This window comes from Tiliqua scincoides, chromosome 5 (assembly GCF_035046505.1).
Source record: "Tiliqua scincoides isolate rTilSci1 chromosome 5, rTilSci1.hap2, whole genome shotgun sequence".
In the NCBI taxonomy this organism is placed as follows: domain Eukaryota; kingdom Metazoa; phylum Chordata; class Lepidosauria; order Squamata; family Scincidae; genus Tiliqua; species Tiliqua scincoides.
The window spans coordinates 68,706,359-68,834,815 of NC_089825.1; the positions used below are offsets into that span (position 1 = coordinate 68,706,359).

At 43.0% G+C, this 128,457-nt stretch overlaps 2 protein-coding genes across 3 annotated transcripts; both read right to left on the bottom strand.

Moving 5' to 3' along the window:
* Positions 1-6,003: 6,003 nt before the first annotated feature.
* RECK (reversion inducing cysteine rich protein with kazal motifs) lies at positions 6,004-68,437 on the bottom strand. Of its 2 annotated transcripts, XM_066627743.1 has the most exons (21): positions 68,338-68,437; positions 53,568-53,626; positions 52,185-52,259; positions 50,725-50,761; positions 49,879-49,964; positions 46,612-46,659; positions 37,970-38,003; positions 36,292-36,489; positions 32,474-32,741; positions 30,103-30,282; positions 27,434-27,646; positions 22,410-22,546; positions 17,347-17,487; positions 16,592-16,780; positions 15,071-15,193; positions 14,387-14,558; positions 13,024-13,219; positions 12,066-12,273; positions 9,651-9,724; positions 9,025-9,180; positions 6,004-7,578 (listed from the first exon to the last, which is right to left on the bottom strand). In XM_066627743.1, exons 1-21 carry the CDS (start codon positions 68,435-68,437, stop codon positions 7,366-7,368), a joined length of 2,907 nt encoding a protein of 968 aa, XP_066483840.1. In that variant the 3' UTR covers positions 6,004-7,365. The 2 variants fall into 2 exon arrangements, with proteins under 2 accessions (XP_066483840.1, XP_066483841.1); XM_066627744.1 differs by lacking the exons at positions 46,612-46,659; positions 49,879-49,964; positions 50,725-50,761; ... (1 more) ...; positions 53,568-53,626; positions 68,338-68,437 and adding an exon at positions 44,551-44,610.
* Positions 68,438-79,102: 10,665 nt separating this feature from the next.
* TGFBR1 (transforming growth factor beta receptor 1) lies at positions 79,103-115,355 on the bottom strand. Its single transcript, XM_066627162.1, has 9 exons — positions 115,210-115,355; positions 92,277-92,528; positions 91,788-92,030; positions 88,617-88,847; positions 87,519-87,686; positions 84,939-85,095; positions 83,112-83,236; positions 82,892-83,022; positions 79,103-82,624 (listed from the first exon to the last, which is right to left on the bottom strand). The coding sequence occupies exons 1-9, from the start codon at positions 115,328-115,330 to the stop codon at positions 82,499-82,501; spliced, it is 1,554 nt and encodes a 517-aa protein (XP_066483259.1). The 5' UTR covers positions 115,331-115,355; the 3' UTR covers positions 79,103-82,498.
* Between the last annotated feature and the right edge of the window lie 13,102 nt (positions 115,356-128,457).

Below are 128,457 nucleotides of genomic sequence, written 5' to 3' on the forward strand. Positions count from 1 at the left end.
GTCAAGGTATAGTTGGAAAAAAAGCCCATCCCAAAGGAAGACCAAGCTCCTTGTGTCATCCAAATTCTTCTCTGCTCAGAGATGTTTGCCAGATCCTAACCTGTATCTGCCCCAAGACACCTTCTTTGCCAGCTCTCTTCAAAAAAGCACACTTCTTGCTTGCCCTTACTTACAACAGGAGCAGTGGTGGCAGTGAGGGAGGGATGTTTCTTCTCTTCCCATATTGTCCTGACAGCATGCCATGAGAAAAAGTAGCAATGGGGAGAGTTTATTTAACCTTTTCCTCCTCACCGTTATCTTCCTGTTCTCCAGCAATAAGAGGAAAGCCACAGTGGCTCTCAAGGCTTATACTCCTAGGACTTTTTAACCATTACCTACCTAAGCTTCTAGATCAGGCGTGCCCACACCCCAACCCGGGGGCTACTTGCGGCCCTCGAGCACTCCCAATCTGGCCCACGGGGAGCCCCCAGTCTCCAATGAGCATCTGGCCCTCTGGAGACTTGCTGGAGCCCGCGCTTGTCTGACTCAACTGCTCTCTGTGTGAGGGCAACTGTTCAATGTCTCACATGAACTGTGGGATGAGGTCTCCCCCCGCTGTTTGCTGTTTCATGTCTGTGATGTAGCAGCAGCAGCGAAGAAAAGGCTAGCCTTGCTTTGTGAAAGGCCTTTTATAGGTCTTGAGCTATTGCAAGACCTTCATTCATTCATATAAGTTCCATCTCTAATATATTAATTTATGCAAATTTGAAATGTAAATTAATTTTTTTTTCCTGGCCCCTGACACTGTCAGAGGGATGATGTGGCCCTCCTGCCAAAAAGTTTGGACACCCCTGCTCTAGATATAAGTACCCAGTGGAAATCTCAGCCCCACACAGACAGATAAGGGAGAAATTATGCCTCAAAATATGATTTTTCTTCGTACAAATCCCATGCGCAGTGTGGGATATGTACTGGCTAAACTATCCTGTCTTCTTCAACAATTAGTAAGCCTGTCTCCTTTCAGCAGACACAGAATATTTATGCACTGTACAGAATGTGAGTTACTGTGGGGCATGGCTCCCAAATGTAGGTAAGTTTTAACCATGCTTCGGTTAAGACAATGGGAAACAGTCACATTTGTGGGTGGGCAAAAAACATACAACTCCAACTATTGGTACTACTAGCAAAATGTTCATGATCTCTTTTTCCTTTGCAGGATCAAGTTAGGACAGTTAGATAGCGATGCAGTGCAACACTACATCAGCTCCTACTGATCTTCTATACACAATGACCATCTGCATAACTATACTTGTTGTTTCTTGAGATCATCACAGGCACCCAGGCACCCCTCTAACAGCACAGAAACAAGCATGTGGTTTTTTTTTTCACTTTTAGTGCAATGCAACTATACATGAGGCCTAGTGGAGAACTGCCAGTTGTGACCAATGCGAATCAAACTGTTCCTGTGTCCACAGAGCTTCTATGCATCTCAAGTTTGATAGACAGCATGCAAGAGGTTTTGCTGTACCCAGCACAGAGATCTGGTTTTCCTGGCATGCAGCTTTCAAAGCTACAAGCCTTGTGAGAGAACAGAACAGTTGGCACCCTGGTGTTTATGATGTTAGCCAAACTCCCTCTCCTACAGATCCTGTTCAATAAAAACTATGTGTTCCAGCCGCATTTCTATTGTCATGATAATTGCAATGGCCTCCTGTGCTATTCTTCCACCAGGCTATGATTCTCAGTTGTGGGCTGTGTGGAAAGGCAAGGAGGCATACACTGGGCTAGGACTTTGTGAGAGCCATACTGTATATGCCTTTGTTCTTGTTGTTTAATCGCTTTTTAATACAAAACATAAAGCAGAGAAATAAATGATCATTCAACTCATTATACACCATCTTATCCCAAAACACTAATATACCTAAGGGAAAGGAAAATGTCAATATCTATGTAGTCTGTAATGTCCTCTTTAACTCTACTGAATCCTAAAATATTTTGTCAATATTAATAGCCACCAGCTTAATCAGGACTATAGGACGCCTCTGTTAATGACAGAGGCAGCCTTCTTTCTCTTTTCATGTGAACTTGAGACCCTACTCATCTTTGACCCACTTCCCACTGAAAAGTGAAAGGTACAGCAGAACACACTTGCTAAATGCTTTGGAGAAAAACAAATGTTGCTGTTAGAAGCTGTATTTGAATACTTCACCAAATCTAAAGAGTTCATGAATTTCAAGTGTTATCCCAAAGTATCTTTTTAGCTTATTGAAATCCATAGTATATTTGTGCATTCAGTTCACATGTATTATGTTATTCAACAAAGTTATTCAACTTTTCAAGTCTTTGTGCTATTTGAGACTGCTTCTGAGATACTCCTCCCTCCAACTTTCAGGAACAAGGTTTTGTAGGAGACTGAGGGTGGATCCTATTGAGTCTGCACCAGCCCAGCGCCAGTGGGCAGTGTTGTAAACATGCTGTAAGGCATTTACTGCCCAACCAGCTCAGATGCCGGGAGGAGGAGTGATGATCACTGCCTGGAGCTCTGGGTGAGCGCTGGACTGGTAAGTTGGGGCAGGGGCCCTGCTGCCATATCCTAACCCCCCCCCCCAAGCTCAGGAGACCCAACATAGGTCTCCTCAAATTTGCACCTGCACAATAGCGGGTGCAAATTCGAGGAGACACATCAAGGCCATCTAGGGATTACACGGGGTAAGGAAGCATGAGTTCCCTTACCCCAAATAGACCCCGCACTGCTTTCCAACCCCATGGGATGCAGCGGTAGCCATTTTAGTGCTGCTGCAGCCCTGGGCACCGGGAAGCACAGGATTGGACTGTGAGTAGCTGCAGACTACAGAGAGGGTGCTACAGGAGCAGGGCAAAGCATCAAAAACGTAGTGGGAACTGTTAAGGAAGCTTGCTCTTGCAATTTGAACTGGGTAGAGGATTCTGGCTTCTGCTTGCCAGCAACAATGCTGGAGCAAAAGTTGGTCCAGACCCTGGTTTATAGAATAATATATCCACATACTTTCTGTAAGTCAGGTGGGATGAAGAGATATACAGGAGGACAGAACTCTTTATGCTTAATAATTTTGCAAAAAAGGAATTCTGATTGACACAGGGTACCACGCATATTGCACTGGGTGAAATTCTGTTTTTCAAATTCACATTCTGTATAAACCAAATTAGAAGTAAAAAAATAGCAGGAATGCAGGTAAAAGGGCATTTGTACATGATTCAGCATTTTTCCTTTAGATGTGATTCAGTGCAAATATAGGTGGCCCTCAGCCACGGAGTTGCCGTTCTGCAAGTATTCAAAACCCATGGTTTTTGCTCCCTACCCCCACCCCGAAACCAACCAGAGCTGAGCTGGTTTGGTCTGGAACCCCTTCAGAAGCCTGCAGAGGTTGTGGGCAGACATGGGCTTCAGAAGAGCCTCCGGACCAACTGGAGCTTAGCTCCCCTCATTTCCAGAAGCTCCAGGTTGGCCCACGCTGGGTTTGAGGACCCATGGATGAAGAAATCCACAGGTACCAAATCTGCAGATAATGCAGGCTGCCTATAATACAAAAGCCCAGCTCACATACTGGATTAGGGTGGTGTTACTTTCAGGCAGAGCACATGGCCATACTTGCATTCCCTCCATTTTGTTTACAACTAGATCTGCTCCAGCACTGTAGAGGAGAAGGTGCTGGTTACTCCCAGTATGATCACTTAAAACCAATGATCCATTTTATAAAGTTGCATATACAGGTCCAGCCTTGTTACACACTGATTTTTAATACACGGATCTGACTCAACACAAATGGCCCCTGCAAATGAGAAGGAATGTGCTGATCCCTGGAGAAGGGGAAAATGCACCCCTTTAAAATCAGTTTTAAAAACTGAACAGTCCTTTAACAATAACCTTGTTAATAAGAGAGAGGGCAGCTAGCTGTCAATCCATCAATCTTTCTCTCTCCAGGCAACTCCTCCCCCCCCCAGCACGTAAAAGAAAGGTGATCACTTTGCATTGGTGAAGGAAGGGACAAGCGCTTGGAGGAGGACTGATTGATGGATTGTCTTCTTAATGACTCTTATCTTACATCACAAAGGTCAGCAAGGCTGTTTTTAAATCATCAGAGCAAAGAAACTTTGTTTTTTAAATTGATTTGCTATAGTGCGTTTTTTGCCATCCACATGAGTGCTTGGAACGGAACCCACACGAATAATGAGGCTCAACCTGTATATATACACACACATATATTTAATGGCACATGAGAAAATAAAAATTCTTTTTATTAAAATAAAAGCTTTCATATTGCAAAAGGTTTTTTTATAAGAATCAAAACATTTGACGACTGCAACAAACACAGAAGTTGAAAATAATTTTCAGTGCCTTTTTTTAAGGTACAATTATTTGGCATAGATCATGCTATCATAATACTGATACAAAATACTTCACATAGATAAAGTTCAGGTGCACAGAAACATTAAGGGTGCAACCCAGTGAGGTCTCTTGCACAAAACCCACTGAAATGAATTGGAACTGCATAAGACCAGTTAACTCCATTTTAATAGCGTTTGTGTACGAGATCTTACTGTTAGGTAGAACCCTAAGTTTTAAAATATATGCTTTGTATAAAATATCAACACACTAAAACTGTAAACTTAGATAGTACGCAAATACTGCAATATTTAGACTGACGTATAAATAGCTTAAAATTCTTCATAACTTTGTTCCTAAAAGGAAGTCAGAGTAAAAACTGTATTTGCATCAGCAACCTGTACATTGCATACATTTCTTAAGTAAGGAAAGTACTAGCTTAAAATATGATTGACAACTGGGGGGCAATACTCTGCACAGCCTTCTGTTCATGTGGAATATTAGTCCGACATGTCACTCTTTGCAGAATCAGGCCCATGGCTATTCTCTTCATTATAAAATATAACGTGTTTACATGAAAAGTTAGTTATTCAACTTTTTTGGTAAATTAGTTAAATAGCAGCAATTTGTTTCCTTCAAAACTGATGTTTGAAAATAGGTATGTTTATCATTGATATGCCTCTGAGTAATATAGAAATAATACTTTTCAATAATCTTATACAGTACTTGTCTACTGCTGAAAAGGAAAAAAAAAATTAGCACAATTATTTCCTCTTTCAGGGAATAGTTTCCCTGATTCAGCAAATGGTTTGCTTGCTCAACAAGGAGCTGCAGGTGTGGAAGAGGTGTTCCACACCTGCAAACTTGTGTACTGGACAGGTCAAAAGATCCACCACCCATGCACACAGGTCAGCCCTGGATACCACTGCATGTAAGCTGACCTTACATGAGTAGATGTAGGTGCAAACCGGTGGAGACATGCATTTTCAGCTATCCCAGAGGCATAGTGCAGGTGAAGGTGCACATTCCAACCCACTTTTTGATATGGATGAAAATACATCCCCTTCTATGCTTCCAGAGGCCTCTGTACAGGGGGGTCCCCATAAGCCCCTATGGAGGGGAAGGGAGACGGGCTCCCCTCGCCTCTAGATGGCCCAGACCACGGGGACATGCGTTCACTAACCACAGGGATGGGGTTTTGGCTATCTGCAGGGGTTTCCATAACAGAACCAACTGTGGATAAGGGGGCACACCTGTATATAGTTTTTCCTACACACTACAGCAGCGGTTCTCATACTCTCTGGGAGAGTTTGAGCTGCAATAAGTTTTTGCGGGGGCAGGGGGAGGCAGTGATGCGATCCCCAGGATTGCATCACTAACAGGGGTGCAGGGACTGACATGCACTTATGAGTCCCTGCTGCAGCCTTCCCAGCCTCCAGAAAGTGAAAGTGGAGCGATTGCGCTCCGCCTCCGCAAAACCGGAAGTGGAGCATGATCACTCCACTTTCACTTTTAGAAGGCTGGGGAGCCCTGAGGATGGTCACACAGGGCTCCCCACACCCCCAGGAGGCTGCAGCAGGGACTGGTAAGTGCATGCCAGTCCCTGCACCCCCCCTTAGCGATGCAATCCTGGGGATCGTGTCACTGCCTCCCCCCTGCCCCCGCCCTTTAAGGGTGCAGAGGCCAGGGCCCTCAGGCTGGGGCATTGCAATGCCCTAGTTCAGGGGTGCCCAAACCCTGGCCCTGGGGCCACTTGTCACCCTCAAGGCCTCTCAATGCAGCCCGCTGGGAGCCCTCAGCATCTAATGAGCCTCTGGCCCTCTGGAGATTTGTTGGAGCCCTCACTGGCCCAACACAGCTGCTCTCAGCGTGAGGGCAACTGTTTGACCTCTCGCGTGAGCTGTGGGATGAGGGCTTCCACCACTGCTTGCTGTTTCACATCTGTGATGCAGTAGCCACAGCAAAGGAAAGGCCAGCCTTGCTTTGTGCAAGGTCTTTTATAGGCCTTGAGCTATTGCAAGACCTTCATTCATTCATATAAGTTCATCTTTAATATATTCATTTATGTAAACTTATGTAAATTTATTCAAATTTCAAATGTAAATTAATTCTTTTTTCCCCTGGCCCTCAACACAGTGTCAGAGAGATGATGTGGCCCTCCTGCCAAAAACTTTGGACACCCCTGCCCTAGTTTGAGAAGCCCTGCACTACAGGTTATTATGCAAAATTATCTTTAGTTCAAGCCAGAACCAAAGCATTACAAACTTTTTCAAAGGCTACAATGCTGTACACTTTCCTGGGAGTAAGCTCCACGGAATTCAATGAGACTTATTTCTGAAACGACAAGAATAGGATTTTGCTGAAAGTCTTTCCTTCTACGCACACTTACTTGGAAGTGAGCAGAGCACTATGAAGTAGCGGAGCTTACTTCTAAGTTGCCAGGCATAGGATCAGTCTACATGACGAATTTTGCAGTCAGGCAGCTTAAATCCCACTGTCTTTTTTGTTCTCAGTTGCAGCCTAAGCTGAGGACCAAAAAGAATGTATAGTCTGAGAGTCGATTGCACTATGCAAGAACCATCATTGCCTGTGGTGTAACTGGTTACTTAGGTCCTGATAATAATCTCTGTCAGAAAGCAAACATCTCTCCCACATCTTTCTGAACAAAGATGTGAGTTGGAGAAAACAAACAAGAGTGTATTCAATAGGTACCATGCTGACTCTAGCATAATATCTTCAATTCTTAAAAAAACAAAAACAAAAAACCTCTCTCTACTATAAATTGCAGGTGCCCAATTTAGTTGATTGTTTCTTAGAGGGGTGTCCTTTAGACTGTGCCAAATAATATGCTAATATTGAAAAAATTTTCACTGGCACCGTGTGGAACAATCACACTGGCCATGTGGTTTTCTTTTAGATATAAGATGTATATTACATTAAATATTACATCAGCAGTTCTGAATGTCTGTCGCAAAAAACAAAAAAAAAACCCTATTCAAGCAGTTATATACTTTTCAATGCCACTACGTGTTATATACTGCAGCTAGGAAAGTGAGCACAAGGCTCCAGAAGAATATGTTCAATGCTGGCATAACCTGACTAGAGGTAGATACCCTGAATGAAACTTCCACTTGGGCTGCTATAAGTGCTGAGAGTGGAACATGGGATGCTAAAGCAGGACTGTCAGAGTTGATCAGCGATTCTATTTTTTCTGCTTCTTTATTGCAGGCTTCAATCTAGGAAAAGATAAGAATGGACTGTAAAATCTTTATACAGCTGTTTTATTTTTTCTGTTATTCTGCCCTGTCCCCAACTTATTGAGAGTGCTCCTAGATCTTTGGGAGGCCGCCTCTTGCAACAAGGTTAAAATTCTTATATTAGCCTCTCTTCTCAAGGGGCTTCCCAAGTATCCTTACTGTGTTTTTGACCAAAGCCAGTTCGTCAACTGAAAAACTACTAGCATAAGTTGGATGTGTGAAAAACTTGGACAGTACAGTTGCCTTTTGAAATTCTGACACTGTGTCCTTCTATGACAATACCTTAAACAAGAAAGCAAGTATCAAAATCTCCAATCTCGAGGTGACTTGGAGACTGTGGCCCAATCTTATCCAACTTTCCAGTGCCAGTGCAGCCTCAATGCAGTACCAAACAATGGGAACAAACATTCCATGACTGTCCCCCTCCTGCAGGATGCAACATGAGCCCTGTCGGCACAGCTGCACCAGAGCTGGAAAACTGGATAGGATTTGGCCCTGTGTTATTTTGGCCTATGAGAGGCTGAGGAAACAGTTCTTGGTAGAGATTATGGCTTGTTGCATTTCAGGGATAGCCACACTAGCAACTTGTATGGGTAGTTCTTAACTTGAGGAGATATGAAGAGATGCGATGTGGAATCTGGTTGAACACGTTTACCAGGTACCATAAAATCAATGTTTGCCTTTTGCAAGACCATCTTCTGGAGAAGGGTATTAGTGCCATAAGATTCCTGGTCAAAACAGAATCCACCTTGGCATGGCATTGCTTTTTTATAGCCCCAAAATTTGTGAGTGACTCCAAGGGGTGGGTTGGGTGTCTTATTGTGCACTCCTGATCTCCATGGGTCCCAAAAGGCATTCTTCCTGCCATTATATATACATGGAACCAGTTCATCTAAAAGTTTCTGTTACGGTACATGTAGGCAAGGACCCTTGGCAATGCCTTCCTTTTCTGTCTTCCTTTTCCCTGATAGCTTGTTTTTTTAAAAGAAATTACCAAGCAAGCTTTCACTTTAGTTTCATGTTTGCTTGCTTTAAAAAAAAAAAAAATTATAATTGACAGGTTGAACAGTTTCTGCTGTTCTTTCCAGTTCAGTCTGGCAGGGGGAGGAGGGGTCAGAAAAACTCCTCCCTTTAGGAGTTTATGCAAAAGTTTTGCCTCTGTTTCAAAAGAGAAGTGCTCTCCTGAAGACTTGAGAATGTCCTTCATTGAAACTTTCCTTTTCTAAAGTTTCAATATCTCTTAAAAACAAAGGTACCACCCTATTATAATCTGTTAACATTTGAGCCATCATGCATAATACTGTACACTGTAACCCAATTTTGTTCTTACTTGCAATGTTTTATCAGCCTTTCAGTTAAAAAATATACAGAAAATATTTATACCTAACACAATAAATAGGCAAAGAATTGCATAATAAATTATACCTGAAGAGACTTTGGGTTTTGATCAACAGGTATGATGAGAATCACAATTTCAGATTCTATGCTGAAGTACCCAAAAACATCACACTGTGGCACAGAAACGTGGAGGCGAATTTTTTGAAGTATTTCAAGTACAGTGATTGGTTTTTGGTTAGTTATCTGCAAGAAAATCAAACTCTGAATTTATGAAATTTTACAAAATTGTATTTCTATACTTTAGAGGTCAAAAATTAATAGCAGGCTGGGAAATATATCTTTTCCTTCTGAAAACAGAGGTTTGTCAAATGGACATCTGGGGAAAAAATTAACATTCTCCTTGCTCCCGGATAATGGTAAAGATGTCTGGCATACAAGTGATCACATATACACACCATATAGCCAGCTTGAATAGCTATATATATTTATTCTAGAGTGTATATTAATTCATTTGTTGCAAAAGTCATACTCTGCAGGTGCAAAAACCTTCCTTTTTTGGTTGAAGCTCACAGTACTACCTGGTAAAAGACTGTTTGTATTCACTCTCCAGTGCAGTGTTAAACATTTCACTGAATATCTACATATACATAATTATGTGCTTGATTGCAACCATAATGCTTCAAAATCTTAATTAGGAAGGTTGAGCTACTTACTCTGGCAAAGGTATCCAGCTTCTCTTTGTCATACAAGACCCTCAGCATTCCGGCATAAAGAGGACAGCAGGCTCCTGCGCAAGACAGGCAGACATAAGTCATGCGTATTTCTAAAAGGCACATATTACTTTGTGGCTCATTCAAACATAGGATGCTCACTTTGTGAAAGTGATGTGCAATGCCACAGAGGAACTAAGAAGAGCTCTTCTGGATCACACAGAAGGTCTGTCTAGACCAGTATCACATATCACACACACATTAACCCCTGCTAATTGGGTAAGAGGCACTTTTTCAAGTGGGTGCTCCTTTTTTTAGCAGGGGGAGAGTAACTGGCCCACCTCACCCCAGCACTGTCTGTTCTAGTGGCTGTCTGCTGGTATTCCTTGGCATCTTTTTAGATTGTGAGCCCTTTTGGGACAGGGAGCCATTTAGTTATTTGATTTTTCTCTGTAAACCGCTTTGTGAATGTTCAGTTGAAAAGCGGTATATAAATACTGTTAATTAGTTAATTAGTTAATTAATTAATTAATTAATTAATTAATTAATTAATTAATTAATATTTCTGGTTGAAGAAACTACGGTTGGATGAGGAATGCACCACATGCTTTCCTCCATCTCTTGCATGCCTGGCTCAATATATGCTTCCTGGTAAGGTAAACCACTTGTGTCCAGACTGGGAAACAGTGGCTTGAGTACTCCCAACAAACCAGGATTGCAGATGGCAGGTTGATCCTGATTTGCAGTAATAGTTTGCAGGAGTACTCAGGGGAAGTGGGAATGCAAAGGCATACACCTGAGTGTGATAGGGGGGCCTTCTAAGAAGCCTAAAAGTAAGACATGAAAGCAATAGACTTCTGCTGTTGTTACTTCCTCTAATATTTAGCAGCATGCTGCACCTGAACATACAGGCTGAGTCTGGGTATTCACAAGGGTTCCATTCCCAGAACTCACTTGGATGGCAAAAAATAGCACTAAAGCAAATCCATTTTAAAAAACAATGTCCTTTTGCTCAGTGATTTAAAAACAGCCTTGCTGATCTTTTGTAATGTACACAGAGGCAATCAGTCTCTTCAGGTGCTTAGAAAGGCTTCACTGAGGCAGTGACCCCTCCCTTCCAGGAGTCCAGTACAGGGATAGAATGGTGATAATCTTGCATTTTTTCACATGCTCAGGGGGAAGGGAGGCGTCACTTGTCTGGGAGTCAAGCTGTTCTAAGTGCCTGGAGAGAGAATGGTTGATGGATTGTCTACCGGTTTCCCTTTCCCCCATTAACGAGGCTATTGTTAGTCTTTTTTCCTTTGATTTAAAGGGCCCTTCTCATCACACTGAGATAAAACTGCAGGTGAAAAATCCATGGATAATTAGGTTATACCTGTACATGCTACATAACCATCATAGATGGCAAATAAATTCAAGAAGAATAGGTTGAATCCACTGTTTAAACTGTTAATCCACTGTTTAAACCATTAAACCATCAAAACCATCCCAAACTTCTCAGCACTGTGACTCACCTCATTGTTCATGGTGGGTCATAACATGGGAATGACTTACTAGGAGGGTGGGCAAGCTTTTCTGAATCACACCGGGCTGGCAATCCATTCTACTGGCCTCTGCAGGCCTCAGAAACCAACTTCCTGTTTTCAGAAGAAAGTCAGAAATGACTTTCTGAGGCTTCTGCAGGCCATTCTGAGGGTCACCAGCCCGGTGTGACACAGAAAAGGCCTCCGCATCCTCCCAGTGACTAATCAGGCTTCTGGAATGACTATAATTTGGAGCCAAACTGGAGCAAGCGTGGGTGGAAGGGCTAAGCATGAGTGAAACCAGTGGATCACGGCCACGGTTTGGGAAATGCTAATCTAAATTAGTGGCCATTTTCACATCTGGTGGCACTTCATTCCATAAATTAATTCTGCACTGTGTGATAATAGACTATTCTACAATTATTTCTTTTCTAAGATCTGTATCTTAAAGTAAACCAGCATTTGATTTTACACAGTTTTACACAGTCAAATTTACATAGTGTTGGTTCGCAAAGCTTGCATTCTCTTTGCATCTGTCGGATACCATTATTAGACTTGAAGCATGGGGTTTATATAGTAGTGGGTATTACTGTGACAAGACAACTGTACCCAATGTCCTCAATAGGTGATGCGAGAGAAACAGAAGACTCTGCTGGAAAGCAGGTATTTACATAGATACACATATCTACCAAAACAGGAAGTGAAAAGTGAATAGTAGTGGATATACTTAAGATCTGTTAAGACCAGGTCTTCCATCAGGAATTCTAACGCATGTATGTAAGATCTAAAACAAGATTCTTTATGCAATAGGGCCTAACCCACTTTTTATCGATGAACAGTTTTCAGGTGTTCTCAAACACCTCATCTGAGCATTAATAACAATCAGTATTCTCACCAGGTGGGATAACTGGCTTGTATCCAATGGCTGGAAGGGAACATTGAACAGACACACATTCTCTTTGAAAACTGTAGTCAGCAAGGGGTCCTACAGCTTGACAAGCTCCATAGTAATCTACAGCAACACGATCAGAGTAGGCAGCACATACGCTACTGTACGTTTCCCCGTTTTGGCCACATACCAGCTCTACTGACTTGCAAAAGGACTGAAAAAAGGAATGAAGTAGTAATTACCAACGAGATTTACAGTTCCTTGCAAATTACATACAGAGTGTTTTTTATTTATTTATTTACTGACAAGGTAGATTAAAACTATCCCAAACTACCATGTTCACAGCTTTCTTCTGCCACTTAATTCTTAAATCAAACCAATTTATGGACAAGATAACCAGACTTGGTACCCAGTGAAGTTAATACCAGCATCAAGCATCAACAGCCTCGAAACAGTCACATGTAAACCATAAAACGAAAAATAATGTGCTACACTAATGTGCAACTTTTGAACAAAGTCTTGCATAATGCCACAGTGATTTATCTTCTAAGCTTTCATACGATTAAAAAAGACTCTAGACACAGTGACAATTGTATTGAATATATAACTCTTAAAAGTCTAATGGTACCCCTTCTAACTGAGTAAGAGGTATGCACGCGCGCACACACACACACACACACACACACACTTTTATATATATTTAGCAGTATATAAATACTATTACTAATATAATAATAATATTTAGCCATTCTCCATGGCAACTTATAAGACCATTTTACATGGCCCACTCCAGGCCCAGTGACTAAAATCCTACTTAACCCATAAACCCCTGTCAATTTCAGGCAGAAACTAGTAGGCATGTGGGAAGGGGGAGGGAAGAGAACTATTTGATTAGATCTGACCTTAACAGCATTAATGATAAGCATATTTTATTTTGAAAAATAATGGAAAAATTATTGCATACCTGACATGGACCTTTGTATGATACACTTTTTCCATTTTGGTGCAAAGTACACAGATTGTTATATTCTATATTTTCTGTGTCACAAACAGGATCTCGCAATTGGTCACCACAACTAAATTGGCGGGGCACACATTCATATTGATTACATCCAAACTTCTCAAAACTAGTTAAGCAAACCTGTGGCTTTGGTGTACATCTAGATAAAAAAACAGATAATCATAAAGTTATGTCCTAAGAAGGAAAACACAAAATTCAATAATTTCATGTAAAGGCAAGCTAGTTCTGGCTTTCAAAAAGAGTTGTAGAAAAATATATGCGCCAATTTTTTTGTAAATTAGGTATCCAGTGACATTAAAATGCTGTAAGCACTGTATAAAAGCAAATTCCTACCTGGCTTGTAGTTTATGGTCCTGCCTTCAGGGACTAAGACGACACGGTTGAAAAGCTACTTCCTGTGAGGATATCCCAGGAAGCATAAACAGAGGGTCGGCATAGGATTCAGAGCCTCCATGTTGGGCGGCCAGCCCAACATGGAGGCTCTGGATTCGGTGGAGCAAAGCTCCACTGGTCCCTCCTCCTTCCCACCCCACTCCCTCCACCAGAATGCCTCCAGAAATAAGCACTTTTTCTCACTTAGGAACACATGAGCTGCAAATGACAGAAAATATGCAACTCTTGATCATATTTCAAGATATGGGAAAGCCCATGCAGGCTGCCCTTTCAGCAGCAACATCTCAGCACTGCTCAGCAGTTGAGAGTCCAAGGGCCAGATAAAAAGCTTCTGCAGGCCACATCCAGTCCCTGGGCCTTACGTTTTACACCCCTGCCCTAACTGGTGCTGGCTCTGCAGAAAAGACTTGCATGCGTACGCCCTACTGGACTCTAAGCCAAGAACCTGAATCACAACTTGGCCTATCCTGACCTAACCAAGAGCTTCTAACATCTGGAGAGGAGGACAGCCCAGCATTAACATAGCCTAATGGTCTCTGGCTATTACTTGGTCCCTTTCTATGTGCCTGGGGGGCTCTCCCCAACAGCTTTCCACTTTGCTCCCCAGAGAGTGGAATCTCCCTGTCTTGTTCAATCAGAAGTGCACAGGAAAGAGAGAGAGTCTCTTCGGGCCTGATGACCTTTTCTTTAGCACCACCCACCAGCTCTCTAATTGGCTAGCTCCCTTGGAACCTGAAGCATTTGAGGGGAAATCCTCCACAGTGAACCATAACTGTTTCATAAGCAGATACCATAACTGCTCTTGTTATCTGGTGTGCTCCCTGGGGCATTTAGTAGTCCAGCAACAGGAAGCTAGACTAGATGGGCCTATGGCCTGATCCAGTGGGGCTGTTCTTATGTTCATCACACTTACCTCTGATTTTTTAGGCAGGGATTAGGGTTGCAAGGGTTCTTGGATATGCAGGACCCAAATTCAAACTGATTGTCCTGAAGTCCAACACAACGTGCTATACATGCACTTGGATAGGTGCGTCCATTCTGACCACATACTGGGACAAACTGATCAGCACAGTTACACGGCAGACCTGAAAAAGTAAAAATGTTATTAGAAATTTGCAAATCCACATAAAAGTAGCTGGAATTTTGGGATCTGTGCTTCTAATGGCTGGGGTAAATGCCTAATTGAAAGACTCTAACTCTAACACAGACTGAAACCACGGTTTGCCTGCCTGTGATCCTCCTACTGCTGTCTGGAGACTCCTGCCACTGTCTCGCTGCCAGGTAGCAGGGAACCCATGATGACCTGACAAGTGCCTCATGATGCCTAAGGGCATGATGATGCACAGATTGGGAACCACTGGGTTAGAGTGGGAGATAAGGACCTGGATTCAAATCCCCACTCAATCATGAAGCTCACTGCATTACTTTGGACCAGTCAATGTCTCTCAGTCTAATTTACCTCCCAGGGTTGTTGTGAGGATAAAAGGGGAAGAGAACAACATGTGTATTACCCTGAGCTTCTCAAAAGGAAAGGTGGGATATAAATGCAACCAACCAACCAAATCACTTTAAAATGACGGTGACTTGAAAATTCTACCTGTAAACATGTGACGCTCATCATCCAAACTGTTTTCATTTAGACACTGACGAGCAGAGCATATCAAATTCCCAGCAAAGCAAGAACAGACGTTGCAATCTATATGAAAATATGTCCCATGACCTTAAAATAAAAGAACAGCATTAATGTATCTGTTATTGTATTTCAAATGCACATATATATAAATATGCACATACATATAAATGTAAGTAAAGATGCACCTTTACTATGAAATACTGGCCTACGAATTAGTAGTTCAGTTTTCTCTAATCAAACCTCTATTCCCATCATAAAGGGAATGAACCTGGGCATAATAATAATAATTCATTTCCCTCTTGAAATTTTTGGAAGAGCCCTCAATATATGTTATTTGCACAGTTTTGCTTTATAGACTGTGCACACTTACTTGGGAGTAAGTTCCATTTAACTAAATTGAACTTGCTTCTGAGGAAACATACATAAGATTCTAGTTACACAACAAACTCATTTCATATTTTTTAAACTAAATTAACAAGAAGTTATACAAACAAACTATATTTTGTAAAACAAGCAGGCAGATATAAAACAAGCTAAGCAAGAATACATATAGAAGGATCCAGATGGTCAAGTTATGAACAACTAACCTACGAACTGACTTGGTTGGGGTTTTGAAGCAGGTGCAGAAGACATTGGCAAAACAAGCAAGCAATGGAAGATGCTTGGACAACCTAAGCTGCTCAATAACTTGGAAAATAGTAACCACTTATTGGGGCAATGGGGAGAACCAACAGCTCAGTAACATTGGATAACGTTGAAAATCTGGAGATTCTTGGGGGCAGAAGGGAGGGAGAGGATGAAGGAAGCAATCAGTGTGGCCAAGACTGACTGGGCACGGGTAGAGTTGAGATTTTGTGAGGCACAGCAGAGCATTAATACTGTATGATAAAAAGTGGTCACCAACGGATATGACTCCAACAAAGGAAAAACAAAACCCAGCCACCTTTTACCACTACCAAGTAGATAAGGAGGGAGGGTTAAAGTAGAGATTGAACAAGGCCCCCTGCAGCTATCACTTGTTCTCTTTAAAAAGAGAAATCTGGCAACACAGATCAACTTGGACTTGAGCCAGTGATATTGCTGACGCAGGTCCTAGTTGACCCATTGCACAGCTGTGGCTTATCCCAGAACAATGGGAAACATTACCTGACCCTGACACTTTCTGCCAGTTAAACACTCATGCAGGATGCAGAGTAGTCCATGCTGGCGATGCTTCCTCATTGCAGGGGTTTACGTAGGATTGGGCTATTAGCATACAACATAAAATTAAGACAGACTTGTTTAAATGGAACTTATTCAATGATGTTTAGGATCACAGCCTTTGGTTTGGATACAGGCAGTTCTAATCATAATTTGTCTTCTAATGCTGCAGAAATCTAAAATCCCATAATGAAACTATCGTCATGTACAGTCTTTGCTGTGTACATCTTTCAAATACCTAAATCTGTGGATATTTAGAGCACGGTAATCTTCTTTAATACTTACTTTTTCTTTGCCCTCCAACAATACATGACTTTTGGATGTCTACACAATGCATTTCCATACAATTTTCTAACAGTCCACTCTGCCCGCATGTACAAATTTTATAGCAACCAACATCTCCTGAAGATGATGGAACCTGGATAAGTGTACCTTGGCGAACAATGAAATCAGAAGCTTCACCTAACTTGCAGCCTATGCAAAGAAGACAAGAATTATTGAATTAATTAAAGGCAATTGTTTTTAATTCTTTGAGGGCCTATACATACAACAACTGTAATAAGTACAATAACTATAATATAATAAACTATAATAACTATAACAAACTATAATAACTATAATAAACTATGTAATTATAGTTACAAGCCATGATGTGTATGTGCAACCTCCTGATTTTAGAAATGGGCTATGTCAGATGCAAGGGAGGGCACCAGAATGCAGGTCTCTTGTTGTCTTGTGTGCTCCCTGGGGCATTTGGTGGGCCACTATGAGATACAGGAAGCTTGGTTAGATGGGCCTATGGCCTGATCCAGTGGGGCTGTTCTTATGTTCTTACTACACATACTATAAAGATTACAAATGTGAACATTATATCTGGGGGAGCTTATGGAGCATATTAGAGATATGAAAGAAATCAAATATGCCATCTTTTCTTTGTGTTCAACAGGAAGAACCCTAAACATTGTTTCCATATCGAAATTCTACCAGCATTTTAAAAGAACTTAAAATGTAATTAGGATACAGACAATGGTTTGACTTACCCTGTACACAAAAATAAGGAAGACAAGGTTCTCCAGGCTGGCACCCCTTTCTGTTTACTTCACACAACTGGTTAGCAGCACAAGGACTTGGATTACAAGGGTGTGTCACATCTTCCACAATGTTACCTAATGTACTTGGCCCTGAAAAAATGAGGTGGTGGAAGGAGAGCACAAACAATCTACAATACTTAAAAACAAAAGCTGTGACTTTGTTTTTCTTACAAAATCTGCCACTGCTATTCAAAAAATGAATTTGTTTTTCTTTATATATAAGTTTTAAGCTAGTGAAACTCTGTTGTTGAATAATTTTTTCCATCCTATCCCAGTAAATCTTGAAAGCTTTTTTGCACCTGTTTTGCAAAAGTGTCTGTATTGGACTTAAACAGTAGCATTGTGCTGCTTTGCTTCAACCAGAGAAGGATTACTAATTTGACTGGGAAGGGAGATTTTCACATTTTTAATTCATTAGATATTGATAAACAAAACCACTGAGGGCCCAATTCTATCCAACTTTCTAGCACTGATGCAGCCAGGTCAATGGGGTGTGCACTGCATCCTTCATTGGGAGGGCAGTCACGGAGACCTCCTCAAGGTAAGGGAATGTTTCCTCCCTTACCTCAGGGCTCCATCAGCACTGGAAGATTGGGTAGGATTGGGTGCTGAAAAATTTCATGAAACAATTTCATATGATTTCCAGTATTCTGCCTTTTTTTTAAATCTTGGGTTAGATCAGTAGTGTTTTACTTGTACTCCATGTCAGTATATTGGGATCATGTTTGTTTTCTTGATTCTTCTTCAGATTTTTGACTAACCACTAACCTGTTTTCTGTATAAAAGCCAGCAAGCCACCTTTCCAAAAGTAAAGTAATTTTCTTATCATAGATTCCTGTTCTTGAGGAAGGCAGAGGGCATTTGTTATTCTTCAGGGTATCCCATCCAATCAGGCAGCAGAACCAGCAAATGACTGACATCTCTAGGATAGCATTTCCCTAATATTTCAGACTAAACTGGGGAAAACCGAAAAGGATTGCTGGGCCTTAAACTTCTTGTCCTCCTCCTTGGCAACTTGGAGAGTTTTTCATTTTTAGTTTCCACGAGCAATCCTCTAGTGCAGTGGCTCTCAAACTGGTGGGTTGCAACCCACCAGTTTGTGTAACGATGCCCCGTTCCCTTTAAGGTTCCACTTCCGGTTTAATCGTGCTTGGATTACTGTTTGGATCACTGTTTAGAAGCCTCGGGGGACCCTGCAAGCACTCTGCAGGGCTCCCCACACCCCCGGACCCTGGGAGCATGTATGGGTAGTTGAAAAATAGCCCCCCCTTCCCACACAGGGGCACGATCCAGGGGATTGCTTTGCTGCCTCTGCTCCCGCCCCTGCAAAGACTTACCCCAGGAGTAAATCTTATGTGAAGTTTGAGAAACACTGTTCTAGTGGTTCCTAAAAGAGTTTGGTGCCCTAAAGTGGAGTATCAACTAGCTATGACTGCAACCTCTCCTTCATATCTTCTAGCTATTGTCTTGAATGTCATGGACCTGGAGCAGAGTTCTATCAACTCCATGGTTGACAGAGAAATCTTCTTAAGACTATTCCTCTGACTCTTATGGGTCTAAAGAGACAAACGTTTTGCCTCAAATATATGTTGAGAGGGTAAATGCAGAGTCAGTAATTGTAACATGTAGGCCTACTCTTTATGCTAATTGACAAAAGAAAAGGAACTCACCAACCAGGTGGTGCTGCAGCACTTTCAATGTATCTCTCGGGGTCATGTGAAGATCTCAAGCCCTTGGCCTCAGATACAGGCAGGGAGGTACTGAGTGGAGGTCCTTCACTCATTTCTTTCTCTGCCTTCCTCACTTGCCCCAGGCACCTCCTCTTTAGCTTCATTCTGGTCAAACTGAAAAGGGGTGATGTCTCATAAGTAGAGATGTTTGAGAATGATGTTATTTATCTTACTCAGAAGTAAGCCCATTGTGTTCAGCAAGGCTGTAACTCTATCCCACTTACCGGAAACAAACACCTCTACTCATAAGATATCTGGGCCCAAGCCCTCTTGCTATTACATTGCCTGGGCAACATTACTGGTATTTTCAGCTACCTTGGCCTATCCCAGCAGTTCTAGCACAGCAGCCACTGCTGAAGTGATAGGGATGCCCTCTTTCTCCATCTCCCACCTTTGGTTGGTGCTGAGTGTATTCATCACAGTCTGAGCCACAGTGACAGATGGTGCAACAGACACTGCATGGGAAATGATGCACACAGGTAAGCTTACCTCCCCAGACAGGCACCATACATTTTTGACATTTGGCCAAGACATATTTCTTTAGAAGGCCTTGACGCTAGCTGATGTTGGTTATATTAGGAATCTCTTTATTATTCTCTTCTCATTTTTCCTTTTGCTTACTTGGCTGATGTTTTGGAATTCATTTTGTTTTAAGATAATTTAATTATTGTTTTAGATGTGTTATTAATAGTTGGAGTCTGCTGTAAACTGCCTCGGATCCTAAGGGAGAAAGGCTTTTTTAAATAATCTTATCCATATCATTTATCTAAACCAGTGGTTCCCAAACTGGTGGGTTGTGACCCATCAGCTAAGGAAGCACTCTGGCTCCTTCAGAAGCAGTTAGGCAAGTTTAGGTAAGTTTCTGTCTCCAGGAGCAGCACAATCCTGGGGATCACATTGCTGCCATCCCCCTGCACCCACAAAGACTTAGGGTCCAATCCTATCCAACTTTTCAGCACCAGTGCAGCTGCAATGCAGCTCTGAGGTAAGGGAACAAATGTTCCCATACCTTGAGGAGGCCTCCGTGACTGCCTCCCCACCACTGGATGCAGTGCATGCCCCATCAGTATGGCTGCACCAGCACTGGAAAATTGGATAGGATTGGGCCCTTACTTGGTTTCCAACTAATGAGGAGAAGTTTGGGAACCACTGATCTAGACATTTGTGTGATGGGGGAAATTTCTGAACTGCTTTTTGTAGGGCTCACTGCTATCCGTGTTTCTGAGTATCTCAGTGGTAGCTGGAACCTATCCCTCGTGGATACCAGGGGAAACCTGTACATTCATCAGGAAACCTACATCAGGAAATATACATCAGGGAAAAATTCCTGACGGTCAGGGCAGTTTGGCAGTGGAACAGATTGCTGAGAGAGGTGGTGGACTCTCCCTCACTAGAGATATTCAAGCAGAGGCTCGACAAGCACCTGTTGGAGATGCTCTAAGAAGATTTCCCACCTAAGGCAGAGAGTAGGACTAGATAATCTATTAGGCACCTTCCAACTCTATGATTCTATGATAAATCTTTTAAATAAATAAGTAAGTAAATAAATATTTCCAGCTGCAGTTAACATGTGTGGGCCCTTGTTCCTTTTCTAGTCAACTCAGCCCAACCTGGGGGGTGGGGGTGGGGTGAGGCTTATATAGGATGGGAGAAGGTGAGCGGATAATGATGAGGTATCAGTTATCAGAGGGAAACTAACTTCCTAACAAGTCAAACCTCCATTGGCGTTAGGACTACTGAGAAAAACACTTTGTCCCTAATCTGCACAGGACCTATTCCTCTTCTGTGACGTGTAAGGGAGAGGAGTCAGCCACAAACCTGGATCTCCAACAGTAGCAAAGGTGCTTTGGAGGGCTCCTCCAATCATCAGCTGGCCCTGCCTTCCAATTGGATTGATAGGGATGTCTCCAAGTATAAAGAGCACTGCCTTCACGTGAGAATAGTAATTTTGTAAGATAAAACACCAGATTATGATAAATCAGAACTTTGTAACAAACTTTGTGTGTGTCAGGATAACTGCACTGGGCTCAATACCAACAGCCTAACTTGAGAACTGGCCTCATTAGATAAAATACATTCATTTTAAATGTTTCTTTTGGTTGTAATTTATTAGAAAAACTAAATAAAAAAATAAACCTCAAACAACACGGGCCTCCAAAATTGAGGGACAGAAAGGGGTGTGATATGAATTTGGGGTGCAGATTCCAAAAATGGCATCCATTTTGCCCTGTCACTTCTAGTTTTGGAGATACAGTATAGCCTCATTAGTGAATGGTTCAAGCGACTTCCTCATGAGGAAGCTGCTTGAACCATTCACTAAAGAGACTATGCCGTGTCTCCAAAACTAGATGTGATAGGGCAAAACGGATGCCATTTTTGGAATTGGCACCCCAAATATAGCCAGGAATTGGTGTAACGTTTAAGGAAGCAAAATGTGTGTTGGCCTGTGTAATCAGGGCTCCATCAAACTTTTGCTAATGGTTACCTCCCCCACCACACTGTTTGCTGTCATGTGTCCCCTATTTGCTGCTGCTTATGTGTCATTTTCCCCTTTGGTTATGGTTTTTTTTTTATTCTCACAGAGTTCAGTAATCATGCAGTGAAAATGATGATGTTACAACATCACACAGCTAGTCAGATCTGGCTTCATACACACTATGGGAAAATTAAGCCTATACAAAGCAAAGTTAATGCTTCCTTAGGCAAATACTTTTGTCCCCTATGGCAGTGCTATTCAAACTGGGGCGTTGTGACGCCCCAGACTGAGGGCCCTGGTCTCTGCCCCCTTAAGGGGCAGGGCAGCCTAAAGGTGGAGGGAAGGCAGCAGCGCAATCCCCGGAATCGTGCCACTTAGGGGGCTGCGGGGGCTTGGGTGCATTTACCCAAGCCTCCTGCAGCCTCCCTGGGGTGCAGGGAGCCCGGCCTGACTGCTGGCAGGGCTCCCCGCAGCAGGGAAAGTGCACCCCAGGGAGGCTGCAGGAGGCTTGGGTAAATGCACCCAAGCCCCTGCAGCCCCCTGAGTGGCACGATCCTGGGGATCACGCCACTGCCTTCCCCCCACCCCTGCTGCCTCCTCCCCCCGCCCCTGCAAAGACTTACTGGCTCTCAAACTCTCCCAGAGAGAACCACTGCCCTATGGAGTAATTCCCCATTAATTACCAAAACAAGAGGCATCTTTTCACATACTTTGCAGATAATCCATAGAATATATTACTTTTTTGTAATGCTATGGGAATTTTTTTTCTTAATACTGATATATAGGATCAGTTTTTCGGTACTTACGAAGGTATGTGTTTAAGGGTATGCAAGTCTCCAAATCATCTGTTGGAGACAGAAGTTCACAAATACTTTCAGCCATGTGTCCCTCAGGAAATTTGCTTAAGTCTCCACATTTCTTAAGAATTTCCACACAATCTGATCTTCAGAAAAATAAAATATTTACATATCACATAAGCAGCCCATACTTGGAGCAAAAAGAAAAAATGCATTTGTATTTTTTAAAAAGTCTAATTGTTCCTAAAATAAGCATAAACCTATACATTGGTATAATTAAAGTAAGGATTAGCTATATTATTACTATTAAGAATAATTATAAACAGCTTTTCAACAAGAATAGTTCACAAAATGGTTTACATCAGGGCTTTCCAAACTAGGCCGCAGCCTGTGGGCCCTGGCCTCTTTGCTCTTAAGGGGCGGGGGCAGCTTGGAGGCAGGGAGGAGGCAGCGGTGCGATCCCCAGGATCGCGCCACTCAGGGGCTTGGGTGCACTTACCCAAGCCTCCTGCAGCCTCCCCAGGGTGCGGGGAGCCCGGTGAGAACCTTTGGCAGGGCTCCCCGCAGCAGTGAAAGCTTTAGCAGAGGCGGGGCGCAATCGCTCCGCTTTTACATTCACTTTTTATTACATTTTACATTACATTACATTTAAGTGCACCCAAGCCCCTGCAGCCCCCCTGAGCGGCGCAATCCTGGGGATCGCACCGCTGCCTTCCACCTGCTCCTCTGCCTCCCCCCCACCCCCACAAGCACTTACAGTGGCTCAAATTCTCCAGGAGAGTTTGAAAACCACTGGTTTACATAAAAAAATAAATTGATAAATGGTTCCCTGATCCCAAAAGAGAGTTAAAAAAAATAGACAAGAAAGCAGTAATAGCCACTGGAAATGATAATATGCTATAACAGCAGGTCTCTGATTTACAGAAGCCTCAACTTAGGTTAATTCAGCTTTATCCACTTTCTTGTTTGTCTCCCCCCTCTGTGACTCAGACCAAGGTTGTGTCTGTGATGAACTCCACAAGAGTGCGCTTTGGTGCACCTATAGAAAAAAACACAAGTGCTGCAGCGGAGTGCACTGGGAGCAATCCCAGCATGCTTCACTTTTCCTATATTATTTCAAAAGCCCACTGAAACAAGGGGCAGATAAGGTGAGCAGATTCCACCTTACATAAAACTGACTTAATGTAAATGCAATGCAAAGTTGTCCAAACTCATATATGTCAGTGTTGTATAACAACACATTACTATAACTCCACAAAGTACAGTATAACATACCACAGATGGTGCCACAGTATCCGCAGTTCCTGGACCACACACGACCTCCCTGACCCTCAGAAGGCCTACAGAAGGGCAAAAATTGACACTTCTGGTTTCTGGCTGAAAACGAGAAGTGCCAATTTTCAGTCTTCTGGAGGCCTTAGAAGGGCCTCCGAGTACGACTGGAGCAGAGCTCCAGTTGTGTTCAGAGGACAGCAGGTGGGAGATCAGTGCAATGGGGACTCTCAGTGAGGTAAAACTGCAGGTCCCAAATCCACAGATAAAGACGCCCCACCTGTATAATTTCACAATGGGTTGTACTCTAAAGTTTTCTTCCTCCTGTGGAAGAAGTTCCTTTTTGCACACAAGGCCAAACTCTGAAGCAGTGGTTCTCACACTTTTAGCACCAGGACCCACTTTTTAGAATGAGAATCTGTCAGGACCCACTGGAAGTGATGTCATGATTGGAAGTGACATCATCAACCAGGAAAATTTTTAACAATCCTAGGCTGCAATCCTACCCACACTTACTCAGGAGTAAGTCCCATTTACTATCATTGTTAAAAGAATATACATAGTAGATTGTTAAAAGTACAGGTCTGTAACACCTCCCTAAATGCAGTCAAAAACCATCAAGTCTAATATATTAAAAATAAAATATTGAATAGGGACCCACCAGAAATTGGCTCAAGACCCACCAAGTGGGTCCTGACCCACAGTTTGAGAAACACTGCTCTGAAGGAAGGCCTCTATGTTCCGAGCAAGGATGTCAAATCATAAAATACTAGAGTTGGAAATAAGCTTTGAGGTCTATTTCAGCCCTCTGCCCTCAGCCCAAAGAACAACAGTATCACAAACAGATGGCCATACAGCCTGCTTGACCTCCAATGCAAGAGAGGCCACAACTGCACAAGCCAGGTCATTCCAGTGCCAGACAGCTCTTACAGTTAGGAAATTCTTCTTAATGTCTAGCCTAGTTTCAACCCATTGGTTTTAGTCCTGCCTTCAGGAACCACTGAAAACAAGACTTTCTCTTTTTCTGTATAATAGCCTTTTAGATACTTGAAGACAGCTATCATATCTTCCCTTAGTCTTCTTTCCTCCGAACTAAACATACCAAGCTTTTTTAACAATTCCTCATAGAACTTTGTTTCCAGTCCCCTCACCATCTCAGCTGCCTTTCTCTGAACCAACTGCATCTTATCAATGTCCTTTCTAAAATGTGGTGCCCAAAACTAGATACAGTACTCCAAATGAGGCATAGAGTGGAATATTACTTCTTCTGATCTGGAACCTAGGAGTCTGAGAATGCAGCCCACCAATGCATTTACTGTTTTAACAGTCGCATAGCACTTCTGACTCATTTTCAGCTTGTGGTCCACTAAGGCTGTAATCCTACACACCCCTACTTGGGAGTCCCTTTGAATTCAGTGGGACTTTCTTCTGACTAGGCATGCATAGGATTGAAATGCAAAACAGATATTTTTCACACATGCTTCTGTCAAGTCAGGTTTCCCTCCTCCTGATAGTGTTCCTGCACGCAGGACTTTATATTTGTATCTACTGAACTTCATCATGTTGGTATGGGCCCAATGGTAGAGACTGTCAAGATCATTTTAAAAACCAGTTTGATCATTCAGGATGTTATATATCTCCCCCAGCTTTGTGTCATCTGCAAATTTGATAAGCATCCGTTCTACCCCTTCATCCACATCATTTATAAAAATATTGATCAGCACAGGGCCCAAAGAGCCCAGAGGCATTCCATTAGATAATTTGGTGAGAGTTATAAATCTATTTAATAGCATTTGCTAGGAATGGCTGTTCAACCAATTTTGAATACAGCTAATAATAGTACCCATCTAGTCCACATTTATCAACACAGGTATAATAGGAGTCTTTGGGCTCAATCCAAAGCTGCACTGGAGTAGGCAGGGCAGTGGGCCTGCGCTGCATCCAAGGCAGGATTGGGGTTGCAAGTGGCTCAATCCGGGACAAGGGGAATCGCTTCCCCTTACCCAAGGTAAAGCCGCAGCAGCCCCATTGGGACTACTCGGATCTGCACTACCTCAAGCAGTAGTGCAAATCCGAGCAGCTCAGGACTACCCCTCGCCCCACCTCCTGCTCCCTGCCCACCCCCAGGAACACCTGCCCTCCCCCCGCCCCAAAATACCTCCTCCCCACCTCCTCCCCTCTCAGGAGGCGCAACCTATCTGGCTCCCAGCACCTGTGTCATCGTGGGAAGGCCAGTATATGTCTGTGTGCCAGCCTAACCCCACTTAGGTCATCGCGAAAGTGCTTTACAGCACTTTCGCGACAGCCTTGGGATGGCGCAAGGGACATGCGCCAGCCCAAGGCCTGGTTTCAATCGGGCCCTTTGTCAAATGCTTTGCTGAAAATTAGGTACACTGTGTCTATAGTGTTCCCATGGCCTACGAAACCAAAGCCATCAAAGAAGAGACAGAAAGAGGATGAAATTCATCTGGCACAACTAGTTCATGACAAGCTCAAGCTGGCTTCCAGAAATCATTCTATTACATTCTAAGCATTCACAGATGCTCTGCTTAATAAGCCATTCCAGAGTCTTTCTGGGAACTGATGTCAAGTTAATTGGTCTGTAATTTCCTGAATCATTTTTTCCCCCATTTTCAAAGATCAGGACAACATTTACTCATCTCTAGTCTTCAGGCACCTCATCCATTCTCCACAAGTCTTCAAAGATCACAGACACCAGCTCAGAAATCATATACATCAGCTCTATCAGTATTCCAAGCCGTAGCTCATCTGGTCTTAGAGACTTGAACTCTTTTAAAGTAACTAGGGCTGCAGTCCTACACACTTGAGAGTAAGCCCCACTGAACACAGTGGGACTTACTTCTGAGTAAACATGTATAGGATTGCGCTGCAGGTATTCCCTGACCATTTTCTTTACCTATTCTGTGCCATAGTGCTTCCAGTTCTTCATTAGTGCAACTGTTAAGTTGGGCCATCTTCCCCTTATGGGAGAGGACAGATGCAAAATAAGGATTATTTATACTGAACAAGTTATCATGTTAAGGTTAATGGGTTCAGTTGGGGGTTTCAGTTCAGGTTCAAGGTAACCAAGTAATTTTAGATTTGAGTTCAGTTCTAGTTCATGTAAAGAGAAACTCCCTGAACCAGTGTTTGGATTTGATTTGACTCCCTGCAGCCAACATCAATCATTTCCTGGCCTTTACCCTTTAGGGCTTATCTGAGGACTGTGGGCCCAAATAATATTTTCAAAAAAAAAAAAGAAAAAAAAAGGACAAAACAAAAAGAAATTCAAACATGGGTGCATAACAGTGTTATGTTCACCCTGTTTGAAAACAAAAAAGGAACCTCTGAAACTCGATTATAACATGCAGCCAGGTTTAGAATCATTTCTCCCATTTCATTTTGTGTTCTTTCAGCACTTTTGTCTTTGCTATGCAGCAGCCTCTCGAGGTGATGGCCATAACTATTAATGTTAATTCAAACATTATACCAAATCATAGTTAAGCTTCCTTAATTATGATTTGGTATGATGCCTGAATTGATCCCAAGATGGGTTTCAGCTCAGCTTTAGAATAACATAGGTTCAAAGTATTTTGATACCAGGAAGAGAAGGCAGTGCAGTACACAGGAATGTACCACATTTTGTCTTTTGTCTCTTTCATTCTTTAAATAAGAATTTTTACAAGGCTACAAACAGCTTCACTTAAAAGGAATATATGCACAGAAAAGATACTGAGTTAGAATGTTAAAAACGTACTTACTTGCAAATAATGCTTCCTCTAGATTTACTGTGACAAGGTTTAATCTGCAACGAGCAAGCAATTGCCTTCCACACTTCTGGTTGGCATTTTTTAATATCAAGAACAGGAATATTTATAAATGGCATCTTAATGCTCCCTTTCTCCCAAAGTTTCATGTCATTCATGGCTCCTTGGTCTGATTGGGGATTGCAGCTCCTGAAGAGTTCCGTTGGTCTTCAAAGAAAAATGCAATATACATTTATACAGAAATGGGGGGAAAGAAGAGCTGCTCTTGCATTTAATATTAATGCTCTTGCAGACTTCCATGCATAGGATTGGGCTCTAATGATCATAATACTGACTAAATTCTCTCAGTAACTACGTATATGATACAAAGGCTGCAATCCTAACCACACTTTCCTGAGAGTAAGCCCCATTAAACAGAACAGGACTTACTTCTGAGTAGACCTAGTTAGGATTGTGCCCTAAGTCACAGAATGCTGTTAACAAAAGATGGGAGGTTCTTTCTCTGTATAGGGCCACGAACAGGCTGCTATACATTCCTTTAGAATTTTCATTGTCCCTTTTGGCCTAGTCTCAGTTCTGGAAGGGACCTTTTGCCTATGATTAACCCAGGACATTCTAAATACTGGCTTGGATTAAAGAACGTCAACATTATAAATATAATACATGACTGCACATTTTTAGACATATTGTGGGGAACAAAGCTTAAAATTCTAAGGTGAAATTAGTTGCAATAGATTCCTAACATGCTTGTAACAGTGAACATGTCAAGATCATAGTCCAGCACACTGATTTCTACAAATTTACGCATGCTTAATTTTGCATAGCATTTTGGCCAAGATGTTTACCATTGCTATATGACAGGAGAATGTTTGGCTATTTCATGAGTTTAGTGGTCATTCTCTAAATTTGCCAGAAAAAAGGTGGCTTTGTAAGTATAAGGCTGAAACGTGGCTGTTGTGAGCACACATTATGGAAGTGATACTGTAATTCATGTTGCTTTAAAAAAATCCAAGCCAGCAAGGGTTCATATCAGCATCCCCCCAACTCGTATCAGCGAATTTAGTTATCCACCCCCCCGAACTATTAATGTTGTTTAAAGGTATATGGCAACAAACTGTTTCTTCCTTTTATAGGATGCTATAAGCATACAAGCTTATAGCACGATGTGCAGGCAAGCTGCAGGCAGCCCGAATGCTCGAAGGATTAGATCAGTGGTTCCCAAACTGTGGATTGGGACCCACCAGTGGGTCATGACCCAATTTTGGGTGGGTCGTGAAACTGACAAGCTGATAGCTGACAAAGAAAAATGTATTGAGCCCTATGGAAACCAAAAGGAACAGCATGTGTGCATTTACTCATGAGTAGATAAACATTCTTGACCTACTTTGAAGGGCAGGCCAAGGGGAATGCAACACCACCAGAATGGTCCTAATCCAATGAACGCAGGTGCTCAAAAACCTCTTGAAAAAGAAGTCCCTCCCCTCAAAGCTGACAAGGAAAATGTATGGAGTGTTATGGAAAGCGAAACTGAGCCACACTTGTGCATTTCCGCATAAGCAGGTGAATGTGCCTTGGCCCTTATCAAAGGCCAGGCAAAGGGGAACACAAGGCCACCAGAATGGTCCTGATTCAGTTCACATGGAGCTTAACAAACACTCCAGAAAGCAGCCCCCCCCCCACTGTAGTAAAAATTTCCTGCTTCCTGTTAATGTTTGATCTTGTCTCTTCAAGCATTCAGGCTGTCTGCACATGCTATAAGCTTGCATGCTTAGAGCTTCCTGTAAAAGGAAGAAACATTTTGCAGGGGCAAGCCTCTAAACCAGGGGTATCAAACATAAGGCCCGCAGGCTAAATGCAGGCCCCGGGAGCAATTTTTCTGGCCCCCATTATAATTGGGTTCTCCCAGCATAATAATTGGGCTCTCTCATATCTTGAAAATATGAACAAGATTTGCACATTTTCTCTTCTGTTATTTGCAGCTGATGAGTTTCTACGTGAGAACAAAATGCTTATTTCTCGCCAACATCTGCTTAATGATGTCACTTCCTGTTAAATGATGTCACTTCTAGCCCTCAGCAGGCACCATGAATGCTAATGTCGGCCCTCCCTACAAAACAAGTTTGACACTTCTGCTCTAAACAACAATGGTGGGATTGGGGAGCAGTGGAGAGGGGGCTGCAGAGATAGGGTTCCGCTGTACCCTAATTTCCATATCCACGGGCAGCTGTGGAACAGATCTCCCACAGATATGGGGGGCACCTGTATATTTATAGTCCCTGTAAATCTAACAAGAAGCACATAATGAGAATTGATTGTTTGTAATTTAATGGTACAACACAAACACAATCAATATTATTAATGTTATCAAAGCTCTGTAAGATTCCCCCCCCCTCTTTCACTCACACACACACTTGTCCTGAGTACACAGCAAGTTCAGATGGCTCAATGTTGGATGAGTAAACACCCCACTATTCTCTGCACCAAAGTCAGTCTCTCAGCATCCCTTTCAAACTACCCTGGTTCAGAATGAACAGATTATTAAATCTATCCAACCCTCAACAATCATATTAGCTCCAATCATATCAGCTCCTACTAAAACATAATCATACATTTCACTCAAGGACAATACATTCAGCAGGAAATATTTTTTGCACCTTTCCTACCTGTTATTAAAATTAGTGCAGTAAGTAAGATTTTTACAGCCCAGTTGACAAGGTTCACGTACATCTGCTAAACAGGTCAACATGGAAACTTCGACTGGGTTATACTCACAAAAACGGTCAAATTCTTGCCAGCTCTGTGTATTGCCCCAGCTGCTGCTATAAAGTTTAGTGCATAATTCCCTAAGGGGAATAAAACACACAGGAATAAAATAAAATATTGTGAGATGAATAATGATGATGATGATATAACTCATGTGCTTCGTTGTCCAAAATATGGCTTTCCCACAATACAGAGAACATATGAAAAGTACAGAAAACATAAATGAAAACCTTGCAAAACACACAGGAAGCTGTATTTGGTACCCAATGATGTACCAGTCAAAGCTGGCCAATAACATTCTAGGTCACAGTCATCACAAGGGCATCCCAGAGCAGAACTGGGTCCAAGAGTACTCTCAGGCTGCTAACCTTCTCCTTTGAAGGGAGTGCAATCCCATCCAGAGCAGGCTGATGTAACACTGTCATATACTGTTATATATACAGATTACATCTGAATGAATGGTTCGGTTTACAAACCTCCTCAGGGTACTGAATGTAGCAGACCTGTAGATCTGTGGTTCTCACACATTTTGCACCAGAACCCACTTTTTAGAAAGAGAATCTATCAGGATCCACTGAAACTGATGTCATGACCGGAAGTGACATCATCAAGCAGGAACATTCTTAACAATCCTAGGCTGCAATCCTACCCACACTTACCCAGGAGTAGGTTCCATTTACTATCATTGTTAAAAGAATATACAAAGTAGCTTGTTAAAAGTACATGTCTGTAACATTTCCCCAAATGTGGTTACATACATCAAGTCTAATATATTAAAAACAAAATACTGAAAAGAATGGGGACCCACCTGAAATTCGCTCATGACCTACCTAGTGGGTCCTGACCCACAGTTTGAGAAACACTGATGTAGATGGTCAAGTGTTTGTTTTAAACCCTCTTAGGGTGACAAAAAACCATGTTGGCTAGACACTGAAAATTCATTACAGTATCACCCTTTTAAAAACTATTGTACAAGGTTATGTATACGCTGGAAATGGAGGGATATATAGAATATTTTACAGAATGTATTCTAAGTTATGACAATTTTAACATCAAATGGGGGAAGTTAAATCAACTTTTAGAATAATCATTATCAATACGATCAATCCTTGGTAACCAAGTACCCAGTTCTCATGGATTTGCTTATCAGCAGGAACACAATTGTTACTTATTTTCATGCCACCATTTTCATGCCACCATGCCACAGCTATCCACAGTCATTTGCTGCACTTGCAGCCATCCTGAAGGTATTTGCAGCCATTTATAAACTATCCACAGAGCCATTCTGAAGCTATTCCCTCCCTTCTGAAGATATCTGCAGCCATTCTGAACTTATTCTGCAGCCAGTCAAGTAGTGGTAGCACCCCAGCATGCCTTGCACCAGCCAGTAGCTTCACAGCATCACAGCCAGCTTGTGCTGCAACTTCAAAAGGTGTACTTTTTTAAAAAACTGCAAATTGTTTTACTCTTTACATTCTTATTAGCTTCCTTGGGGCCATCCAGCAAAAAGGAGAACAGAAATGCATAGGACAGTAGATTGGACTTTTATACTTTATATAGCGAACGGCACAGAGGTTCTGCAGAACTTAACCCCATTATAATGTTTCCATAACCATGGTTTCCATATCTGCTGAGTTTTTCAGGAACCTAAGCCCAGCAGATAATGAGAATTGACTGTATCTTCTTCTAAATGTTGGATATCTCTTACCTGAAATGCTGTTAAACAACAGCAACAACAATGAACAAAAAATTTTGGATTTTGGAGCATTTTGGATTTCAGATAAGGGACACTCAACCTGTATATTTCAGTACTAGAAACATAATATAGAGAAAGTTCTGTACCGATTCTTACAAGTAATATCAATAAGAAATAGACAAACATGAAGTTGTTAGGGATAACAATTCAAGGTCTCTCACATACAACACAACATGCCATATCTTGCTCTAACAGTGCAAAAAACAGGAGGAAAGGCAATAAGCTTGGTTTGCACAACCAATTTTATATGTGAAACATGGGTGGCTCATTTCATACATTACTATCCAGCCAAAGGAATGTCAAAGCATTCCCTTCAACACTCCATCCTATGCTCATGCTCACAGAGACATCTACTGATTCTTCTGACACTGGCTAAATGACAGACGTTTTTAACAGGCAAACAAAAAACAGTAACATGAAATTATTTAAATATTAATAAATGAAAAACAAAAACAGTATTTTAGCAAGGCCCTGTGGAAGTTGGAAAGAAAGGGAATACATACATATATACTAACCTACATATGGAAGTATTTGCTTTGGAACAACAGTGCAATTTAGCACCATCCAGACCTGTTGAAGGTGGAGGGTGCACAGTGACTCCAGGGTGAACAGACCTTGAGCTCTCTAGAAAGCACTGCCAGAGAGGGTCCTGTGGCAAAGGCATTGTTTTACAACTTTCAATAAGTCCATCCACAATTTCAAGTTCCGTTTTCATTGACATCAAAATCCTTTTACAAGCCGTTTGACAGGCATACTCTTCTGCTCTATCACAACAATATAAACCTAAATAGCAAAGAAGGCAATTTTTTAATTGAAAAAAATTTCCAAAAGCTTATATGCTGAATCTCAGTCAAAAACTCATGCAGCTACTAAAAAAAAGAACAGAAAAAAATACAAAGCAAAATAATAAATATTCAGTGTACAAATGATAAGAACTGCAGAAGCATAAAACAGTTGAATAATAACATCTAGAACCAATAAAAACATTAAAACTACATTTAGTGGTGTGCTGAAAGAGCTGGGCAAATAAAAAGATGCTTGATTGGCAGCTGAATTCAGGCACAATTCTCTCTAGGGAGAGTATAACAACTAAAGAATTGCCTTTTCCTATCACCACCCACTTAACTTTGGAAGGTTGTGGGTCATGAAGAAGGAATGATTATAAAGTTCAGGCAAGCTCTAACAGTATGACAAAAGGCATGTCCCAGGCCATTAGGGCTCTAAAAGGTGATAACTTGCACTGTGAATGGTGCCTAGAGATGGCCCAGCAGTCAGTTCAGTGAGATATGGCCCCTATTGCCAGTCCCAGTAAATGGCCTAGTACAAAATACAGCCCTATTTACAACAGATTGAAACAATAAAACAGATTGAAACCTCTTGTCTAGAGTTTACTAGGGGACAGAACTCAGATCAGGCTATGTCTACCCAGGAAGAGCCACATCTGGTGCACCAGCCTTAGTAGGAGGAAGGTACTATGTGCCACAGAAACACTTTGGACTTGGGCAGCCCAATACTATTCTGCACTGGAACAGGCAGGCTAGCTGGCAGTGGCATGACCTGGGACAAGGGGAATCGACTCTTCTTTCCCTGGGTAATGCGGCAGTGGCCCAAATGAGGCTACTCGGATCTGCGCCATCTAAAAAGGTGGAGCAGATCCGAGCAGCCTGGCACTAGACTGGGCCACCCTGGGCCCAGTACTCCCATGGGTCCACCCGCCACCTGTCCTTCCCCTGTCCCAAAATGACCCCGCAATGCCTCCCCTTGCTCTCCCCAGATCCCTACACCAGCAGCATGCCAGTGGCACAAACTCACCCTCTACTGGCACTGCTGGGGCCAAATTTAGCTTCTGGAGGTTGGTGCAAGTCCCCTGCGCTGACCAGCCGACTCACCTGGTGGTGCAGAAGTGCACTTTTGCGACACCAGAAGGCCAGTGCAGGAGACTTGCGCTGACCCAGGGCACACTTTGGATTGTGCCCTCAGTTTCAATGCTTTTCTCACGGTGGTTCCCAAGCTTTTTAGCACTAGTACCCACTTTTTAAAGACAACACTCTGTAGGAACCCAACTAGTTTTATGAGACTAAAAAAAAATGTTTCACTTTACCAACTGCTCAAGTCTCTGTTTTTATCCTTTTTACTTTGGGGAGGGCACCTTCTGGAGCTCTAGTTGAGCTCCATGTTCATTTGATCAGGACCATTCTGGTGGCTTTGCATTCCCCTTCAACTGGCTTTGATAAGAGCACAGTCGCTAACTCATGAGTACATGCAGATGATGTGGCTAAGTTTCACTTTCCAAAAGACTCAAGACATTTGCCTTGTCAGCTTGGAGGACAGTTTTGGGGGCCTGAATTCATCAAATCAGGACCATTTTGGTGGCGTCACATTCCCCTTGCCTGCCCTTCAAAGTGGACCAAGGCACATTTGCCAGCTCATGATAAATGTGCATGTGTGGCTCCATTTTGGTTTCCATAGGGCTTAATAAATTTTCCTTCTCAGCTATCAGCTTTCGGTTTCACAACCACCAAAAACCAGGTCAAAACCCACTGGTGGGTTTTGGGAACCACTCTTTTATCAGTATCCTCAGAACATGAACCTGATTATTTAAAGGGAGTGCAACTCTGTTAAAGTATTGTTACGTATCACTTAGTTGTCTCCAAGTAGCAGTGCCAAACCCATATCCCATTAAAACAAAAAAGGTAGCTTGGTTAAATAAAAGCAGCAGAAAGAGAATTATATTTCTTTGCTTTGGTTTTGAAAATGAATATACAGAACTGTATGAATCTAAAAAGGAATTAATCTGCAATCTAATACATGATTATCATAATGAAAAATAATGCTTATTCTATAGATTAGAGGAGGGTGAGAACCCAGAAGTGGGTTACAATCCTATCTCAGATGAATAGTATCTGGCAAGACGGATCATCTACTGCAGCTCCACTTTGTCCCCCATCACCTGGTAAATTACAAAGACACTTACTGAGTTTGGGGGAGGGAGCAGTGGCTACAGAGGAGCCCCAGCAGAGAACTCTGCTCTAAATGCTGCCCAGAAACTGGACAAAAGTTATAGGAGAGTTCTTCATTTCACTGATCTTCCAGGTGGCAACTAGAGAATTTTAGGGGCTGGCCAAATGGACTCTCAGAGAGCTTGGCCAGAACTTGGTCTGGCTAACTCCAACATTGGCCCTGGAGTTTTAGAAGAATTTTCATCATCTAGACCAGGGGCCTCCAAACCCCAGCCAGGGGGCCAGATGTAGCCTGTGGAGTGCCTCTATCCGGCCCGTGGCCAGCCTCTGATCCCCTGAGAGCCCCTGGCCCAGATGACACAACCAGAATTGAGCTTGTGGGGTGGAGGAATGGGGGTCCATTTAAGTGTGTGTGCTTTATTTCTTGGGCTGTGTTGGTGCTTGGAGAAATCCTGGACATTTGAGCCCATTCATTTGTTCATTTCAGTCATTCATTCTAAGTTCCATCTCTAATGTACTTATTTACATTGTATATTTAATTTTTTTTCTGGCCCTCAACACCATGCCAAATATTTGATGCAGCCCTTTGGCCAAAAAGTTTAGAGACCCCTGATCTAGACCAGTGTTTCTCAAACTGTGGGTCGGGACCCACTAAGTGGGTCGCGAGCCAATTTCAGGTGGGCCCCCAATCATTTCAATATTTTATCTTTCATATATTAGTCTTGATGCTACCATGGTATGTTACTGCATTTGGGGAAATGTTACAGACCTGTACTTTTAACAAGCTACTATGTGTATTCTTTTAACAATGTTAGTCAATGGGACTTACTCCTGGGTATGTGTGGGTAGGATTGCAGCCTAGGATTGTTAAAATCGTTCTTGCATGTTGATGTCACTTCTGGTCATGACATCACTTCTGGTGGGTCCTGACAGATTCTTATTCTAAAAAGTAGGTCCCGGTGCCAAATGTGTGAGAACCACTGATCTAGACACTTCAGTTTTGGAGGATTTATTTTGGCCAAGCTGCTACAGTAAAAAGTCTCAGTCCACTCATCTGTCTGCTCTCTGCTGCAACATTCCCTCTGCTCTCTGCATTGCCTAACTTCCCCTCTAAAAATTGACTGCTGCCACCATGTCAAATTTCCCTTCCTCTCTTTCTAATTGGCCTGGAAGGAAAGAAGGGGCAAAATGACACAGGAGCTGGACATGCTGGTTGGACATAAGTGGGAGGGAAAATGTGATGAACCATGGCCACTCAATTGCTCTTTCCTTGATGTTTGCGGTGGGTCCCAGCTCTTAACAGTTCAACCTGTACTTCCATACATCAGTTGTTCAAATTCTGTGTGCAAAACTCTGGTTTTTCTCATACTTACTATCTGTTGAGTTTCTCATAGGATATGACTGTGTGTAGTTGTTCACACAGTGAATTAACTGTGGGCTAACAGAGGCACAGTAACTTTCAACAGCTTTTATCTGGGAAGGACCTGGAGAAGAATCTGTGCGAAAGATTGCTTGGCAATATTCTCGGCAATTTGTGTGATGACCTGCATAGCTGCAACAAACTGATCCCACTTGGGGTGGGGATGGGGAGAACAGAAACAAGACAGTGCATTAGAAAGAATACTAGCAAGGACTGGAAAAATACTGTATTCTATAACAATGTTGTAGCCATCTTGAATTTAAAAAATCTGTCCACAGGTCATCCCTTGTTATCTGCTAGGGTTCCATTCTAGAACACCTAGTGGATAAAAAAAATCAGTGGATAAAAAAGGCAGCGGAGAAATAGATTCAGGGTGTAATCCTATCCTGCGTTGGAACAGGCAAGCAAAGAGGCTTGTGCTGTATCCAGCGCAGGATAGTGGCCAGAAGCGGCTTAGCCAGAGGCAAGGGGAAACTTTTCCCCTTACCCCTGGGAAAGGGCCACTGGCCCCTATGGGTCTCCTCGGAATTGCACCACCTCTGAGGTGACACAAGTCCAAGGAGAACGGAGCGGCTTCAAGCCGCTCCATTCTCCCCAGGAATGGGGATTGGGATCCAGCATAACTGCCAGATTCCAACCCATCTCCCTCTCCCCGTCCACCCCCAGAACTGCCTACCGCCCACCCTCCTTCCACCCAGGAACACCTCCCTCCTGCCTCCCCCCCACCTACCTTTGCGGCTTGTGTCAGCCCTACCGGGCTGATGCAAGCCTCAGAGAGGAAGCTGGCATGGAGGCTTGTATCAGCCTCCACAGGCCGGTGCTTTTCAGAGCGCCAGTTTGGCTTCCTCTTGAGGAGGCGCAAATGTGCCTTACACATTTGCCACCCTCCTAGGCATGCACAAGGGACTTATGTCAGCCCAAATCATTTCTAGGATTGCGCCCTTAAAGACCCACTTCAGGTTTCTTGCCCTCCATTGCTCCTAATGGAGTAAGGTTGTGCCTCAGCAACTGCAGGGGTTTGATTCAGGGACTCCTTCTGATACCACAAAATATGTTAAATAAAAGCAGTTTAAAAAAATTAAAAAGTGCATCTCTTTACAATTGTGGTTTAAAAACAGCTTTTCTTACTGTTGTAGAGAGGCAGTCAGCAATTACAAATGCAAAGGACCCCCTGCCTTTGCCTGGCTCAGTTGAAGAATGGAATGATAGCTTGAGTGACTATCTCTCTACAACATTAAGAAAAGCAGTTTTTTAAAACTGTGATTTTAAAGGGATGCATTTTTTCCCTTCTCCAGGGATCAGCACATTCCTTCTCATTTGCAATGGCCATTCATGTTGAGTCAAATCCGTGTATAAAAAATCCATGTATAACAAAGGTGGACCTGTATATCAACTGCAAATTTGTATTTGGTCTTGGAACTGTATGTTTCCAGACTACAATGACTGTAACAGCAGCAGTAAAAACATTACAACTCATTGTAAATTCTTTCTGGTTACTCTGTCAGCCAGTTTGAGCTGCTGTGAAATTGATACATCTTGTTATTGTCTTACAGAAAATTATAAAAACTACAGAAGTTTTTAAAATGACTGAAATGCTCATTAAGAAAGAATTTTTTACGAAGTATACTTACTTTCATTTCTGTTAATGCAACTAAAAAGGGCATTCTAGAAACAAAACCAAAAAAGCAGCATTACTAAAAAGGTATAATTTTAAAAATTTAGAATGGCAGGCATATGTATTCTTTTCCTGATGTGCAATATAATATATATTGTACCTCTACACATGCAAATTGCATGAAGAGTTAAAAATCCGTCACAATTCATTGACAAGAAAATATACCAAATTCCTTTTGCACATCCTAAGACATAATAATTAAGACCTTCATCACCTTTCACTAAGGTACAAAACAATGCAACAACAAAAGTGACTGCTACAAGTAAAGGAATGAGAAGGAGCACACAAGTAAAAAGGTGTCTACCACAAACACTTTGTTTACTCAGTTTTCAAATTCAGAGTTTAGCTTATGTTTCACAACCAGCAACAAGCATTTCTGAAGGATTTTGTTAATTTCTTGTTTGTTTTCTGCATAGAATCTCAATTTTCTCAGTTCAGAATATTAATAGCCCTGCTTCTACATACCAGAAGTTGTGAAGACTATAAAATATTTTGCTGAGGTTTTGAAAATTGAGGAACACTTTCTAATTTATTTTTTCCTGATTGTGCTCTTTAAAGATGTATGAAGAAGTAGCTTGAATATTATTATGTGTGAATGGGTAGATACACCATCTGAGTTGCTATCTGTTGGAGCTTCAAAATTGTATTGAAACATTCCCTTCCCCCATAGCAAGGAATATTTGATCTGGAGAAAAGAAAATTTTAGATACAGTCATGTGTCAGCTATTCAGGCTCTCAAACTCACCTGTGACAATTCAAACATTACAAAGAAACCTGTTTGTGGCCATTTTCTCACAACTTTCCTGCTCCAGTGATAGAACCTAACTAGGGAAATAATAGGGGACACTTCTACTGCAAGCTGTCCTCCATGCAGAGGTAGATTCCCTTCTAGATCAGGCGCCTCCTCAGGTTCAGCAGTGGCAAAGCTTTACTGTTCTGCCCCACTGCCTCCTGTATTCATACCTGATCATCAGAAACTTTTGCCAAGCAGCCGCTTCTGCTGCTGATTGCCCCAGAACCAGTGGCATCCCTAGGGTTCATGTCACCCAGTGTGGGATGCCAGCACGTCACCCCCCATGCAGTGGGCGGGGCAGCACCCCAGGTGGTGGGTGTGGTGATGTACCATCACTCTGCCCCACTGGTTTTTTGGCTGTACCTTTTGATACAACAAAGATAGAACACATTCTACATGAAATTATGCATTGATTCATATAACAGGCTGGTATTATTCTTCCAAATTGTGATTTTGGTCACTAATGGTGCCTCCCCCCCCCCCCGGTGTCAACTTACTAACACCTTACTGCAGCAGTTCTCAAACTTTTAGCACTGGGACCCACTTTTTAGAATGACAATCTGTCCAAGACCCACCAGAAGTGATGTCATGGTGGAAGTGACATCATCAAGCAAATTAAAATAAATTAGTATAAATAATTAAAGTAAAACAAATTAAATAAGCAGAAGCCCTGTTCCACCAAATGAATTTCCTCTGTAGCCTGCCTGCAATAACACCCCCCCCCCCAAATCAGTAAAGTTTACAGCCCTACCCAGCGCCCAGTTCAATTTAAGAACTTCTGTTTCAACCAGATCACTGTCAGGATCCACCTGGCTTTGCAAGTGTCAAAAAGGTTCACCTTATCAGCTGAAGCCTCTGTTTTGATCTTTTAATGGGGGGGAGGCTGCCTTCTGGAGCACTTGTTTAGCTCCAGGTGCATAGGATCAGGTCCATTCTGGTAGCCTTGCACCTAATCTTCCACACCAGCCAAGACACCTTTGCTTACTTGTGAGTAAACTCAACCATGAGGTTTAGTTTCTCTTGCCATAGGGCTCAATACATTCATCTGCTTGGAGGGAGGGACTTCCTTCTCAAGTGTTTTTGGGGGCTGCATTCATTGGATCAGGACCATTCTGGTGTCTTTGGATTCCTCTCAGCCTGCCCTTTCTGACAGACTAAAGCAAGTTCACCTACTCATGAGTAAACACATGATATGGCTCACTTTCACTTTCCATAGGGATCCATGCATTTTTGTTCTCCGGTTTTTTGGCCATAATGTTTGATAGAAAGGAGATATCTCACTCTGGTTTTTTGCACTGCATTCTGCTTGAAATTCTGCATCCAACAGTATATAATGTGATGGGGTTACGCCTAACCACTGTTATTTTAGCGTGTCACCCCCCCAGTGCACGTCACCCCCCCAGCGCATGTCACCCGGTGCTGCCCACACACCCCCTAGCAACGCCACTGCCCAGAAGTCTCTACACCCCAATTTCACAGGGGAAGCAGCTGCCCAACATGAGTTTCTACAAAGATTGGGCATGGAAGGCAGCGGGGTGGAATATTAAAGTTTCAATACTGTCATGCCACAGCCAAGAGAATTCTTTTGATGTGCTGGATCCAGCCCACGGGACATAGTTTGAAGGACCCTGACCTAGATGAATGAGACGTTTGCTCGTATGAGTTGCAGCTCTGGGCTGCTTTCCTTGCTGCCCCCCTTCCCCCCATTTAGGTGCAGAGCCTGCTTCTCTGCTACTTCAGACAACATTAAAATCCAAAGGGTGGACACTGCTCCTTAAGTCAGAGTAAACTGTTATAACACCATTTTTGTTGCAAGCAGTGATATACTGTTTTAAAGGAGGAAGAAACAAACAGGTTGAAGACCTTTTCATGTAATGAGTAGATAAGCCCAGCACAGGACAACTATGACAGGACAATTCCAGAAGGATCTCTCCAGACTGGCAGAATGGGCAGCAAAATGGCAGATGCGCTTCAATGTCAGTAAGTGTAAAGTCATGCACATTGGGGCAAAAAATCAAAACTTTAGATATAGGCTGATGGGTTCTGAGCTGTCTGTGACAGATCAGGAGAGAGATCTTGGGGTGGTGGTGGACAGGTCGATGAAAGTGTTGACCCAATGTGGGGCGGCAGTAAAGAAGACCAATTCTATGCTTAGGATCATTAGGAAAGATATTGAGAACAAAATGGCTAATACTATAATGCCGTTGCATAAATCGAGGGTAAGGCCACACCTGGAGTATTGTGTCCAGTTCTGGTCGCCACATCTCAAAAAAAAATAGTGGAAATGGAAAAGGTGCAAAAGAGAGCGACTAAAATGATTACTGGGCTAGGGCATCTTCCTTATGAGGAAAGGCTACGGCGTTTGGGCCTCTTCAGCCTAGAAAAGAGACGCCTGAGGGGGGACATGATTGAGACATACAAAATTATGCAGGGGATGGACAGAGTGGATAGAGAGATGCTCTTTACACTCTCACATAACACCAGAATCAGGGGACATTAACTAAAATTGAGTATTGGGAGAGTTAGAACAGACAAAAGAAAATATTTCTTTACTCAGTGTGTGGTTGGTCTGTGGAACCCCTTGCCACAGGATGTGGTGCTGGCGTCTGGCCTGGACGCCTTTAAAAGGGGATTGGACAAGTTTCTGGAGGAAAAATCCATTACGGGTTACAAGCTATGATGTGTATGTGCAACCTCCTGATTTTAGAAATGGGCTATGTCAGAATGCCAGATGCAAGGGAGGGCACCAGAATGAGTTCTCTTGTTATCTGGTGTGCTCCCTGGGGCATTTGGTGGGCCGCTGTGAGATACAGGAAGCTGGACTAGATGAGCCTATGGCCTGATCCAGTGGGGCTGTTCTTATGACACTTCAAGACCACTTAACATTTGATGCTACATTGTACAATACACAGTACAATAAATATACAAAAATCTAAACTTTGCTAGTCAAATACTACAGCAGAATGCATAAGAAGAAAACATCTAATATCAACACAGTAGACATTACAAATGGGTAGCAAAAAACTTAATATCAACATAATTTAGGAGTACAGGCAAAGAACTAGAGGACAGGAAAGCTTATTCTAATCGATTTTTTGCTAATCCTTAGAACTACAGATTTCCCTGGCCAATTAACCTTTAAAGGAATTTGTAAGTAATGCAGCTAATTAAATAAATTCTACAGTAAGAGGTTCACCTGAATTTCTCCAGAGGTCCTTAATAAATGTGCCTCAAAAGTGTAAAGATAATTTACACCTCATCTCAACTCATTCATGGCCTAATTTTTAAATCCTACTTTTCAGATCTTTCAAATATAGTTTAATGTATACGTCAACCATATAGCAGAATATGAGTTTGCCATCAGTTTTTCGTCTTACTACTGAAAATTATTTCAATTTCTATTTTATTAAAATATTATTGAAACTCCTTTCTAGGAAATGAAATACAGAAATCATGGTGAGGTGGGCAGGAGAAATTCAAGTGAGGAGGGATGGACATGAGTTTTGTTCTCTAAACCCTAGCTGTGAGAATCCACTTGTTAACCATCCAACCTGGATTTCACTGAGAAGTTGCTAGTTGTCAACGACTGATCTATCTTAACCACTCATCTTAACTTCTGCAACTTTTTAAAATCCAGTTAATCTAGAATTCTGTATAATTTTGCAGTACTAAATGTATTTTAATTATAGCTTTTACTAAAATATTCATATTATATCCAAATATTTCTATCCAGAATCAGGAATGGTCCTCTTCCTCTATCAAGGAACCAACTTGCAAATACTGACTCACCTAGTCACCTATAGCAACCACAATTTGCTTCCAGGCAACTGTAAGAGATCCTGAACCTGGGATTCAGACCTTCTGTCTCACAGCGCAATCTTGGGTGTTTCAATGAGTGTAATGGGACCCACTCTCAAGCAAGTGTGTACAGGATTGCAACCTTGATCCCTTTAATACTGGTGCAGTTAGAAGGCAGAAGCAACTGCTGGCCTGATTTCTGCTGCTGTGCAAAGATGGTGCTGAAGATGGCTAGATGGCATACAGGAGTTTTCAAGCAGAATCAGTTTATCTGAGGAAGCAACTATGCCCCGCTAGGCCTTGTAATACTGCTATGTACGGGCTTAGCTTCTCAGTCTGAGGAACCAGATGCTCATTGCAGGTTGAGCTGCCAGACTGTCTGGAAGCTCTGCCAGAACCTGCACAATCACTGACTATCCTACTGTCTGTCTTCCAGCCATGAGCCTTTAACATGCAACAAAAGTCTTTTCAAGATTGTTGCAAAGTCTGAGACATGGTTCAAGACATGTCTGTGCTACATGGAACAACATCGAAACAACAAGAGATGTCTTTGCATGCACACTTGTATGTGTAGGACATTTCCCAGATTGGAAGACTGCAAGCTCTTCTTTCAATGGCATGCTAAGCTTTCACTCATTCCTGGAAACCACCAGAAGCACCAAAAATAAAGCTTCAGACACCACACCAGAAGTTATAAACATAAAAGGGAATATTCCATGTCATCAGGAAAAAAGCTTATTGACACAACAGTTTTTAGAATTGAAATTTATTGAAAGTAAATTGGAAGAAGAATGACTCCAACAAGTATCTGGAAAACAATACCTCTATTCAACTGAAAAAGACAGCTACTTTAACAACTTTATTTCATGTCATACTTCACTCCTGTCTTTTGAAATCTAATGGCTTGTACCCAAAGAACCGTTAAGAGTTAAGATTAACCCTTTGTTTGAATTCTCCCCTTCCCTCTCTCTGAACAATATTTCTTTTATGTTTTTTCCCCTCAGTATTTTTAAACAAACATACGCTGGATCAAAGTAAGAGGCTGATAGGCTTGGAGGTAAGTTCTCTCTTTCTCTCCTCCTACCCCCCTCAAATTTTTAAAGTTTATTTCCAAATTGTTCTGAAATGAAATTCTTGGACTCCCTGGGTTATTTCAAATATCCTAAGAACAAACTATAAAAGCTTCAGGGGTTTGGTTTGAGTCATTTATGTTTCTTTCCCCCCCATCCCAAATTTTTGGAAGGCGGGGAGACCTGTGGAGTGGGCTGTGGACCTGGCATGGCAACCAGAAACTGTGGCACTGCACCACCACCCCTGTGGATTTCAGTATCCGTAGGGGGTCCTGGAACAGATCCAAATAACAGGGGAGTGATGCCCATGCAATCTTCTTTAATTGGTTTGGAATTTTTTCCTTTCTGAGAAGTATTTCTTGATTCAGTTTTGAAGCAGTGCATCCCACTAAGAAGCAGACTATACTCCGATTTCTCTTTGCTATCCGTGAGTGGCCCCATCTTGACTCAAGACCAATCTAGAGTTCAACATTATAGAGTTCATAGAGTTCAGCATCAACAGATGCTGAAAATAAACTTAGTACTCAAGACTTTATTCATGAAATCCCCAAATCTGTACAAGGCAACATGTCAGTTGAATTTTCTATAGTTTATTATGAAACATATCAAAGTACTCATGGTTTACTCATAAATACTGGTATGTTAATGAAAGATAAAAGAATATGCCTTCTCACATTTCCATATAACAAATGCATGTAGAGATAGTAGTATGCTTCTCTTTAATTTTTCTTGAAATATTTCCATTTATTCATATGAATGAAATATGACAATAAAGTGATTCCAATAAAGGAAAAGATGAAGAATGAGGAAAAGAAACTACTCTCAATAATGAGCAATGATTACAATTTCACTCCCACTTTTTGAAAACTCTCTTACCTGTCCTCTCCGCTCTCCAACATATATTGGTCAACCACCTACAGCAATGCAGAAATCCAGAAAAGAGAAGGAAACACACTAGCATAACAGAGGAAAGGTTATAGATATGGGCAGTGAAGTATAATACAGTAGTAGAAGAGATAAAGCTATTTAATGTAGGGTGTTATAGTTCAGGAAAATTCAAACTATGAAAATCCCAGCAGCTAAAGATTTTAGAAAAGAAAAAAGCCATCCTTTCTACTGTATATTTGCAATAAGAAACAGTGCTAAGTTGTATTTAATTTAAATCAAGCTTCCAAGAGAATAAACAAGCTATTGCATATAACCCCTAAAGAAAAACGTCATACAGATAGATCAATATGGTGAATTCTGTTTTTGAAGAAGCCTAACGAGATTGTCTCTGGCCTCCTTATCTTCTCCAATCCAAATGTTATGGTCATTATGGAGCTGCTCACTTTCAGAAGCAAGTTTGATTATTCTTTGCAACATATTTTCAGAATGCCAGAAAAAGTGAGTCTTGTGGCAAATAGCCAAAATGGGTGCATTTGTCTACCTGTTTATACACACTGCATATCTATTCTATAAAATTGTACTATGAAAGTTGACCATCTAATTGGACCTGAGTGAATTTTTTAAAAAAATCCAAGGATATCCTAAAATAAATATTTTTTGAAGACAGAAATAGTGAGATAAAACAGTAGGTTAAGAGATTTTTGTTTAAAGAGAAGATACAGTAGACACAGATTTCTGAAAATATCACGGCTTTTAGCACTTATGAATTCAATAATCATAATCACTTATGAATCACTGAATCACTTATGAATTCATAATTCTAAATCATGATTTCAAAATAACTATTAAAAATTAACCAAAACAGTTAAGTTTCAGATTAAAAAAATGAATTGTTGATTATTTCTAACAAAACTTCTATGCAATGAAAAGTATTTAAAACTTTTTAGAAATTTTAGAAGAAGTCTTCATTACAACAAAAATGTCTAACCATGAGCCACCTTTGCACTTATGACAGTACAGTTACTCCAGTAATGAGTTAAGTGTATCCTGGAGCAAAAAACAGCACCTTCAGAACCTCCTGCAGAGACTTCCGAACCTCCTGCAGATAGTCAGAGTCCCTAGTTCACCAATATGTTTTCTGCATATTGTCTACTGTGTAAGATAAAAACATGCTAGATGTTATAGTGCAAATATAGTCCTAGCCCCCAACAAACTATTGCTTGCCAACCGATACTTTTATGAACATGTGCTCTTTCCCCCTGGCTGGCCACTGTTAAAAGCAGAATATTAGGTCAGCAAGATTTTTATTATGTTCTCTTCTCTCTAGAACAAATCCCACTCTCTTCTTTCCCCGTGTTACCTGTGGCATTATATGTAAACCAACACAAACCATGGTTTTCTTAAACTAGATCCGGCTAATTGGGTAAGAGGCACTTTTTCAAGTGGGTGCTCCTTTATTTAGCAGGGGGAGAGTAACTGGCCCACCTCCCCCCAGCACTGTCTGTTCTAGTGGCTGTCTGCTGGTATTTATTTGCATCTTTTAGATTGTGAGCCCTTTTGGGACAGGGAGCCATTTAGTTATTTGATTTTTCTCTGTAAACCGCTTTGTGAACTTTTTGTTGAAAAGCGGTATATAAATACTGTTGTTGTTGTTGTTGTTGTTGATAACAACAACAACAACAACAACAACAACAGATCCACTTACAACTAAAGCTTGCAATTCATGGCTACAATCTTGGGTTTACAACTGGAAAATTATTTGAATTAACCATGGTTTGTGTTCATGCACATGTAATGTGAAACTATGATTAGCAAGAGAAGAAAAGAACAGAGGAAGTGTATGTTCACTAGGCTGGCTCTCAATTAGCAAACCATAGTTTGCTGGGAGTGAAAATTACCTCTGCACTGGGGGAAAGAGTTCAATTAGATCTTTTTTATCTCTAGAAAAATTTAAAGGCCAGGGATTGTTACTAGAATTTACAGACTACAAACATCCAGAAAGCTTAAAAATGGTCATAGAGTGTACCATTCTAACTGTAATGTGCTTACCTCATATTCTTTCCTGCAAATTTTCAAAATATCATTCTTTGAAGATGCCTGCAAGACATTCATTTTATTATCAATACAGATTCCGGGTCATTCAAGAAATAAATATGGTAACAGTCTCTACTGTGATAATTTGTTGTTGCTGTTTTTATATTTCAATCAACTCCTGTACCCTTTTAAAGCTGTTTTTAATTGTTTTATTTATATGTTTTTCTCTTTTGTATTTTTATTCTTAAGTTGTGCTACACCTTAAGCATAGGAAAGGCAGTATATAAATCTTTTAAATTAAATAAATAAGCAAATAATTTAGAAGTTATCAGCATATAGTATTTTACTATCTATACATATAAATAATATAGTCTATATAGAGTTGTTATCAGTATAATATCCTCTATCTATTATATATACATATGCTATATATATAGTATACACCAGGGGTGTCAAACCCAATTTCATACAAAGGGCCAAATAGCATTCATGATGCTTGCTAAGGGCCAGAAGTGATGTCATTAGGCAAGAAATGATGTCATTAAACAGGTCATAACAAAGAGTAAGCACTTTTTTCTCATTCAAGAACTCATTAGCTGCAAATGACAAAAGAGAAAATACTCAAACCTTGACATATTTCAAGATATGGGAGAGCCCAATTTTCATGTGGGCTACTCTTTCAGTAGTAATGTCTCAGCACTGCTCAGTGCCTGAGGGCCAGATAAAAAGCCCCTGGGCCTTATGTTTGACACCCCTGGTATATACAGTATTTATATATAGGATATCAGGATATAGTATTTTCTTTGGCAAACAAAACTTTGAATCATCAAATGTTATGCTATTAAAATACAAGATTATTTTAAATGCATAACAAGTTAATGTTATTTAATAAAATATGACATTAAATACATATTAAAGAAAATAAATATAATAGTAGATGAAAAGCTGAATTTTTTAGCTTTTCTAGCTCTTCAGTAAACTAAGCCACATTGTACAACATAAAGCTTTAAATTATTTGCATTCTTAATGTAGCTGATCAAATATTAATGAGCCATACAAGACAAAAAGATATATAGAAAGAAAACTAATTTTAAAACTGATACTCAAAGAAACAGGATGTTATAGTTTATGTGTCCTGAAAAGGCACTGAGTTCAGAACCATTTTGGCAGAAGGCAAACATTAGTAGAAAACACAATTAGGTGAAGGTGAACTCTAGCTCACATCTGTGAATGTTTAAATGTGACAAATGCAGACTGTTTGTTCGCAGCTTTAGAAGGTGTAAATCCTGACTGATCAGGAGCCTCAAGTGGCAAGTTCATTTCATTGCAGCTGAGTTAACATCAGCTCCCCCCCCCCCACACCATTCAGTAGTTCCATCTTAGTAATGGATGTTCATGGGCTAGAGCAGGGGTGCTCAATAGGTAGATCGTGATCTACCAGTAGATCGCAAGGCAAAATGAGTAGATTGCGGAGCCCTGTCTCTCCAAACTGTTAATATGTCAGTTTCGTCTAGTGACTAGACGAAACTGACATATTTAGCTGACACTAAACTGACACTGAAGCTGACACTTTAGCTGCCCTTCAGGCAAGCAGCAACAAAACTGACGAAACTGACTAGACTCTTCCGCTCCATAGCGGAAGAGGGGAGGGGCGGGAGCTCGAGATGGAGTCGCTCTGATGGCGGTTGCCGCGGGAGGCCCCAAGTGACCCTCCCCTTCCCTTCCAGTCAGGTCCGGCCCAACCCAGCCCAGCCATGCCTGGCCCAGCCGCCCCTATAGGAGCCCAGAGGTAAGTGCTGCGGCTGCTGCCGCTCTCGGTCGGGGCTGACAGGTGAGACGACCCCCCTGGCCCCCCCGCCGCTGCAGGAGGAGGGCCGGTGGGAGCAGTGTCTCCCCCACCTGCCGCCTGCATGCGCAGCCCCTCTCCATGGAAACGGGGAAGCCCCCCGCCCCTTCCGAGGAGGACCTGCGATGCCTCCCTCTCCCTGCTGGTCTCGGGGCGCAGCCACAAAGTTTGGGGGGCGGGGAGTGGGGAGCTCCTCCCCCCTGTAGTGCAGCAAGGCTGGGCATGTGCCTCTTGGGGGGACCTGTGGCTGCCCCCAGTATGTGGGGTGGGGAGAGAGGAGAGGCCTCCCGTGTGCTTCCTGAAGCATCTGGTGGGCCACTGTGGGGCACAGGAAGCTGGACTTGGTGGGCCTCCTCTGACCTGGTCCAGCAGGGGCTCCATACATCAAAGGGGGTGTCTGTCAGATGCTTCGTTCCCCCCTGATACATCTCCAGGCCTTGCTGGGTTTCAAAGTAGCTCTTGAGCCAAAAAAGTGTGAGCACCCCTGGGCTAGAGGGACCTAGCAGCACTGACAGATTGACCATCTGACTTCTGTGTAGAGTAGAACAAACTGCATGAATAGCATCAAGGACTATTCAGAAGAGAACATTTACAAGGCACTTGACCGAGAAAGGCAGAGACACACGGTCTGCTTGAAGCAACTGCCAAAGTATCTGAATGTCCACCCTTGTCTTTTGGTAGCACTGTCTATAAGGAAACAAGAAAACCCATTCTCTTCAAAAGGTAAATGCAGACAAAGGCATCAGATTCAATTCTCTTTCAATTCCTGATGGAAAAGCTCAAAATGAAGCAAAGACATAGTGTCTCTTTCACATTCCCTAGTGAATGGCTTAAATAGGCAAGAACAATGGGATAGATGGGTGCCAAAAGAAACATAAGACTGAACTCCCTCAGTCGAGCCACAGCACCAGCACTGGGTGCTGTAAATGTGTCATAAAGTACGTTTATGGCACTGGGAAAGTAGGGAGCACCTGCACTGGGCCCACACTACTCAGGTGCTGGGCCCAGCGCTGGCAGGTTGAGGACGCACCGCTTCCAGGAATAAATGAAACCTCTGGGTAGTGGTGCAGTCTCTGGGGGCGGGGGAAGGATGGGGCGAGATGAAGAACTGGAGTAGGAGGGGGAGGTGAACCAGTGGAGCTCTACTCCACCGTATCATAAATTCCATGTTGGGCTGAAAAGCCCAACACAGTCTCTCAAGTCTGTGACAGCAAAATAGCCAGCGCAGACTTGAAAAGCCCCACTGTCTGGCTTGGGGCTTGACCCCAGGGAAGGAGACAATAGTCCCCTTCCCTGGCGGCTTCCTAGCGCCTTCTGGAGACACTCATAGGTTCTTTGGCACCACTGCTCCAGCAGGTGCCAAGAAGTTTAGGATTGGGTTGTAAGTCAGCAAACAACTGACTTTAGCTATGCTAGTGTCATAAAGAAAATCTTACCTGCTTACATGCCTGTCGACATTCCACAACAATGGCTAACTCACAGCAACCTAAGCCAACCCAGCCATCAGATTTCTTCAAAACACCTTTAAAGACAAATGATAAAACTATGGTACAATTCCTGAGTATTTTGCAGCACTGTATCCTGACGCTAACCGAAAACATCAGGGGAGCTCTATTTTATATTTTGGAATCTTTTCACATTCCAAATAAGAAAAACAAACAAAAAGGTTGAGATGTTTCACATGCTTAGGCAAACATATTATAACGGAATAAGCCCCATTCAATTCAAATGCACTTGGTATTTTGTAAGATTAGGATTCTGATCTGAATCATGATCTCTGATCTGAATCATATTCACAGTCCTTACTGATGTCAATGAAATTACTTAACTATGAAAAAACCAAAGTTGCTGTTTTGTAAGAATATCACAGTCCCACATATGGCACATCAATTATAATAAAAATGGGCAAGTTAGATCATACAGCTGTCTAGGTGTCAATTTTTCCTGAATTTGGAGACTGGAATGTCCATAATCAATTCATCAGATGGTCCTCTACAATCTTTAAAGGAATAATTTGCAAACAGGGTGCTGGGGAGGAAAGGAGTGAATGAATGCTTATATGGAAATGAACATGGACTCTTATTGAAAGTAATGACCAATGAGTTGCTATGTGAATACAGCTATGCAAGTGCAGCCAAGGGCAAACCAGGGAGGAAAAAAAGGAAAGAGGGCTTGATTGATCACCCCTTTTTTATCACCCCCTGCAAGTACAACAACTATGCCAATGGGGATGAATCATGCACTTTAAATATATTATAATTAAGAATAGTAACGCCTCTTACCTGGCAAAGAAGAATTTATACAACCCCAAACCTCTCCCTAGGAGGGAAATATATGTTATAATAATCAAGCAGACCATTTGGCAAGATAAAAATGTGAAAAAATAAGCAACAATGGAAATAAATATCACTACTTAACAGATTAGCAATTTTGCATCTGGTGGAAGTTCTAACTCAACAATAATCAGATAACTTCATTAAGACTGCACTTCAAGACACTAACAAACAAACTGATTCCAAAAAGACTAAAAGACAGAGGGGCAGGACAAATCATATACAAAAAAAAAGACAAGTCTGCAGTTAGTCATCTTCCAAGTTACCTGTGGAGAATAAGAAAGGTCTAGCAGAGAATCAGGTAAAGAGCTCTTGAGTACCCTCTTTCTCCCTCTACTCTGTAGCCTGTAGTTGTTCATCATGTCAGTCTATTCCAGCAACTTGTGCCTGTATTGCCTTACTTCATGCTTCCATTTCCTGAGCAATACTTGCAAAAAGACACACAGCCAAGTGAGACCTGGGACTGCAGTACAGTAGTAGCACTGCTACTACTGAGAGAAATCCCAAGAAATAATCTCAAGGAAGAGGGGTTAAACCATTTGAAGACAATATAGGCAGAAGGAGGACCAAACCACATATTAGGAGAGGAGGAAGAACCCAGAAAAATAAAAACAAGATCTGCAGGGCCTCCAAGAGGAATTCTATCAGGAGGTACAAAGCTTCTTTGGGGCCCTTTCCCAAAGAGGGAGGGAGTGAAACAGAATGGGGGAGCAATACGGGTTGGGTTCTGCATTAGGATTCTGTAGCAGCTGTAGCCCCGCAGCTGTGTCCCTGAGCTCCCATCCATTGTAAGCAGATCCACAAACCAAAGAGCTCCTGGAGCAGGCCAGCTTCCTCCCAGATGAGACACTGTTAAGGAATGTATGCATTCCTGGGCCTGGTGTGTGTGGCTTTCGGCAGTAGTTGCCATGTACCATGTGCATCCAGTGTGGACAGTGAGTCTGGGTGAGATTGGAAAATGTCAGATCCCAGGAACTTTCTGGGCCCCCTCCTTCGGCTCCTGGGCCCCCCTTCTGACCCTGGGCCCAGGTACAAATTACCCCCTTTACCCCCGCCAGGCCGTGCTGTCCTGTCTTGTCACATAAAACACTGAAGAGCACTAATTTAGCTCTCAGTCTCTGAACTAAACTGGAATGTTTATAAGCATAAGGCACATCGTTACAAATGTGGTGTACATGAGAAAATGAAATACAAGAGGCATAACAGACTGCAAAACCATTTCATCACAAATGTAAATCCTTTTAATTTAAAAATACAAGCCATGGGATATTCAGATGACATAAAAATCTCATGATCCTTCAAAATTACACAGAAAATAATGCACACACACATTCTACTTTTAAAAGCATGTTACTAAACTCAATAGTGTGGCTTTAGTTTTAAGTTTTATCAAAAATAATTATACTTACCATTGATTCTGGACAATATTCAGGTACACGTTGCAACAAATGTTTCAAATGAGAATCACTCTTAGATGCCAAAATCTGTCACCAAAGTAATTTAAAAAGAAATATGACATTATTTATCCAGTGCATCTTTGTGTATTGTGCTTTAAACAGTGTGAAAAAGGCTCATGATCTAAGAAAGGATCAAGAGAAACAAGTAAATAGGGGGAAGGAAGTGGATGCAGGGAAAGAGCAATGAAGAATATGTAATTATTTATTGCGTATGCTTAACTTACAGCACAATCCTAGGCATAAAGTAAGGAATTCTATAAAGAATATTCAGAAGTAAGCCGCATTGAATTACGCCAGGCAAATGTGTATAGGAATGCAGCCTTAGTTACAGTATAGTACAGGAATGAAAATCAGAAAAAAAAATGTAACTATACAACCTGGATCAGTTTATGTTTTTCTACCTCAAAATTTGAAGCTGCATTCTCTGGAAATTCTATCAACTTACATGGAATTTGCTTTCAAAACAAATGAATTTCTAAAATATTGCATATTGATAGGTTTTAAGACTCAATTTCATTTTATTTTACTGTCACACTGATACCATTCTCATTCTTAAATGAATGCTTATATGGTGGTAAATGGGCCCCTTGTCTATAAAAGAGACAACCGACTGGGTAATTATTAGCTGCATTTAAAGAACCATACAAGTTGCAATATTTATTAATTTAGTCATAATTTATTAATTTATTCATCCTATCCAAGGAAAATGGGAGAAATGACTAGTTGGACTGGGGTCCACAGGGGTGGGTGTGTGTAATGTTGGTCAGACTGGGTGTTCACAAAGTTCATTTGATAAAACAATTCTTTTGGTACGCTTACAAAGTTAAAAAAAATGAGTCTTCCTGGACCAGACAAAATCTACCTACTCCAGCATCCTGTCTCCAACCGTGATCAGCAGCTGATCATTTATAAAGCATGTATATTATTAATTATTATATATGTGTATTATATGTGTAATAATAATGTATTTTTAAGATCTGCATTTAATTAATGATATGATTAATACAATTAATGTTAATATATATTTATCATATTATAATAAAAATTATTATAATATTATATTTAATATAAATATTTCTGGCCACTTCCTGTTTAATGATGTCACTTCCAGCCCTCATGGGGAGCCAACATGATGGGGAGTCATGGCCAACAGTCATGGGGGTCAAGCAAGCCACTGGCCGGAAAAGTTTGAGTACCACTGCACTAAAGGAATGGTCTAAAGTTCAGGTTAAGTGGTTAAACAAAATTTTAATACCCATATCTTACATGTCTTCAGACATCATGAATATGCAAAACAGAAGTTTAAGTTTGGTGTAAATTAAGAAACCAACATACCTGTTCACAAACATCATGACACATCGAGTTACTCTTTGCAAGGTAACAACATGAGGTGCCTGTGCAGAAAAGATAGATATGGATACATCAGATACATTTTAGCAACAAACTCAAGCAGCATGGGTAACAATTCCCAGATTTTGAATCCACAGTTTATCTATGGTGTTCAATATTGAAATAAATCAAAAGCCAAGATTTCAAGGCACCACTTTAGGCAGTCTAAATCAGTATCCTGAGCAAGTACTTCACCCAAAGTACTATTCCAGGACTAGTAAATATAGCATCCGAGACTGAAGTTTAAAGAAAGAAAGAAGAACAGACTGTCCCCTCCACTGAAATGAAAGGGGAAGATCTTACAGATAGGAGAAATCCATGTGAGCAGGGGTGCCCAAACCCCGGCCCTGGGGCCACTTGCAGCCTTTGAGGACTCCCAATCTGGCCCACAGGGAGCCCCAGTCTCCAGTGGCCCTCCTGAGACTTGCTGGAGCCCGCGCTGGCCTGGCACAACTGCTTTCAGCATGAAGGCCAACTGTTCAACCTCTTATGTGAGCTGTGGGATGAGGGCTCCCTTCACTGCTTGCTGTTTCACATTTGTGATGCAACAATGGCAGCAAAGGAAAAGCCGGCCTTGCTTTGTGCAAGGCCTTGAGCTATTGCAAGACCATCATTCATTCATATGATGTGAGGGAAAGGGGAGATAAAAGGAGACTTAGAGATGGCAGAGAAATTAAATGAGTTCTTTGCATCTGTCTTCACGGCAGAAGACCTCGGGCAGATACCGCTGCCCGAACGGCCCCTCCTGACCAAGGAGTTAAGTCAGATAGAGGTTAAAAGAGAAGATGTTTCAGACCTCATTGATAAATTAAAGATCAATAAGTCACCGGGCCCTGATGGCATCCACCCAAGAGTTATTAAGGAATTGAAGAATGAAGTTGCAGATCTCTTGACTAAGGTATGCAACTTGTCCCTCAAAACGGCCACGGTGCCAGAAGATTGGAGGATAGCAAATGTCACTCCTATTTTTAAAAAGGGAAAGAGGGGGGACCCGGGAAACTATAGGCTGGTCAGCCTAACATCCATATCAGGTAAGATGGTGGAATGCCTCATCAAAGATAGGATCTCAAAACACATAGACGAACAGGCCTTGCTGAGGGAGAGTCAGCATGGCTTCTGTAAGGGTAAGTCTTGCCTCACGAACCTTATAGAATTCTTTGAAAAGGTCAACAGGCATGTGGATGTGGGAGAACCCATGGACATTATATATCTGGACTTTCAGAAGGCGTTTGACACGGTCCCTCACCAAAGGCTACTGAAAAAACTCCACAGTCAGGGAATTAGAGGACAGGTCCTCTCATGGATTGAGAACTGGTTGGAGGCCAGGAAGCAGAGAGTGGGTGTCAATGGGCAATTTTCACAATGGAGAGAGGTGAAAAGCGGTGTGCCCCAAGGATCTGTCCTGGGAACAGTGCTTTTCAACCACTTCATAAAAGACCTGGAGACAGGGTTGAGCAGTGAAGTGGCTAAGTTTGCAGACGACACCAAACATTTCCGAGTGGTAAAGACCAGAAGTGATTGTGAGGAGCTCCAGAAGGATCTCTCCAGACTGGCAGAATGGACAGCAAAATGGCAGATGCGCTTCAATGTCAGTAAGTGTAAAGTCATGCACATTGGGGCAAGAAATCAAAACTTTAGATATAGGCTGATGGGTTCTGAGCTGTCTGTGACAGATCAGGAGAGAGATCTTGGGGTGGTGGTGGACAGGTCGATGAAAGTGTCGACCCAATGTGCGGCGGCAGCGAAGAAGGCCAATTCTATGCTTGGGATCATTAGGAAGGGTACTGAGAACAAAACGGCTAGTATTATAATGCCGTTGTACAAATCGATGGTAAGGCCACACCTGGAGTATTGTGTCCAGTTCTCAAAAAAGACATAGTGGAAATGGAAAAGGTGCAAAAGAGAGCGACTAAGATGATTACGGGGCTGGGGCATCTTCCTTATGAGGAAAGGCTACGGCGTTTGGGCCTCTTCAGCCTAGAAAAGACACGCCTGAGGGGGGACATGATTGAGACATACAAAATTATGCAGGGGATGGACAGAGTGGATAGGGAGATGCTCTTTACACTCTCACATAATACCAGAACCAGGGGACATCCACTAAAATTGAGTGTTGGGCGGGTTAGGACAGACAAAAGAAAATATTTCTTTACTCAGCGTGTGGTCGGTCTGTGGAACTCCTTGCCACAGGATGTGGTGCTGGCGTCTAGCCTAGATGCCATTAAAAGGGGATTGGACAAGTTTCTGGAGGAAAAATCCATTATGGGGTACAAGCCATGATGTGTATGCGCAACCTCCTGATTTTAGAAATGGGTTATGTCAGAATGCCAGATGCAAGGGAGGGCACCAGGATGAGGTCTCTTGTTATCTGGTGTGCTCCCTGGGGCATTTGGTGGGCCGCTGTGAGATATAGGAAGCTGGACTAGATGGGCCTATGGCCTGATCCAGTGGGGCTGTTCTTATGTTCATGTAAGTTCCATTTCTAATATATTCATTTATGTAAATTTATTCAAAAATTGAAATGTAAATAAATACTTTTTTCCCAGCCCCGGCCAGTATCGGAGAGGTGATATGGCCCTCCTGCCAAAAAATTTGGACACCCCTGCATGTGAGTATTAATGTCTCTTATGTGTAAAACAGATAGCTAGATCATTTGATAAAATATTGACTGGGTTTTGGAGGCAGAAAATGCCAAAGTTATGTACGTAACTATGGCCCAAATCCTAACCAACTTTCCTGCACTGACATAGCTGTGCCAATGGGGTATGTGCTGAATCCTGCAGTTTGGTGGCAGTCATAGAAGCCCCCTCAAGGTAACAGAATGTTTGTTCCCTTACCTCAGAGCTTCATTGCCCTCACCTCAGTGCTGGAAATTTGGTTAGGACTACGCCGTATGTATTACTATGATTCTCTCTTTCCCATATCCATAATAACCCCCCATTATTTTGTTCATAATGGGTTATACTTGTTATTCAACTATTACACAGTTGTCACATGTCCATTATGATTTCATGTACACATAATTTAAAAAATAAGGCAAAATTATTCTTGCTTCTTTAACTGGTTTTGAAAAAAGTAGATGTTTTACAGGAAAAGTTTACACAAACATAAAATCAACACAATAAACAACAAAAAATTATAGGAAAATAATAGAATCCTTTACTGGCATATAAAACAAACAAATCTATAACTATTTACATTTGGTCAGTCAGATAGCAAATCAACTTCTCAATCGCACAGCTCAGTGAGCCTATAGGAAAGTTGCCACAGTATCCGTTTATTTCTGCAGAAGAATCGGCTAGGACAGGGGTATCAAACATAAGGCCCAGGGGCCGGATGTGGCCCCCAGAAGCTTTTTATCCGGCCCTCAGGCTCTCGGCTGTTGAGGTGTTACAGTTGAAATGGCAGCCCACATGAAAATGGCTTTCCCAAATCTTGAAATATGATCAAGATTTGCATACTTCCTCTTCCGTAACTTACAGTTAATGGGTTTCTACATAAGAATAGGGTCTGATTTCTGGCCATTCACTGCTGCTTAATGATGACACTTTCTGCTTAATGACATCACTTCCAGCCCTCAGCTGGAGCCCTGAATGCTAACTTTGGTCCTCTGTATGAAATGCGTTTGACACACCTGGGCTAAGAGGAAGCGTATTTTTACCACATCTGTAAATCCTCCTCTTGTTCTCAGTATAGGATCCAGATATCTTTGAAGGATCTTGGTGTAGAAGGGACAATAAAGGATAGAATGGACAATGGTTTCAATACAGCCCAGCCCACAAGGGCATCACCTTTCAGCATGAGCTATTTTGTGAAATTTCCCAAAAAGGACTGCAGAAGGCAGCACATTAAATCTATCAAGGAAGAAAGCTCTCCTTTTTTGATAAGTGTGCAGTGAGTAAAGAGGCTACTTGACCATACAATATAGCTGCAGTTTGCAAACTCTCAGGGAGTTTGAAACTCGCAGTAAGTCTTTGCAGGGGCAGGCAGCAATGTAATCTCCAGGATCGTGTCATTCAGGGGGCTACAGGGACTGGGGTGCACCCTGCAGTCCCTGGGTGCGGGGAGCCCTGCACAAGCACCTGCAGGTCTCCCCAGGTCAGGGAAAGTGAGAGTGGAGAGATCAGATCGCACTCCACTTCCGGTTTTGCGGAGGAAGAGCATGATCTCTCCACTCTCACTTTCCCTGACCTGGGGAGCCCTGCCAAAGGTCGCGCAGGGCTCCCTGCACCCCTGGGGAGCTGCAGGAGGCTTGGGCAAGTGTACCCAAGACCTGCAGCCTCCTTGAGCAGCACGATCCTGGGGATCTCACTGCTGCTTCCTCCCTGCCTCCTGGATGCCCCCACCCCTTAAGGGGAAAGACCAGGGCCCTCAGGCTGATGCCCCAGTTTGAATACCACTGCAATATAGGAATCTCCAGACAATGGGGAACATGCTGTATTTGCCATCCTATAAAGATACTGCCTTTCAATGTCAAGAAATATGCGTTTGATGCACTGATATGCCTCTTAACCAAAATGGTTATAGCAAGGGGCCAATTAGATTTGAGAATCATAAAGAGCAAGCTTCAAGGGTCAAAGTCGTAATATATGCGCAGCCAATATTTGATGGCCATCAGCCAGACCCTGGTTTCTAACAATGACTGGCCTGTTTCTAGACATAAGGCTGCATAAGCTACACAATTTGGAAAACAAGATTTTTCACAAAAATTTACCTTGGACACACTCCAGGGCTTTGTTTAAAACCCCAATCCAAAGGGGAATTCCATAAAATAACTGGGGAATCACCTTCGCATTAAAGATTTTCCAAGGCTGCTGGTACACAACTGTTCCTTCTTGCATAGAAAAGAAATTAAGATAAAGAGGCACCAAAAAAACATCTGAGGGAAGAAGGTCACAACTGGGCAAAAGTCACCTTTTTCAAATGGTAATCCTATTTAGCAGGGAGAAACTGTCCCTTTTTACCCCAGCACAAAGTCTTCTCTAGTGGCTGTTTGCTGGTGTTCTTCTGTATCTTTTTAGATTGTGAGCCCTTTTGGGACAGGGAGTCATTTAGTTATTTGATTTTCTCTGTAAACCGCTTTATGAACTTTTTTTGTTGAAAAGAGATATAAAAATACTGTTAATAATAATCCACAGAAATTACCAACCACAAACTACAAAAAACAGCTTTACTGGGAACAGCTTAAATCTTGTGATGATATTTAAACCAGCAAAATAGGATAAAAGTCAGGCATCCTAGGTATTTGGGAAGGACTTGATGTCTAGATATGTTATTTGCCAAGTGAAAAGTAAACCCTGAAGAGCTTTTAGGAATATGTAGTTAAGGAGTCCCAATGAGTAAGAATGTATTCACTTTTTTACAGTTATTTTAAATTGATACCTAATCTTCTTATAATCAAAATTCCTACACTTTCCTATGCCACAGAAGTAGTAAGATGCCTTGCTAGAATTCCTTTTTCTGGCTAAAGCAAATTTAGCACACATACAAGTTGTCTTTTCGTACTCCATGGGGCAAAGGAGATTAGGCCAGTAAAGCTCCTCTGTCTGCGCAACTGCTCAACAAGAAAGGTGGAGTTGGAGCTGTCATTCCAACCTACATCCCAATCAGGTTATATCATCTGAAGTCTTGTTATTTCACATACACATTGGGAGAAAGATTCCATCACACACTGGTAGGCGTGCATCCTCATACAAAGACAATACAAACAGAAAGTTATATAATTTGAGTTTCTGTTCAAATACCTCTACTTTCATGTCAAAGACAATACTGAAAAACAATTAAGGGGGAAAAAATCACAACTACTTATGTTTGGGATTATAATGCTAAGCACATGCATGAAATGCCACTATGAAGTGACTGAATGCAACTGGATTTCCACAGGATCAACAAGAGATACATAGGATAATCCAAGGATTATCTCCTATCAAGTTTCAAAAGCTTGTACAAAGGACTAGAGCTGTTCTTAACAGACTGAGTGATCAGAAGCTTTTCTGCCAAGCCTACACTCTCTTCAGAATAAAAATTAGAGTAGTTTTGCTCAAATGTCTTTTGATCTTGCAAATGGAGCAATAAATGATATTTTCAAATAAACATTCTTGTTAAAGCTCTAAACAACTGAAAGCATATCCTGAAGAGGAAAAATATGCAGCAATCAGTGAGAAGCCTACCAAAGATTAGGAATGTATATGGAAGTGTGGCCTAGGGATGGGTGAGTTTCCACATAATGAACAGAGCTTTTCATGGTGGTAACATTCTCCAAACCAGCTGCTGTGGACACAAGCACCCCTTTATCTAACATTCTTGGCCCTCTGCTTCCACTTCAGTTCTATGGTTCCACAACTGATCTTCACATATTTTCCGTGCTTATCTTGCCTGCATTCACATGCACAAACAGACCCTCACTGAGGGCCCAATTCTATCCAACTTTCCAATGCTGATGCAGTCATGCCAATGGAGTATGTGCTACATCCTAAGGGGGGAAATCATGGAAGCCTCCTCAAGGTAAAGGAACATTTGTTCCCTTACCTGGGGCTGCATCTGTGATGGAAAGCTGGATAAGATTGGACCCTCAATTTCCTGATCCATATACGTACATCAACTGCATATTCTTTCTACCCACTGTTCACAATCAGACTACAGCTGCATTATAACATATGTAAGTTGCCTTACATCTTTAAGAAGTTCATCTCAATAACTGGATTCAACCAACCTATCAACCTGTTTGAATTCAGGCCCAGCCCAAGCAAATCTAGCACCAAATTCTGCTATCCACCACAAGCAAGAATATATGCACTTGCATTCACCCCCATCCTATCCTAGGCGGAAAAAAACTCCACAGTAAGGGAATTAGGGGGCAGGTCCTCTCATGGACTGGGAACTGGTTGAAGATCAGGAAACAGAGTGGGTGCCAATGGACAATTTTCACAATGGAGAGAGGTGAAAAGCGGTGTGCCCCAAGGATGTCCTGGGACCGGTGCTCTTCAACCTCTTCATAAATGACCTAGAGACAAGGTTGAGCACCAAGGTGCCCAAGTTTGCATACAACACCAATGTTGTATGCAATGTTTTCCATGTGGTGAAGACCAGAAGCGATTGTGAGAAGCTCCAGAAGGATTTCTCCAAACTGGCAGAATGGGCAGCAAAATGGCAGGTGCATTTCAACGTAAGTAAAGTGTAAAGTAATACGCACTGTGGCAAAAAAATCAAAATTTCACATACAGGTCCAGCCTATTTATACACAGATTTTTTATACACGGATTTGACTCAACACAAATGGCCTGTGCAAAATGAGAACGAATGTGCTGATCCCTGGAGAAGGGGAAAAATGCATCCCTTTAGAATCAGTTTTAAAAACTGAACAGTCCTTTAACAATAGCCTCGTTAATGAGAGAGAGAGGGTAGCTGGCTGACAATCCATCAATCCTTCTCTCTCCAGCTGATCCCTCCCTTCCCCCTGTGCACATGAAAGAAAGGTGACAGCTTTGCACCTGTGAAGGGAGGGATTGAGTGAAGTACTTGGAGGACAACTGATTGATGGATCTTCTTAATGACTCTTATCTTCAAGTCAAAAGGTCAGCAAGGCTGTTTATCACTGGAGCAAAGAAACTGTTTTTTAAATTGATTTGCATTTTTTGCCATCCACTTGAGTGATTGAAATAATGAGTCTCAACCTGTATATGCTAATGGGTTCTGAGCTGTTTGTGACAGATCAGGAGAAAGATCACGGGGTGATGGTGAACAGTTCAATAAAAGCGCCAACCCAATGTGTGACAGCAGTGAAGAAGGCCAATTCTATGCTTGGGATCATTAGAAAAGGTATTGAGAACAAACAGCTAATATTATAATGCCGTTGTACAAATTGATGGTAAGGCCACACCTGGAGAATAGCTCCAGTACTGGTCACCATATCTCAAAAAGGACATAGTGGAAATGGAAAAGGTGCAAAAGAGAGCAACCAAAATGATTACTGGGCTGGGGCACCTTCCTTATGAGGAACGGCTACAGCGTTTGGGCCTCTACAACCTAGAAAAGAGGCGCCTGAGGGGGGACATGATTGAGACATACAATATTATGCACGGGAAGGATAGAGTGGATAGAGAGATGCTCTTTTCCCTCTCACACAACACCAGAACCAGGGGACATCCACTAAAATTCAGTGTTGGGAGGGTTAGGACAGACAAAAGAAAATATTTCTTTACTCAGCGTGTGGTTGGTCTGTGGTCGGTCTGTGGAACTCCTTGCCACAGGATGTGGTGATGCATCTCGTCTGGATGCTTTTAAAAGGGGACTGGACAGATTTCTGGAGGAAAAGTCCATCACTGGTTACAAGCCATGATGTGTATGTGCAACCTACATTCGCATTTTAGAAATTTAGCCCATTTTAGAAATGGGCTATGTCAGAATACCAATGCAAGGGAAGGCACCAGGATGCAGGTCCCTTGTTACCTGGTGTGCTCCCTGGGGCATTTGGTGGTCCACTGTGAGATACAGGAAGCTGGACTAGATGGGCCTATGGCCTGATTTAGCAGGGTTGTTCTTATGTTCTTAGTCTCTACAACTTCTCCCCTCTTCCTTTAAAATGGCTGGATAGGGAGAAGGATCCTGGAGTTGGAACCACTCCAGACAAAAAAAGGACTGGGCAGCAGTTAGGCAGGCATGGGCACCCCGCATCAACTTGCTACCTCCTAGAGCCCACCACTCAAAGCAGCCATTTCAGTCAGTTGCATGTCTACTGTGTTGAAGAAAACTTTCAAGATTGCAAACCAGAAATAGGTCATGATCGCTATTTTTAGCTTTTCTGAGGCTTGGGAAGCCCTGCAGAGGACTTCACAGGTTCCCTGCACCCTCCAGAGGGCTGGCACTGCCAGGAGTGAATTTAAAATAAAAAGAACTTGCCCTTGGCAGTGGCACAATCATGTCACTGCCCTGCCCCACAAGCACTTATAGTAGTTCCCAAACTCCCAGAGTGTTTGGGAACCACTGCTATAAGGTTTAAAAGGCATACTCAGAACTGGCCCAAGACCTCCTGTGTCTGCACTACCCACTATCCCCTAGAAGTGTTTCAGCCACTGACTCTGCCACTTCTCCTCCTGTTTCCTAGATATGAAAAGAAAGGAAAGAATTAAACAGAAGAGGTAGCATGAAGAAGAGAATGGTAGACTACAACAGAAACATTCTAGATCAGCATTCCTCAATGTTTGTCCCCTGCTGTACCACTTCGCATGGCCCACCTACTGAAAGTAACTGGTGACAATGTCATCACCAGTTACTTCTGGATTGGGAAGCCAGATATGACATGACAAACACTAGTAAGAGGCTCAGGATGAATGGGATGGCATTTTCTAGCATGCATAAAGCATACTTTGGAGCTCTGCCCACCAAGCCAAATCTCCTAATGCTGTTTGTTGCATTGAGTCACTGCTCTTGCTGCTGGGCACCAGGTGTCTGGTGGTCTCACACCAGACACCACCTCAAGTACCACTTGTGGTACCCAAACCACTGGTTGAGAAACTCTGTTTTAGACTCTCCTCTCCCTCTCTCCAATCCTTTGTTCCTTTCTGAGAAGTGAAAGGAGTAGTAACAAAGATGGACAATGTACATCTCTCACAACTCTACTGCCCAAGGCCATCTCAGTCTCTGTTCTGCCAGATTCCCAAGCTCCACCTGGAGAATTATGCCCAATTTAAGCTAATTAGCTCCCCTTCTTTCCCTAAAAATGACCCTATTTCTGTCTTGCAGAACGACCACCAAGGTATCTCACCTGTTTAACCTACAGAGGTCCTCCTTCCTCCCTTTTCTGCCAGCAACTTCTCCCAACACTACAGCAGCACTTTGGTCCTCAGCAGGCCTTGGGCATGGCAGCCAAACACCAATCTCAGTGTCTCCAGCAGTTTTTGCTCCAGCAACCTCAGTTCATTCACACATCCATTAGCCATTTCCCCAATCTCTCCTACTACCCACACCAAAGGCTCCCTTCATCAGGTGCTTTTATGCCCGAGGGCCCTATTGCCTTCAAGTGGCTGCAGCTGTGCAGCACACGCCCTGCTGAATACCCAGGCCTTAACCCTTAAAGGGTTAACTGCTGACACCACATCCTATCGCCTCCTGGTATCTTGCACATTTCCATTACAGTCTCAGAGATCAGCCAACCCTGGCAAGCCACTGCTGCACAGAATTGTCCATTCACTACAATGAAGTGCAGTTCTCAAGCTAAACCTAAAAGGGATGCAATGATAGATAGACTCACTACTTCTGGATATCTGGTCATCAGCTGGCTTGCAGTTTTATTTTTTGTTTGTTTCAATCCTAAAACATAGAAACCTGGGAGTGTCTTGGAGCTTTTCCATTTCAAGAACAGCCAACAAGGGATGTTGCAACATCAAAAGAAATACAACAAAGGATAAACTGCTTCAAACGATTCAAACTACAAATATAATTTTCAGTCATCTGTGTTGGATTATGTATGGGGGCAGGGAAGTAGAAGCACAACAGAAACATCAATACATAACTTCATAATGCCCTTAAAATGGTTTATTTCCTCCTCAACTTAAAAGTACATTCAATTTTACATGTAGCTTCAGCAAAATCTAATACATTGCCAATTAGCACAGAAAATATAAGTAATAGCTTGCTCCAAAACATAGAAGGAAATCTCACTACATACTGTACAACTGAAGGCCAGTTTGCAATCCAACTTCCTGCAACTGTACGAAGAGTAAAAAGGTTTAAAGTTAGCTATTAGATGTACTGCCTCAGGTAGCAAATGAGTGCAGGTGACACCCTGCACTTAAGGCCACCTCAGCTATCCCCCATTTGTCCCCTTAACTCTTCCTCCACACTATGATTTGAGCATGGCACAGCAGGAACTGAAGAAGAAAGTTGAGAGAAACACCACTGAACCTCCACTTCTTCCTGACCTGCTGTGCTACTCTATTTCAAAACTTAGGGCAGGGGTGCTCAATAGGTGGATCGCGAGGCAAAATGAGTAGATCGCGGAGTGCCGACCCCCCCTTCAGGTGCCTCTGGGAGGAAACGCCAGGAGTAAGGCCCATTGTACTCAATGGGGCTTACTCCCAGGTAAGTGTGGCTAGGATTGCAGCCTCACAGCCTAATCTTAGGCATGTCTACTCAGGAGTAAGTCCTGTTATACTCAGTGGGGCTCAAGGTACACCAACATACATTGTACACATAAATGTTATATGTAATGATGGCGCAAACATTGTAAAAAAAAAACTCTGGTAGATCTCCGGGCCTTGCTGGGTTTCAAAGTAGCTCTCGAGCCAAAAAAGTGTGAGCACCCCTGACTTAGAGCAATAGATCCTGGAAGAGGAAACACGTTTGCAGGGGGGCCTGCCTCCAGTACCACTGCTGAAGAGCGGTGGCACTCTTGAGGACTGATTTATAGAAGGGCTGCCACCACCACTGAGACTTGCCTCGTCTTGTTTATCTTCTAAATGAAGGAGGTAGCGATAGGAGAGTGCAGTGGGCGGAGGAAAGGGGGTTTTAGCAATTATCCTGTTCCCTCATCAGTAAGAGCACTACCACAATCACCACAGCTTCCACTGCTTCTAAATAGATGAGGAGGTGGCACATGGGAAGTACACTGGTGGAGGCAGTAGCTGTGGTAATTGTACTCCCCAATTGAGAAGAGGTCTCCCACTTCTGCTTTTGAACTGATGCAGCAATGAAGGCAGGTAGGTGCACGCCCACAGGGGGCAACAGCAGACATAGGAGAAGGCAGCAGAATGCCTGCAGGGTTTTAGCACCATAACCGAAAAGCCAGGTCTGCTGAAAGTTATCAATTTGTAGGAGCAAACTGAAGATAAAGAACTAATACAAAAATTTGTTACATAAGAACATAAGAACAGCCCCACTGGATCAGGCCATAGGCCCATCTAGTCCAGCTTCCTGTATCTCACAGCGGCCCACCAAATGCCCCAGGGAGCACACCAGATAACAAGAGACCTCATCCTGGTGCCCTCCCTTGCATCTGGCATTCTGACATAACCCATTTCTAAAATCAGGAGGTTGCACATACACATCATGGCTTGTACCCCATAATGGATTTTTCCTCCAGAAACTTGTCCAATCCCCTTTTAAAGGTGTCTAGGCTAGACGCCAGCACCACATCCTGTGGCAAGGAGTTCCACAGACCGACCACACGCTGAGTAAAGAAATATTTTCTTTTGTCTGTCCTAACCCGCCCAACACTCAATTTTAATGGATGTCCCCTGGTTCTGGTATTATGTGAGAGTGTAAAGAGCATCTCCCTATCCACTCTGTCCATCCCCTGCATAATTTTGTATGTCTCAATCATGTCCCCCCTCAGGCGTGTCTTTTCTAGGCTGAAGAGGCCCAAACGCCGTAGCCTTTCCTCATAAGGAAGATGCCCCAGCCCCGTAATCATCTTAGTCGCTCTCTTTTGCACCTTTTCCATTTCCACTATGTCTTTTTTGAGATGCGGCGACCAGAACTGGACACAATACTCCAGGTGTGGCCTTACCATCGATTTGTACAACGGCATTATAATACTAGCCGTTTTGTTCTCAATACCCTTCCTAATGATCCCAAGCATAGAATTGGCCTTCTTCGCTGCCGCCGCACATTGGGTCGACACTTTCATCGACCTGTCCACCACCACCCCAAGATCTCTCTCCTGATCTGTCACAGACAGCTCAGAACCCATCAGCCTATATCTAAAGTTTTGATTTTTTGCCCCAATGTGCATGACTTTACACTTACTGACATTGAAGCGCATCTGCCATTTTGCTGCCCATTCTGCCAGTCTGGAGAGATCCTTCTGGAGCTCCTCACAATCACTTCTGGTCTTTACCACTCGGAAATGTTTGGTGTCGTCTGCAAACTTAGCCACTTCACTGCTCAACCCTGTCTACAGGTCATTTATGAAGAGGTTGAAAAGCACCAGTCCCAGGACAGATCCTTGGGGCACACCGCTTTTCACCTCTCTCCATTGTGAAAATTGCCCATTGACACCCACTCTCTGCTTCCTGGCCTCCAACCAGTTCTCAATCCATGAGAGGACCTGTCCTCTAATTCCCTGACTGTGGAGATTTTTCAGTAGCCTTTGGTGAGGGACCGTGTCAAACGCCTTCTGAAAGTCCAGATATATAATGTCCACGGGTTCTCCCACATCCACATGCCTGTTGACCTTTTCAAAGAATTCTAAAAGGTTCATGAGGCAAGACTTACCCTCTCTCTCAGAAAGGCCTGTTCGTCTATGTGTTTTGAGATCCTATCTTTGATGACGCATTCCACCATCTTGCCCGGTATGGATGTTAGGCTGACCGGCCTATAGTTTCCCGGGTCCCCCCTCTTTCCCTTTTTAAAAATAGGCGTGACATTTGCTATCCTCCAATCTTCTGGCACCATGGCTGTTTTGAGGGACAAGTTGCATACCTTAGTCAAGAGATCTGCAACTTCATTCTTCAATTCCTTAATAACTCTTGGGTGGATGCCATCAGGGCCCAGTGACTTATTGATCTTTAATTTATCAATGAGGTCTGAAACATCTTCTCTTTTAACCTCTATCTGACTTAACTCCTCGGTCAGGAGGGGCCGTTGGGGCAGCTCTCCTTTCAGCGGTTACCTCTCCTTTCCCTCCCAACTTGACAGTTCTGACCAGATTATGCAAACTTTGCTTGCAGTACCATACTTGCATGGAAGTAGTCACTGGTTTTAGGAGTACAGTACTGCCATTCTACTGGTTTTAGGAGTACTGCTTTTACTTTGGTGCAGGCCCCACTGGAGGATGTACTTCCATGTTCACACTGTAGTTAATGGACCTTACTCACTGTTCAGTGTGGAAAGGACTCTACTGCAGTCTCTTACAGGGTGTGAGATCTTGATCACAGTGCAATCCTATGCATAACTATTACTCACTGGTAACTGTGCACTGGACTGCCGGCTTTGAGACCTATACAAGTCCCACTGTCTTCAACAGAGCTTACTCTCAGGAAAGTGTGCATAGGACTGCAGCCAGAGTAAGGGTGCACAGGATTCTAGGCTGCAGGGAGGGGGAGCTTTCTTCCAGGTTCTCAGCTCAGCGGTGCCCTGCCTTGAATTAAGGGAGGCGAGCACAGCCTGGTGAGGCCAACTCCTTCCTCAGCTTTGGTGGACACTCCAAGACAGGAGACTAAACACCCCACTTTCGAACCAGAATCTTTCACTCCATCTTGGAGTGATAAAGTTACCAGATGAGAAATAAAGGCTACAATCCTAGCCACACTTTCCTCGGAGTAAGCTCCATTGACTACAATGGGACTTACTTCTGAGTAAGGCTGCAGTCCTGCCCACACTTTCCTGGGAGTAAGCTCCATTGACTATACTGGAACTTACATCTGAGTAAGGCTGCAGTCCTGTCCACGCTTTCCTGGGAGTAAGATCCATTGACTATAATGGGACTCACTGCTGAGTAAGGCTGCAGTCCTGTCCACACTTTCCTGGGAGTAAGCCCCACTGACTGCAATGGGTCTTGCTTCTGAGTAGACCGGCACAGGCTTGGGCTGCGAGACCATTAAAAGGCACCGTCGGCCACTCCCCTTCCCTTTCTTTCCTGCGCGCGCTCCCCCACCAGAGGTCCGGCTGGAACTGGGCAGAGGCCCCTGAGGGAGGTTGGCGGAGGCGACTGCAAACGAGGGGCTCGCCCACCCGCTCGCCCGCCCTCGCTGCCTGGCACTGCCTGGCCGCTACTCACCCGCCACGCCCGGCAGCAGCAGGAGCAGCGCGGGGACCGTTACAAGGGCCATCCGGGTCCCGCCGGTCCCCCGCTGTGGAGGGGCAGTTCGCGTCGCCATAGCCCGGTCCCCGCCGCGCGCCAGCCGCCAGCCACCCCGGCGCCTCCCCATTGGCTGGGGGACCCTGCGAGGCACGCCCCTTCGCTCGCTCGCTCTCTCTGAGGGGAGGGCAGCCGGAGGGCCGTGGGGAGGGGCGTCTGACTGCCTAGCAGAAGTGCCCAGTCGGTTGCGCAGAAGCTGAGACGTTGCTCTCCCCCCCCCGCCCGCCCTCACTGTCTCATCTTTCAGAGCCCAAGCCTATGCGCGTCTACTCAGAAGTAAGCCCCATGACAGTCAATGAGGCGCTCAGGCGTGGGTTGTGGGTGCTTTGGGCGGCACTCGTCAAAGGACTCCAGTGGGGAGGCACTGCCTCACCTGCCTCCCCACCCACCGCACGTCCCTGATTGACAGTCTTTTCGAAGGACTTTTCGAAGGACCCCGGTGGGGAGGCTCTGCCTCACCTGCCTCCCCACCCACCGCACGTCCCTGACTGTCAGAAGAGGTGCTTTTCGAAGGACCCTGGTGGGGAGGCTCTGCCTCACCTGCCTTCCCACCCACCGCAGTCTAGCAAATGTACTCTTTTTGTTGCCTTTTATTTACTAAACACAATTGGAAGATTAATTGACACAAGCAACACAAGGCAATGGTGCTTCTTTCATATTGCTTCCAGTGCTTTCAAATACATATTGTTAATTTCCAGCCCCACTGGCAGGTGGCATTGGGGTCAGGCAGATTAAACCGATGACCAATAGCCACCAAAGGTTCCACCTGACCAGGCCAACAAGCAAACCCCAAGATCATAAGGATTAGTTCCCAGTGTGGTGCTCCGGGGGCCTCAGCAAACCTAGCACTGACCCTGCAGAGTATACCTTATTCTAGTGCTGTCTCTACCCTCTCTTGAATGCTGCTCCTAATATTTGGCTTGACAACATTCAGGTTTTTTTATTTTTTATTTTGGGGGGGGGGGGGCTTGCTATTTTCTAATGGATTCATTCATAATAGCAAGGATGTAGAGTAGAGACTCAGAGGGCAACCCTGTAATAAAGAGGCAACCCAATCCTCCAAGACATTTCCCATAGTCTTATAATACTGAATCCCTAGTAGTATGATGTAATTGCATTTTTACTCACATTCAGTCCTTTTTACCATTGTCTCCCTCATCCTATTCCTTCCATCTATTTTGCTTATGCTATATAAAGCACAATGTGCATGGATGGCAATGTAGGAATAATGCTTCATTCGACAATGTTATGCTTTAATATCAGTAGGAATAGCAACCTGCAAAGTTTTTGCTGGAGACATAAAGGCCAATATGGTGCTGTTTGATGTCTCTACAAGCATGCAGAGTTCTCTCAAAGGCCAATTTCTTCAGGAAGTTCAGAGAAAGGGTAATTTCTGCGACGACCTATGGTTTTAAGCAAAATTGAAACTGAAAGGGTAATTTCTAAGAAGTGCTGAACTCCTAAATGTGCCTGAAAATCATATCCTCCCCTCAGGAGATTCATAGCTGCAGGGTCCTGAGCCGGAGGATCCCCCTCTTTTTCAAACATAGTCCAAAGTTGAGTCCTTTCAAACAGTCCTTGAGGTCTCAACCAGGTTCTTTGTGGCTTGAGGACAGTTCTCTCATTCAGGGATTACATTTTTACACATATACACATTTACCCAGAAACAACCTCCACTGTGTTCAATAGACCTTCCTCTTATGCAAGTATAAACAATATTGAGTCCCTCATCTCACCCATCTTCTATGAGACAACCAATGTGACAGAAAAAATCAAAGCCACACAAATATGGCAAAAAAGTACAAACATTTTATACATAAACTTTACATAACATAAAACAAACTGGAATCCAAATTAGTTACAGCAACTAGTTAAACAGCCAGCAGCAAATAGCAACCTAATTCTTCCTCAAAAGCAGGAAAAGGGGAGCAAGTTACTACATTTACGACCTGTTTTGCACCAGAGAGTTCAAGGTGATACTGGAGGGATTCCTGGGAAGTCTCCCATTCAGGCACTTAACAGATCCATTCTGAGATACAGCAGAGCAGCCCTGAAACTCCCACATCCACTATTTATGTCAGGAAAGGGGTACTGGTAGTATCTATTTCTTTTCCTTCAAATCTTTTCAAAACTGGTTTCTGTGAATCATCTGGTCTTGCCATTAGGAATGAGGACTAAAAACGTGTAACTTTTTTTTTGTTACCCCTCTCACTTTCACTTTCTCTGCCATTGTTGAAATTTATATTGTAACTCCCTTGTGAAAGGCTTGACAACATTATTGTCAATTATTATGGCAATATTGCCATAATGCTGTTTCCTTTATCACTGATTCATACATGATCATTCATCTGATCACTGATTCATACATGATCATTCAAGTATGATGATTCATACATGATCACTGATTCATACAGCAGTGGTTCTCAAACGTTTTAACTCCGGGACCCTCTTTTAAAATGACACTCTATTGGGACCCACCTAGCCTTATGAGACTTTTAAAAAGGTGATCTAGAAAGAAATAATATTTTTATTTATTTATGTAATATTTTATTTATTTGCAAATAAATATTTAATAATATTAAATAATAATTTAATATTTTATTTATTTGCAAAAAAAATAACTTGATCCATTTCTCATAATGAGGTAGTCCTAATGAATAACCTCAAGGCTTGAGGGGCTTAGTTATGTGATCCAGCCCCCACTACCCATCATTGATGTACTTGGGGGGGGGAAGTAAGGGGGGGAGGTCCAACCTTTTTTCTCTCTATAGCAAACTTGCAAACTGCAGGAGCTCAGCTCTTTGCAATGTAGTTAGCAGCTATCTGATTTCTGAATAGCCTCAGGGCTTGAGGCAATTAGTTTATCTGATCTTTCCATCACTCATGTTTTCATTGGAGGTTCTTCAGGACCCACCAGAAATCCATCACAATCCACCATGTGGGTTCCAATCCACAGTTTGATAACACTACATTACAGCACTTCTTGTCCAAGTAGGATAGCTAATATGGTCAATGGGAGCAGTCCATTCTGAAAAGCACATTGCCAGTCAGCAGCCGTTTCCTATCTTATCTTTAACTATGTATCCTATAGTACTGTTTCACTTGATTTTCCACAAATGTATCTCCCACTGTACTTTTTTTTTGCTATGAAGCACTGATAATCATCGCCCCCTCTAAACAGGAAACTCAGATGGTTCACACAGTTTGGGCATGAGACAGGGCCATTCAAAACTAAGGAAATGGTATCTGTGTGCTTGGGACACTCCCTAAGTACACAGAAGTAAATAAACTGGTAAATTAACAGGTAAAAAAGCTAAATGTAAACAGCCCTGTGAACCTTGAGCTTCAAGGACCTTCAGAAGGTTCAGGTATTTTAAGCTGGTTCCACTTCATTAAACATACACAGGAAAATGGTGAAGAGACGGGATTGGCCTGTTAAATATGCTGAAAGAGGGGGGAATGGATATTATGCACCCCCGCTTCTTGCACTATTATAGGCATATTTCTAAATGAAAGAAAAAAAATTTTATTTTTCCCACTCTCGCTAATATTTTCCTAGTACTTAGCTCCCAAACACCCTCTAGCACTATAGGGTGGTGAAGGCCTCAAGGGAATGGGAAAGAATGGTCGGTCTGTTCCCCCTTCCCCAGTGAACATCACTACTGTACAAGATTCCCATTACAGGCCAGGTGAAATCCTAAGCACAAGCATGCCTCTAGAACACTGTTTCTCAACCAGTGGTACAGGTACCACCGGTGGTAGAGGTACCACTGGTAGTACCTGAGGCAGTGTCTGGTGATACTTGTGGAACCTCTGGACACCTGCTGCCCAGCAGCAAGACCAGGAATGCAACACAACAAACAGCAGTAGGAGAATTGGCTCAGTGGGGCAGAGCTCCAAAGCATGCTTTTCTGCACTCAAAAAATGCCCTTCCATCCACCCTGAGCCTCTTACTGGTGTTTGTTGTATCACATCTGGCCTCTCAACCCAGAACTAACCAAACAGTGATGCTATTACCAGTTACTACCGGTGGTACTTCAAATAGGTGAACCATGTGAAGTGGTCCTGCAGAAAACATTGAGACTCTAGGACAGTGGTTCCCAAACATTTTGGCTGGCATCTCCCTTGACCTCTTGGGCTGCGGACCCTATTAGGGCTACATTAGGGCTACAATATTATACATTGTATAGGGCAGTAGGTTTTTTGTGAGGATTCCAAAGCTTCTCTGGCTGGTTTCTGCAGCTCCTTGGGAAACAACAGCTCACAGTTTGGGAACCCTTGCTCTAGGAGCTTGGAATAACACTGCAACACAACAACAAATGCAGGTTGCACCTGTCCCCTATAATACCAAATTTAGATAGGCCTAATATGCCTATCAGTATGATAGGCATAGTATGGAAGCAAAACAAAATGAAAAAAAATTCTACTGGAGGCTGGTGAAGACTGCATATAGCTCCTGGGCCATTTTAATAGCCAACTATTGCACCTGAGGCTGTTGAAGGAGAATTAGAGTACAATCCTAATCAGGTCTACTCAGAAGTAAGTCTTATTTTGTTTAAAGGGGTTTACTCTCAGGAAAGTGTGGTTAGGATTGCAGCTTTAGCCTGTTAGTGCAAGAATAATACAGCACATTTATTTTTTCATGATTTTTGTGTCAGTGCTCAGTTGAAAAGCAATTAAATGTATAAGACAGTTTCTAAATACTTGATACTTCCAAGTCACTCCTATGCTAGTTGGTAAATTAATATTTTTTTAAAATGATGTAATAAGAACCTACACTGTGCTCAGTGACTTCCATGATCAACTGAAGCTGCACAGTTGAGCCATGGATATCAGTTGGAAGGAAGGAAAAAAAGGGAAGGTGAGCAAAAGAACTGTCTTGCTTCAGAACCTTATAGTGATACAGAGATGGAACCAGGGCCAGGAATGTCAGTGCCATGAAAGTAACACTGTCTTTCCTCCTCCCCCATGCCTCTCAAGACCAAGGCAGCCCAAAACTCCCACATTCCGAACTGGCTAGAACCCTGGGAACCTGCTGCATCATTTTGTTGCAAGTCCTCACATATCTAAAGTAGCATCTTTGGCAACACTACTGCAATCCCTGAGGAGAAACACACTGCTGCAGCAGCTCAAGATTAGGCTTCTAAGTTTTGGCCCAAATCCTAACCACGTTTCCAGCACTGGCATAGCTGTACCAATGGGACGTGTGCTGCACCCTGCAGTTGGGTGTCACTCACGGAGGCCTCCTCAAAGTAAGGGAATGCTTGTTCCCTTATCTCAGAGCTACATTGCCCTTATGTCAGTACTGGAAAGTGGGTTAGGATTGTGCTCTTTGTATGTAAGAATGTAAGAGGAAAAAAGTTATCAAAATGGTGTATGCACCAAGAACTTGAACATAGTTTAAATTTGCAGCAGATGGCAGGTGGTGTGCTTAATAATTTTTGTGTCAAGAAACAGACTATAAAAAGAAAGTGCCAGACTTGTTTTTTTTAAAAGATATGATGATGTGAACTCATGATAAAAATATTGGTCATTTAAAAAAAAAGGATCAAATTAAGTTCTAGCACCAGAGGCAGTGCTAGGCTTTCACTTGCCCGGGGCCACCTCTGTGTTTGCTGCCCTCCCCACCCCTGAGCTGGAAGTAATTTAGGTGACACCAATTACTTCCACATGGCTGCAGCCACAAAGTCCAGCTGGAGGCTGTAGCAGAGCTTCAGAGAGAGAGAGAGAGTGTGTGTCAGGCAGTGCTCCGCACCAACTCCTTCTGCCCTTCCCTCTCCCCCCCAGGTTCCATTTGTCCCTCACCATAGCCCGGCAGGTGGGCCAAGGGGGAGCAGTCCCAGGGCAGACTTCCTCCTCCTCACTTCACTTGATGACATGCAAGGGGGGGGGGATGCAACTGTGGCTGCTGCTGGTCCTGCCACAGAAGGAGCCCCTCAGTCACTGACTGGCCTGGCAGGAAGCGTGCACGGAAACCTCCCTGTAGGAAAGAGGCAGCTCAGGCTCCGATAGAACACGTCGTGCAGCTTCTGAGTCGCACGAAAGACTTAATCAGAGTGTTTTGGGGCCCCTGAAAGTCGTGCCCAAGTCAGAGGCAAGCACCCCCAAAGCGTTCTGGTGGAGCCTCTCATGCTGCTCAGAAGCAAGGTAAAAGGCTCCATGGGGGCCAGAGAAGTGGTGCGCATCTCCTTCAAAATCAAAGGAGGCATGTGCCGCTTCCTGCCGCGTCCAAGGGCCACTCTTCTCCCCTTTCTTTCAAGGGGAAGCGTGGGGGTAGCCTCAGATGCGGCCGGGAACCACATCGAGAGTAGTTGCAGGAGTGCAGCCACTCTGCATGGTTCCCTGCTGGTCTGAGTGGCACCCCTTCCACCCTTTTAAAGAAAAGGGAGGGCAGAGGGGCAGCCTTCAGAGCCACGTGAAACCTCACCGACAGGAGTGCAGCTACTCTCAGTACTGCTTTTGGCGTACCTGGGGGGTGGATCACAGCAGCGCCCCCCCCCAGAGCAGCACCCGGGGCATTTCCTCTGCTTGCCCCCCTCTAGGTTCGCCTGTCTAGCCCATACCACTGTTGGCTTAGATCCTTTGCTTCTCTTACCAAGCTTTTCAGGTTAACTGAACCACATAGTAAAACTGTTTCCACCAGCAAAAGTTTCAGCAGAAAAATATTGGAAAATGGTCTGCTAAAGTACTTTAGTATCTGAAGTCTTTTACTACAGTGTTTCTCAAACTGTGGGTCGGGACCCACTAGGTGGGTCATGAGCCAATTTGAGGTGAGTCCCCATTCATTTCAATATTTTATTTTTAGTTTATTAGACTTGATGCTCCCATGGAATGTGACTGCATTTGAGGAAATGTTATAGACTTGTACTTTTAACAAGCTACTATGTATATTATTTTAACAATGATAGTAAAAGGAACTTACTCCTGGGTAAGTGTGAGTAGGATTGCAGCCTAGGATTGTAAAAAATTTTCCTGCTTGATGATGTCACTTCCGATCATGACATTACTTCCAGTGGGTCCTGACAGTTTCTCATTCTAAAAAGTGGGTCCCCGTGCTAAATGTGTGAGAACCACTGTTTTACTAAGATGGAGAAACTCATTAACAGCACTCATCTGCTGAAATTGCAGCCACAATAAAAACTGCATTCTAGGAAAAAATGTACTTTGGATAGTTAAGTAACTAACAGCGCAATCCTATCTTGCGCTGGAACAGGCAGGTCAAGTGGCTTGCACTGTATCCCATGCAAGACAGGGCTTCAAAGTGGCTTAGCCGAAAGTAAGGGGTAACCGCCGACCCCCAGCAACTACCCAAGCCGCTGCATTCTGCACTAGCTGTAGCTTCTGGACTGTCTTCAGGGGCAGCCCCACGTAGAGCACGTTACAATAATCTAATCTTGATGTCACTATGGCATGGACCACCGTGGCCAGATCCGCCCGAGACAGGTACGGACACAGCTGGCACACCAGCCAAAGCTGGGCAAAGGCACTCCTGGCCACAGTTGACACCTGGACATCCAGAAGGAGCTGCGAGTCTAGGAGAATCCCCAAGCTGCGAACCTGTTCTTTCAGGGGGAGTGCAACCCCATTCAGAGCAGGGTGATAGTCCGGCATCCGCATCGTATATTTCTGCACCAGGAGGACCTGTCTTGTCCAGATTTAATTTCACCTTGTTCGCCCTCATCCAGATCCCAACTGCCTCCAGGCAATGCTCTAGGACAGAGACAGCCACCCTGGAGTCAGGTGGAAAGGATAGAGCTGGCTGTCATCAGTATACTGATGGCACCCAACTCCAAATCCCTGGATGATTTCTCCCAGCTGTTTCATGTAGATGTTAAACAACATGGGGGACAATATAGAACCCTGCAGCACCCCACACCTCAAGGGCCAGGGTGCCAAACAGGAGTCTCCCAGTACCACCATCTGGGATCTGTCGGCTAAGAAGGACCAGGACCAATGTAAAACAGTGCCCCTGATCCCCACCTCAGCCAAACCGTCCCAGAAGGACACCATGGTTGATGGTGTCGAAAGTCGCTGAGAGGTCCAAAAGGACTAGCAAGGATGCACTCCCTCCATCCAGCCCTCAGCATAGGTCATTCACCATCTCTGTCCCAAAGCCAGGCCTGAAGCCAGATTGAAAGGGATCCAGATAATCCGCTTCATCCAGGATCCTCTGGAGCTGAGACACCACCACCCGCTCGATCACTTTGCCCAGAAACGGGAGGTTCCAGTCTGGCCAATAATTATCTAATACAGAGGAGTCCAGAGAGGGCTTTTTCAGGAGGGTGTGAACCACTGCTTGCTTTAATGCCAGAGGCATCCCCCCTCCCTCAAAGATGAATTTACTACCCTCTCTGTCCACTCGGCCAGTCCCTTTCCGGCAGATCTAACCAGCCATGCTGGGTACAGATCCAGTGGGCAGGCGGATGGCCTCACACTCCAAAGGATCCTGTCCACATCCTCAGGTTCTACAAGCTGAAAAGAATCCCACAAAACAGGATTCACAGGTGCCACGGGGACATCACTAGACATTGTCAACATGGGAGACCAAGTCGTGGCGAATCCGAGTGATTTTATCCACAAAGTGCCTGGCGAACATGTAACAGCGGACTTCCGTGTGTTCCTCCTGATTGGTTGGTGGGGTCTGATGGAGAAGACCTCGTACAACATGGAACAGTTCCGCTGGCCGGCTCTGTGTGAATGCAATGGGGGCAGAGAAGAACAGAATAGGACCGGTCATTCTGTTCCTTTGTGATGCTGGGTGAGAATGGCTTCTAAGCCAGTGTTAAAGGCATGTATCTTGATCAGTCTGTCTAGAGCACCTGGTGCTGGTAAGCTTGGGACACCACTAGTTGCTACTGGGTGCCATGCTGCAGTCAAGGTGTGGTCTATCTGCCCCCCCCAGGCCCCCTCCCATTCTATTCTGGGGTACTGTTCGATTATGCAGGTGTCTCCCACCACCCCTTCACTCACAGCAGTCTTGTAGCTTCCTCAAACTAGTGTCCTCTTGCTGGGCCTTCTAGAATTCCAGAATATTCACCCTTGAACATAGGGTGGTGCATAGCTCTTTGGTGACAGACCAGAGGAAGACCCTTTTTTCTGGGTCATCTGGTTCCCCTATGAGCAATGCGGGAGGATCTTGGGCCACAGCCTCATACAACAGCCTTATAAATCCCAGACAGAGCATCACATCCCAGAAGAATCCGGTAGGGGTGGTCTTTCATTCATAGCAGGTCTACCAACTGACTGACCCTAAAAACCCAAGACAGACCTTGACCAAGGGCCTCTGGAAACAATGGTGGAAACAAGTAATCACCATATACCACTTTACTGGAAGCAAAGCAGGAAGTAAGCAGGTCTGAATCAGATACTGCACTACCAGAGTTCAAAAGGGCATTAAACCACCTACCCCCAATCTGTAGCTTTATTAGCAAAAGCGGTGAGCCGAGGTCCAGGTCCTTCCCCTGCCAGCAGCCATCAAAACAGGGTCATATTCCATATAAGGGCAATCGCATTGCAGAAGGTGTTTGATACAGTCCCTTACCAGAGGCTGCTGAGGAACCTCCACTGTCAGGGAATCAGAGAGCAGGTCTTCTGATGGATTAGCAATGGATTGAGGACTAGGAAGTAGAAAGTGAGAGGCAATGGGCCATTTTCACAATGGATAAAGGTGAAAAGCTATGTGCCTCAAGGATCTGTCCTGGGAACAGTGCTTTTCAACCTGTTCATAAATGACCTGGAAACAGGGTTAAGCAGTGAGGTGGCCAGGGTGGTGGATGATACCAAACTTTTCTGAGTGGTGAAGACCAGAAGAGATTGTGAAGAGTTCCATCAGGATCTCTCCAAACTGGGAGAATGAGCAGAAAAATGGCAATGTGTTTCAATGTAAGTAAATGTAAAGTCATGCACATTGGGGCAAAGAATCAAAACTTTACATATAGGCTAATAGGTTCTGAGCTGTGTGTGACAGGAGAGAGATCTTAGGGTGCTGGTAGACAGCTCAATGAAAGTGTCAATCCAAAGTGCAGTGGCAGCGAAGGTGAATTCCATGCTTGGGATCATTAGAAAAGGTATTGAGAATAAGATGGCTAATATTATAATGCCATTGTACAAATTGAAGGGAAGGCCATACCTGGAGTATTGTGTCCAGCTCTGGTTGCCACATCTCGAAAAGGATGTAGTGAAAATTGAAAAGGTGCAGAAGAGAGCAACCAAAAGAAGTAGGCTACCTCAGAATGACAAATGTAGGGGATGGCACCAGGATGCAGCTTGTGTCTTGTTTTCTTGTGTGCTCCCTGAAGCGTTTGTGGACCACTGTGAGATACAAGAAGCTGGACTAGATGTGCCTTTGGCCTGATCAAATGGGGCTCTTCTTATATTCTTATGACAGAAAAAAATGTATTCAGATAGCCATATTAACACTGTGGTGCAATTATTTTGAAAGTCATTGGCATCACTTCAGTCCCAACAAGATATCTGATTCAGGACAATCGACTCAATTCATCTATTTACATAGATTTTAACATTTCTAATTCTTATTCTAACAGGTTAAGTATGCCCTTGTTTTTAAGAAAAAGGTCACTTGTCTAAATGGTCCAGTGTACAAACTAAGAAAGAATTACATTTCATATCATTTAAACTGCATTTAAAAAAAATCACAAGTATTTATTTAAAAAAGGATGACCTGTCATTGCTTTATTTTTTTCTAGTATATTAGCACTTTATAGCCACCACTCACCTACTATTTACAATCCACTGTTGTATACACTACAAATACATAATTATCAGGCATATATGGGGAAACAAACAGTTCTGTAAGGCTTAAAAAGTGACACATTTATACAGGTTTTTTAAATCTTGCAAAAGGTATACACATCATTAGCCACATAGCTCTGGAAGGGCCAATGCTACATTGACAAAACAGCAAACATATTTGCCAAAAATACAATAGCAGAAATGCAGTATGTGATTTGGGCAGAAGAAAATACACAAATCGGCTCAATCCAGAGCTTGTTGAAAACATGCAGATGCTCCAATGTGCACATGCAGCTCCACACAAGCAAAGGCTTTCCCATGAATTTTTATTAGAAGTTACTCTGCATGTACATCCACACAGACAACACCAAGCCATTCTAATAATGAAATGAAAGGGAAAGCCCAATTTAGCAGGAGCTTCAAAGTGTCATTTGAGCACACATGAGGCTTTGGATAAAAGCCAATAAAGTACCAGCAAAGTTGTAAATGTATCAGTGTAATACCCATATTTTAAAAGATAATTACCAACCTTGAGAATGTTCTGAAAAAATATTAAACATTATATATACAATGAGGTAAATGTACCTTGGTCTCTGTAGAGGTAATTCAAATTTAAAGCAACTGACACTGATTTTTTTGTACATGTAACATAACTCAAATACCACTGTAACTACTTTAATAGCACAGTATAAAAAATGAGCTAACAAAAAGGTGGATCCATGGCACTCAACTGGCAAATAATTACTTTGTTAGAATAGCCTCTTGCTACATTTGAATGAATCTGTAAGACTATACTATTGCCATATATACAGATATTTTAGGCTTACAAGACATGAAGGTGTGAAAGACTACCTGGACAGGGAAATTAAAATATACCATACCAGCTCTCAAGGATTATGGGTCCCTGATAAATTCCAGTATCTCAAGAAGTTCATCTAAGACTTCTGAGTAACTCAACTGGTTATTGTTCCTTCTGTGCATTCTGTAAGTAACCTGATCACTGATGCCCATAATCTGAAATGCAACTTTAATACTACATATTTAGAAGACAAATCTTGATTTAAAGAAGAAAACCAACCATATCAAGTAAGTGCAGACTGTTTGAATATATATCCTTGAATAATATAAAATTAATGTCTGAATGTTAAATATTTTGGTCCTCCTGGATACCTAAGAGCAAAACATTACAAGCTTTTAATATTATTAATGCTTGCCTGGGTGAGCATTTCAAATCTATATATGACTTTAGTCAACAGATGAAAAAAATCAAACAACAAAAACATGAATACAATTCAAAATTATATCACAGCAAAAGCAGCAAAGAGCTGTGTACCATTTTCATGATATGCAATTTGCATGTTGCAATGTCTATTGTAAGAACTGCTCAAATATTGATCTCACAGTATCTCATAAGTTGAGCTACTTTGTAGTGATTTACTTTCAGAAATACTGATACACATCATCGTGGAAGCAAACTTTCATGATGATGCACAACAGAATTTGTAAAAGACTAAAATACAAAAATAATTTTGCCTTTAGAAATTATGGAAAGACGAGACGACAGACAGATATTGTACAGTTAATCACTTTCGTCCTGCACCCCTGTATAAATAATTGCAGATATGCAGAGTCTTAAGTTTTAATTCATATGCAAATTTAATTTTTAACCCTTATAAAAACTAGTTTTAAGGCGAGAGTTTCTTTTTTTCATACATTTGTTTTAAAGATATATCAGTAGTGATCCAATTTGTGTGCAAGTTAGGAATCAAAAGCACTGGGCAGATTCCTTAGTTTTAAGTGTAAATACTGCTCTAACTTGGAGCTTTTTGCTGTTTCATAGGAACTAAACCCCTTAGTCAGCATCCATGTTTGATGGTGAACTGCTTTGCCAGATATGTTAAGAAAATAAAATAAATTGCATGCAAATTTTTAGTTGCCACTTAATAGATGGAGGCCTCAGATCAGAGGTCATCACAGAGGGTCAAGGGCTGTGCAAATGCTTCTGCAGGAGTCTCTTGTCAAACTGGAGTCAGCCAGTGTGGCCAACTCCAGCAGTTGTCAGAGGCATGGGCAGGTAATCTAGAGACAGTCCTTCTACCTCCCCCAGCATATAAATCAACACAGACAGTGCCATCCACTTATGCATATTAATATGATTCAGTAAAATAGTCATATAGCAGTCCCTGATGCTAGGAAAATGTTGGAGTTTTGCAAAGAATGACTGCATCAAATAAGACTATCCATATGCATAGTTTTCACAAGTGGATCACCTTGGGGAAAGCTGGGAGTCAGCTGATCTGTTAGCAAAGCATTGTTCTTTGAAAAGATAATGCCTGTGGAGAAATAACTATTTTCCATAGGTGGCATCAGAGAGCTACAAAATGTTAATAGATTAATCTCATATCAAAATTTTAAAAGGAACTTCAAGTACTCTTTGTAAGAGTCCAACTTCATTAGAAGTTAAGTGCCATTGTTGACACCACAACTCATTGTGATGTACAACTAAGACAACAGCACTGAATTAATGTATAGTACTTAAGATTCCTACAGTCTTCAGAATTAGTGTTTTTGGTAAAAAGAGAAGAGTTCTATACGCAAGTATGTAATCCACTTTTAGCTAAGAACCATTATTTGATGTCATTCTACAAGCACCAAAGACTTTGCATGAAGAGAACTGCATGAAGAAGATTCAAAAGTGGCACTTACTGGTACAGTACAATCTATTTTGAAGGCATGTAATGTTTTGAAGCAAAAGAACAGAAAGAATATAAAATATAATTGCATATGTTGTAAATGTTCCTCTGGACTGAATGAGGTCATGTCAGTAACTCCTGATTTAAAAATATGTCCAACAGAATGTAGTCTAGTAGCCAAAACACTATACAATCTGAATACAAGAAAAATCCAAGAGTGGTTCAGAATATACAGTGTACCATCATGAGCAAAGCAAATAGCTTAAAAAAAACTTTCAAGAAATCCTTCAATGCATTTTATAAATAGTGTTGCACTATTTTATGCATAATCTTCATGTCTGCAAGTAACACATCAGCATTAACCCTTGAAAAACGGAGTTACATTATTACTGAGACTAGACTACACAATGTTTTGAGTGCCCAGGGAAAGAGCTGTCCATAGTGCAGGGTAAGAATCTGTACAACTGTTTACCACATCTATAGAAATCCTGGGCTAATAACTAATTTTCCTATTGTGTATAAAAGGCAGCAATATCCTTCTGTTCCCTCAGTGAGGTAGAACAATTAGCCTTCTCAATGCACAAACCAGATGCAGACATGGACCCTTAAAGTATCCTTCAATAGCACCTCCAAGATTACATTTTTATGCCTTCTTGCTGACTGAGCTGCGACAGCGTTTTCTTTATACGTAAAGCAGTTAGTCTGGCTGCTCCATTGGCATACCAACATTCTCGCATAATTTTGGCCATTACTCGTAATGCCTGTAAAGTAAATAGAGACATGGCAACTTTAGTTAGCATGCCATAACTTCTCATTCTTTTGAACCACAAACAAGTGAGTCTTGTTAAAAGGCTTTAAAACTGTGCAATCAACTTTGACCACAGATTCAAAAGGAGTAAAGTAACTTCAACAAGGAGGACAAAGAGTTCAATTTCATTATCTTCACTCAAAACAAATGCTTTCATATGCATTCTCATAACAATGAATTTGTTTGCTTTAAATATTTTTAAATACTCTGAATACCTCACCTCACAGCTCTGCCATCTGTTTGGAATATTGGGTCGTAGCTTCTGTTCACAAACAACTTTCCTCATTTCTTCAACTGAAGGATCAGAGGGGACTAGGTCATAATATGGTAATTGATAATCTTCATGAATTCCTGAAAATGCATAAACAAAGATTGCATAATTTCAGGTTCTGTTGTGACAGTGATGAATTCTGTTTTGTTTCATTTTTATTTGTACCTACCACCAACTGAACATCGGCGAGCGATTTCCCAGAACACTAATCCCATTGCATAAATATCTGCTCGTTTGAAAGACTCAAAATGTTTCATGTTTATGGAATCATCCAGCACCTCAGGAGCCATGTACCTATTAAAATACCAATATACATTATTTATTATACAATGCTTTTTGAACATAGGAGTTTATATTTTTCTTTTGTTGAGGTTTCATAAGTAGCAGTGGTCCAATCACCCAATTCAGAAAACTAACCAACTCAAGCACCACAAAACAATCAGTTCCAAGAATATTCACTACTGCCCTGCAGTCCAATCCTTTCCTGGGTCAACCCAGAGCATAAAGCAATGCTGGTATAGCTTCTGCTGCATACTTTGGGCCATCCAGGGTCCAGGCAGCAATGGGGAGGTAAATAAAAACTTTGCTGAGGGGGTAGTGTCAAGCCTGGGCCACAGGATATTGATGCCACCACTGTCCCAATCTACCATCAACATGCTTGTGACCAACCTGATCCCTGCCATGCTCCTGCACAACACCCCCTCTGACAATTTAGGACCCAATCCTATCCAACTTTCCAGTGCTGATGCAGCCGCAGTGCAGCTCCGACTTAAGGGAACATTCCCTTACCTTGCAGAGGCCTCCATGACACTCTCGCCACTGCAAGATGCAGTGGACGCCCTGTTGGTACAACTGCATCAGTGCTGGAAAGTTGGATAGGATTGGGCCTTAGTTGCTCCAGCAGAGGCACTGGAGGTCACTGGCTTCCACCCACAGCTGACTTCCAATTGCACTGGCAACCCAACCCATGCACCGTTGCAGCAGCTCCTGCTGCATCAACAGTCCAGGCCTTGCACTGATGGAATGTGAGTGCCATCAGCACAAGGCCTGGATAAGACTGGGTTGCTAGTTCCATTTTCATCCAGCCTAAACTACAACTCTAGGCTACTAATAGAAATAACTATGTGTTTTAAGAACAATTTCATCAATTGCAAGCATACATCAATTGCAAGCATACCAACATACTAATCATGACTGTAATGTTTATTACAGAAGAACATATAGCTCTGCTCTCCATCCAAGGGACATTTTTTGAGTCTTTATGGCCACTAGAGTGCATTATAAAACTATAAGCAAAGGACAGAGAAAAGGAAAGCTAAAATGAGGTTAAGTTTCACAAACATATAAGATGGGCAACAAATGTCTGAACTGTACCACATCAAAATGCAGAAGGGATCACATAAAATGAATTTTCTTCTGCACAAAGATTTCTTACACACAGAAACTGGCTCATGTCCAAAATCTTAATTCTGATGTGCAGGGATTTTATTTTACTGTATGGAAGAGAATTCCATAATGAGAGCCCCCCACCCCAACCAGGTCTCTTGAGACCAGGACATCTTACAATCTTTCTATTGTCTAAAGAGAGGTACTTCCTATAAATTCTGGAACATCCACCAGTAAGGCAAGGAGGAAGGAAAAAAAAAGAGAGGCAACAAATTACAGTTACAGTTTCAAAGGCTACAGTTACACATTATGGTTACAAAGGCTTACAGAAATATTTTAAACTCAAATAACCTTGTTTGGGGTTTTGAATAGAAAAATAGCAATTTCTTTTATGGAGTTTCATTCTCGAGCGGGAATCTGAACTTAGGTTTTCCACATTTAAAACCAACATTCTAGCTACTACACCACATTGGCTGGTTTCCACTATGGGAAACTATGCCAGCTTTTAACAGACCCTGGGGGTTCTCCTGCACATTTGCTTTCAAAGTTAAAGCTATGCTCATCAGCCACCTTAACAAAATGTATTTTAATAGAACTAATGCTACTTTACCTTTTTGTTCCCACTCTGTGGTTTGGTGCAATATCTATTGTGTCTGTAGCCGAATCGTGTCTTACTGCCAGACCTAAGTCTGCAATACAGCATGTTCCATTTTTCTTTACTAATATGTTTTTTGATTTCAAGTCTCTATGAGCTATAGCTGGTTTTCCTGCATTTAATTAAAAAAAGACACACAAACAGAAGTAGAATATTTTGTAAAAAAACAAATGTGTACTCATACATTTAAATTCAAATTCATTGTTAAGCTTCAGCAAGTTTGGTGTCGAAACAACTTTCACAAATAACATCTATTACATACTTGAGAGATCACGTATGGAAGGAAGACATGAATTTTCAAATTAAGCTATGTGCCAAATACAAATGAGATCACTGAGATAATTTGAAACATTTGTTTGAGACTGATATAAGGTTTTACTCCTATTCACAAAAAATCGGCTCATCCTACCAGAGCAATCTGGACATTTGTAAATTAAACAAAGGAATAAAATCCAATATTGAAATACACTTTATCAATACGTTGAATTAAATTCACTAATCTCCAGATGCTATAAATGCTGCACCTAAAAAACAGTGCAGCCCATCTCGAACTACCAAGACTTGATCCGGATACAAACTGTATCTTTAGTGTTATGAGGCCTTGAATAGGAGAGACAACAGGGATGGGCAAATCCAGTAGGGCATGACTCGAGTCAAGCTTGAGTCTCCGCCCCCACAACTCATTGTTGTGACAATGAGTCACAACAGAGGCACTTTCAAAAGCAATTCAAAAAGACTTGAGTCACGAGTCTTTGATATGTGTGTCAGGCATGGGAAAGAAATGGGGCTGCTGCAGGGCTCTGTGTGTGTGTGTGTGTGTGTGTGTGTGTGTGTGTGTGTGTGTGTGTGTGTGTGACTGCATGAGATCAGGGACAGAAGCAGCAAGAGGGAGGAGGGTCAGCAGCTGCAAGGTTTCCCAGGACGACCCAATTCTTTGCAGCTCTACTCAGAAGTAGTCCCACTGCAACCGTTCTTCATCCAATGATCATTGGTGCCTTCCTGTCAGAGATGGGCAATATAGCCTGAGTTTTGCGACTCAGATTTGAGTCACCTGACTCGAGTTCCCATCCCTGAGAGACAGCATAGTAGGCCCTCTTTATTTGTGGATTCAGAACTCGCGGGTTTGACCCATGGTGGGTTCTGAACCTGTGTCTTGAGGACTCACAGAGAACCTTCCAGACGTAAGCTGAGGTCACATCTGGGAGGTCTTCTGGGTTGTGGGGAGGTTGCATGTGTCTTCCCTGCACCTCAGAATACCTGCTGGAGCCCTTCGGCAGGCAATTCTGGTTTGCCTGCCAAAAGGCTCTGGCAGGCATTCTGAGGCATAGGAAGGCTGCATGCAACCTCCCCATGACTCAGACAACAGGTAAGTCAGTGAATTTCATTATCTGCAGTTTTTGGTATCTGCAAGCATTCTGGGAAGAGAACCCCTGCAAATGCCAAGGACTGACCTGAACTGGTATTTCCCATCCGAGTACTTTCACATTCTTTTAATCCACCATTTCCTCCCTTGCTGTTATCAAGCAGAATTTTAGTTGCTCCCAAAATAGGAAAAGGCTGATGAACTGACTAGTGCCTCTTTCCTTAGTATTCAACAGTGTTGCATACTTTCACTGCTGTGGATGTAGAATCCTAGTCTCAAAATACCAACATGCACATGTCTGACAGCTTGCCACTGATTATGCACAGAGATTAAGGGTCAAATCCTATTCAACTTTCCAGTGCAGGTGCAACAGCAGTGCAGCCCTGCAGAAAGGGAACAAATCTTCCCTTACCTGCATGAAGCCTCTATGACTGCCCCCCACCACAGGACGTGGTATATGCCCTGTGGGAACGGCTGCACCAGTGCTGGAAACATGGTTAGGATTTGGTCCTAAATTACCTCAGAAACATAGGAACCCAATAACTTGGTACAGTTGTTTTATAGCTGGTAAAAAAGGAACTACCATATATACTCATGTATAAGGTGATATGGACACGTTGAGGGTAAGTTTTAAGCCAAAAGTCATGGAATTCACTATGTTCTGTGGGTAAGTCAAGGGTAAAACTTAGAAATGTATGAAAGTCTTTGAATTAGATATGGTGATGTTGTCTGATTGTACCTGAGGCCAGATCCTGAAAATCAACTTACCATTAATTGTTCTCCAAACCGGAAGAAAGATGAAGGAGCTTATTGGTGTTTTTCAACTTATACATGAGTATATACAGTATATTTAATGTTATCCATAGGATTTTTTTGAAGTTAAGAAAAAGCCAACACATACTAGGAAATTGACCACCATGCACACAAACACACACAAAGAGTAGGATTATGAACACCGCTGTACTGTAATTAAAGATATATTGTGAATTGACCAATTCAAACATCTCCAAGTAATGTAAGTATGCATGTACACAGGCGTGCGTGCGTGTATGTATGTTTCCACGTGTGTATACTTAGTTTTCAAAGACAAGCATACAAATTTAAATTTCATCCAATGATTTTTCCTATTAGGCTGAACAAGCAATACTGTAGACTCAATGTAGTTAAGTTACCTTGAGTGCCAACAATTTCCATGTGAAGATGAGCAAGTCCACTGGCAGTGGACAAAGCTAATTTTATCATTCCTTCTACAGTAACTGTGTATCTGTTTAGATAATCAAAGAGAGAGCCATGCTCATGATAATCTGATACCAGCCACAGCTGGGTCCACGTACCATTATCTGCAAAACAGAAAAAATACTATAAATGTTAAGTTAAAAACCTCACACACAAAACCTAAAATATACAAAAAGCAATTCTTGTGTATGAGTCAACATTTCATTTAATTGTGGTCTCTGTGGTAAGATGTGAAGACAATGGAAAATTTTTGTACTGATGCCAAAGAATAACAAGTTTGAGGCTGCCATCCTGCACACCCTTGGGATGCTTAAATCTCACTGATCTCCAATGCAATTTAAAGCAGACCACATGCCCGAATTGCAGACACAGCACCAAACTTCATGTTACATTTGGCAATGATGTGCTTAGTTTTCATTACTCAATAGCAGCTACTGGGAGGGCAATGCTACATGGAGTGGGAGGCATTTTAACCTTTCACCCCACCATGGTCCCAATGCTATACACACAGCTGCTAGCAAATAAAGAAAAACTAAGCATCTCAGAGTCGAGTGAATTATGTAATATAAAGTATAAATTACTTCACAATTGTCTAATGAACTTCTGACAATTCTGAGATCAGCAGAAGTTCTAGAGGACAGAGATATATTTCTTGGTGTACAAACAATTTATAGTAGTAGAATTTCAAACAAGAGAACTAGAGTTATTTCTCACTGAAAGTTCTGAATCTTCCTTGGAGATCAAGAATAGTAGCATGCCTCTTCCTGTCAGGTGTCATTATAGAGAATAAACATGGGATATAATCACTGTAATGTGAAGTGAATATAATAAAATACATTCTTTTCCACTTCATAGCTTTCTCCACAATACAGGATTTTTCCCAAACTAAGTTCCAAGATAAAGCAGTGATCAAACTGTGCATTGGTGTTTAAATTTTTTCTCTGCCGATACACAAAATGCTCCAATTTCATGTAACCCATAATTTTACACCTTTCAGATATAACCAGGAAAGATTTTGTTAAAAGTTTTCTAACCTTTATTGTCTGCTGCTATAAACCCAAGGATATTTTCATGACGCAACATAACTGTTTGATAGATTTCTGCCTCACGAAACCAGGAACGCTCTTCCCTGGAGGAGAAAATTTTCACTGCAACTTCTTCTCCTCTCCATTTTCCTCGCCAGACTTCTCCAAACCGACCTTTTCCAATACTTTCTTGTAGCACAATTGTTCTTGCAATTGTTCTTTGAACAAGTAATGGTAAACCTACAAAATGAAGTTCATCAGCAAAGATCCAGGTAATTTTAAATCTACCTGATTGAAGAAAAACAAACTATCCCTCTAACATCTTCTGGCATTTACAGAAACGAAATGTCAATACTGACTATATGCAAAGTGCGCATGTCTTTACTCCTCCCCCCCTTAAGAGTCTTACAAAAAAATATCAAGCCTGGGGGAGGGGGAGTTCCTCTACTTGAAGATATTTATAGTGGTGACCAAACTTGCAGACACTTTTTTTTGAAAATTTAATGTTTTGCAACTTTGCAGGCTTATAGAAAATGTTTCATTAAATGCAAGTGTTGATCAATTGAAAGAGAATTTAATGTTGAATTCAATAGAAAAAAAGAATTTAAGTATCTGCAGTACAAAAAAATGTTATGCTGCAAATATTGCAGTCAGGATAAATCTATACTATCAGTGTAGCCTTTATTGTTTAAAACAGCAGCAGAGCGAGAGCGAACAAGTGTTTGAAGCTCTGACTTTGCTATTATGTGGTGCCAGGAAGCAATTAAAGCCTCAATTAATTGCCTTTTATTTGATGAACACCTAATTTGTAGCAGAAATCAAACCTCAATCATTAGGAAAGTCATTTCCCACTTTTTTTCTACTGATAAGCAAAAACATCTTTGCAGCCTTTGAGTGACTTAAGCAACTAGGTACATCTCCCACCCACCCCCAGTTTCTTTTCCAAGCTCTGCAAATATGTTTATTGCCTGTCATTAGGTGCTTCACACCTCTGTTACCTCATGAAGGTTGAGATAAAGAGTTATTCAAGCCTGCAATTCTTTCCTTAGGCTGGAAATATGAGTCAAGGACACTGTTTCAAAGGGCCAAAAAACTCAGACTTATTTTAGTAACTTTATAAACATTTCAGGACTTAAAAAATTCAAGCACCTCTCCACATCAACTCTTTCAACAGAATTAAGTTTTTAATGGTGACTTATACTTCCACTATGCCTATTTACAGGGTCCTCATATTAGGCTGTGTCTTTTGTTTGTTTTACTGAAGGCTTCTTTCTGCAGCTATTAAGAGAGTGATGGAAGATAATTAGCTAGGCCTTTTGTAAGGATAATGCAACACAGTGTCAATGCTGTTGCAGGCCTAGCTGAGCTAAAAAGGGTTTTTTCCAGCTATTTACAGGCTATCCAAAGGTCACAGAGCATTGCCTCCTTGAGACTTTTTCTTAGTGAAGACTTCTGTCTGCAGGTTCTGATAACATTTTTTGGGGAGGGGGGGGAGGTAGCTAGCTGGTTCTGTTGTAAGCCTGCAAAACACCTCAACTGGTGTTTTAGCAGCTAGCTTAACTTGAAATCAAGTGGGTTTTTCCCCCCTCCAGGGCATTCAAAGGTCAGGGAACACAGGCACACACACCCCCATGCTTGCAACAGCCAGGTCTGTGTGCTCAGTAAAATGGGTGAGGAGGGGGATTTTCTTGGATAAGGTCAGTTTCTGAGTATGATTTACATAACCATCTATAGGTCAGCACCCTGGACAGTATGAAAAAAGCTATCTATTTACAGCCCCTGTTGCACATTTGCAACACTTCTGCTTCAGGTATATGGAAACACCTTGAATTTTTTATGAAGGCATTTACCTCATCTTGGAGGTCCCCTGAAACTGTTACAAAAATGCACCTTTGTCAGTGGTGTGGAAACATCCTCAGTAGAAGATAAAAATCTAGATGTTGATCCTGATTTTCTACCCAGATATTGCCATCTGTAACTTTTCTATTCTGCAGAACTTTACTGAACAAACAGTTGCTCTGCAATAACAGCTGTGCATAGAGGTTACCAACTTCTTACACCCATGCATATGACTTCTGAACAGGTCTTGATATCAATTGTACACATGGTCTTTGTAATCACTGCATATAGATCAACTGAAAAAACCTACACTGTTTTTGATGCTGTGAGATCTTCTCAAGGATTCTGACACAATTAGCCTTGAATTGTTGATATATCTACAATATTGGGCAGGTTTGCGGGGATGTACTCAAGGGATTCTACTTTTTCTTGGTAGGTCCAAATGACTGTTCCACTTGCTGGTCTCCTACCTGGTTTGGTTTGTAAAGCATTTTGGTGAGACTATGCAGAGGAACAAGATACCTTATACAGAGTTGGACCATTAGTCTGTTGTTTTATACCCTCTGGTGGCAGCTGTTTCAGGCATGGGTCTCTCTCAGTCCTTTCTAGATATGGAACAGATTGAAATGCATGCAAAACATATGGCTCCATCACTGAGCCTCTTCTCAGAGTCTATTCCTCTAGGCATCAGATGTAACAAGGCAGGCGTGTCTCAGCAGTATCCTACCTTCATCTCAAGATTTGTGTTAGTTGGTATCGTCTGATTGTAACATGGAACTGTATTTAGGCACACCACTTCAGATGTGAAATTTAACAAACATGGGTTTCCCTCTTCTACAAAACAATACTGCATCTAAAATAAAGAAGTTCCTACAAATAAATGCAGTTTTTTTGGTAATATGATGAAATCTAATCATTGGAGGGGGAAGACTTGGATATAAAAATTACACTTTTAACAACATGACATTTGTAGCTTGCAGACACCTCATAAACCTAAGAAAGAGAAAGCTTAGACACCGGGTAGCATTCACAGTACCATTAATGTAATGTAAACCCACAGCAACAATATGGGATGTAGGACAAAACGGTTGTCCCAGAAACCAAAAACATCTGCAGCAAGTAATGGACATTTACCCCATTCCTCCCTCATTCCTGTGCCATATCTCACACTACTGCCAAGAGTTCTTAGAAATGACTTTACAGGGGGCTTTAGTGCCACTGTGGATGCCACACATTATTCTCATAACTTCTAGCAAGTTGCTATGCTTGAATAGCACTATTAACAAATACTGTATTTCTTTTTTAAAAGGCAATTTATTAGTACAGAAAAAACTATACTACCTGAGCCAGAGCCTGAAGTAGTCATATCATAAATTAAATCTTTTAAAGTAGTTCCCTCTGATATGAAAGGCCGATCCATTGAAGGATCTTCTTCACTTGGAACTCGATGGTGTATGACTGTACGATTGTGGCAGATGTATAGAATAAACATGAGTGAAATGCAAACAAAGCAAACTGGTCCAGCAATGACAGCTGCCAATTCCACTGGTCCTAGACTAGAAGAAAGTTTTCCTGATACAGGGCCTAAAAGCAAAGAGAAAAATGGAGAGAAAATATCCAACTATTAGTTAAGCATATGTATTCTGTACATAGTTTGTACTAGTTTAGCATAAAACATACCTTGAGCATGCTTTGGCACGTGGCTCTGCTCCCACCCATTACCAGTTCCCAGGTACAGATATTAGCTCAGAATGTTGGCTTATTCCACTACCTGCTTTCATTTTATTTAATATTCCTTATGATTTGTGTATTTTGGAGAACAAAAGTTACCTGGTGTTGGAATTGGAAGATCTATTTTATTGCAGAAGTCTTTATCACAGCAATACGGCATAGTAGTAACTCCTTCACTTGATGAGGGGGCACAAATAAATGGCCTATCTCGGGGAATGAGATCCATTTCTGCCACACACATACTATTGCGTATGATTTTCTCTCCATTCCGTGTTACTGAAGTAATGCAGAGTCCATCTGTTGTGCACGTAAAATTCTCTTTCGTACAAAGAAGGCAATAACACTGTAAGGCTGTATAAAAAATATCAGTATTAGTTATGTTAAACACTGTTAAATTTACAAAATTAAAGTGCACCTAAGAATATATTATCTCTTCTAGTTGGTAATATATGCCACAGTAAATCTCCAAACTCATGTATTCCAATTTACTATTGGTCCAGCAACCTTTAAGAAAATTTATCCCTAGTGGTTAGGGTTTGTGATGAAAAGATGACTTTATGTTAAGTTTTCCTTTCACCAGTGTTTGGTCAGTTGACATCTGACCAAAGCATTCAGAGCATTTGAAAGAGACTAGCATTCCAGACACACTTTCAGACTGTTACAAACAGAACATAAAATACAACAGCCAGAATCCAACAATTTGTGGAACTAGTTCTGCACACCCCAGAAAGCTTTGGACTGGAGTGTCTCAAAACAGTACTTCATTCCAGGGCATTTCAACCATTTTTGAGGGTGAGGGACACATAACACCTTTTGCAAGTATCACCAGAGAGAGCAGCTGTACACTATTGTATGCAACTTTGCCCCGAAGTTGGAACTTCACTCAAACTTTGCCTTATTTTGAAGGGCTAGGGAGCTGCACAGTCATGTATTGCCCACTTCCCCAGCCATCACCACATCTAGTGGAGAAGTGGGACCAAAATCTATTTGCCAAAACATGGGGCACTAGACAAAAAGCACTGCTCCATACCATGCTGCAGGCCACTTTTAAAACACAGTGGAATTTCAAAAAGTATGTGATAGAGTATGGCAGTTAACTGTTTGAAGTGAAACCCTGAAAGCTCTACTGGATGCAAGCAGACTTCTGAGAATGTAACATTTTAGACCCCATCATCAACATTTGACAGAACTGATTATATGTTGTAAACCATTTAAAATCTATTTTTGATATTAACATTGCTACTGTTGCTCTGACAAAAGGAAGCAGCAACACATTTTCAAATAAAAAATATATTTTACATACATACATTCAATTCTAACAAATTCAAACACATGGCTCTTGCATCTGAACTCCTCTCTAAATCTGTAATGGCTATTGAAAACCACCAGTCGGGTCTAATGATGTTTCAAAGTTAATGCTCACTATTAAACATGGAAATAATCAGTATTTATTCCCACTTATGTTTGAAAATAAGACATGTTTCATTATTGTGACATCACATACTAATTAGTCAGGTTCCAACATTCAAAATGCATTAATATCTGGTCCAGCAATACACATTATAGCTGCTATTATTACACAGTATATTTATCAAGTATTGATACTGTTATACAGTATACGTATAATGTCTTTGCTATGATGTGGTGCCAGGAAGCAATTACAGCCTCAATTAATTGCCTTTGATTTGATGGACACTTCATTCATACAAGGTTTTTCAAAAAGTGCCACAAATTTTCTATTGGGTTCAGGTCAGGGTTGTTTCCTGAAAGGTCAACAATGGAATGCCCTTTACTATGAACCACTGTTCGCCTACAGTGGGTCCTTTTTATTTGTGGATTCAGAACCCACAGGTTTGACTCACCAATGGCTGGAGGACCCACAGAGGACCTCCAGACATGACCAGAAATGCCTTCAAATTGCTTTAGGAGGTGTTCTGAGGTGCAGGGAGATCATGTGCAGTGATGCACTTCTGGCCTCTGAGAGGTATTTCTGGATTCTTCTGTGGCCTCCTCGCTCCTCAGAAGGTCTCCCAGAGGCCACTTTTGGTTTGCCAAGAAACTGGAAGTGCCTCTTAGAGAACTTCCATGGGAAAGCAGCCTGCAGCCTTCCTGTGACTCAGAAGGCATCTGAGAGGCACTTCTGGTTTCTTCTGCTGCTTCCTCATGCTTCAGAAGGTGTGTCATGGTTGCAGTATTCACAGTACAAGTTTTTTGGATTGCAGATATTTGAATTCTGTTTTTATTTTTAATGAATTCAGCATTAAATTCTCTTTCAATTGAAAGGAGCTGGAGTGCTACCTGAAGGCAATGGGGATCTGGATGAGTGCTAACAAGTTGAAATTAAATCCAGATAAGACAGAGGTTCTCCTGGTTCAGAAATCCTTGATGCAGATGCTGGAATATCATCCTGCACTGAATGGGGTTGCACTCATTAAGGGTTAAGAATGTCTGCTATAAAAAATCCCTTCAGTTTCTCAATACTTTTAAATGCCAATTCTCACATCAGGTTTCCCATTCAATTCCTTGTATCATTATAGCTCCCAGCCTCCTCCTATTTGATCTCCATCTCACATGAAGAGAATGGTCCCCATTTCAAATTTCTCTTCAGTCCTAAACTCACAGTGGACTCAGGCAAATGACTCTGTCCCTCTACCTGTAATTTAGGGTCTAATAAATAAAACATTTTATGGTGCTATGCCACCTAGAGATGTGAAGGTCCAGAAAAATGGAAAGTTTCAGAAAAACAATTTCTTTCTCTCTCCCCCCCCCCCCCAAGAATATTTTCAATTTTTCCAATGGAAAAAAAACTGGAGTGTTAGGAAAAAAATCTGATAAATTTTTTTTTCTTGGAATGAGTGAAACAATTATTCATGATAAAAGTTTTACTCACTCAAAATGCCAGAAACTATGTGGTATGAGGATTTTGCTGAAATAGAGAATGATAATTACTGTGCATACTATAGACAAAACACAACATTCAAAGCCAATATGCATTTCTGAACTCAGAAAGTGCCAGCTTCATCTGAGCAGCATACAGGATATTCATTGCTTGTAGATTGCTGCTTCCCTTCTTCTGGTGACCTACTTTGGTGAAGAGTCCTGTGTCTTGCTGTCCTTTGGATCTCGCCCCAGTTCACCTTTTTGCCTTGCCTTTCAAATAACTGATACAGGCACTCTGCTACAAGTCAGGAAACAAAGATCTTATTGCCCTGCTTTGCTGGGAGATAGAAGTCAGAAAGATGTGCAGAAAAAACTATGACTGTTTCTCTGAGGCTTTGGTAATCACAACAGTCTGAAAGTTTGGTGAGAACTGACCTTTAAGCAGTCCAAGAACTTGGACTTGGCAACCTTCAGTCTCGAAAGACTATGGCATCGCGTTCTGAAAGGTGGTTCTGGCACAGCGTCTAGTGTGGCTGAAAAGGCCGATTCGGGAGTGACAATCCCTTCCACACTGGGAGCAAGTGCAGTCTGTCCCTGGTCTGTCTCCCTGGCTATGGGCCTTCCTTCTTTGCCTCTTAGCCTCAGACTGCTGGCCAAGTATCTCTTCAAACTGGGAAAGGCCATGCTGCACAGCCTGCCTCCAAGCGGGCCGCTCAGAGGCCAGGGTTTCCCACTTGTTGAGGTCCACTCCTAAGGCCTTCAGATCCCTCTTGCAGATGTCCTTGTATCGCAGCTGTGGTCTACCTGTAGGGCGCTTTCCTTGCACGAGTTCTCCATAGAGGAGATCCTTTGGGATCCAGTCATCATCCATTCTCACGACATGACCGAGCCAACGCAGGCATCTCTGTTTTAGCAGTGCGTACATGCTAGGGATTCCAGCACGTTCCAGGACTGTGTTGTTTGGAACTTTGTCCTGCCAGGTGATGCCGAGAATGCATCGGAGGCAGCGCATGTGGAAAGCATTCAGTTTCCTCTCCTGTTGAGAGTGAAGAGTCCATGACTCGCTGCAGTACAGAAGTGTACTCAGGACGCAAGCTCTGTAGACCTGGATCTTGGTATGTTCTGTCAGCTTCTTGTTGGACCAGACTCTCTTTGTGAGTCTGGAAAACGTGGTAGCTGCTTTACCAATGCGTTTGTTTAGCTCGGTATCGAGAGAAAGAGTGTCGGAGATCGTTGAGCCAAGGTACACAAAGTCATGGACAACCTCCAGTTCATGTGCAGAGACTGTAATGCAGGGAAGTGAGTCCACATCCTGAACCATGACCTGTGTTTTCTTCAGGCTGATCGTCAGTCCAAAATCTTGGCAGGCCTTGCTAAAACGATCCATGAGCTGCTGGAGATCTTTGGCAGAGTGGGTAGTGACAGCTGCATCGTCGGCAAAGAGGAAGTCACGCAGACATTTCAGCTGGACTTTGTACTTTGCTCTCAGTCTGGAGAGGTTGAAGAGCTTTCCATCTGATCTGGTCCGCAGATAGATGCCTTCTGTTGCAGTTCCAAAGGCATGCTTCAGCAGAACAGCGAAGAAAATCCCAAACAAGGTTGGTGCAAGAACACAACCCTGCTTCACGCCACTTCGGATGTCAAAGGGGTCTGATGTGGTGCCATCGAAGACAACAGTGCCCTTCATGTCCTTGTGGAAGGATCTGATGATGCTCAGGAGCCTGGGTGGACATCCAATCTTGGGGAGAATCTTGGAGGCCATCCCTGCTGACCAGGTCGAAGGCCTTCGTGAGATCTATGAAGGCTATAAAGAGTGGCTGTCGTTGTTCCCTGCATTTCTCCTGCAGTTGTCTAAGGGAGAATACCATATCAGTGGTGGACCTGTTGGCTCGGAATCAGCACTGTGATTCTGGATAAACGCTCTCTGCAAGTACCTGGAGCCTCTTTAGTGCAACTCGGGCAAACAACTTTCCTATAATTCTAAGGAGAGAGATGTCACGGTAGTTGTTGCAGTCACCCCTGTCGCCCTTGTTCTTGTACAGTGTGATGATGTTTGCATCCCTCATGTCTTGAGGTACTCCACCTTCTCTCCTTGCAGAGACAGAGGATTTCATGCAGCTCAGTGAAGATGATCTCTTTGCAGCACTTTAAGATTTCAGCAGGGATGCTGTCTTTTCCAGGTGCCTTGCCAAAGGCAAGGGAGTCCAGGGCCACGTGAAATTCTTCTAGGGTTGGTTCACTGTCAAGCTCCTCCAGCACAGGCAGGCACTCAATGTTGTTCAGCGCTTCTTCGGTGACTACATTTTCTCTGGAGTATAGCTCAGAATAGTGCTGCACCCAGCATTCCATCTGCTGCGCCCGATCCTGGATGACCTCGCCTGCGGCAGACTTCAGAGGGGCAATTTTCTTCTGCGTTGGACCTAGGGCCTGCTTGATACCGTCATACATCCCCTTGATGTTGCCCGTGTCAGCTGCTATCTGTATCTGGGAGCAGAGCTGGAGCCAGTAGTTGTTAGCACATCTCCTGGCAATCTGCTGGACTTTGCTGCGAGCAGCTCGGAGGACCTGCAGGTTGCGCTCACTGGGACAGGCCTTGTATGCTGCTTCAGCTCTCCTCTTTTCCTCAATGACTGGTGTCAACTCCTCAGAGTGGGCTTCAAACCAGTCTGCCGTCTTGTTGGTCTTCTTGCCAAATATGGACAAGGCATTGTTGTAAACGGCATTCTTGAAATGTTCCCATCTGTTGGATGCGTTTGCATCGACTGGGCCTGGAAGAGATTCCTCAAGCGCTCGTGCAAATTCCTCCACTGTGGGTCCATTGAAGACCCACAGAAAGAAGGGGCAAATCTAGCTGTTCAGATTACCAACCAGTAAGAGTTTCAGTTTATTTTGAGTTACTGATAATTATATTCTTACAGTTCACATGTAGTTGTTACCAAAGAAACTGGTATGACGTAATTATTAATAAATATTTCTCTCTAGCATTTGGGGGGGACACACCAACCTTTGCTTTCAGCTTCCAAAGAAAACGAACTAAAATGAAGTACACAGTTCCATTTGATAATGGATTCTTGGGTTAAGATCTCATAAATACAAGAAACATTTCTCAATGTAGTTGCCCAATAAGTTTTACATAATTCATAATGCAATTGTACCACTGGTGTTTTCTGACCAAATCATTCTGTAACCTTAGCAGGGAGTTTGAGGGAAGACATTCACAGTTAATCTTATCAAGGAAGGCTCCAAAAATGTTTCACATGCTGCATCATCTCTAGTAGTGTTTATGTATGATATACTGTTAAATTGCTTCTCCCCCTCAGCAAAATACCTTATGGAAGTATTTCTACACTTCAAGTTCTTCTGGGGAAAAAACTGTCTTGTATAAATGCTGTTGAACGAATATGAATTTCCAAATGCTACCAGGAGCAAGCACATTGTTATAACTACTTGTAAGACATTTTGTAATTTCTTACAGACATTAAAAAAAAACCTTTCACAAGTGAAAAATCAGGTGAATGATCATGAAGTATCCTTCATTAACATTCTCCATCTAGAAGCCCTGTTTCTTTTGGTAACAGATGCATTAAAGTGTTGTCCAACTGGCACTATCAGGTAATAACAGTAAACTCCACGTATATCCAAAAAAAACCCTCAAGAATAACCATATTTGTAGAGAAGATGAAACCTAGAAAAAATTTACTAAGCTCCTGCAAGTACAATATATGCCTCTGGAACACAATTATCCATCACTGAAAACAAATACAGGCATGTCCCCATATCTGTGGGGATCCATTCCACAGACTACCCCCCCCCCCGTTGGATATAGGAGATGTTATAAGAGAAGCCCTATAGAACCCCCATTAACACAATTTCGGGCGCAATCCAGAGAAGCTCTTGGGCTGGCGCAAGTTCCTTGCGCCTCCTCAGGAGGAAGCCAGGCCAGCTCACATAGGTGCACCGGTCTGCGAAGGCTGACACAAGCCTCTGCACTGGGTTCCCCGCTGGGGTGGGCGGGGAGGAGGCGGGAGGCAAGAGGGAGGGCAGGCGGTGGGTAGCCCCGGGGGCATGCAGGGGTGGGTGGGTGGGTGGCAAGACTGGGATCCAGCACTTATGCAGGATCCCAACCCTCATTCCTGGGGAGTTCGGAGCAGCTTGAGGGCGCTCCACTCCCTTTGGACTTGTGCCACCTCAGGAGGTGGCACAAGTCTGAGGAGACCCATAGGGGCAAGGGCACCTTATCTGGAGGTAAGGGAAAAGTTTTCCCTTGCCTCTGGCTGAGCCACCATATGACCCTATCCTGCACTGAATATAGCACAAGCCTCTTAGCTTGCCCATTCCAGCATAGGGTAGGAATGCGTCCTCAGGAGGTGGCACAAGTCTGAGGAGACCCATAGGGGCAAGGGCACCTTATCTGGAGGTAAGGGAAAAGTTTTCCCTTGCCTCTGGCTGAGCCACCATATGACCCTATCCTGCACTGAATATAGCACAAGCCTCTTAGCTTGCCCATTCCAGCATAGGGTAGGAATGCGTCCTTAATGTGTTAAATAACACATTTATTTAAATGATTCTTATCAGTACTATATCTGTGGATCCAGTATGCACTGTTTCAATTATCCATGGATCTGGGGGGCACAGTTCCTCCTGTGCACACCCATTAATGTGATTTAAAGGCTTATCTTTGTGAAAATGCTCTTGGTAGGGTCACTGGAAGCCTACAGGCTTATAGCAATGATTAGGTTGCCTCCCATCAGCCTAAATGCTTCAAAAGATGCAACTGAGATAAAGAGCAAGCTGAAGTTATTCTACTTCCTGTTAACTTCTGTTAAACTGTGGCAAAAGAAATGTAAGAAGGTGATACAAGAGAGGCCAAGAGAGACTATGAGGGACACATGGCCAGCAACACTAAGGGGAATAATAAAAGCTTCTTCAAATATGTTAGAAGCAGGAAACCCGCCAGAGAAGCGGTTGGCCTTCTGAATGGTGAGGGAGAGATAAAAGCAGACTTGGAGATAGCAGAGAAATTAAATGAGTTCTTTGCATCTGTCTTCACAGCAGAAGACCTCGGCAGATACTGCTGCCTGAATGGCCCCTCCTGACCAAGGAATTAAGTCAGATAGAGGTTAAAAGAGAAGATGTTTCAGACCTCATTGATAAATTAAAGATCAATAAGTCACCGGGCCCTGACGGCATCCACCCAAGAGTTATTAAGGAATTGAAGAATGAAGGTGCTGATCTCTTGACTAAAACATGCAACTTGGCCCTCAAAACGGCCACGGTGCCAGAGGATTGGAGGATAGCAAATGTCACACCGATCTTTAAAAAGGGAAGGAGGGGGGACCCGGGAAACTATAGGCCAGTCAGCCTAACATCTATACCAGGTAAGATGGTGGAATGCCTCATCAAAGATAGAATCTCAAAACACATAGACAAACAAGCCTTGCTGAGAGAGAATCAGTATGGCTTCTGTAAGAGTAAGCCTTGCCTCACAAACCTTTTAGAATTCTTTGAAAAGATCAACAAGCATGTGGATGTGGGAGAACCCGTGAACATTATATATCTGAACTTTCAGAAGGCATTCAACACAGTCCCTCACCAAAGGCTACTGAGAAAACTCCACAGTCAGGGAATTAGAGGGCAGGCCCTCTCCTGGATTGGGAACTGGTTGAAGACCAGGAAACAGAGAGTGGGTGTCAATGGGCAATTTTCACAATGGAGGTGAAAAGCGGTGTGCCCCAAGGATCTGTCCTGGGACCGGTGCTCTTCAACCTCTTCATAAATGACCTGGAGACAGGGTTGAACAGTGAGGTGGTTAAGTTTGCAGACGACACCAAACTTTACCGAGTGGTAAAGACCAGAAGTGATTATGAGGAGCTCCTGAAGGATCTCTCCAAACTGTCAGAATGAGCAGCAAAATGGCAGATGCGTTTCAATGTAAGTAAATGTAAAGTCATGCACATTGGGCAAAAAATCAAAACTTCACGTATAGGCTATAATGGCTTCTGAGCTGTCTGTGACAGATCAGGAGAGAGATCTTGGAGTGGTGGTGAACAGGTCGATGAAAGTGTCGACCCAATGTGCGGCAGCAGTGAAGAAGGCCAATTCTATGCTTGGGATCATTAGAAAAGGTATTGAGAACAGCTAATATTATAATGCCGTTGTACAAATCGATGGTAAGGCCACACCTGGAGTATTGCGTCTAGTTCTCGTTGCCACATCTCAAAAAGGATATAGTGAAAAAGGTGCAAAAGAGAGCAACTAAAATGATTACTGGGCTGGGGCACCTTCTTTATGAGGAAAGGCTATAGCATTTGAGCCTCTTCAGCCTAGAAAAGAGATGCCTGAGGGGGGACATGATTGAGACATACAAAATTATGCACGGGAAGGATAGAGTGGATAGAGCGATGCTCTTTACAATATCACATAACACCAGGACCAAGGGATATCCACTAAAATTGAGTGTTGGGAGGGTAAGGACAGAGAAAAGAAATATTTCTTTACTCAGTGTGTGGTTGGTCTGTGGAACTCCTTGCCGCAGGATGTGGTGACGGCATCTGGCCTGGATGCCTTTAAAAGAGGATTGGACAAGTTTCTGGAGGAAAAATCCATTACAGGTTACAAGCCAAGATGTGTATGTGCAACCTCCTGATTTAGAAATGGGCTATGTCAGATGCAAGGGAGGGCACCAGGATGCAGGTCTCTTGTTATCTAGTGTGTTCCCTAGGGCATTTGGTGGGCCACTGATACAGGAAGCTGGACTAGATGGGCCTATGGCCTGATCCAGTGGGGCTGTTCTTATGTTCTCATGTTCTTCAGTCGCGTCCTTTAAAGCACTCAGGCTTCCTGAAGGCAGCCTAATTGTCGCTATAAGCCTGTAGACTTATAGTGACCCTAGCAAGAGCATTTTCACAAAGATAAGCCTTTAAATCACATTAATGGGTGTGCATGGGAGGAGGGGTGCCCCCGATCCATGGATAATTGAAACACCAGATACAGGATCCACAGATATGGCACTGATAAGAATAATTTAAATTAAGACCATAATATCACTAAGCATAGGTAAGTACTCCTACCTCCAGCAGAGCTTAGTCTTATCTGAATGTAAGGGAAAAACTGATAATTTTTATAGTTAGGCAACTTCAATCAGCCAATGCTGTGCTGGAGGTGGGAGCACTTACCTACACTAGGGGCTATGTTTGAGCTTTTGGCTAGAATACTCACTTCAGATTTTGGCTTATCAGTACAAGTACAGTCAGTACTGTACAAGGCGATACTATCAGTACAAGACGATCAGTCAGTACAAGGCGATACTATGCTTTGAGTTTTGGGATAGGGTAGTTAGATCTTTTTCACACATAGTTGGGACAAAGTGTCGGGAATTATTCATATTTTTTAAGATTGTAGCATTTCTCTCCTGATTCTGAAGAGATTCTGGAAATGCATTTCTGGTCACAGAAGCCTCAGTTCGAACATTAAACATCAGGTTTTGCTGGTTTGGTCAAGTAAGAAGCGCCACACATCATTGTGGCTTATTGCATTCTACATCAGAATGCACTGGTGCTAAAGACTCTGCTGACAATTCTGAAAGAAATGAGAAAGGTATTGACCATTAGAGCCACAGCCTTGAGTTCACACCTTCTTTAAAAGTTTTGTCAAGAAATGGTAACAGACTATCAAGTTCATCACTACTACACAGAAGTTTGCTGGCCTTCCAGGAAACATCTTGAAGCACTTGAACTTTGGACAGAACTTTCACTTTTTTTTAGAGAGAGAGAGAGAAAATGAAAGCCCACTCAGAAAAATCTGACACTGAGGTACATTCATGGCTATGTCAAAAGTATCCACCAAGTCAGTCAGATGAAGGAGGTAAGCCCTTCAAGGTCCAGCAGTCACTATTAAGAATGCTGCTGAAAAACTGAGCTCTTTGGCCAAGCTGCCATTCTAGAAGAGGAGATTGGAGGCAGACAACTATGCAACATTTGGAATCACTTCCACAAGTGGCAGGGGAGTGACAAAGCCTTGTCAATTTCTTTGCAGGAAGAAAACATGGGAAATAACTCATTTGAAGGATACTTCTGCTCAGATGAGTTTAACACTGAAAAATGCATTCGGAAGGCCTTTGGCCTGATCCAGCGGGGCTCTTCTTATGTTCTTATTAACATAAGCAGCATTAATGATGCAGAACACAGATGACCTCACTGACTTGAATACAAAGGAAATGATGCCACATGAAGAGGAGACCTGGGAAATTCTGGTGTTCCTCAACACAAGTCTATTCTTGTCTGATAAAGTGAGATGAGCGCTCCAATTCCACACCTTTGTGAGTCAGAGTTTTCAGCACATCTTGATAACAAAATGAAAAGTCAAAATCTATCGGATGTCAAAAATGATACACACACTGCCATGTCAAGGATAAGAATCCCAGCTTCTCATTAAAACAACCACCTTCTCATTGAAATTTACTTTTGAGCAGAACTGAGTTACATCCATATTGTAGCTGTTTTGCAAGTAGAGTACAAACCAAATCATGATGGAGTCAAAATTATATGATGTGTAGGTCACTTTGAATGACAGTGTCATAGATCTAGGAAGCAAAAGCCAGTTTCTCCTATGGGCTCTCACTAACCAGAATGGACATGGGTCAACCTTGCAAAACATTCATGTTGTACTTACACCTATGCACACCCTTCATATCAGCAGAGAAGACTGACTCTCTAAAACCCCAAATTGTTTTCAAACTAGCAGTCCACAGGTCAGATTGGATATGAATAATTTTATTTCTCTTTTGTCACAGTAGGTGACAAACATGCCACAACAGGTGTGGAATGACTCCACATGGGGACAATTCGCATTCTTGTTTCCCTCACCAACCAACAATAAATGTGTGGTTTCTGGTAGTCCTCTCCCGCAACCTTTTGCCAAAGTGCATTGTGATCTTCAGCTTCTAGTCTGGAGCTCAGGAACAGAGATTGTCCTTGCATCTGAGCAGAATTTGGGACATGCCAAACCTAAAAAACCTGATGTTTTGCTCACAGTTTTGGTGAGCTTCCTCACAGGTTTTTAGCTTCTTATTCCAATCTTTTTAGCTTTTAATCTCTAATTTTATTTCATGTTCAGTTTTAATCCTTATTTATTTTAGCTTCAAGTGCCTTTGGTTTTTAGTTTTCGGAGCTTTTAGCTTGGTTTTAGTTTTAGCTTTTTAGGTTGAGTTTTAGTTGTTGTTTTTAGGGGGCCCCCTTTTAGGATTGGTTTAGGCTTATTAGACAAAAGCTAGACCATGGTACCTAGCCCGAAAAACTGTTTAGTTCAGTATGGATTCCAGCTGTGAAAGCCTTAGCATGTTTATCACTGTAGCGTGTAGTTTTCCCCTCTCTTCTGCCCTTCTCAAGGTTCTGATATTTGTGCAGGTAAGGGCAGAAGCAATGCCATAAGTCCACTGTTCTTTTATGAAGGTGATCCGCAAAAGGACAAATTTCTTTTTTTAAAAAAAATTATTTTTAATTGACAAACACAGACATACAAACATATAATTTAGGAGTGCTAAGTACCACATTCCATTACTCATTAATCATACTATATCTCCTAATCTACTACTCATCTACTTCTACCTCTTATTAATTTATCCATTTATATATATGTATCCATATAATATATACTAAATTTCCCTAATGCCCTATACTATATTTTCTAAATTTTCACTTTCTAACATGGACTTACTTCAATTACTCATTAATATTAAAACAAAATAATCTAATTACCGAAATATAATGTATAAAACAATTCTTCCATCTACTTCTAACTCTTCTACTGATTTATATATTTCTTATATCAAATATAATAAATTCCTAATTCCCGATAATATATTTTCTAAATATTCACTTTCTATCATCTCAACTAATTCAATTACTCATTAATATCAAATAATAATGTAATTTCCAAACTATAATAAAACCAGCAATCTCTTGTAGTATGTTCCTTACCATTTTCCAATCTAATTCTCCAATCTGATTACTTTTTTTCCTTTAACATAGTAACCACCTATAAAACAATTCATCCACATGCTAACATTTTCCAGCTATTTTTTCTAATTCTTTCTAATTCATATGTATCAATTTCTTATGTATTTGTTTTTAAGTAGATTTAAACCAGTTATTAACTAAATAAAATCCTCCATTTACTTTAACCCTCAGGTTTCTTTTTCTTTCCATTTTTTCTCCTGTAATATCTTTAATTATTTATCTCTATAACAGAATCCAATAGGTTCACACTTTCTTGTATAAGGTATGTTCATTCTTCCAATTAACTGGGATATGTTTTCTTCTTCTTGTTCCAACAAATTTTGTATTTTGTGCACCCATATTGCTCTGTCCATCTTCTCTATCTTGATCTTCATCAACATCCCCTCTAGATCCTGTTGATTTTCCACTCTTCTAATTTCTGTATCCACTCTTCTGATGGTGATTTCATCCCTCACCATCATCTTTTCTGTTTTCTCATTCCTTTGTTTATCTTCTATTTGTTTCTTCACGTCTTCCAATTGCTCCTTGCACACATTTATCTGTTGAGAGAGAGTCTTTAAACTGGCTTGAAACTGCAAAGACTAACTCAGCTTCTGTCATTCCATCTCAAGCAATCTTTCCATATTTGTAAACATCATCTGAATCCAAAAATTTGGAACAGGATCCATAGTGCAATTTCTCTCTAATCCACAAGATGTCCACTGCGTATTATTCTCCTTGCTTGCACCACAGCACTGCTCTATCAGCCAGAAATTCCTTGCATACCTTACATACCTCTTGCAGATAACAGTTCAATGTGGTTAATGGAGAGAGACAAGTAAAAAAAACAGTCTCAAAAAAACCCAAAACTCTTTCAAGTTTAATGAGAGTTAATGTCCAAAAATAATTCTGGATTTTAGTCCACACGCCAAGTTGTAATTATAATTATAGTCCACCACCGATTTATTCCATTACAAAATAAAAAGCACTTTCAACATCCTTATAAAGTTCTCATTAACACCTCCCATGTATCCAGTGCTTTTCATCACTCAATCAGTCAATCAGAACCGGGGACAACATTGACACGTACTTACCTTGAATTTCAACATAAACTTTACAGTTCACACTTTTTTCCTTCATATGATATCTTAGCACGGAGCCAGCAGCTTAATTGCAGATCACTGCACCTCCCTTATTACTGTCTCAAACGGTTAGGTTTTTCTGAGAAGAAAGCCCCTCCCCCCCGTCGGGCTTTTAATCTAGCCAGATACCTTGCACCAAAGAAAATCTTGTCTCTCCTGACGAAGATCTTCAGGTCCTCTTCAGACCTGCAGTATTGGGGGAAAACAAACTATCTCACAGGAGCTCCTGGAGACATGTCTGTTTGTCCACTGTTGGCTCCTCCTCCTCCCACAAAAGGACAAATTCCTTGGGTAGTGTCTGAAGACAGACTAAGCACCACTGAAACCAATGGGATTTAAATTAGTCACAACTAACTTGTCTCACTGATTTGAATGGCGCACAACCAGAATACAACTTCCTGAATGTTCCTCAGTTTGGATACAACTCCCTGAATGTTACTCAGTTTCATTCTGTGGGAGTCTTATCAGAAAGAAACTTTTGTTTTGGGCAAAAGACGAGACAGAAGAGAAGCAAAAGAAAAACAAGATGTGACAGAGAATTCCTTTATCACAGCAAATAATATTGGTAATCATAAAAATTCTTACTTTATGTTTGGAAGGGATCCCTCAAAGGTGGAATAATAATATTCTGTAGGATGGAACTACAGTCACCAAACCAATATTTCAGGAAGTAAACAAAGTTCACTTTTCACTCCACATTGTCTATATTGTATCTAGACCAGCGGTTTTCAACTTTTTTCAACTCATGGATGGCACACTAGAAAGATACTAAAATTTTCAAGACACACCATCAGTTTTTTGACAATTGACAAGGCACACCACACTGCCAGCCAGGGGCCCACATCCCCCAGTGGCTTCCCCCACATCCCCTAGAAGGCTAATATATATGACCTTATCCCGAACTCCTGCAGCACATCTGCAAACCATTCACAGCACACCAACGTGCCGTGGCACAGTGATTGAAAATTGCTAATCTAGACAACGAAGTTGTCCTCTCCTCAATAATTTACAACCATTTGTGGATTGCTTCCAAAGTAGTAAGACTCAGAGCTTATATGCATCCTTGTGATTTTTTGCATGGAAGCACCCCAAAGCCACTGCCAAATTTCAACTCATAACCTCACAGAGAACTGCTCTGAAAACGTCATCATCTACCATATATACTCGCATATAAGTCAATCTCGCCTATAGATCAAGTTTTGAGTCCAAAAATCATGGAATTTGCTATGACCTGTAGATTAGTGAAAGGATTTATGAAATTTTTTGAATTAGATAATTTTGTCTGATTTTACACGAGGCCAGATCCTGGAAAAGCTGGTTGCCATTCTCATACATCAAATGAGTTACCAGTAATTGTTACCTAAGAACTCTACAGTTGAATTTACTGAAGAGTAGTAAAAAGTGACATCATAAGGTACACACACTATTACAAATTGGCACTTAACACCCATAGTGCCACCACTATGGATGCTAAGTGCTAGTTTGTAATAGTGCATCTGTGTTAAATGAAGACTAGAATTTAAAAACTTAATGAATGAAAATGTACTTATGATTACACCTTTTTGACCTTAGTTGTGTGTTTGAAGGTTCCTTGAAACTGTTGCAAACACACAACTTTTAAAATGTTGCACAAATGTAACTGGGGTAAGAAATGGGTGTTAACCCATTAATACTGCGACCAAGCTTTTACGGGTTGATTTTTAGGCTTAAATTTTTTGACTTATATGTGAGTAGATACAATAGTTCTTCTGGCTGCTCCCATGGCACTTTAAGTCTAAGACTTAAGACACTATAGTCTAAAAGTGGGTTTTGTATGATCTTGCATAAAACTTGCATATTGACAGAATGCAAAAAACACAGATCCAAAAGTACTATCTCCAATATAGTAACTGGAGAGAAATACAAGGCTCAATGCATAGATCAAGTTCTTTGAAGGTACAGGTTCAGCAAACTATAAACAAATACTATAAGGTCTGAATGAAAAAATGAGGATCAGTGGGATGCTGAACCCTTGATGCAAGTTCTCACAGCACACCGCAGTAGCCCAAAATAATGAAGCTGAGAGCAACAAAATAAAACTAGAATGCGTGAAAATAATGGGTGTAAGACGTAAACATTAAAACAACAATGCAAATACTTGAGGGTCTATGCCAGGGGTACCCAAACCCCGGCCCTGGGGCCACTTGCGGCCCTCAAGGACTCCCAATCCGGCCCGCAGGGGGCCCCAGTCTCCAATAAGCCTCTTGCCCTCCGGAGACTTGTTGGAGCCCACGCTGGCCTGACACAACTGCTCTCAGCATGATGGCCAACCTCTTGTGTGAGCTGTGGGACAAGGGCTCCCTCCACTGCTTGCTGTTTACATCTGTGATGCAGCAGCGGCAGAGAAGGAAAGGCCAGTTTTGCTTTGGGCAAGGCCTTTTACAGGCCTTGAGTTATTGCAAGACCTTCATTCATTCATATAAGTTCCATCTCTAATATACTCATTTATGTAAATTTATTCAAATTTGACATGTAAATTAATTATTTTTTCCCCAGCCCCCAACACAGTGTCAGAGAGATGATGTGGCCCTCCTGCCAAAAAGTTTGGACACCCCTGGTCTATGCCATGAGTAGTCTGTTGTACATCACTAAAAATTTCAAAATACATACTGGATCCATAGTTTTCATGCTGAGGAGATAGACCATGAGTATAAAATTCTACTAAAATGATACATTTTGAGTCTGCATCTCACCGTTATGAGAAATCTATGCACCAAACATCGAGTTTTGACACACTGCAGGGACATAAAGTGAAGGACCCATTATTATGCAGTGAGTAGACACGAACACAAACTATGATTAAACACTTCAGGGTTTGTGTTTGCAAAAGAGAAAGATACATAGCTAAACATAGGAAACTGCCTTTATGATGACAGATCATTTGCCTATTTTGATGAGTACTATCCACATTGATTAGAAGCAGCACTCCACAATTTCAGACAGAGTTTTTTCCTAGTCCTACCTGGAGAGGCCAAGGATTCAACTGGGAATCTTCTGAATGGAAAGCATGTGTTTCCATTCAGTGCTCCATATCACTGAGATATGACACCTACTCAGGGTTATAGCCACAGTGTATGCAGTAGGTGTATGCTTTCCTAGCACACAGCTTTGTTCAATGCAGGGAAAATTGGCTTTTTAATTTGTGACACAACCGTCTCTATTTAAAGCGGTTTATAGCGGGGTATATTTATAGCGGGGTATATAGCGGGGTATATTAAAGCGGTATATTTAAAGCGGGGAAAATTGGCTTTTTAATTTGTGACACAACCGTCTCTATTTAAAGAAGAAACATTAACATTTGAATGTTTGAAGAAACATAGAAACATTTGTTTTAAAAATAGGAACAATTCTAGTTTTGAAAAAGAAAATCCATGGCACTTGGAGCTCCTTTGAAAAGTACAGTAGTGCTCCAAACTCCACCCTCCAGATTTGCTCACTCAATATTTCCCCTGGCTCAGGATGGATTTCTCATTATCATAATCATGTTCATGCTGCGATCTTGTAAACACGCACCCTGCCATTATGGTAGTGAGTAGAGCAGGATAATACCTTTAAAAACAGGTAACTTAAAAGAGTTCTTTGAAAAAGAAATCTACCTTAAGTTACACATCACTCTTTAGAGCAGTGGTTCCCAACCTTTAGGAGACTGTGAACCACTGAAGCAAAAATTGGAATTGTCATAGACCACATGCAACCCCCCCACCCCCACAAAATACACCCCCACAAAATATATTTTAAATTTGTAATACAGGCAACCCTCATTATCCAAGGGGGTTCCATTTCTGAAACCCCCGTGGATAAGGAAAACTGCAGGTATTTGAAACCTGCAGTTTTTGCTCCCCTGAACCTGTTTGGAGCTAAACTCTGGCCAGTCCAGAGGCTCTTCTGAAGCTGGCAGAGGCCTCAGGCACATGGCCTCCGTGGGCTTCAGAAGAGCCTCTGGAGGGGAGAGCATAGCTCCTGTCACCTCTGGAGGCTCCAAGTTGGCCTGCACCATGGGTTTGGGAACTCACAGAAGAAGACATCCATGGGTACCAAACCTGTGGAGAATGTGGGCTGCCTGTAATTAGAAAAGATTAGAGATTTATTGTTAATAGAGAAGATTTGTGGTTTACTGCTTTTGCTGCCAGCTGCAGTTCTCCGCCCTCTCTGGTCGTCCATGGGGAACTGTTTGCTCAGAGTCACTGGAAGTGAACAGAAGTGTTTCCCCACCCCCCTGAGACCTTGCAGATCACCTGAGGTCCCCAGACCAGGAGTTGGGAACCAGTGCTTTAGAGCTTCCTGCTGTATTCACAGTCATATTGGCTAAGAAAGTGGATTTTTTTTCCCTTATGAGCATTTAAGGAAGGTAAAGGATGAAAATAATACACCTGTAAGAATAGCTTCCCCACACCACACCTCTGCTCCACACTGATGCAGATACCTCCCTGCAAGTATGCACATATGTATATTGCCAGATAACCCCCTCTTCCCCAAATAACCTTGATGTAGGCAGAAAGAGCAGTCAACTGTAACTAGTCTCTTTCCAGGGATGGAAAACTGAAAGTTGGCTCTTTTCATTCGCGTTTTTTCCATCTGTGGATCTGACTAACCGAGGATTGCCACCATGAACAAGAAGGGTCCTGCTGATTCTTTAAATTTAAATAAGTGTCCCTCTAAATCACGGTTTAAAAAGTGCTCTTCTTACCACTGTAGAGTGGCAGGCAAGCAATCTCCGGTGACTAGAACAGGTTGCGACTCCTTCCCGTGGCCCTTGGTTGCCCCAGAATGCAATGTGGAAGCATTTAATCACTGTTGCATTCTTCACTGCACCAGTGCCAAGGGAGATGGTTGCTTGCCCTGGTGCAACCCGAAAATAGCCATTCTAATTGCAGGAGACTGCCTGCCTGCCACTCTACAATGTTAAGAAAAGCAGTTTTAAAACCACGATTTAAAGGGACACTATTTTTAAAATGGATTTGACTATCTATGGTTTTTGGCATCCACAGGTTCTAGGAATGGAACCCCCAAGGATGCCGTAGGCTGACCTGTACTTCCTTTTCACCCTCAAGAAATGGTGGGAGGAGGAGAAAAGAACCCAAGAGAAGAAGAGAAAGGCTGTGTGCACTCTAATTAACTAGGCACCCAACATTCAGGCTACAACTTCAAGCCCCCCAGAGCTGCACCATTTGCTTTATTTACACAACATTACACAAGTTTGTGTAGGTTCTAAGGAACTCACTGATTACCCATTCATGTAATTGGTCCAGCCCAGGTCCACTGCCATGACTTAAGCAGCCAGTTCAGTTATAACTTCTCCAGCCTGTGCTGTGCCACAAGCAATGGTGCCTGGCTCAGTGCACATACTATGCCCCAACACTTCACCCTTCCACTGCCACCTTTCTACTCCTCCTGTTCCTGTAATTTAGAAGAGTTAGAGCAGCGATTTCCAACCTTTTTCATCTCACAGCACACTGACAAGGCACTAAAATTGTCAAGGCACATCATCAGTTTTTTGACCGTTGACAAGGTACACCATGCTGCTAGTAAGGGGCTCAAATCCCCCAATTGCTCTACTTATAAATTACCCTTCCCAAAATCCCATGGTACATCTGTGGACCATCAGTGGCACACCAACATGCCATGGCCCAATGCTTGAAAATAGCTGAGTTAGAGGAAGAAGTGGAAGAGAAAATGAGTAAGATAGATTAAAAGTGGTGGCCTAGAGCAGTGGTTTTCACACATTTAGCATTGGGACCCACTTTTTAGAAAAAGAATCTTGTTGGGACCCACCAGAAGTTATGTCATGACTGGAAGTGACATCATTGGGCAGGGAAATTTTTAACAATCCTAGGCTGCAATCCTACCTACACTTACCCAGGAGTAAGTCCTATTTACTATCATTGTTAAAAGCATATACACAGTAGTCTGTTAAAAGTACAGGTCTGTAAAATTTCCCCAAATGCAGTCACATGCTATGGTATCATCAAGTCTAATAAATTAAAAATAAATTTTGAAATGAATGGGGACCCACCTGAAATTGGTTCACAACCCACCTAGTGGGTCCCACAGTTTGAGAAACACTGGCCTAGAGGCCTAGACAGGAGCCCTACTCATCTTCTTAATAAACTTCTGCTTTTTTTCAAGACTGTGGGAGTGGGAAGAGGAGGTGGTAATGGAGCAGCAGCTGCTGTGATTGGTGTGACATGAGGTTTGGCAAGGTAGAATGCCACAGAGCATCTCCTGTCAGAGCCAATCTGACACCCAAGTTGACTGCTCCAGCCACAGCGCCACCTAGAAATGTGGCTGCTCCACCTAGCAAGGAAAGTCAATTGTGGCCCAGTCCTTCCTTTAAGAAGGATCCCCCATGTGACAATTTGTGCCTCAGCTACACGTTTTTGCATCACTACACAGCATTAGATTCATGATTGTTTAATTCACTCAATCACCATGCATGTGCACTATGATTAAATGATTGGGCCCAAACCTGGGCTTGACGCGCTGGCTTACCGCTGGCACACAGTCGCAAATGTGCCATAAGGCACGTTTTCAGTGTAGCCGCAGCCACGTGAGCACAGGATTGGGCTGCCCGGACCAAATCCTAACCAACTTTCCAGCACTGACTTAACTTCGAAAAGGGCATGTGCTGCATCCTGCAGTTGGGTGGCAATCACAAAAGCCTCCTCAAGATAAGGGTTTGTTTGTTCCCTTACCTCTGACCTACATTGACCTTACCTTGGTGCTGGAAAGTTGGTTAGGATTGCGCCCTAAGGATATTTGCATATAAAAATAATCAGGATCCAGATTTGTGTATCATGCAAAGCACAATGCATGATTTTTATTATGTAGTTCATGGGCATGGATGCAAGCTGCAGTTAGGCAACAGACTTTTAGCGTCTCCATGAAAGAACCAGGAGGGGCCAAAATATAAATCAGTGGTTTTTGTTACACAACAGTGACAAACATCTGAATAAACCATTGCTATGGTGCAGTTTGTGGACACAGAAGTAAACTTGATTAGGGGAGAGCTGCAACAGAGATCTTGATTTTTAAACCATAGCAATGCCATGAGGTCCTGGATGCCACATGTTTACAATGCAGTCTATGGGCATATGAGTACGGGCCTCTGATGATTTGGGGCCTCTGCCTGTAAAACAGATAAGGATCCACCTGCACCTGAAACCTATAGTTTTGCATTACTGTGATGACACAATGTATTAGGCAGAATGTATTTTCATGCCAGAAATTCTGGTCACAGATTTGAGCTACAATTAGACAGTGGATTTCGGACATATTTTTCCATCAAAAAATCATTAGGATTTATACACGGTATCTACAATTTTGTTCCACAGGCCAATGGATCAGTGCTATCTGCAATAAAAATTTGAGGTCTAGGCGCAAACTGTGATAATCTGGTGCATTTGGATGCTTTTGCACCATTACAGTGCCATGATATACTGGATCCAGTATATTTACACTGTAATTTTTGGACATAAATGAGATGTAATCAGATAGTCGTTATAACATTCTATCTGTAAAAAATTTTAAGTATCCACATTTTCAGATTTCTGTTTGCATGTCACAGTAGTGCCACAAAGTGCTGGATCTATGGTTTTTGTTACATACTTCACAATAAAGGACAAGAACCTCAGGTTTCTATGGTTGATTTCTGTGAACTGCATACAAAAATAATGACAATTCAGGAAGATCTGTCTTTTTACACACACACACACACACACACACACAATTATAGCAAGAGGCAAACAATTTTGAAATCCACCTGATGCTAAATATTCCTTTGGAAATTTCACTTTACAAATTACCATGCAATTGCCAGTTTTAATGTGTTTCTAACCTTAACCGTCAAACTGATGTAGATTTAACTTAAAAACTTTCTTCCAAGTAAGTGTTCTTCATATTACAGCCCAAGGAGAAGATACCAAGTAGTATCTTGCAAGCTTCCCCACAGAGCACAAATACCGATTTTCTTCTGCTTTGGTTGTAATCAAAGTTAGCAATTACTAAAAGCTTCGGGAGAAAACAATGTGAATATTTCAAATATCACCACTGCCAGGCAAATTGACACTAGCTACTAAAAGGAACATACAGGGCTTGTTGGTGCTTGGCACCACAGTGACCACAGCCTGCTGAAGATCAGCAGGAGGCCACTGACCCTCCATTGCGAAGAAAATCAACGCCCCCCCCCTTAGACAGGAGATGCATCTGCGCTTTGAAGGGCAGCATCTGCTCTACGGAGCTGGGGGAAGGGGTGGGCGAAGAGCTTACAAACAGGGAAGTGCCTGCCTCCCCTAGGCTGGGGAGAAGAAAGCCTTAGCGAGGAGACAGTCTACAAAAGCCAGGGTGTGTTTGTGTGTCCCTCCGTGACGCACACACTTGTGTTCACAAGACTACACACAGGCACACACAAAGGATGCACAGTACTGTGTACTACGGTAACTTAGGGCACAATCCAAAGCTTGCCTTCTCAGAAGTAAGTCCCATTGTCTTCAGTGGAGCTTACTCTCGGGAAAGGCTGGACAGGACTGCAGCCTTAGGATGCAATCCTAACCACACTTTTCCCGAGAGTAAGCCCCACTGAACAAAATGGGGCTTACTTCTGAGTAGACCTGGGTAGGCTTGTGCCCTTCGACGCATCTTGCTGGCGAGGAAGGTCTGGGCAGGACACCGAATGAAGGGAAGGATCGTGGCCGCAGCGAAGCCTGCTGGGGGACCAAGGCCGAGGGGGAGGCCCGCAGGGGACGCCCCCCACGGCAGGCCCGGGTGGCAGCAGAAGCCGCCCTCGTGGAGTCTCCAGGGCGGCCGCTCGTAACAATGAAGCGCCCGGTGCCTCCCGCCCGACTCCATCCCCAGCGGCTTCTTCCCTGGGCGGCCCCAGCAGCAGCGCCATGTTGCTGATAGGGCGACGGGCGGAGGAGGAGGCGGCGGGACGCGGCTCCTCCAGCCCGGCCCGTTAGACACGCGAGACGCGGCTCTCACCCGTCGCCGCCTGAGGGAGGAGGAGGAAGAGCAGCAGCGCCGTCGCCGTCCAAGTCGCCCAGCTGGAGAGGCTCGCGCGGGGGCCGCGCAACCGCCGCCGACTCTGAGGAGAGGCCGCCATTGTCCCGTCCAGTCCCGCCGCCTCGGCTCCCCGCAGACGAGCAGGAGCCTCTCGCGCCGTGCCGGAGCCCTCCCCCTGCTGGCGCGCGCCCCGCCAGACAGCCTCCCGCCGCCGCCGCCGCCGCCCCCTTCCCGTCCGCCAGCCAGACTCGGCAGCGCGAGCGGAGAGCCGCCTCAGTCAGCGCAGAAAGGCCTCCTCCTGATTGGCCGCTGCCGCTTCTGGGGCCTCCCTCCCCCTCCTGCTGCCGCTGCAAACAACAAGCGGTCCGCTCTGAGAGTCAGAGAAAGTGAGGGTTTTCCTCGACCAACGGGAGGCGCAGGTGAGGCAGAGCCTCCCCACTGGAGGCACCCAAGCACCACAACCCAGGCAGAGCCTCCCCACTGGAGCCCTTCGAAAAGCACCGCCGCCGGGAGGCACCCAAGCACCCACAACTCACGTGCAGAGCATGTGGGTTGTGGGTGCTTATGTGCCTCCCATGGCACCGGTGCTTTTCAAAGGACTCCAGTGGGGAGGCTCTGCCTCACCTGCCTCCCCACCCACTGCACGCCCCTGGTGCCTAACATTACAATCCTGTATGTATGCATCTCCCCTTAGGAGTCAGCCCCACTGAACTCAGTGGGACTTACTTCCGGATAAGTGTGTCTGGGATTGCAGCCTACTTCCCGCACTGTACTTTGGAAGCCACTGGATGGTGGACCATCCATCCATTTTAGAATTGCAACCTTCATTAAGGAAGCAGGTCCTGTTACTCCATCATGAACACACAGTGCCATATTTGAATGCTGCTCCAAAAGCAATACTGTGGAGGTTTTGCTGGGTTTTAATGGTTTCTGCCTCACACACCACCAACCCCCATCTCAAGCAGCCTCCCTCTTCAGTTAAGCCATTTCTGCCCAACATTGCCTATACGCAACAGGGATCAAATGTGTACACCTGTGGGCTGGGCAGAAATGGGTTTTAATATCCCTGGAACTACAGATACTCTGAACATATAGTTAGAAATATCCTTGCAGCCCCTTCCCTATCATGCATCTTTAGTGTGTAGATGTATGATGTGAGTATATTATGCAGACACTGGAGCGCATATGTAATTAACGTGGAGCACAAAAAGCCTTACGTGGGTTGCAATCTGCAAACTTGAAGGATATTTTCCTTACACATTAGCCTGCCTACACCCTGCATTGGTCATTGGCAGTCTTGCTTCATGTCCCACTGCCAAGTGAAGCATTGTTGGTGGGGATGTGGGACAGGGCCTTCTCAGTTGTGCACCCCCCCCCTTGGCTCAAGCCCCTCTTTCCCATATTACACCATAACAAAGCCTAAGTAAATGTATATGATAAATAATCACATGTTCTTCCCTAGTCTTTTCTTGTATTCGCTCTCTCCTCATTGTTCTTGATTGTCTCACTAGTGTGTGTTTTACAGAATAAACCTTTGAGAAAGGGACACATCTAGTCTAGTAAAGCATCATGCATATAAATGGAGCTATATAAATAAAGACACTCTGATAATAGCCAGCAATGATAACTGAATTTCACTTTTGGTTGGAAAGACGGTGTAGCTTAGTGGCTCTGACCTGTGAAGTCTCCAGGTCAAATCTTACTTCACTCATAAACTCACCACATGACTTTAAACAAGCTACCCCAGTCTGTAATATGGGAATAAAACTCTTTCAGGATTACCATCAACTCTTTTTACAGGATGACTGTAAATGTATTGAGCTGACATATGCAGTGGTGGAATTCAAATAAATTAACAACAGGTTCTATGTCCTAATGAGCAATGAGCAACTCAGCTTCAATTGTCTGCCGCAAAGAAAGTTGAAAGACTATGGCTACGCTCCTATACTGTACAGTACACACTTTCCTGGGAGTAAGTTCCATTGAACATAATGGGACTTACTTCTGAGTAGACAGTCATAGGATTGCACTGTAACTTTAACCAAGTTACTGTAACTTTAACCCAATGTCTAAATCCAAATTGCAAGGCTGCAATTCTGTCCTCTATAGTCATACTTACAGGCCTCTGGCCACTAGTTTCCAAGGAGGATAAACATGTGGCTGAAATGCACACTTCAAATGGACATTTTTTCTTGAATTCTCAAGGCAGTTGTATAGTGAAATAAGGAAGGCACCAAGAAGAGGAGGTGGGAACTGCCAGGGCTCCAGGTTACCAACTTCTGGAGACACCACAGCAGCATAGCACCTTCACATCTGCACAAACCAACTTGCTGCACTGGGCTTTGAGCTGGGCCACCTTCCTTCTCAGTGGGAACTTGGTGATTTTTACCAGAGCAGTCAATCCTCTCAAGGATCTGGTTCACTTTTAGTGGTGAACATCTGGTCAGCAAAAGAGCACTGAGCACATAGTCTGACACCTCATCATCAACCAAAAGCAACAACAGCATAGTAACATTTTTACATCTCCCCTTCTTTTTTGTTCTATTACAGCATTCCTCACACATCTGCCTCTCGCCCGCTGTACCATTTTGCATGGCCCACCTCTGGGAAGTACAACTGGAAGTAACTGGAATGACTTTATCACCAGTTATTTCCATACTAAGAGGCCAGACATGATGCAAAAAACAAAGAGGCTCAGGCTACAGTCCTATCCACTTTTTCCTGGTAGTAAGTACCATTGACTATAATGGAACTTACTTCTGAGTAGACATGCATAGGATTGGGCTCCCGGGGTAGATGGGAGGGCTTTTTTGAGTGCAAGAAAAGCAGAACTGAGCCTCCTACCACTGTTTGTTGCATCGTATTGCTGGTCTCACTGCCAGGCAGTGGAGGTCTGGGGGGGGGGGGGGTCCTGCCATGAGTACCACTGGGCACCACCTCAAGTACCACTGGTGGTATGAGTACTGCTGGTTGAGAAATGCTGCTCTATTGCTTTTACCACCCAGCCCCAAAAAGAATTCCAGTGAACTCTAAAGCTTCCCCCTCCAACTTCCAGCTCTGCAATCCAATGCACATCTACTCAGAAGCCCAACAAGTTCAAGGGGAGTTGTTGACTTTCCAGGGTTTGAGAGAGAATGGCAGCCTTGAAGGACAGTTTCACTAATGAACAAAAAGGTACTATGAGGGGACTGTTACATAAGAACATAAGAACATAAGAACATAAGAACAGCCCCACTGGATCAGGCCATAGGCCCATCTAGTCTAGCTTCCTGTATCTCACAGCGGCCCACCAAATGCCCCAGGGAGCACACCAGATAACAAGAGACCTCATCCTGGTGCTCTCCCCTACATCTGGCATTCTGACTTAACCCATTCCTAAAATCAGGAGGTTGCGCATACACATCATGGCTTGTACCCCATAATGGATTTTTCCTCCAGAAACTCATCCAATCCCCTTTTAAAGGCGTCTAGGCTAGACGCCAGCACCACATCCTGTGGCAAGGAATTCCACAGACCGACCACGCGCTGAGTAAAGAAATATTTTCTTTTGTCTGTCCTAACCCGCCCAACACTCAATTTTAGTGGATGTCCCCTGGTTCTGGTATTATGTGAGAGTGTAAAGAGCATCTCCCTATCCACTCTGTCCATCCCCTGCATAATTTTGTATGTCTCAATCATGTCCCCCCTCAAGCGTCGCTTTTCTAGGCTGAAGAGGCCCAAACGCCGTAGCCTTTCCTCATAAGGAAGGTGCCCCAGCCCCGTAATCATCTTAGTCGCTCTCTTTTGCACCTTTTCCATTTCCACTATGTCTTTTTTGAGATGCGGCGACCAGAACTGGACACAATACTCCAGGTGTGGCCTTACCATAGATTTGTACAACGGCATTATAATACTAACCGTTTTGTTCTCAATACCCTTCCTAATGATCCCAAGCATAGAATTGGCCTTCTTCACTGCCGCCGCACATTGGGTCGACACTTTCATCGACCTGTCCACCACCACCCCAAGATCTCTCTCCTGATCTGTCACAGACAGTTCAGAACCCATCAGCCTATATCTAAAGTTTTGATTTTTTGCCCCAATGTGCATGACTTTACACTTACTGACATTGAAGCGCATCTGCCATTTTGCTGCCCATTCTGCCAGTCTGGAGAGATCCTTCTGGAGCTCCTCACAATCACTTCTGGTCTTTACCACTCGGAAAAGTTTGGTGTCGTCTGCAAACTTAGCCACTTCACTGCTCAACCCTGTCTCCAGGTCATTTATGAAGAGGTTGAAAAGCACCGGTCCCAGGACAGATCCTTGGGCACACCGCTTTTCACCTCTCTCCATTGTGAAAATTGCCCATTGACACCCACTCTCTGCTTCCTGGCCTCCAACCAGTTCTCAATCCACGAGAGGACCTGTCCTCTAATTCCCTGACTGTGGAGTTTTTTCAGTAGCCTTTGGTGAGGGACCGTGTCAAACGCCTTCTGAAAGTCCAGATATATAATGTCCACGGGTTCTCCCGCATCCACATGCCTGTTGACCTTTTCAAAGAATTCTATAAGGTTCTTCTAGGTTGCTTTCCGACAGGCAACAGCAGATACCCATCACTTTGGTCTACTCTAGTGGTGATTCTCCCACAAGTTTGACAGCTGCTACTGACCAGGGAGTGCAAAGCAGGGGCCTGCAGTGGGTGGGAAGGCAGGTGAGGCAGAACCTCCCCACCACAGTCCTTCGAAAGTGTTGCAGCTGTGTAGGTGCCCAAGCACCCACAACCCAGCCTAAAAATGAAAATTAACAGCACATGTCACAAGCCTTGCAGGCTTTGAGGTTCACCCTGATCACAAGTTCTTCCCAGTGCTTCTCCAGTTCTTCTTCATTAGGTGATAAAACCTAAACCCAATTTGCAAACTTGTTCAAAAAATCTTCAGTTTCTAGTCAGTCTGCCATGGGGGGGGGGGGGATAACCTAAAGGAACTTTTCTGCTAGAGAAGGAGCAAATGCTAACTGTACCATCCTCAGCACACTTACCTGGGAATAGCAGCCCAATCCTATGCAAGCCTACACAGGAGTAAATCACATTATATAGTCAATTGGGCTTGCTTCCCAGGTTTGAGTAGGATTGCAGCCTAAGGGCTATCCAACTTTCCAGAGCCAATGCAGCCACATTGCAGTCCCGAGGTAAGGGAACAAACATTCCCTTGTCACAAGGAGACCTCCAGGACTTGGTGCTGGAAAGTTACAGTTAAGAGGACTTAGGACCCAATCCTATCCAATTTTCCAGTGCCAGTGCAGCTGTAACAATTTCGCATGCACTGCATCCTGTGGTGACGGGCAGGGAACATTTGTCCCCTTACCTCAGGGCTGCATTGTGACTGCACAGGTGCTAGAAGAAAGCCTCACTGAGCACAATAGGACTTACTTCTGAGTAGACATGCATAGGATTGTGCCCTAAGGCTGCAATCCTACTTCCACTTTCCTGGGAATAAGCCCCATTGGCTATAATGAGATTTACTTCTGAGTAGATATGCATAGGATTCTGCTCAAAGGCTTCAATCCTATCCACACTTTCCTGGGAGTAAGACCCATTGAACACAATAGGACTTACTTCTGAGAAGACCTGCATAGGATTGTTCCCTTAATGAAGTAATGTTTGGCAGGAGCTGCTCCTCTTCGTCCCGCCCGCACCCCCGACCCACCGGGAGAGCTGAGCCCAAGGAGCCTCCTGGCGCAAGAGCAGTCTACTCGCCAGTCCGCCAGGGAGGGGAGGCGTGGGGCGGGCAGCTGGGTTGCTTCTTTCGCCCTCCTCAGCAGGCTGCATCTGTGGGCACACCGGCCGTTCGCGCCCTTTCGCAGGAGCTGCGAAAGCGAGCTCGCAAGGGTTGGTGAGCAGCAGCCGTGTCACGGAAGACTCCAGTTGGCTGCTGCGTCCGACTCACCCCTTCAGCCCCAGCAGCCTCGGCACCTGCTGGGAGCAACCCCCTTTCCCCCCGGGATGGGTTGGCCCCACACGGCTGCTGCCCCCAGGAGGGTTAGCCCTAACATTTCAAGGTGCAAGCTCCCTGGCCAACAAACGGTTCTTAGAATCAACAGTTGGATTAGGTAGGGGTTCTATAGAATAGGTGAGAACCTGCTGAATCCCACCACTGGACATATGGGAAGTGCTTTGAACATACCAGAACCATTGTACAAATGGCTGGCAACATTCAGTCTGAAAAGACTATGGTATAAGCCTACAGCACCTGGTATTCCCATACAGTCTCCCATCCAAGTACTAACCAGGTCCGACCCTGCTTAGCTTCTGAGATAAATGCTACATCATTAATTTGTTGTCACAGTTCCATGCCACAGTCCTCCAAATAAACAAGCCAGGGTGGACATGGGTCCAAATCTCCTCCCTTTTCCCCAAAAGACAAAAGAACAGGACAGGCAAGGTTCCACGGGATGGCAGTGATGGAGAGCCAAATAAAAATGCATGAGTCAGAAGATTTCAACCAACAGCCCCACTGGCATACAGGTGCAGCCCTTTAAGGCAAAGTAAAGCTTCTTGACTTTTCCAGGAACCAGTCAGGCTACGCCTAGTCAACAAGTAGGATGATGCCTACCTGCTTAATATGGCTACTGCCATTTTACAGTGCCAAACTCCAGTTTGGGTAACAGCCACAAAGCTAATTCATCTTCCTTGCTGTGTCTTGGGTTGTCTGTCACCTAGACAACAAAACCTAGACTTTCTCTTTCCACCCTGCCTAATTGAAACATCTCTCTTAACTTTTAAGCATCAGAAAGTAGTGTCTTGAAAGGATCTACCTTCCCAAGTCTGGAAATGTCCGCTGAGAGAAGGTACCAAAAAAGAGGGTACATCTAGATAAGGGAGAGAGAAGTGGCTCCCCTTTGTGTAAGTGACCCCTCCCACTTGCCATCAGAGCCATTCTGGATAGCTACACCAATATGAAGACACCTGCTGAACCAAACAGTGTCTCCTGGAATGGCTGTGATGGTGAATGGGAAAGGCTGCACTTTGTGCCACTTGCAGTTCTTAATGGTTTGCCTCCCCTCTAGCTACACTCATGCACACTCCAGGACAGAAACTCCAGATCACACAGTCCTGAGTTTCTGCAGGAATGCAGAGGGATAACCAGATGACATGGAGATTGACCAAACCCCTTCTTTAGGAATAAAAATTTTCTAAGATAAAAGGGGCCTACTTTGGGAAATATGGAAGATGCAGGGATAGAAGGAGTGTTTAGAAAGTATGATTTTCTTTGGCTCACAAGTTTGTGAAGTACAATTCTGTAATTTGTACACTTAAATTAGCTTGTGCTTAGTATACTTTTTGCCTTCTTAAAGAAAAATCCTGCTTTTGTGATTTTTAGATTGGCTGCTGACTAAACCATGCCTGATATACTACGCTATGCTAAAGGCAAGTGAAAGAAAACCTTTCTGTGGCATAATTTTGGCTCAGAGGAGTCCCAAGAGTGAAACCGTTGCCCCCAGGCAAATGGGAAATAAACCCAGGAGAAGAATCCTAAAGGGGTAAGTGAGGCTATCTCATTTGAGGTAATTAAACGTGCAGTGTGTTTAATAGGTGATACCTACTTTTCCCTACTGGTGGAAGGTATCCTGATCCTTGTTTGGGAGAATGAGAGAAAAAGATGTGGAGGCAGGGTGAAATGGGGAAGAGAATCCTGCTCTAAGTTCTACAAACCCTGGCCTTCAGTCAATTTGGGATTTTTATCCCCAGAGAAAACTATCCATATACAACCCATTGTATCACAAGTATGAGTAAGTGTATTACCTAGTTATGGTGTGGTTACTCAGCTTCCGCTCATGATTATATTCATGACATACCCAGTTCTAACTGACCATGGGCCTGGGAGGCCTGACGGCAGTATGATCTAATCATTACCAAAGAGAAATCCGTTTGGCTTAAAAGAGACAGGAGTGGCAGTTCTCTGTCCCCTCCTCTTTCTTATTACCTGATGTCTACATAAGGGACACATGGCTTGGCTGGAGCTGCTTCAAGCTAAGAACGGCTATAAGAGGCTACTTGCTCCTCTATGGGGTTGGCCATCACTGGCTCTGGCCAGCTCCACTTGAGATAAGGAAGGTAAAGTTTAATATAAATTAAACAACAAAAATAGACAATGCAGTAATATAAAGTCATTGTTTCAGCTAGAATCTATGTCAGTGGAAGATTTTTTTCCTCCTATAGCTGTATACAGCTTATACAGGTTCCTAACTGGGGTATGTGTGCACACATGTAATTGAGTTTGGAATTGCAGTGTGGGGGTAAAGCTCAAAGCCTTCCTACCCCCAGTGCAATTTACCCCATTTTACATTTCCTCCCTCCCCTGTGTTATTTAAAAGAAAATTTTAAAAATCCAGGTCAATTTATATGTTCCCAGTATCTTGTAGTTTGGCCCTAAAAAATGAAAAGCCTTCCATAGGCATAGCACCTCCACCAAAAACACCCTGTCTCTGGTCCCTGTAATCCAAATCTCCAACTTATTATAGAAGAAAAACTGGCAAAAATAGTATTAAAATGGCCTACCTGGACCCTTATTTCATCCCCTCAAGCTCTGCTCTCTGGTGACCCCCTCCCATGTCACTTCTAGATGTAATGTTACACCCATGGTTTTTGTTTTAAAATTAAAAAAATCTGCCACCTCCCCCCAGCCCCCTTCCTGCTTGTTCCCCAAGAGACATGAGCAGCAATTGAAGTCTCTGGCCGCTCACTCCTCTTGCTCTGCTGCCTTCCCCACCCCTTCTGCTTGCCCCCCTGCAGTCCCCCAGTTGCCCCCAAAGCAAGGAGAGCAAGCGACTAGTGACTGCAATCCCCGGTGCCCATCTTGCAAAGAGTGCCATTTTTTTCCAGCACTTTTTGCAAGAGTTGTGAGTGGCGGGGGGGGGGGCAATTACATGGGCAGGTGACCAGACTGTTGTCGCCAGGCAGTTGGCAACCCAGTGCAATCGCTGCCCTTGCATCCGCCCTAGAAAGCCACTGTAATAAACTACTTTTATTTCATAAGAACATTTTAGAAGTTCTCATATTTGTTTTTTATTGTCATGTGTCTGATATTTTACCTTCTATACATCCAGAAGGGAAAGGCAGGATATAAATTTGTAAAAAACATACATATATTAAAATAAAAATTTAAGAGGGTCAAAATTTGCACACGTTGTTATGAAAGAGACTGCCTAGCTTGACTGATAACATTCTTTCTTAAAATGAGCCTGTTTTTAATCTTCTGTGTCCAGGGCAGCTTGTATTACTGAAGACTGACTGGATATGGCAATTAAGAAGTCATCCTTGCCAGCCAGAAGACACTGTATAAACTTGACTAGACGTTGCGCTCCCAGGCGAATGCACTAAGATCTTCAAAGGGAATAGGTACTGTAAAACATCATTACAACAAGCAGCTAGCAGGATCGGGCCAGAAGAAGAAGGTCAGAAAATTCACTCATGCTAGTTAGTACATATAGGAACTGTTAATGAAGGATTAAAGTAAGGAAATTGTCATTCCAGAAAGTATTTTTTTCTGGACACAGTTTTTCTCGGACATACTTCCAAGCAGTATTTAGTTAATGGCTATGACATTTTAAAGACCTTTTATTACTTCCAAAAAAGCAAAACTGAACTTACAAACCAGTTGCATGAGACCATAAAGATCATTCATATCTAAAACTGCTCCATTTGAACTGCTGGTAAATATTGCCAGTTTTAAAATGACCTCCCTGTAATTTCCCTTTGAGGGCTGACTCATGATGTTTTAACAGCAGCATTTTGGGAAATCTGTTTAGCAAACCCAAAGGGAAAGAAACCCGACCATTGGAGTGTAGACTTAAACCCAAACTGTGAACTGTATGTCTGAAGTGCAGACAGGCACCTTGTTCAGAAAAGAGAAATGAGATAACTTGGCAACAATTGAGAAAGCATTTGGGTCTGTGGAGGTTTCTATAGGAATGCTATCATAGCTGCTACCTCCAAGGCAGCCTGGGCTAATCCCCCCCCCCATCTCTACTTAATGTCCTGTTCAGCACTTCCTAGAATCAAGTAATCATTCCCCAAGCCTAGGGGAGACCGTACTGGGATGGGCCATACCCTTTCTAAGGATTCCCAGATTACAATAAGGGCTGGGAAGAGACAGGCTCTCCAAAAGCAGAGGATTTGAAAGTTGGAATTCATCTGGGCATCTGCGTCTCCAGAACAAGATCCAGAACTGGGACTTAGCAATGAAAAAAATCCTCTAACTAAACTGGGTACTAAGCAACCCTCAAGCACCACTTTCAAGGATGAGGCAAAAAAGATTGAAAGTTGCACCAACTGCAACCATACTTGAACAGTACGTTGTCTATATGGCATACTATGACCAATAAAGTTGACAAAAGTGCATCATTCAGTCTCCTCTCCTCCCCCACATTCCCAGTAAAGAGTTCATTTGAGTTCAAAGTTCCAACTCAACTGAAAATTTCTGTTCTGGGATGTAAATAGTTGCACATGACAGACGGCAGACAGAAAGTGGTCTGGAACATCTGGTGCTGCTACACTAACAGGAAAAGGCTGAACTTCCCCAAACTCATCCTGCCAGGCAGTTATTAAAGAGGTCAGCAGGGAGCAGTACAACGAAACTACCTACCTCGAAACCTCGATAAAAACAGAAATATCTTACAAGTTTCATCTTTGATCACTTCCTATGGCCATGTCTTCCAGGGTGAAATAGTATCAATTAATTTTTTTTAAAAAGCAAAGAAAAAATGAGAAGACATCAATGAATAAATACACTTCATCTCCTTGTAGGAATATAAATTGACATGGTACAAGTCACAGAGAGGGTATTCAAAGGGAAATTAATCCCCACGAATTAAATTGAAGGTGACAGGCAGCCCAATCTTGAGCTGCCCGGCGTGAGGGGCTGCAGCAGTGCTGAAAATGGCTGCCGCTGCATCCTGAGTGCTGCCTGGGCAGTGCCAGCAGCCAGTGGCCCAACACGGAGGCTCTGGATCTGTTGGAGCTTTCCACCAGTCCCACCTCCTTCCTGCCCCGCTCCCTCCCCCAGCACGCCTCCTTCCCGCCCTCTACCCCCGTCCTGGAATACCTCCTCCTTGCCCCCCCACTCCCCCACCTACATCTCTGCTGCCCAGCGGTCCATGTGACAGCAGAGCAGTGGCGGTCTACCAGCGCTGGCCCAGCGCCAGCTGGCACTGAGCTAGCACCAGCGCTGGACCAGTGCCAAGGGCCGCAGATGTGCCTTAGGCACTTTTGCAATAGTGTGCACCAGCAGTAAGCTGGCTCTCACTGTTTAGGATTGGGCCCCTAATCCTCCGGCCAAGGTCAATAAGAAACAACAAAATGAGCAGAACTTGCAAAAAACACACATTGAATTTAAAGGGATGGGAGGCTTCAAAAGTCTTAATACAGGGTAAAGCTTTTTTCTGTCCTGGAACTGAAATTGCTTTGTATTATTAAAAATCATAACAAAATACATTTTACCCTCCCCCATAACATGGGAAACATGAGTGCTCCTTCCCCATGCTTCCAAGGGGGAGGTCCACATCATAAGGTGTGAAGTATGACTTTGGACACAATCCTACCCTGCACTGAAACAGGCAAGCCAAGAGGCTTGCGCTATATCCAGCACAGTATAGGGGCCCAAGGCAGCTCAGCCAGAGGCAAGGGGAAACTTTTCCCCTTACCCCTGGGTAAGGTGCTTTTCCCCTATGGATCTCCTTGGACTTGCGCCACCTTCTGAGGTGACCCAACTCTGAGGAAAGCAGAGCGGCTTGAAGCCGCTCCAATCTCCCTGGGAATGGAGGTTGGCATCCGGCATAACTGCTGGATCTCAACCAAACCTCCCACTCACTGCCCACCCCCAGGGCCGCCCACCACCAACCCTGCCCCCACCCAGGAATGCCACCCTCCTGCCTCCTTCCTGCCCACCCCAAAGCCTTGCGTTGGCCCAGCCAGGCCGACGCAAGCCTCAGAGGAAGACGGCGTGGCGGCTTGTGTCAGCCTCAGCAGGCCGGCACTCCTCTGAGCCCTGGCCTGGCTTCCTCCCAAGGAAAGGAGGACCCTCCTGGGACCCTCCTGGGCTGGCACAAGTGACTTGCATCAGCCCATGGGCACTTCAGGATTGCGCCCTTTTTGGGTTTACCTGGCAGGCACCTTAGATCAAGGGACTGCTCACAAAGGGTTTATTGTCTTGTATAGTAAGCAAGGAGTAATAACAACAGGGTCTCTCAGTCCTTCTGCAGTTCACTCTTCTTCCCTTCTACTAGAGATGATCCATACATGAGACCAATTAAAGTGGTAACCTCAGGCAGCAGATTGGCGAGGAGTACCACTTGTGTCTGCCAACTTTTCCTTCCACTCCACTATTCCTTCCACTCCCTGGTTTGGGAAGGGAAGAAGGGGACATAGGAAAAGAGAAAATATGGCGCTTCTAATGTTCTCACCTCTTTCCTTCTGATTGCATCTATCAGCTGCCCATCTCTCTCCTTCCGCCTCCCCTGCACTGCTTCCTCTTCTTTCTGTAGCCTCCCCCTAGTCCTCTTATAAAAAGCTTCAGTACTTAGCTTAGATCCGCCCAATGGATATCATTGTAAGCTGCTGTGATGACATCATCTTGTTTCCAGGTGTTTAACAGTGGCATCATTGTCAAGTCAACAGACTTGCCATGGCTACTCACAGGGGCTCCCAGCACCTCCTCCAGTGCTCAGATGAGATGCCAAAGCCGACAGCGGGCAATGCAGAAAGCACAAAGTCAATTATTTGGAAACAGTTGTCATGTGGATACTTTATAAAAAGCAAGAAAGAAAGAATGGCAATTCCAGAGAAAGGGCTAGTGTGCAAACATGTCTGTCTTGCCATTAGACCTTGAATATTGAGTATTTGAATGCGGGGTGCACAGGTGGAGGTCTGTTTCAGACATCGAGGTTTTACAAGCACATTCCAGCGTGTGCAGATCTCAGCAGCCCAACTGTGTATCACAGCAGGTAGCAGAGATAATCAGGAGAACCTGCATGAACCTTTTCATGTAATTATCAAAGGAATATACTTCCAAGAAACCATATTGCTTTGTCAGAAGTGCATCAAATTTTATTAGTTATGGAAAAAGATTTTTACTTCCCCTCAAATTCCCCAGATATTTTGTCAGAGATGAAACTTCCAACTTTACATTTCACTTAAAATGAAAATTTGGAGGCAATTCACAGAATAATAGAATGTTAAAGTTGGAAGGGATC

Excerpts from the sequence above, each read along its gene's own strand:
- TGFBR1 (XM_066627162.1), bottom strand. The coding sequence starts at position 115,330 with ATGGCGGCCTCTCCTCAGAGTCGGCGGCGGTTGCGCGGCCCCCGCGCG. Across the intron at positions 87,687-88,616 it reads TATAGCAGCAGACAATAAAG|ATAATGGTACGTGGACCCAG; the intron begins GTTAGAAAACTT and ends TCTGTTTTGCAG. Across the intron at positions 83,023-83,111 it reads TCGCCGATGTTCAGTTGGTG|GAATTCATGAAGATTATCAA; the intron begins GTAGGTACAAAT and ends ATGCATTTTCAG.
- RECK (XM_066627743.1), bottom strand. The coding sequence starts at position 68,437 with ATGGCGACGCGAACTGCCCCTCCACAGCGGGGGACCGGCGGGACCCGG. Across the intron at positions 53,627-68,337 it reads GCTGCTGCCGGGCGTGGCGG|GCACCTCATGTTGTTACCTT; the intron begins GTGAGTAGCGGC and ends TTTTCTGCACAG. Across the intron at positions 46,660-49,878 it reads GTCGACAGGCATGTAAGCAG|GCATCTTCAAAGAATGATAT; the intron begins GTAAGATTTTCT and ends AATGTCTTGCAG.